This window comes from Narcine bancroftii, chromosome 1 (genome assembly GCF_036971445.1).
Source record: "Narcine bancroftii isolate sNarBan1 chromosome 1, sNarBan1.hap1, whole genome shotgun sequence".
In the NCBI taxonomy this organism is placed as follows: domain Eukaryota; kingdom Metazoa; phylum Chordata; class Chondrichthyes; order Torpediniformes; family Narcinidae; genus Narcine; species Narcine bancroftii.
The window spans coordinates 280343037-280487215 of record NC_091469.1 but is presented as its reverse complement, the minus strand read 5'-3'; the positions used below and the strand labels follow the sequence as shown (position 1 = coordinate 280487215).

Below are 144179 nucleotides of genomic sequence, written 5' to 3'. Positions count from 1 at the left end.
TTTAAATAAAAGTGTTAAAATTGTAAAAGTAAATGTTCTCTGAAGGAACACACTAACCCTTGGTGAAGATGGGAACAAACATTCAGCCAGCGGAGCGTCCCAGTTGTGCCCTGGCCACAACGGCTGTTTGAATAATGTCTCAATAAAGTGTGCTTGAATAAAATGGTGGCGCCCAGGATGAAGAGCCAGCTGATGTCACTCACCGCTGGGTGACTCTCCCAAAGTGTCTCTCTTTCCCTGACTAGTAAGAATCTTTATCTTTATTAGTATTAAGACTTTACCTGTAAACTTGGGGAAGGGGGAGGGTTAATTATAATGGCCATATAGTTAGCACAATGCTATTACAGCGCCAGCGACCAGGGTTCAAATTTAAATTTAAATTTTGTAAGTTATGACAATTACCTGATTAAAGTGAACATTACATAATTACTGATAATACTGAATTTTTTTCCAAATTTCTTTACATTTTGCAGTCTTTTTCAAACTGTATTCTTAATGCAGATGTATTAATTCAGTCAACCAGCATCTGGGATCCCTGTAGGTGCTTCATACTTGGGATTTTACTGTACCTGTCAATTTCTGTCTTCATTACCTTCAAAGACCTCACTTCTACAGCAAGTTCCACAGACACATGACCTTCTGACTAAAGAATTTTTTCTGTGTCTCTGTTTTAAATTGATGCCCTTTCTTGTTGAAGTTATGCCCTCTTGTCATAAAATCCCCTACTATGGGTAACATCCTTGCCACATCTACTCTATCCAGGCCTTTCAGCACTCAAAATGCCTCTTTGAGGTCCAACGAGTACAGCCCAAGAGCCAACAATCATTCCTCATATGCTAACCCTATCATTCTAGTAAATCTTCTCTGAGCTCTCTCCGATGCCAGCACGTCTGTTCTCAAATAAGGTGCCCAAAACTGTATGCAGTACTCCATGAGATCTCTCTAATGCTTTATAGAGTCTCACATTACATCCTTGCTCTTGTATGCTATTCCTCTAGAAATGAATGCCAACATTGCATTTGCCTTCTTCACCACCGACTCAACCAGGGAGTCAAAATTTAGGGTATCATACACAAGGACTCCCAAGTAAACACACCGAAATGCTGGAGGAACTCAGCCAGTTTTGTAGTAAACTGCAAGACCAGCCGCATTCCTCCAGCAATCACAGTGTCTGCAGCCTATTGTGTTTCACAAGGACTCCCAAGCCCCTTTGCACCTTGGAATTTTGAATTTTCTTCCCATCCATCTCTTCTACTGAAGAACATGACCGTACACTTTCCAACATTGTATTTCATCTACCACCACTTTGTCCATTCTCTTAATACCTTTCGGTATCCTTGCACCACCCACCCTGCCACCTATTTTGATATCATCTGCAAATTTAGCCATATAGCCATCTACTCCATAATCCAACTCATTTACATACAATGTTAAAAGAAGCAGCTCCAACACTGATCCCTAAGGAATATCACTGGTAATCGGTAGCCAACCGGAATAGGATCACTTTATTCCTACTCTCTGTTCCCTACCAATCAGCCAGTGATCTAGCCATGCAAACACACTTCCTGTAATTCCATGGGTTTGCATCTTGTTTAGCAGCCTTATGTGTGGCATATTTTCAAAGGCCTTTTGAAAGTCCAAATACACAACATCCACTGCATCTCCCCTGTCTATCCTACTAGTGATCTCTTCAAAAAATTGAAATAGGTTTGTCAGGCATGATTTTCCTTTAAGGAAACCATATTGACTCGGGCCTATCTTTTCACACATCTCCAAGTATTCCATAACCTCATCCTTGATTATTGACTCCAACAGCTTCCCAACCACCAATGTCAGGCTAAATAATTTCCTTTCTGCTTCCTCGCTTCTTTCTTAAACAGTGGAGTGACATTTGCGATCCTCCAGTCCATTGATTCCTGGAAAATCATTACCAATGCCTCCACAATCTCTACAGCTACCTCCTTCAGACCCTGAGGGTGCATTCCATCCAGTCTGGGAGACTTATTTACACTTTGACCATATAGCTTCCCAAGTACTTTCTCCCTCATGATCTTGACTGTACACCTGAGATGGCCATGAAAGTCCAGTATCCTATTAATGTCTTTCAAGGTGAAGACTGATCCAAAATAATTAATTCAGTTCTCTGCCATCTCCTTTGTCTCCCATGACAATTTCTCCAGCATAATTTTTTATTGGTCCTACATTTACTTTGGTCATTCTTTTACTTTTATACATTTAAAAAGCTCCTTTCAAACATCAATACAATGATTGTTGTGTGTAACTGTGGTTGTTAAGGGTGAAGGGTGAAGGGTGTAGTGGGTTGGGGGGCAGCGGAGGGAAGGGGACAGAAAAAGTTTGAACTCTACAGAGATTCTTGTATAGAATTGATAAATGTAAATTGTAATCAATATTGATATTGTCAACATTAAAATTGATAATATTGATAACCATTTAAGTTTGGAAAACCATAAATAAAATATATATTTTTAAAAGATCTCAGCATATATGCAGTTTTTAAAAAAAATTTGGGCGTATGTGTGGGTGGATATAACTCGCGTAGGTCATAAGTTGAGGACTACCTGTACCAACCGTTTCTTGCCTCAAGTGGTGGGGAATAAATATCTGTGATTCAGTGACTTGAGATATGTGCTGAAGATCACATCATTTTTACGATCATTTTCATACAATGAGGAAACAATCCCCTTAGCCCAATTTGTCCACGGTGAATATAACATCCCAACCATACTTGACCTATCTGCCTCCATATCCTTCTAAACTGGTCCTATGTATCTGCCCAAATTTTATAATAAATATTACAATAATACTTGCCTCAATCAGCTCCTCCAAGAGCCCATTCCATACCTCCACCACCTTCTGTGTAAAATAAAAAGTTACCCCTCTGGTTGCTGTTAATCCTCTCCTCCCTCACTTTAAACCTCTGTCCTCTAGTTACTGATTCCTCTACTCTGGGAAAAAGACTGTGGTCACCCAATCTAAGATTCTGCATGAGATCATCATTCATCCTCCTACACTCCAAAGAATAAAGCCCTAGTCTGATCAACCTCTCCCTATAGTTCAAGCCTCCCCCACCCCGAGTTCTGGGAACACATTTGTAAATCTTCTCTACACCCGTTCCATCTTGACAACATCTTTCCTGCAGCACAGTGACCAGAATTGACAAAATACTCCAAATCAGACCCTACCAACATCAAATACAATCAAAACATGAACTCCCAACTTCTATAGTCAATACACTGAGTGATGAAGGCCAAAGTGCCAAAACCTTTTTGATCACCTCTATCTAACTGTGCCACTATTTTCTTTTTTTTAATTAAAAAAAAAATTTTTTCACACTATGAACCAAAATACACACAGACATTTCCCTCTTGAATATACAAAGTGTCATTTTCTCCCCTTTTCCCCCTTCCCTTCCCTCTCTCCCTCCCACCCCCCTCCAAACCCATTAAACATTCAACATATACAATACAATAAACCCATTAAAAAATGTCATCACACAATGAAAATAAACAAAAAAATTGTGTCATCTACACAGGGCCAGTTCATTTTGTCTTCTAATTCTATCATTTTAGGGGGTGGAGGTCTGCAGTAGGCCCTCGATGTTGTGTTCCATGTATGGTTCCCAAATTAGTTCAAATAATGTGACATTATTTTTAAAATTATATGTTATTTTTTCCAATGGAATACATTTATTCATTTCCATGTACCAGTGCTGTACTCTCAGGCTCTGTTCTGATTTCCAAGTTGACATTATACATTTTTTTGTGACAGCTAAGGCGATCATAACAAAACTTTTTGTGCTTCATCCAGTTTAAGGCCTAATTCTTTACTTCTTATATTACTTAGAAGAAAGATCTCTGGATTTTTTGGTATTTTACTTTTTGTGATTTTACTTAATATCTGATTTAGATCTTCCCAAAATTTTTTCACTTTCTCACATGCCCAAATTACATGTATTGTTGTTCCCGTTTCCTTCTTACAGCAAAAACATCTATCTGATAATGTTGGATCCCATTTATTTAACTTTTGAGGCATAATATATAGCCTGTGTGACCAATTATATTGTATCACGCATAACCTCGTGTTTATTATATTTCTCATAGTTCCAGAGCATAACTTTTCCCATATTTCATTTTTTATCTTTATGTTTAGATCTTTTTCCCACTTTTGTTTGGGTTTATAGCTTATTTCATCATTTTCTTTCTCTTGCAGCTTTTTTTAAAAATTTTTTTTATTTTTCACACCATAAATCACATTAACCATGATACACACTTTTTCCTTTTCACACATATACAGTGCCATTTTCTCCCCCCCCCCCTCCTCCCATCCCACCCTCCCTACCTCCCCCCTCCCGTCCATTTAAGGTACAAAATCTAGGATACATTAAACCAGTCAGACAATGTTGTCATTCAATAAAAATACACCAGAAATTCCACTGAGTCCATTCTTTTCATTTCCTTTTCCTTCCGTTAACTTAGGTAGTGATTGTCCCCGGTAGGTTTTCGCTATTGTGTTTAATGTAAGGCTCCCATATTTGTTCGAATATTTCAATATTATTTCTTAAACTATATGTTATTTTTTCTAATGGAATACATTTATTAATTTCTATATACCATTGTTGTATTTTCAAATTATCTTTCAATTTCCAGGTTGACATAATACATTTTTTTGCTACGGCTAGAGCTATCTTAACAAATCTTTTTTGTGCATCCTCCAAATCAATTCCAAATTCTTTGTTTTTTATGTTACTTAGGAGGAAGATCTCTGGATTCTTTGGTATATTGTTTTCTGTTATTTTATTTAATATCTGATTTAGATCTTCCCAAAATTTTTCTACTTTCTCACATGTCCAGATTGCATGAATTGTTGTTCCCATTTATTTTTTACATCAAAAACATCTATCAGATACTGTTGGGTCCCATTTATTTAACTTTTGAGGTGTAATGTATAGCCTGTGTATCCAGTTATATTGTATCATACGTAACCTCGTATTTATTGTATTTCTCATTGTTCCAGAGCATAACTTCTCCCATGTTTCCTTTTTTATCTTTATATTTAAATCTTGTTCCCATTTTTGTTTAGTTTTACCATTTGTTTCCTCATTCTCCTTTTCTTGCAGTTTAATATACATATTTGTTATAAATCTTTTGATTATCATTGTATCTGTAATCACATATTCAAAGTTACTTCCCTCTGGCAAACTCAAACTGCTTCCTAATTTATCCTTCAAGTAGGATCTCAATTGGTAATATGCCAGCGCTGTATCTTGAGTTATATTGAATTTATCTTTCATTTGTTCAAAGGATAAGAATCTATTTCCTGAAAAACAAATTTCTATTCTTTTAATCCCTTTTTTCTCCCATTCTCTAAAGGAAAGGTTATCTATTGTAAAAGGGAGTAACTTGTTTTGCGTCAATATTAGTTTTGGTAATTGATAATTTGTTTTATTTCTTTCTACATGAATCTTCTTCCAAATATTGAGTAGATGGTGTAATACCGGAGAACTTCTATGTTGTTCCAATTTTTCATCCCATTTATATAATATGTGTTCAGGTATCTTTTCCCCTATTTTATCTAATTCTAATCTAGTCCAATCTGGCTTTTCCCTTGTTTGATAAAAATCTGATAGGTATCTTAATTGTGCGGCTCTATAATAATTTTTAAAGTTTGGCAGCTGTAAGCCTCCTTGTTTATACCATTCTGTTAATTTATCTAGTGCTATCCTTGGTTTCCCCCCTTTCCATAAAAATTTCCTTATTATTTTCTTTAACTCCTTGAAGAATTTCTCTGTCAGTTGTATTGGCAATGCCTGAAATAGGTATAATATCCTTGGAAAAATGTTCATTTTAATACAGTTTATTCTTCCTATTAGTGTTAGTGGTAAATCTTTCCAATGCTCTAAATCGTCCTGTAATTTTTTCATTAGTGGATAATAATTGAGTTTATATAGTTGGCCGAGATTTTTGTTTATTTGTACACCTAGGTATCTTATTGCTTGCATTTGCCATCTAAATGGTGATTCCTTCTTAAATTTTGAGAAATCCGCATTATTCATAGGCATTGCTTCACTTTTATTTACGTTGATCTTGTAACCCAACACTTCTCCATATTCCTTCAATTTCTTATATAATTCTTTTATTGATAGTTCTGGTTCTGTTAAGTATACTATAACATCATCCGCAAATAAACTGATTTTATATTCCTTGTCTTTTATTTTTATCCCTTTTATATTATTTTCTGTTCTTATCAATTCTGCTAGTGGTTCTATAGCTAACGCAAACAATAAAGGTGATACTGGGCATCCCTGCCGTGTTGACCTGCTTAAGTTAAATTGCTTTGATACATGTCCATTTACTGTCACTTTCGCTAATGGTCCCATATAATGCTTTAATCCAATTAATATACTTCTCCGGTAAACTGAATTTTTGCAATACTTTGAACAAATATTTCCATTCTACTCTGTCAAAGGCCTTCTCTGCGTCTAAAGCAACTGCTACTGTTGGTGCTTTATTCCCTTCTACTGCATGAATTAAGTTAATAAATTTACAAATATTGTCTGTTGTGCGTCTTTTTTTGATAAATCCAGTTTGGTCTAGATTTACTATTTTCGGTACATACTCTGCTAATCTGTTTGCTAATAGTTTAGCTATTATCTTATAATCTGTGTTAAGTAAAGATATTGGTCTATATGACGCTGGTGTGAGTGGATCTTTCCCTTGCTTTAGTATTACTGTAATTATTGCTGTTTTACATGAATCTGGTAAGCTTTGTGTTTTATCAATCTGGTTGATTACTTCCAGGAGGGGCGGAATTAATAAGTCTTTAAATGTTTTATAGAATTCTATTGGGAATCCATCCTCTCCTGGTGTCTTATTATTTGGTAATTTTTTTATTATCTCTTGTATTTCTACTATTCCAAATGGCTCTGTTAATTTATTTTGTTCCTCTATTTGTAGTTTTGGTAGTTCAATTTTAGTTAGAAATTCATCTATTTTCCCTTCTTTCCCTTCGTTTTCAGTTCGGTATAATTGTTCATAGAATTCTCTAAAGTTTTCCTTAATTTCTTTTGGATTATATGTAATTTGTTTGTCTTTTTTCCTTGATGCCAATACCATTTTCTTAGCTTGTTCTGTCTTAAGCTGCCATGCTAGGATTTTGTGCGTTTTTTCACCTAGTTCATAATATTTCTGTTTTGTCTTCATTATATTCTTCTCCACCTTATATGTTTGTAGTGTTTCATATTTTATTTTCTTATCCGCCAATTCTCTTCTTTTAGTTGTATCTTCCTTCATTGCTAATTCTTTTTCTATATTTACTATTTCCCTTTCCAACTGCTCTGTTTCCTGATTATAGTCCTTCTTCATTTTGGTTACATAACTTATTATTTGCCCTCTAATGAATGCTTTCATTGCATCCCATAGTATAAACTTATCTTTCACTGATTTCGTATTTATTTCAAAATACATTTTAATTTGTTTTTCAATAAATTCTCTAAAATCCTGCCTTTTAAGTAACATGGAGTTTAATCTCCATCTATACATTTTTGGAGGGATGTCCTCTAACTTTACTGTCAATATTAAGGGTGAATGGTCCGATAGTATTCTAGCTTTATATTCTGTTTTTCTTACTCTATCTTGCATACAAGCTGATAACAAAAATAGGTCTATTCTTGAGTATGTTTTATGTCTAGCCGAGTAATATGAATATTCCTTTTCCTTTGGGTGTTGTTTCCTCCATATATCCAAAAGTTGCATTTCTTCCATCGATTTAATTATAAATTTGGTTACTTTGTTCTTTCTGTTAATTTTTTTCCCAGTTTTGTCCATATTTGAATCCAAATTCAGGTTAAAATCCCCTCCTATTAATATGTTCCCTTGCGTATCTGCTATCTTCAAAAAGATATCTTGCATAAACTTTTGATCTTCTTCGTTAGGTAAATATACATTGAGTAGATTCCAAATCTCCGAATATATCTGACATTTTATCATTACATATCTCCCTGCTGGATCTATTATTTCCTCTTCTATTTTAAATGGCACATTTTTACTAATTAATATAGCTACTCCTCTTGCTTTTGAATTATACGATGCTGCTGTTACGTGTCCTACCCAATCTCTCTTTAATTTCTTGTGCTCCAATTCAGTTAAATGTGTTTCTTGCACAAATGCTATATCAATTTTTTTCTTTTTTCAGTAAATTTAGCAGTTTCTTCCTTTTAATTTGGTTATGTATTCCATTAATATTTAAAGTCATATAGTTCAACGTAGCCATTTTATACTTTGTTTATCTTCCCTTTCCGTTTCTCCATCATTACCTTTCCTTCTTATCCATTTCTGTTTTCTTGTTTTGAACCCTTTATAAGACAACATTCCTAAAACATCAAACATTTTCCTTATTCTCCTATTTAAAACTTCTTTAGCCCCAATCTCCCCTTCCCCTCCTGAGTTGTCCTTTATCCCTTGTCGGACAACCACATCTCCCCTCTCCATTTGGATTTGCGAATTCACTCGCAAGCGTCAGCTGATTTTGCAGTGACCGTAACTCCTCCCCACCCAGCCCCCCCCCAGAAAAGACTTCACTTTTCATATGTAACAAAGGTCACTCTTTTAATTCCCTCCTTATTCCCTCTATTCCATTTCCTTCCCTTATTAATTCTTGTCTATACTATCTATATTTTCCTCTAAATACGGATACATTCATGTATGCACATTATACATATACACACATATACCTCTTTACCCACATACATATAAATCGTGGTCATTTTTACTCTTATTACATGTCTTCATCTCTCTGTTTGTTTTGTAGTTGTTCTGCAAATTTCCTTACTTCCTCTGGATCCGAGAATAGTTTTTTTCCATAAGATCGTTTTCGATGTATTGAACTCCTTCCTCTTCTTCAGGAGTTCAAAACTTATGTGTCTTTTTAGTTCGCAGTCTTTTGTACTCTCGTTACACGTCTTCATCTCTCAGTCTATTTTGTAATTGTTCTGCAAATTTTCGTGCTTCCTCTGGATCCGAGAATAGTCTGTTTTGCTGTCCTGGAATAAATATTTTCAATACTGCTGGATGCTTTAGTATAAATTTATACCCTTTCTTCCATAAAATCGCCTTTGCTGTATTGAACTCCTTTCTCTTCTTCAGGAGTTCAAAACTTATATCTGGATAAATGAAGATTTTTTGCCCTTTGTACTCCAGTGGCTTGTTGCCCTCTTACTTTTTCCATTGTTTTCTCCAGTACCTTTTCTCTTGTAGTGTATCTTAGGAATTTTACTAAAATAGATCTTGGCTTTTGTTGTGGTTGTGGTTTAAAGGCCACTGCTCTATGTGCCCTTTCTATTTCCATTTCTTGCTGTAGTTCTGGACATCCTAGGATCCTAGGGATCCAATCTTTTATAAACTCTCTCATATTCTTGCCTTCTTCATCTTCCTTAAGGCCCACTATCTTTATGTTATTTCTTCTGTTATAATTTTCCATTATATCTATTTTCTGAGCTAACAGTTCTTGTGTCTCTTTAACTTTTTTATTAGATTCCTCTAATTTCTTTTTTAAGTCCTCTACCTTCATTTCTACTGCTGCTTCTCGTTCTTCCACCTTGTCCATTCTTTTTCCCATTTCTGATAAGGTCATATCTATTTTATTCATTTTCTCTTCTGTATTGTTTATTCTTCTTCTTAAATCATTAAATTCTTGCGCTTGCCATTCTTTAAATGACTCCATGTATTCTTTAATAAGAGAAAGTATATCCTTTGTCTTGCCTTTCCCTTCTTCTTCTATTTCACTGTACTCTTCCTCTTCCTCTTCTTCTTCCTCTGGGTTGGCCATCTGTTGTTTCTTTGTTGTCCTTTTCTTCTCTTCTTTCTTGTTTTCATTGTCTTCTATGTTCTCCTCTTGCTGCAGCTGTTCTGCAGCTGTCATTGCCGGCTGTGGAGATTGACTCCCCAGCTGGTCACCCCCCCCATCGGTGTGTTTTTTTGCATGCGCGAGGAGTCGCGCATGCGCGATTGCGCACTTTTACTCGGCTCAGCGAGCCATTTTTGTAGTCCACTTTCTACCAACCTGAGGGAGCGGGTTTCTCTCTCCACCGCGGGCCTCTTCGAACAGGTAAGGCCTTCTCCTTCTTCTTCCGTTGTCTTCTCTTCCTCTCTTCTTACCGTTGGTTTCGATTTTTCTTTTTTCGTCGCCATCTTCTTTCCACCTTTATACTCACTTTACTTTAATTTTTATTTTTGTGCCTTTGTGTTTTCCTTTGTTTTTTCCGACTTTTCTGGAGAGGGCTGGAGTTCACCGTCCGGCCACTACTCCATCACGTGACTCCTCCCCTTTCTCTTGCAGCTTGATGTACATATTTGTTATAAATTTTTAAATTATCATTGTGTCTGTAATCATATATTCAAAGTTGCTTCCTTCTGGTAATCTCAGTCTGCTTCCCAATTTGTCCTTTAAGTAGGTTTTCAGTTGGTGGTATCCAAACATTGTACCATGAGTTATATTATATTTATCCTTCATTTGTTCAAAGGATAATAATTTATTTCCTGAAAAACAATTTTCTATTCTTTTGATCCATTTTCTCTCCCATTCTCTAAAGGAAAAGTTGTGAAAGTGGTTAGTTGATTTTGCATCAATAATAATTTTGGTAGTTGGTAATTTGTTTCTTTCCTTTCTATGTGAATCTTCTTCCAAATGTTGAGTAGATGGTGCAGTACTGGTGAACTTCTATATTGCATCTGTTTTTCATCCCACCTATAAAGTATATGTTCTGGTACCTTCTCCCCTATTTTATCTAGCTCTATCTTGGTCCAATCTGGACCCTTGTTTGATAAAAATCTGATAGATATCTTAATTGTGCTGCTCTATAATAATTTTTAAAGTTTGGTAGCTGCAACCCACCTTGTTTGTACCATTCTGTTAATTTATCTAGCGCTATCCTCAGTTTCCCCCCTTTCCAGAAGAATTTCCTTATTATTCTCTTTAGTTCATTGAAGAATTTCTCTGTTAAGGGAATTGGTAACGATTGAAACAGGTATTGTATCCTTGGGAAGATATTCATTTTAATGCAATTTACCCTTCCTGTCAGTGTTAGTAGTAAATCTTTCCAATGTTCTAAGTCATCTTGTAATTTCTTCATTAATGGCTGATAATTTAATTTGTATAGATGGCCTAGATTATTATCTAGTCTAATACCTAGGTATCGGATTGCTTGTGTTTGCCATTTAAATGGTCATTCTTTTCTAAACTGTATAATCCGCATTATTCATTGGCATCGCTTCACTTTTATTTGCGTTGATCTTGTACCCCAATATTTCTCCACATTCCTTCAATTTCTTATGTAATTCTTTTATTGATAATTCTGGTTCTGTTAAGTATACTATGATGTCATCTGCGAATAAACTGATTTTATATTCCTTCTCTTTTATTTTTATCCATTTTGTTTTATTTTCTGTTCTTATCAGTTCTGCCAATGGTTCTATTGCTAAAGCGAACAGTGAGGGAGATAGTGGATAGCCCAGACTAGTTGACCTGCTTAACTTAAATTGGATCAATATATATCCATTTACTGTCACCTTTGCCATTGGTCCCTTATATAATGCTTTAAGTCAATTAATATATTTCTCTGGTAGGTTGAACCTCTGTAATACTTTGAATAAATAATTCCATTCTACCCTATCAAAGGGTTTCTCTGCATCTAAAGCAACAGCCACTGTTGGTGTCTTATTTCCTTGTACTGCATGGATTAAGTTAATGAACTTACAGACATTGTCTGTTGTTCATCTTTTCTTAATAAATCCAGTTTCATCTAGTTTTACTATTTTTGCTACACAGTCAGCCAATCTGTTTGCTAATAGTTAATCTGAGTTAAGTAGAGATATTTGTCTATACAATACTGGTGTTAGTGGATCTTTCCCCGTATTTGGTATTACTGTAATTATTGCTGTTTTACATGAATCTGGCAAGTTTTGTGTTTCTTCTATCTGGTTCATTACTTCCAGGAGAGGAGGAATTAATAAGTCTTTAAATGTTTTATAGAATTTTATTGGGAGTCCATTCTCTCCAGGCATTTTATTGTTCGGATGCTTTTTTAATATATACTGTATTTCCTCTATTTCAAATAGTTTTATCCATTTGTTTTGCTCCTCTTCTTGCAATTTTGGTAGTTCAATTTTAGCTAGAAACTCATCTATTTTTTCTTCTTTCCCTACGTTCTAAGTTCGCTATAATTGCTCGTAGAATTCCTTGAAGTTTTCATTGATCTCTGTTGGGATATATGTAATTTGTTTGTCCTTTTTCCTTGATGCCAATACCGTTGTTTTAGCTTGTTATGTTTTAAGATGCCAAGCTAGTATTTTGTGCATTTTTTCTCCTAGCTCATACTTCTGCTTTATTTTCATTATGTTCTTCTCCACCTTATACGTTTGTAGTTTTTCGTATTTTATTTTTTTGTCCGCCAATTCTCTTCTTTTTGTTGTATCTTTCCTTGTTGCTAGTTCTTTTTCTGTACTTACTATTTCCCTTTCCAATTGTTGTATTTCCCGATTGTAGTCCTTTTTCATCTTAGTTACATAACTTATTATCTGCCCTCTGATGAAGTCTTTTATTGCATCCCATAATATAAATTTGTCTTGCACTGATTCTGCATTTATTTCAAAGTACAATTTAATTTGGCGCTCAATAAATTCTCTAAATTCCTGTCTTTTAAGTAGCATGGAGTTTAATCTCCATCTTTATGTTCTTGGTGGGATGTCCTCCAGTTCTATTGTTAATAACAGGGGTGAGTGATCAGATAACAATCTAGCTTTATATTCCATTTTCCTAACTCTCCCTTGGATATGGGCTGACAACAGGAACAGGTCAATCCTTGAGTATGTTTTATGTCTACTCGAATAGGATGACTATTCCTTCTCCTTTGGGTGTTGTCTCCTCCATATATCCAAAAGTTGCATTTCCTGCATTGATTTAACCATAAATTTAGCTACTTTGTTCTTTTTGCTAGTTTTTTGTCCAGTTTTATCCATCTTTGAGTCCAAATTAAGGTTAAAGTCCCCTCCTATCAATATATTCCCCTGTGTATCTACAATCTTCAAAAATATCTTGCATAAACTTTTGATCCTCTTCATTAGGTGCATATATATTGACCAAATTCCAGAGTTCTGAATATATCTGACACTTTATCTTTACATAGCTCCCTGCTGGGTCTATTATTTCCTCCTCTATTTTGATTGGTACATTTTTATTGATTAATATAGCTACTCCTCTGGCTTTTGAATTATATGATGCTGCCTTTACGTGCCCTACCCAGTTCTCCTTAAGTTATTGTGTTCCATTTCAGTTAGATGTGTTTGCTGCATGAATGCTATATCTAATTTTTCTTTTTTCAGTAATTTTAATAGCCTCTTCCTTTTGATTTGATTATGTATTCTGTTAATATTTATAGACATATAGTTCAACATGGCCATTTCATACTTTGTTTACCTCTCATTTCTGCTTCCTCACCACCACCTTACCCCTCAGTTTTCCTTTTTTGAACTCAATGTATGACAACACTTATAAAACATAAAATACTTCAAGCACATCTAAAATTCCCTTAACCCCAAGTGTTCCCCCCCTCTCTGAGTCACCTCTTGTCCCTTGCCGGGCAACCACAACTCCCCTCTCCATTCGGACTGCGAACCCGTTTGCAAGTGTCAACTGATTTCACAGTGACTGTTATTCTCTCCCACCCAACCCACTCCAGAAAAGACTTTTATCTTCACATTAAAACAAAGCTCCCCTTCTTTTCTTCTCTTTTTCTTTTTCTTTTTAATTCTTTTACCCCCCTCTTTTTTCCCCCCTTTTCCCTTACTTCCTTTTTCTTCCCTCTTTTAGTTCTTACTTATACATTATTTTTACATCTTTATATGTAGTTTGCCATTGTTCTTCATTCTTGTTACATCTCTTCATCTCTCTTTCTGTTTTGCAGGCGTTCTGCAAATTCTCGTGCTTTCTCCGGATCCGACAACAGTCTGTTTTGCTCCCCCGGGATAACTATTTTAAGCACCGCTGGATATCTTAACATAAATTTATATCCTTTTTTCCATAGGATCAATTTTGCTGTGTTAAACTCCTTCCTCTTCTTTAGGAGCTTAATGTCTGGGTAGAAAATTTTTTTTTGACCTTTGTACTCCAGTGGTTTTTTGTCTTCTCTAATTTTATTAATTGCCTTCTCCAATATATTTTCTCTTGTCGTGTATCTCATAAATTTTACTAAAACGTATCTTGGTTTTTGTTGTGACTGTGGTTTTTTCGGGGCTAATGTTCTGTGTGCCCTTTCTATTTCCATTCCTTCCTGCATTTCTGGCATTCCCAGGACTTTTGGGATCATTTCTTTTATAAATTCTTTCATATTTGTGCCTTCTTCATCTTCCTTTAGGCCCACTATCTTTATATTGTTTCGCCTACTATAGTTTTCCATTATATCCATATTCTGAGCTAACAACTCTTGTGTTTCTTTAACTTTTTTGTCACTTTCTTCCAATTTTCTTTTTAAGTTGTTCACTTCCATTTCTACCGCCATTACACGTTCTTCCACATTTTCTAATGTTTTCCCTACATCTGTTATGACCAGCTCTATTCTACTCACTTTTTCTTCTGTACTTTTCAATTCACTAAATTCTAATATCAACCATTCTTTTAATGCTTTCATTTGTTCTTGAAATTTTTTTTATCTATGTACTGTCCATTCATTTTACCTTCTATTCCTCTGTGCAGAGCTTGGTCTTCTTCTTTTTCTGTGTCTGCTCTTGGGTTTGTGTTATCTACTTCTCTTCCTTGTATCTGTGTCTCTTCTGACTTTCTTGTTGAGCTGCTTGTCTCAGTTTGTTGGGTATTTTTTTTTTCATGGTTTCTTGGTGTTGGTCCTCTTCTTCTGGACTGGTTATCTGTTGGGCCTCCTGCTTCTGTTTTTCTTTCTCATCCCTCCCTTTCCCGTTGCTTTCTTTTTTTTCCAGCTGGGAGCCCTGCTGTCGGGCATCTCTCAGCTGTTTATGCTGTGTAATTTCACTCCATAGCTGGTCCCCCCTCCTGTCGGTGTTCTCCTTGTCCTTGTTGTCCTCGCGCATGCGCAGTTGCGTACCTCTGTTTGCTTCAGCGAGCCATTTTTGAAGTCCCGCAGTCGGTAGGTCGCGACCCTGCAGGGACTCCACTAACTTTGGGGAACAGGCCCCTCTTTCCATGGCGGGACCCTGGTTTTTTGTGCAGGTAAGGCCTTTTCCTTTCTCTTCTGGCGTCTTTCCTTCTTTTTTCCCCATTGTTTTTGTTTTTTCTTTCTTAGGTGCCATTTTCTTTCTTTTCTCCACACCTTTATCTTTTATTTGTTGTGTTCTGTGTATCTGGGGCTTTGCTTTTCCTTCACTTTTTTTCTTCTTTTTTGGAGAGGGCTGGTATTCTCCTACCGGCCACTACTCCATCATGTGACTCCTCTCTGTGCCACTATTTTCAAGGTACTATGTACCTGTACTTCTTGATCCGTCTCCTCTACAGATCCCCACTATTCAACTGTGATGGTGTCCTGGGTAAACTTGTACCTCTCACTTTGTTCGTTTCAGATTGGTCACAGTGTTTGAGCTACCGAAAGAAAATAGACACACACGGCGAGAGCACTTCAGTTTATACAAATCTTTATTAAAAATTCTAAAGCTGATATCAAACTACAATATGCAAGCCCTTCCCAATTATACTTATCAACGCCTGGACTGGTCCCAACTGCCAAAGCGAGGCAACGACCACACACTTGTAGTAGGTTGTCAGTAGCAGCTTCTCCGCCTCCCCCGACCGGGACGTAGGCTGGACTCTAGAAGTTCTTCTTCTTGCTGAGAGATGTTGCCACTTTGTGTACCATGATCTAGTTCACTGACTGAATCTCAGCATGAAGCCCATTTTTGGACTAGCAAAAGTCTCAAACTTCAGCAGCGGGACCATGGCTTATATTACCCAAAAACTGCTTACCAAAGCACCTATTCCCAGCACAAAAAGGAAGATAAGCAAGCCAGCTAGCATGCCTAGGCTTCTATCGAATAACACAACTTTCAGCTTATCACTTTGTGAGAAACAGAAGTACTTTCACAGATTTCGCTCGAGACAAAAATTATCTGTCTTTGTTCTTCAGCTAATAAATCCAAGGCTGTCGCTGTCTGTTTGGTGATAATCTCCAAAACTGCCTGGAGTCTGATTAAACCATTTAAATGCCAAACAGCTGTGGTACTCTGGAGCAGCTTGAGCCATTTACAACTGGAATCCCCCTTATAGTGAAGGCCTTTAGCCTTCTGAATGTATTCGTGACCCAAAGGATGATTTACAAAATGCCAAGTTGGGGGGGGCATTTATTGTTACCTAACCTGTGAGTAGCAGTTTGTCTGCAAGCATTAGCATATACACCCCCTTTATCCCTACTCCAGGTATAGCCCTGACTAATGTTCTGCCTATAATTTTCCCACCATCTTCTTTGTACCATACTTTTAGCACTCATCTCTTTAATATCTGTAGAGGCTGGGATGCAAACCCAAGGGCAGTTCTGTTTCCCTGGTCCATGTTGGGATCCTAAATTAAACCATACTAAATAAAGTACCCCACTATGAATACACTTTATACCTGTGCCCTGTCTGCATTCTAAAGGTAAGCTTGTCCATTTCTCAAAACCTCTGCTGCCCCTATTCCAGGAGGGCTTAATACATTGTATACAATTGGGTGGTTCCCCAACAATTGGGAACCAGCAGAAAAACAATACAGCAAATAATAAAAATAACATTACAGCACTTTTTCCTGGCGTAGCGTAACTTTCAGACCAGAAGGATGCGAGACTGCACGCCAGGTGGAGGGTATATATCATCGTCTTTAGTTCATGGATTAGCTTGTTTAATGCATTGTATGTGAGTCCACCCCTTTTCTTTTGTTCACACTGCAGTGTCTGTCCTATATCGGTCTTAGTTTATGGTCTTGCCACGCTTTTATGTATACCCAATCACCAGGTTTAACAGAATGAATAGGATAGTCCAGGGGTGGGTTTTGAGCTAATAAATCCTTCTGTCGTAAGTCATACAGAGAAGTAGAAAGTCCCTGTAAATATTTAGATATGTACTGGTCATTAGCCTCAGGGATAGGGGTATCAGTGTGGAATCCCATGTAAGGAAGACCGAACATCATTTCATATGGTGAGACAGCAAGGTCCTTACGAGGAGCTGTGCGATTCCTAATTAAATCTAAGGGTAAGCATTTAATCCAGGAGAGGCCAGTTTCCTCATGAAGTTGAGTGAGTTGATTTTTCAGGGTCTGATTCATCCATTCAACACGGCCTGAACTCTGGGGGTGCCATGGGGTATGTAACTGCCAATCTATTCCTAGGATTTTACACACACCCTGGAGTACCTGAGAGGTAAAATGTGTACCTCGATCTGAGTCAATGGTTTGAATAATGCCATAATGCGGAATAACAGACTCTAGTAATATCCGGATAACGGTGCTAGCACGATCAGTAGGGGTTGGGAAAACCTCAACCCATTGAGTAAAATGATCCACCATCACCAGGAGGTATTTATAAGCCCCTGTCTTAGGTAATTCCGTGAAGTCAATCTGTATTCGTTGAAACGGGCGTATGGCTATATCGTGACCGCCAGGCATTACCTGGCGCATGACTTTCTTATTCACTCGCTGACAGATTGGGCACCCCTGAGTACTTTGCTTGGCTATGGTGTATATTCCCGAGCAATTAAAGCATCAACAAGTGCCTGTGTTCCCCAATGTGTCTGCTGGTGGAGCTGATCAATAATCTGACGAGCCAAGGCTTTGTTCAGTACTTGGCGTCCCTCTGTCGTCCACCACAACCCATCAGCAGTTTGACGCATTCCCTGGCCTTTCATATAAACCTCCTCTTCCCGTGAAAAGATGGGAGTCTTTTGAACCTCATATGGGGTGGGGATTAACAGATGCATGTCCTTTTTCTGTGAGTGCAGCCTGTTTGGCAGCTTCATCTGCCCGTTTGTTCCCCTGTGCTTCAGGACTGTCAATAAGTTGATGGTCCCGTACATGAACTACAGCTATCTCCTCAGGTAACATAAGAGCATCTAAGGATTGAACAACTAAGTTTTCATGGATCAACTTTTGTCCTTTCCCAGTTATCATTCCCCACTCTTTCCAAATTTTTCCAAAGGTGTGCACTACACCAAAAGCATACTATGAGTCGGTATATATTGTGCCCACCTTTCCCTCTAAACCCTGGAGAGCTCTACAGAGGGCATATAATTCACAGGATTGTGCCGACCAATGACCGGGAAGACGACCGGCTTCAATCACAACTCCTTCATTCCCATCCACTACACCATACCCGCTATACCGAATGCCGTCAATGCAGCAGGAAGATCCATCAATAAACCATCTTTCACCCTCCCGTGAAGGTTCATCACTTAAATCATCTCTAATTTTTGTCTGTAAATCTATCACTTCTAAACATACATGGAGGACCATCGCCTTCCCAAGATCGTGTTATATGGCGAGCTCTCCACTGGCCACCGTGACAGAGGTGCACCAAAGAAAAGGTACAAGGACTGCCTAAAGAAATCTCTTGGTGCCTGCCACATTGACCACCGCCAGTGGGCTGATAACACCTCAAACCGTGCATCTTGGCGCCTCACAGTTTGGCGGGCAGCAACCTCCTTTGAAGAAGACCGCAGAGCCCACCTCACTGACAAAAGGCAAAGGAGGAAAAACCCAACACCCAACCCCAACCAACCAATTTTCCCCTGCAACCGCTGCAATCATGTCTGCCTGTCCCGCATCGGACTTGTCAGCCACAAACGAGCCTGCAGCTGACGTGGACTTTTTACCCCCTCCATAAATCTTCGTCCGCGAAGCCAAGCCAAAGAAGAAGAAGAAACATACATGCTCTAAATCATTGGGGACAGTATCAGAATCTGGAGAAACCAAGAAGGCGGCTGGATTCTGTTCTTTGTTTATAATCAGTGTCAAATCATCCCTATCCATGAGAATCGCTTCATACTTTAAAAATCTAGAATCAGTAAGCCACCTTCCGGCACGTTAAAATTGGGGTATTAAAAGGTGACATACAAGGTTCGAGTATACCATCTTTCACCAATTGGTCAATTACTGCCTGCAGCCCCTTTCGGCCAGCCATAGGAATTGGATACTGTTTTCGTCTAATTACTTGGTCAGGGTCTTTTAAAGTAACTTGCAGGGGAGGAACATCTAACCCTCTTCTATTGCCTCCTTTTGCCCATACTCCAGGATTTATTAGTTCCCGATCCTCCTCCGTCAGCACATAAAATTGAACCCCGATACCTGATCCCTGTGGCCTGATACCGATAGCCAATTGGTCCTGTAAATCCCATCCCAACAAGCAAACTCCAGCTTGGGGAACTAGTAAAATATCCTCTGTTATTATCTTTTCTCCCATTTGTATTCTTACATTCTTTAGTATAGGGACCGTAAAATCTCTTCCTCCCACTCCCGAAATCATCACTGTCCCTTCTGTTTTAACACCATCGGGCCGTTGTAAAATACTAGACCGGGCTGCCCCAGAATCTACTAGAAAAGTCATCTCGTCACCGTGGGGTCCTATGCTTAAATTTACCAATGGTTCTCCGTGCAGCCCCACGGTGTGTATTGACTGAGAACCGTGACCCCCCCCATTCATAATCTGCCTCCATCAATGCATAAGATCGCGTCTCCCTGGCTCGCATTGGGCATTCCCTCTTAAAGTGTCCCTCCTTTTTACAATAATAGCAAACTAATGCTCCTGTTTCCCAATTTCTTCCAGGGTCTCCACGGGGTCCCGGGAATGGTCGTCGTCCCCGGAATTCTCCTCTACCCCTGCCTCTGCTCTGGTCTCTACTTCGCCACTCCTGGTGCTCCTCCCAACGTCCAGGAGCTGGCACACAGCTCCTAACATTTCCCTGCTGTCCCTCCACAACTTCCTTGACTGCTAAGGGTTCTGCCCTTCCCTCCTGAAGGGTCTCACACTGTTCTGAATGACCCTCATAATCAAAGTCTCCTCCCTCTCGTGTCAAATGAGGCAGTAATCTTGTACTCTGTGAGCAGGTCATCATACCACCCCTACTTTCTTCTTTCTCTAACTGTGGGGGAGGAGGGGAAGGTAAAGAAGGGTAAAGCAGAGGTGAGAGGGGTGAGATAGGAGCCGGCACAGGGGGAACATAAGGTGGAGGAAGGGAATGTAACACATCCCATCCTTGTATTTCAGGGGCAGAAGGTTCCTCATCCTTCTTGTTCTTACATTCCTTTTCGCTCAAAATCATTTGATCAACCGATCCACTCAGCCAACAGGCTGCATATTCTCTGCTCTCGATATTACCTCCTTGATTTTGGTAGAGCCAGATGTTCAATGCCTGACACATCCAGTCCTCGTCGGATCCGAACTTTGGCCAATATACCGAACTCCCTTTTATCGGATTCTTAACCCATTCCTGACAGCAATACCTGACCATGGTCTGTTTATCTTTCCCACGGGTTTTCCCCGCACCCCAATCAGATAACATTAATCCTAATGGACAATGTTTAGGTATCTGATCTTCCCATCCTTCTTTAGGACTGTTTCCCTTGCTACTTACTCCTCCCATACTAGCAGGTAAATAAAATTCCTCTTACCGGGATCCAGTAGCTATTCCTAGTGTGCTTCCTTAACGTTCTCCCGTCGTTTGTTCTCAATGCCTCTTCTCGGATATCACTCGCTTCATCCACTGACCAGCCACCCGTCATCCCGGAGTCCAGCTGAATCAGCCGGGGTGCACCTACCCCCGTCGTCGGGCACTCTGTCAGTGGAGGGAGTGCGATCCCAGACGAGTCCCCATTTGTGATAAACAGAAGTACCTTCACAGATTTTGCTCGAGACAAAAATTGAGAACAAAGAACATTTATTGTACAACAGTGCAAAGTTGGGTGCTTCCTCTTGCCCTGGGAATACACACACATACTGGGGCTCACACAACTTTTATACAGTTAATTTCAGTGTAGAGGTACCCTCCCCCCCCAACATTCTTCTGCCTCCTGGATTGGTTTGGCATTTGGTAATTCTGCCTACGTGCAGTTTCTGTAAACTTGAAAGGCCATGGGGTATCCTGTCTGGGTCCCATCATGTCATTGTCCTTATTCATAAATCTGCCTTTGTCTTAATTCACACATCTCTACCCCCAGGACTTACTAATTCTATATCAGAACTTGCTAATCCTTTCTATCACTATAAGACCCTTATTCTATTATTCTTGCGTAACCCTTCCTCACACTCTTATCGGAATTCATCCCTACTCAGCACTTACTTAACTTCCTCTAGTCCAGTCCAGTATTCCTTATTTCATTCATACTAGCTTTACTTCCTATATTCTATTACCTCTCACAACTTTGAATACAATGGTTTATTCTGTGTCAGGGTTAGGTCCCTGCCTGAAAGACTGTGACCAAAACAAGCAGGGAGATTAAATGTTCTTGGTACACAGATGTTTTTTTGTCAGATAACTGCATCTCTGGGCCCCATGGTGGAATTTAGCTTATGTCTGCTGAGTCTCAAGCAGGTTACTGATTCTCAGCCTTGCAGGAGCAAAATCATGATTTAATCCTCCAATACAGATGGTCCTCTCCATGTTACACCTCCCAAAATGCAACCCCCTCACATTTCTCTGTATTAAATACAATCAACTATTCCTCTGCCCAGCCAATCAAATTTTAGCCACCATCTTCACTATCTACATTACCTGACATTTTGTTACACAGAGAGTAGTGGGGGCATGGAATATATTGCCAGGGTTGGTGGTGGAGGCTGGTAGAATGGGGTCGTTCAAAAGACTATTTGATAGGCTCATGGATGTAAGAAAAAAAACGAGGGTCATGCATGTGAGGAAGGGAAGGATTCGATTGTTGTTGAGTAGGTTTACATAGGTTGACACAACATAATGGGCGAAGGGGCTGCGATTTGCTTTAATGTTCTATGTCCTATCTCTAAACTTGCTCATCATGCCACATACATTTTAATCTAAATCATTGATATAAATGGCAAACATCAAGGGGTCCAGCATCAAACCCTTTAGTACACCACCAGTCGCAGACCTCTAGTCCAAAAATCAATCTTCCACTATCACCTTCTGCTTTCTTCCACGAAGATAATTTTCTATACATTCTGCCATCTCCTTGGGTCCCATGCCATCTAATCTTCTAGAGCAGCCTTCTATGTGGAGCCTTATCAAAAGCCTTGTTGAAATCCATATTATACAGCTCTGCCCTCATTAGGACAAATAGGACAAAGGAACAATAAACATCAGTGTAAAGAATCCCATATCTACCCCATGGATGGAAACGACAGCTGGATGCAAACACTGGTTCTTTTTGAGTCAGGTACAAATGCTGTGTACTTATTTCACAAAGTATTGGGAGATTGGTCTGCTGTGTAGGCCATGGATTGTAGCCCTCAGCAGATGTATGGCAATCCCATATATTTCTTGAAAAAAAATCTCTCTGCTTAAATCGATGAATGGGCATAGAGCTCACGGGATTAAATTGCCTATAAGGACCCAGGTCAGCAAAACCAATATCTTCAAAATGTTACAGTAATCCAAGCCAAGGATATGTCGGATAATACAACTATTTTTGTATGTGCTTCTCAATTGCTAGTCCAAAAATGGGCTTCATGCTGAGATTCAGTCAGTGAACGAGATCATGGTACACAAAGTGAGCTTGCACCACAAGGCCAATTCTACACTTCAGAGTCCAGAAAGGAAATTAACTGTTTCTTGGAAATAAATTTATTGTTTTTATTTTTAACTACTCCATTATGTAGATTTGTAGTGATATCGCACTGAGAATTAGTGGGCCACTGAACGGGGTGATCGTCCTTTCACTTACGGGCACATGCAAACCTACCAGAGGTGGGAGGAAGTCTCCTGCGTCGACTGATAATGCAAGATGTGCTCTGCACAGCTTCTGTTCAGTTCTGACACATATAAGCAAATTGGAAACTAATCCAATTACTCAAAGATACCATAGGATGGGAACATAGAACACTACAGCACAGTACAGGCCCTTCAGCCCTCGACCTTGTGCTGATCAATATATTCCATTCAAAAAAGAGTACTAAACCCTCTCTACCCTATAACCTTCTATTTTCTTTCATCCATGTGCCTGTCTAGGAGTCTCTTAAATGCCTCTAATGTTTTAGCCTCCACCACCTTCCCTGTCAGGCATTCCAGGCACCTACAATTCTCTGCATAAAAAACTTACCACTAAATTTCCCTTTCTTCACTTTGTACTCTGGTGTTTGCTATTCTTGCTCTGGGAAACAAATGCTGGCTGTCCAATCCAGGTAACATCCTGGTAAATCTCCTCTGCACCTTCTCCATAGCTTCCACATCCTTCCTATAATGAGGTGACTGGAACACCATATTCTTAAGTGTGATCCCACCAGAGATTTGTAGAGTTGCAACATGACCTTTCTACTCTTGAACTCAATCCCCCTATTAATAAAGCCCAGCATCCCATAGGCCTTCTAACTATCCTATCAAACCTGTGTGGCAACCTTGAGGATGTATGGATTTGGACCCCAAGGTCCCTCAGTTCATCCACACTCTTTAGTAACCAACCATAACCCTGTAATAAGTTTGTCCTTCCAATATGCATCACCTCACACTTATCCAGATTGAACTCCATCTGCCTAATCTGCATCCTGTTTATATCCTTTTGTAACCTTCAACAACCATCCACAACTTGTTCAACCTTCGAATCACTTACAAATGTACTGACCCATCCTTCTGCCTCTTCACCAGGTTATTTATAAAAATCACAAAGAGCAGGGATCCCAGAATAGATCCCTGTGGCACTCCACTAGTCACCGACCTCCAGGAAGAATACTTTCCTTCCACTACTATTCTCTGCTTTCTTCCTGCAAACCAATTTTTTATCCATATAGTCAAGGTTCCATGGACCTTGTCAAATGTCTTACTAAAATTCTGTAGACTACATCTATTGCCTTACCCTCATCAATTCCTTATGTTACCTTCTCAAAAAAACTCAATTAGGCTCATGAGGCACAACCTTCCCTTCACAAAGCCATGCTGACTATCCTTGAGTAGACTGTACTTCTCCAAATGCTCATAAATCCAATCCTTAAGAATCCTCTCCAATAGTTTGCAGACCACTAATGTTAATCTATAATTCCCAGGATTCTCCCTACTACCTTTTTAAACAAAGAGACTACATTTGCCATTCTCCAATCCTCCAGCATCTCCCCTGTGGCCAAAGGAGGCTCAAAGATCATAGCTACTGCCTCAGCTATCTCTTCCCTCACTTCCCACAGCAACCTGGGGTATATCACATCTGGTCCCAAGGGACTTATCAATCCTTAATGTTTTTAAGAAGATCTAACACTTCCTCTTCCTTAATTTTGTGAGAGATGGGAAAATTGATCTAAAATTATGAACATGGAAGAAACTAAAGTCCATCAGTAAATGGCTGTAACCAGTACAAACAGGATAAGCTTGGGGGGTTAGGATGCAGGAAAGCAGAGTCAGCACGATTAACATAAGAATCTTCTAGTCTTTGTGACAAGACCATAAGACTAAGATAAGGAGTGGTAAGGAACAATAGAATGTAGGAAGTTGAGGTAGTCTGGATCAGATAAGGGTCTCCTAGCCCTGGACAGAAGTACCAAGTCCTACATATCTAATTAGCTAACCATACACAGATTTATACATATGAAATTAGCCAACCCTAGATAGAATGAGTCAACTCTGCATATCAAGAGACTGTAGCCCTGAGAATCAGGAAGGTGTGAATAAGGACAATGACATGATGGGGCACCCACAGGATACCCCCTGGTCCTCCAAGTGTACTGAAACTGCACGTAGGCAGGAAGGATTACCTATGCCCAACCCATCCAGGGGGCAGAAGAATGTAAGGGGGGAGGGCACTCTGATACTGAAATTGACTGTATAAAAGTTGGGTGAGCCCCAGTGTGTGTGTGTATTCCCAGGGTAAGGGGAAGCACCCAACTTTGCATTGTTGTAGTAATAAATGTTCTTTGTTCTCAATTTTTGTCTCGAGCAATTTCTTTAAAGGTACGTTAATTTCTAACAAATGGGGGCTTGTCCGGGATCACACTCCCTCCACTGACAGAGTACCCCGACGACGAGAGTAGGTGCACCCCGGCTGATTCAGCTGGACTCACGGGCGACGGGTGGCTGGTCAGTGGAAGAAGCGAGTGATATCCGAGAAGAGGCATTGAGAACAAACGACGGAAGGAAGCGCACTAGAGCATTACTACTGGAACTCGGTAAGAGTAATTTTACTTGTTTATAAGCATGGGAATAATGGGTAGCAAGGAGGAGAGTCCTGGTTCAGGATGTGAACACCAGATAGCTACGTACAGCCCGCTTGGGTTGATGTTATCTGAGTGGGGCACAGGAAAGACCCGTGGTAAAGAAAAACTGACAATGGTCAGGTATTGTTGTATTGAATGGGTTAAATACCCGGTTAAAGGGAGCTCCGTGTACTGGCCAAAATTTGGATCCGAGGATGAATGGATGTGTCAAGCTTTGAACCTATGGCTCTATCAAAGCCAGAAAGACAATGTTGAGAGCAGGGAATATGCAGCCTGCTGGCTCAAGGGACCCATTGAACAACTGGTTTTGAATGAGAAAGAATTCAGGGATAAGAGAGAGGAGGAACCTTTTGTCCCTGAATCACAGGGTTGGGATGTGTTACATTCCCTCCCTCCACCTTATGTTCCTCCTATGCCAGCTCCTATCTTTCCTTCCCCTCCTATGACCTACCCTTCTGCACCTTCCCCACCTCCCCCACCACTAGAGAAGAGAGAAGAGAGCAGGAGTGGTATGATAACTTGCTCACAAAGCACTCGATTACCACCTCTGTTGACAGGAGAGAGAGGTAACTTTAATTCAGAACAGCGTGAGACTCTTCAGGAAGAAAGGGCAGAACCCTTTGATTCATTTCCCAGGGAGCAGGAACCCAGACCTAATAAGCCAGAAACCAATTGGATGAGACCACTGCGGGAAGTTCCCATGGGAGAGGGTCTCGGTTTCGTAAATGTGCCCCTGACCAGTACTGAAGTGCGTAACTTTAAGAAAGAACTGACCTCCCTGATAGAAGATCCCCAGGGATGTGCCGAACAGTTAGACCAATTTTTGGGACCAAATATATATACAATATGGGGGTCTCGACATAGAATCCCCAGCAGGGGAACAATTGGTACTAACAGGTTTTGTTACCAACTCAGCCCCAGACATTAGGAGAAAATTACAAAAGACAGAAAATTGGCATGAGCAGGGATTAACCCAGCTTCTACAGATCACACAAAAAGCATTTGTCCAGACATCTGAGGATAAGCAGAAAGCAAAGGCTAACATTTTGATGCAAGCAGTTAAAGTAATAGTAGATGAGTAACATGAAAAAGGCAGGGACTGTGTGCCAGCTCCTGAATGTTGGGAGAAGCGTCGGGAGTGGGAGAGTAGAGACCAGAGATAATTTCATAAATCACGACTTCCCACTTCAGTCACTGACCAATATTGATTAAAATTCATGCTAAAAATTAAATGTCATAAATGATCGTTTTTCAATACTGTAGAATTAGCGAATTTAACTACCAGTTAATTCCAATTTATGAAATAAATTGTATTCAAATGTGATTTTGCACAGGGAGTACCTGAGAATAGTGATGTTATAACATTTGCAGGGAGAAATGTTTGCGCAAATAGGGTGAGTTCTATACATCTTAACTTTAAGTGTATGTGAGATAAAGAAAGGATCTGATGTGTAAAGTGGCTGGATCAGCCAGTTGAAGGGGGAGTGTGCATGTCCCTTTAAGTGCACTGTGGCACTTGAAATTGAGGCTTCAGGCTCTTGTCTTGCAGTTAGAGGTATTTCTTCTACACATTCAGCAGTCAAGGTCCGTGAGTTTAAAGATCACCCACCTCTGAAGAATAAAGATACCTCTGGGGATTCCTATGGGGATTCCTATAAGTTTAATCATTCATTTCTCTGGTGCATTTTCCTCCGGAGTGAAATTAATGCCTCAGCACAATTTCTCTGTATTGCCGCTGTTATTTAATTCATGATAACTTTCCCCATTCATCAGGTTTATATTTAAATCCGGTAGTGCGGAAGTTACATTGTAAATAATCACGGAGGTAAACCCTGCGCGACTGTGTTAGGAATTAAAGTACCTTTAAAGAAATTGCTCGAGACAAAAATTGAGAACAAAGAACATTTATTACTACAACAATGCAAAGTTGGGTGCTTCCCCTTACCCTGGGAATACACACACATACTGGGGCTCACCCAACTTTTATACAGTCAATTTCAGTATCAGAATGCCCTCCCCCTTACATTCTTCTGCCCCCTGGATGGGTTTGGCATAGGTAATTCTTCCTGCCTACGTGCAGTTTCAGTACACTTGGAGGACCAGGGGGGGGATCCTGTCGGTGTCCCTTCATGTCATTGTCCTTATTCACACCTTCCTGATTCTCTGTGCTACAGTCTCTTAATATGCAGAGTTGACTCATTCTATCTAGGGTTGGCTAATTTCATATGTATAAATCTGTGTATGGTTAGCTAATTAGAAATGTATGACTTGGTACTTCTGTCCAGGGCTAGGAGACCCTTATCTGATCCAGACTACCTCAACTTCCTACATTCTATTGTACCTTACCATTCCTTATCTTAGTCCTATGGTCTTGTCACAAAGGATAGAAGATTCTTATGTTAATCGTGCTGACTCTGCTTTCCTGCATCCTGAGCCCCAAACTTATCCTGTTTGAACTGGTTTCAGCCATTTTACTGATGAACTTTAGTTTCTTCCATGTTCATAATTTTAGGTCAATTTTCCCATCTCTCACAATCCTCACTTTTCTTTTAGATCAGTAATACTGATCTTTCACCATGATCAGTGTTACTGATCTTTGGTTACTAGTGTCAGTGTGACTGATTCCCCCCCCCCTCTCCTCACTTTTCTTTTAGATCAGTAACACTGATCTTTCAAGTGTAAGGTGTAGTTTTACCCAGCTGGTCAATAACCGAATTGTAATGTCTGTGTAAAGTCTTTAGGTAGGGGAGCACCATGAAGGTCAGGGGAGTGAGTCCAGCTGCTTATTAGGGTTTGGAGTATCAGGCTCCAGTTCTCAGTAAAGAGTCTAGTCCATCCCATACGTTGAAATATTGAAGCAGTGTCTTTGAAGCACACGACCTTTGTAAGTGTTGTCCCGACGAAGTCTGTGAGAGGCGCTGCCTTCAGCAGCGAACAAGTAGCAGTCTCTGAGAAGCGCTGCCTTCAGCAGCGAACGAGTAGCAGTCTATGAGAAGCGCTGCCTTCAGCAGCGAACGAGTAGCAGTCTATGAGAAGCGCTGCCTTCAGCAGCGAACGAGTAGCAGTAGTCAGGCGGTTCCGTTTGATTGTGGCTAGTATCTGATGTCCCCTTCAGCCCCGAACCCTAGGGCCACCGATCTCCGAAGGCTGTTTGGAGCCTGATATTAAAGTGTCAAGCAGCTCACGTTGTTGGAAACTGGTGCTCCCTTTCATGGGGTGATGAAAAGAGACCAAGCTGGGGGGGGGATTGTTTCTTGTGATTTAACTGTGTGTTGCAGCTTGTCTGCTAACATTCATTGAACTTGTGAGTTGCAGCCTGTCTGTGTACATTAGCATATGTGTCAACTCTCTCTCTCTCTGCTACATGTACAATCCAATGTCCTTTGTGAGGATTTTGACACCCTGCACTCTACTTCGCTCCTTTCCACGTTATATAAGCACCAGATGAGCAGCAGCTCCCTGAAAACAGGTGTTCCCCTTCAGGGATGATCAGAGAGAGAGAGCCAGGTGGGGGATTATGTGTCTCGTGGTTGTGTGAAGTGTCTGTTTGTTTTGCGGTTAGCTTGTTAGTTTCCCCCTTTGTGTGAAATGTACATTGTTTGTTTTGCGGTTAGTCTGTGTACACAGGTGCCTCACTGTGTGACTGCCTATCCCCACTGTGTTTCCCTGATCCGTATTCTAAATACCTTGCCTCTATGCCCTCTCTACCCTGTAAAACAGTACAATCTGTAACCTCTGCTACCCCTTCTCCAGAAGTACTTAAAACATCGAGAGTACTCCACTAAAGCTGTTTAATTCCCCTGGTCCGTATTGGGATCCCTTATATCCCATTATGACTATACATTAAATCTATGCCCTGTCTACATTCTAAAGGAGCTGAATTGTAACCTCTGCTGCCCCTATTCCAGGGGGGCTTAAAACATTAACGAACAATATTCCAACGAAATTAGTAAACAACAATGAAGAATACATGTAAGCTCATTAAAATACAATAAGAACTTAATAAAACACAAAAAATGTAAAGCTCATTGAAAACTGCAATAAAATGCAAGAAGAACTGAATAAAACCACAATAAATGTAAAGCTCATTGAAAACTGCAATAAAATGCAAGAAGAACTGAATAAAACCACAATAAATGTAAAGCTCATTGAAAACTGCAATAAAATGCAAGAAGAACTGAATAAAACCACAATAAATGTAAAGCTCATTGAAAACAGCAATAAAATACACAAAACTGAATAAACCACGATAAATGTAAAGCTCATTGAAAACAGCAATAAAATACACAAAACTGGATAAACCACGATAAATGTAAAGCTCATTGAAAACAGCAATAAAATACACAAAACTGAATAAACCACGATAAATGTAAAGCTCATTGAAAACAGCAATAAAATACACAAAACTGAATAAACCATTAAAAAAACGAATAAAATTGTAACATTATGGCACTTTGTCATTAATTCTTTGAATGTGGGTCCAGCCTTTCTCTCTTGTTCTTACTGCGGTGTCTGTAATTAAAAGTACACAGAAGGGACCATCCCAGGCACGTTTTAGTTGATCCTCTTGCCATGCTTTTACATATAACCAATCACTAGATTTTAATAAAATGAATAACAATCTGACTTTCCTTTGTGTTAGTGTAAAAATTGTAAAATGAAACACAAACCATATTTGCATGGGTTTTGAATATGTTAGACCTTATTAAAATGCAGTTGGAGCTGCTTGTCTGTATGGGGCACAACCCTCCAATTTGTTAGAGTGAGTACATAACAGACATTGCAGCACAAGAGCCCCTGCAAGAGAACTTGAAACATATTCAACCTTTAGTTCTGCCTTAAGTAAAATGCCTTGTGCCACAGCTCACAGGAGCTGGCCTTATTTAAAACAGTCTGTAAAACAGGCACCAAAAAAAAGTTAAAAGATGTTCTTATGAGGATTGCACACACAATAATTTAAGTACAGGCTAGTTTCTATTATATTCCACTTAAAAGTTCTGCTGCATGAATCCTGGAGCTTGTGGAGTCATTATTGAATCAAGAAATATTGGTACCATGCCAATCTCATTCTAACATGCCAATTTCTCCAGTCCTTAAGTCAAGATGTACTGAATAGCATCTGGTACAAGATCTGTGAGTTCTTAATGATATTATTATTCTTATGCACCCAATTGTTCTGAACTATGCCACCAATTTAAATCATATTCCACCTATTGCAGTACTCACACAGCACCATAGACCAGTTCGCAGGTTTATTTCTCCATTAAGCTGAATCCAGTTGCGCAGGGTTTACCTCCGTGATTATTTACAATGTAACTTCCGCACTACCGGATTTAAATATAAACCTGATGAATGGGGGAAAGTTATCATGAATTAAATAACAGCGGCAATACAGAGAAATTGTGCTGAGGCATTAATTTCACTCCAGAGGAAAATGCACCAGAGAAATGAATGATTAAACTTATAGGAATCCCCAGAGGTATCTTTATTCTCCAGAGGTGGGTGATCTTTAAACTCACGGACCTTGACTGCTGAATGTGTAGAAGAAATGTATTAAATGTGTTGATAGGGCTCCATACCTCTAACTGCAAGACAAGAGCCTGAAGCCTCAATTTCAAGTGCCACAGTGCACTTAAAGGGACATGCACACTCCTGCTTCAACTGGCTGAACCAGCCACTCCACACATCAGATCCTTTCTTTATCTCACATACACTTAAAGTTAAGATGTATAGAACTCACCCTATTTGCGCAAACATTTCTCCCTGCAAATGTTATAACATCACTCAACTCTCAGGTACTCCCTGTGCAAAATCACATTTAAATACAATTTATTTCATAAATTGGAATTAACTGGTAGTTAAATTCGCTCATTCTACAGTATTGATAAACGATCCTTTATGACATTTAATTTTTAGCATGAATTTTAATCAATAATGGTCAGTGACTGAAGTGGGAAGTCGTGATTTATGAAATTATCTCTGGTCTCTACTCTCCCACTCCCCGCACCTCTCCCAACATTCAGGAGCTGGCACACAGTCCCTGCCTTTTCCATGTTACTCATCTACTATTACTTTAACTGCTTGCATCAAAATGTTAGCCTTTGCTTTCTGCTTATCCTCAGATGTCTGGACAAATGCTTTTTGTGTGATCTGTAGAAGCTGGGTTATTCCCTGCTCATGCCAATTTTCTGTCTTTTGTAATTTTCTCTTAATGTCTGGGGCTGAGTTGGTAACAAAACCTGTTAGTACCAATTGTTCCCCTGCTGGGGATTCTATGTCGAGACCCCCATATTGTATATATATTTGGTCCCAAAAATTGGTCTAACTGTTCAGCACATCCCTGGGGATCTTCTATCAGGGAGGTCAGTTCTTTCTTAAAATTACGTACTTCAGTGCTGGTCAGGGGCACATTTACGAACCCAAGACCTTCTCCTACGGGAACTTCCCACAGTGGTCTCATCCAATTGGTTTCTAGCTTATTAGGTCTGGGTTCCTGCTCCCTGGGAAATGAATCAAAGGGTTCTGCCCTTTCTTCCTGAAGAGTCTCACGCTGTTCTGAATTAAAGTTACCTCTCTCTCCTGCCAACAGAGGTGGTAATCGAGTGCTTTGTGAGCAAGTTATCATACCACTCCTGCTCTCTTCTCTCTTCTCTAGTGGTGGGGGAGGTGGGGAAGGTGCAGAAGGGTAGGTAATAGGAGGGGAAGGAAAGATAGGAGCCGGCATAGGAGGAACATAAGGTGGAGGGAGGGAATGTAACACATCCCAACCCTGTGGTTCAGGGACAAGAGGTTCCTCCTCTCTCTTATTCCTGAATTCTTTCTCATTCAAAACCAGCTGTTCAATGGATCCCTTGAGCCAGCAGGCTGCATATTCCCTGCTCTCAACATTGTCTGGCTGGTTTTGATAGAGCCATAAGTTCAAACTTCACACATCCATTCATCCTCGGATCCGAATTTTGGCCAGTACACGGAGCTCCCTTTAACCGGGTATCCCACCCATTCATTACAACAATACCTGACCGTCGTCAGTTTGTCTTTACCGCGGGTCTTTCCTGTGCCCCACTCAGATAACATCATCCCAAGCGGGCTGTACGTAGCTATCTGGTGGTCACGTCCTGTGTCAGGACTCTCATCTCTACTGCCCGCTAGTCTGTCTTTACCGCGGGTCTTTCCTGTGCCCCACTCAGATAACATCATCCCAAGCGGGCTGTACGTAGCTATCTGGTGGTCACGTCCTGTGTCAGGACTCTCATCTCTACTGCCCGCTATTCCCATACTTAGGAACAAGTAAAATACTCTTACCGAGTTCTGGCAGTACTGCTCTAGCGCGCGTCCTTCCGCCGTTTGTTCTCAATGCCTCTTCTCGGATATCACTCGCTTCTTCCACTGACCAGCCACCCGTCGCCCGTGAGTCCAGCTGAATCAGCCGGGGTGCACCTACTCTCGTCGTCGGGGTACTCTGTCAGTGGAGGGAGTGTGATCCCGGACGAGCCCCCATTTGTTAGGAATTAAAGTACCTTTAAAGAAATTGCTCGAGACAAAAATTGAGAACAAAGAACATTTATTACTACAACAATGCAAAGTTGGGTGCTTCCCCTTACCCTGGGAATACACACACATACTGGGGCTCACCCAACTTTTATACAGTCAATTTCAGTATCAGAATGCCCTCCCCCTTACATTCTTCTGCCCCCTGGATGGGTTTGGCATAGGTAATTCTTCCTGCCTACGTGCAGTTTCAGTACACTTGGAGGACCAGGGGGGGGATCCTGTCGGTGTCCCTTCATGTCATTGTCCTTATTCACACCTTCCTGATTCTCTGTGCTACAGTCTCTTAATATGCAGAGTTGACTCATTCTATCTAGGGTTGGCTAATTTCATATGTATAAATCTGTGTATGGTTAGCTAATTAGAAATGTATGACTTGGTACTTCTGTCCAGGGCTAGGAGACCCTTATCTGATCCAGACTACCTCAACTTCCTACATTCTATTGTACCTTACCATTCCTTATCTTAGTCCTATGGTCTTGTCACAAAGGATAGAAGATTCTTATGTTAATCGTGCTGACTCTGCTTTCCTGCATCCTGAGCCCCAAACTTATCCTGTTTGAACTGGTTTCAGCCATTTTACTGATGAACTTTAGTTTCTTCCATGTTCATAATTTTAGGTCAATTTTCCCATCTCTCACAACTGGATTCAGCTTAATGGAGAAATAAACCTGCGAACTGGTCTATGGTGGTGTGTGAGTACTGCAATAGGTGGAATATGATTTACATTGGTGGCATCGTTCAGAACAATTGGGCGCATAGGAATAATAGCATTAATTACTCACAGATCTTGTACCTGATACTATTCACTACGTCCCGGCTTCAGGACTGGGAAATTGGCATGGTACAGAGAAATTGGCATGGCACCAATATTTCTTGATTCACTAATGACTCCACAAGCTCCAGGATTCATGCAGCTAAACTTTAAGTGCAATATTATAGAAACTAGCCGGTACTTAAATGATTGTGTGTGCAATCAACATTGGAAAAATATGAAAGGTAATACAGGTGCTCCCCTACTTATGATTTTACGATGACACAATAGCATGACTGTCATTTACTTTCATATAATGTGTTAAAGGTCATCACAAGCATCATTGATTTTTCCAATAAACTTTGATAATTTCTCTAAGGTGAATTTTTTGTAGCCTCGTTGGTTAATCACATTTTCGGAAAGCTTACAGGGACTGTTGGGAGAGAGCAGGGTAGTGAGATCAGTATGAGGACTGATACAGTGCTGTTAATGTTAGACAAGGTACGTCTCCAATTAAGATTTTTTTTCAACTTACGCTGGGTCTGCTGGAACGCAACCCTATCGTAAATTGAGGAGCACCTGTGATGTTCTTCTATCTAAAGCCAGCTTTAGATAAACTCTTATCATTCTGACAAATCCAGGTCTAAGTCTAATTTTCCTCCAGCCTTTGAGCAAGCACTTCCACTGCTGCATCTTACTGATCACCTCCTCACCAATGAATCAGAAGACCATGGTGTATGGCACTCACTGCACAAGCAGTCTGAAAATGTGTACAAGCCTGTTCAACTTCATTTTACAAAATCAACAATCGGTTCCAGGCTCCCCAATGCTCTCTGTGGAGAGAAAATTGCCAGATTTTTACCCTTTTAATGCCCTTGGTTATGTTTGCCTCTTCTCAAAGATTACATGGCTGCACAGAGGAGCAAGGCTGAAAGTGCCTTGAAGTAATCTGTTGGCTGCACTTGTGACCTTTAGTCAGAAAATGCATGGGCTCTTGTCTCACTTTGGGTAGTGCAGCGGTTAGTTCAACTATATTACAGTGGCACTGATGAGTACATGGATGTGAGGGGGTTGGAGGGTTATGGGCAGGGAGTAGGTAGGTGGAACTAGTTGGAGTTTCATGTAAATCGGTGCGGACTAGAAGGGCCAATATGGCCTGTTTCCGTACTGTTATTGCTATATGGTTATTATATGGAATATGGTTGTGAGCTGTGGCACAAGGCATTTTACTTAAGGCAGAACTAAAGGTTGAATATGTTTCAAGTTCTCTTGCAGAGGCTCTTGTGCTACAATGTCTGTTATGTACTCTAACAAATTGGAGGGTTGTGCCCCATACAGACAAGCAGCTCCAACTGCATTTTAATAAGGTCTAACATATTCAAAACCCATGCAAATATGGTTTGTGTTTCATTTTACAATTTTTACACTAACACAAAGGAAAGTCAGATTGTTATTCATTTTATTAAAATCTAGTGATTGGTTATATGTAAAAGCATGGCAAGAGGATCAACTAAAACCTGCCTGGGATGGTCCCTTCTGTGTACTTTTAATTACAGACACCGCAGTAAGAACAAGAGAGAAAGGCTGGACCCACATTCAAAGAATTAAACCAGCTTCTGAACCACAACATCACGACACACAGATTCAACCCTCAACCTGGCGTGCAGTTCCTCATCCTTCAGACCTGAAACTTACACTGCGCCGTGACAAAGTGGCGTAATGTTACATTTATTGTTGTATTTTTTTAACTGTTTATACATTTATTGTTGTATTTTTAACTGTTTATTTTTTTAACTGTTTATTCATTTATTGGGGTATTGTTTGTTAACTGTTTATGTCACTTCATTACTCGCTATGTTTTAAGTCCTCCTGGAATAGGGGCAGCAGAGGTTACAATTGTGCTCCTTTAGAATGTAGACAGGGCATAGATTTAATGTATAGTCATAGTGGGATATGGGTTAACAAGGGATTCCAATACGGACCAGGGGAACTGAACAGCTTTAGTGGAGTACATCTAATTTGTATCTTAGCCTACACAGGTATTAAAGACAGGAGTTTTAAAGCGATAGCACAAAGGACATGGTGGGACAAAGACAGACAGAATGGTAGTCAGGATTGTACATGTCGCAGAGAGAGAGAGTTAATACATATGCTAATGTACACAGACAGGCTGCAACTCACAAGTTCAATGATTCCCATGCTAATGTTAGCAGACAAGCTGCAACACACAGTTAAATCACAAGAAACAATCCCCCCCAGCTTGGTCTCTTTTCATCACCCCGTGAAGGGGAGCACCAGTTACCAACAACGTGAGCTGCTTGACACTTTAATATCAGGCTCCAGACAGCCTTCGGAGATCGGTGGCCCTAGGGTTCGGGGCTGAAGAGGACATCAGATACTAGCCACAATTCAACGGAACCGCCTGATTACTGCTACTCGTTCGCTGCTGAAGGCAGCGTTTCTCACAGACTGCTACTCGTTCGCTGCTGAAGGCAGCGTCTCTCACAGACTTCGTCAGGACAATGCTTACAAAAGTCGGATGGTTAAAAGACACTGCTTCAATGTTTCAACGTGAATCTGCCCATGCCCTTGTTCAGACGTGGCAACTTCGGACTGATGTGGGATGGACTGGACTCTTTACTGAGAACTGGAGCCTGATACTCGCAACCCTAATAAGCAGCTGGACTCGCTACTCTGACCTTCATGGTGCTCCCCTACCTAAAGACTTTACACAGAGATTACAATTCGGTTATTGACCAGCTGGGTAAAACAACACCTTACACTTGAAAGATCAGTATTACTGATCTAAAAGAAAAGTGAGGAGGGGGGGGTGGGGGATCAGTCACACTGACACTAGTAACCAAAGATCAGTAACACTGATCATGGTGAAAGATCAGTATTACTGATCTAAAAGAAAAGTGAGGATTGTGAGAGATGGGAAAATTGATCTAAAATTATGAACATGGAAGAAACTAAAGTCCATCAGTAAATGGCTGTAACCAGTACAAACAGGATAAGCTTGGGGGGTTAGGATGCAGGAAAGCAGAGTCAGCACGATTAACATAAGAATCTTCTAGTCTTTGTGACAAGACCATAAGACTAAGATAAGGAGTGGTAAGGAACAATAGAATGTAGGAAGTTGAGGTAGTCTGGATCAGATAAGGGTCTCCTAGCCCTGGACAGAAGTACCAAGTCCTACATATCTAATTAGCTAACCATACACAGATTTATACATATGAAATTAGCCAACCCTAGATAGAATGAGTCAACTCTGCATATCAAGAGACTGTAGCCCTGAGAATCAGGAAGGTGTGAATAAGGACAATGACATGATGGGGCACACACAGGATACCCCCTGGTCCTCCAAGTGTACTGAAACTGCACGTAGGCAGGAAGGATTACCTATGCCCAACCCATCCAGGGGGCAGAAGAATGTAAGGGGGGAGGGCACTCTGATACTGAAATTGACTGTATAAAAGTTGGGTGAGCCCCAGTGTGTGTGTGTATTCCCAGGGTAAGGGGAAGCACCCAACTTTGCATTGTTGTAGTAATAAATGTTCTTTGTTCTCAATTTTTGTCTCGAGCAATTTCTTTAAAGGTACGTTAATTTCTAACAATTTCAACATTGCCCACCACACTCGCCTGTTCCATTCCAACCTCACCCTGATCAAGGTCCTTTTCTCTTGTGAATACTGAAACAAAGTATTCAGTTAGGAGCCCCCACCCCCCCACCTCCTAGCCTCCAGGTACATGTTTATCCTTTAACGGCCCCACCTTCATTCTCGTCATCCTTTGTTCTTCACATATGCATATGCCTTGGGATTCTCCTTAATCCTACATGGCCAAGGCCTTCTCAAGCCCCCTTTGAGCTCTCTTCAGTCCTTTCTTAAGCTCCTTCCTGGCTACCATATACTCCTCATGAGCCCTTCCTGTTTCCTGCTTCCTATTTCTGTAATGGAAGATTTAAACCAAGTTTTTTACTTTTGCAGCTTTTGCTTCTGCAGGGCTGAGAACCTGCTTGGTTTTTAGAATCAGCAGACATAAGCTAAATTCCACTGAGGGGCCAGAGATGCAGTTATCTGATGAAAGGACATCTGTGTACCAAGAACATTTAATCTTCCTGCTTGTTTTGGTCACAGACTGTCAGAGGCCTAGCCTTGATGCAAAATAAACCATTGTATTCAAAGTGATATTTGATAGAAGCCTAGGCATGCTAGCTTGCTCGCTTATCTTTCTTACTATGGGGACCTGGGGAGATCTCATTTGGAGTAACTGTGTGCAGTTTTGGCCCCTTCTCTTAGAAAAGGGATGTAGGAGAGAGTCCAGAGAAGATTTACCAGGATGATTCCTGGAATGCAAGGTCTTCATCGGAGTGTAGAAGAATGAGAGAGGATGTCATCGAAACATTTTAAAAACTGCAAGGATTGGACAGAACCTTTGTGGGTGAATGCAGGACCAGAGGATGCAGGATGAGGAGAAATTTCTTCAGCTAGAGTATTGTGGATTTGCGGCTGTGGAGGTCAGGTCATGGGGGGATCAAGGGGAAAAGGCCCTTGAGGTGAGAACAGTTCAGCTTGGGTGGATTTGCGGAGCAGATTCGATGGGCCAAATGGCCTACTTCTGTTCCTTTATCTTGTGATCTTTACTGTGCTGGGAATAGGTGCTTGGGTAAGCAGTTTTTGGATAATATAAGCCATGGTCCCGCTGCTGAAGTTTGAGACTCTCTGAGAGGTGGTAACATCTCTCACCTAGAAGAAGAACTTTTACAGTTCAGCTAACGTCCTGGTCAAGGGAGGTGGAGAAGCTGCTACCGGCGCCCCGACAACCTACTACAAGTGTGCAGTCATTGCCTCGCTTCGGCAGTTGGGACCAGTACAGGCATTGATAAGTATATTTGGGAAGGGCTAGCATATTGTAGTTTGAAATCAGCTTTTGAATTTGTAATAAACATTTGTATAAACTGAACTGCTCTCGGTGTGTGTGTCTATTTTCTTTCGGTAGCTCAAACACTGTGACCAATCTAAAATGAACAAAATGAGAGGTACAAGTTTACCCGGGATAATATCTAATATATGCTTCCTTCTTCTTCTTGACGAGCTGCCTCACCTGTTTCGTCAGCCTTTTCCTACCATCTTATCCTTGTCCTATCCTGAACTCAGCACAAGTGGTCCCTAAACTTCCCCCACATTACTTCTGTGCTTTCTCCCTTGAACAGTTTCCAATTTACTCTTGCTAGTTCCTGTCTCATCCCGTCATAATTATCCCTCCCCCAATTAAGCACTTTCCCATGTTTTTTTTTTGTTTTTATCCTTTTCCATAGCTATGCTAAATCTCAGGGAGTTGCGGCCACTCTCACCAAAATGCTCCCCCACTGAGAGGTCTGCCACCTGACCAAGTTCATTACCCGGAATTAGATCCAGTATGGCCTCTTCTTTTGTCGGCTGGCCACATACTATGTCAGGAATCCTTCTTGGACACACTTGACAAATTCAGCCCCATCTATCCCTTTTGGAGTAAGGAAGTGCCAGTCAATATTAGGTAAGTTGAAATAACCCATAACTATAACCCTGTATTTCCTGCACCACTCCAAAACTGGCCTGCTTATCTGCTCCTCGGTGTCCTGGGAGCTATTTGGAGGGGTGGGGGAGGGGGGGTGGAAACATGAGATAACATACTCCCTACCACATACTTCCTATCACAAGGCTATCACAGTCTGCATTGCCAAACTGCTCCAGCACTACCTATTAATTCACAGATGACACTATCATCACGTGCAGATCTCTAACAAAGAAGTGGAAGTATAGAAGGGAGAGAGGGAGACTAGTGGCTAGGGACCAGGACAACAACCCCTCCCTCAATGTTAGCAAGACGAAAGAGCTGGCTTTAGACATCTAGAAGAGGGGCAGAGTGCATTCCTCAGTCCACATCAATGGTGATGAATTGGAAATAGTAAACATCTTCAGTGACCTGACCTGGTCCATCCACGTTGCAATAATCGCCAAGTAAGTGGCAGTGGTACTTCAGAAGCCTTTGACAACTACAGGTGTACCACTGAAAGCTCTCTGGTGTAAATATCAGTTATAAATGTCAATTTGCAGCTATGCTGATGAAGAATGTGTTTTACTACTTCTGATTTCTGTGACATTCTCATTTTACTTGGAATTTAAATCCTGGTACTCAATCTTCATTTGAATGCACTTCTTTAAAAAAACATCTCGCAAATTGGGATCATTTCAAGAAGGTTCACTGGATTGTTATAGATACTGATTTTCTGAGTGCAGATAACTGACACTGCAGCTTTTGAAATATGAGTTTAATGGATTTGGACCAGTGTGGGGTTTATTTAACAGTGGGAACCTGTTATTCATGCTACCTGTGCTTTGAAAAAAAAATTGATCAGCAGATGGAGCCATCTGCCTGTATAAGTGCTGGAGAAACTCAGTAGGTCATACAGCATCCAGAGAAAGCAAAAGGCAGTCAACATTTTAGGCCTGGGCCCTTTTTCAGGAACCCTGAACACCTAAAGAGTTGTCTGAAACATTCACTTCTTGCATGACCTGCTGAGTTTCTCCACCACTTCTGTGCACTGCACTCAATCTCAGCATTTTCGGACTCCCTGTTTATCTCCACCGGAGCCATCAGCCTGATAGGATCATTCTCAGCTTGTCAATAATATTTTTAGCAGCGTTTGGGTGAGTCCCATACTATGGACAACTGTGGAAAATTTTAGCAAACTTATTAATGCTTTGTATTTTTGCAAAGGGGTTATTTTTGTAACTACCATAATTCAACTCAAAATATTTTTAAAAAAATCCCTGGATTACTAAGGTCTGTGGAATCAGCAGCTTCCAGAATTACAAACGCAAGTAATAAAACAACAAGGATATAGCAGCAGGAGGAGGCCACAGTTCGTAAAATCTGCCCACCATTCAAAGGATCATGGCCTCAACTCCTTGTTGACTGTTTTCTAAATGGGGAGTGGATTCAGAAATTGGAGGTCCAAAAGGTCTTGGGAGCTCTAGTGCAGGATTCTCCAAAGGTGAACTTTAAGGTTGGGTCAGATGCAATATTGGCATTCATTTCAAGAGAACGTTGCTGTCTTTACAGCAAATAGTCAGAAGGATCGGGATAAGAATAGAAGATGGTAGAGATACTCTACTAGTCTCGTTGAAGGGGCCCAACCTGAAACGTTCCCTCTCCCATTTCCTTCCAATAACCTGCTAAGTTCCTCCAGCAACTTGCCTTTTTTGTTGCAGACTCCAGTATCTGTATTTTCTTGTGTCTCTAGACCCCAAACCTTGCTAATGATCAGTACAGCCATGAAAGGCAAGGGTAGTCAAGGTAGGAGGGGAGCAAAGTGAAGTCCGCAAATGTAGACGTGGCTCAAATATAATACATTAAGTCACATATCGAGCCAGATTCATAAAGGCCCTTTGGCTCAACTCATACCCAATTCACTTTCCAGACTAGTCCCATTTGCCTACATTTAGCCCAGATCCTTCTAAGCCTCTCCTATCTTTGTATCTGTCCACATGTTCTATGGAATTATCTTTTGTCCTCTATGCTATATTTCCCGCTCTAAACAGCTCATTCATTATTATATTTGAGAGTTCAAGAGGCCATAATTCTTTCCGGAAAGATTTAGCAGTGCAGGACATAAAGGGAGACTAGAGAAGGATTTGAAAATGAAGGTGAGAATTAGACTCTGCAAGGAAGCTTCTCTTTTGTGACCACAGTATATTTATTTGTTTTTCCAAATTAGTTGATGAAAAACAGGAAGAACAATTTGAAAAGCATTTTTTCCAATTCTAGCTAATATTGTCTTATTAGCAAAATTAGTAGAAATAGGCAAAGCATTTTTTCAAACATGAAGGGATAGTGTTGCAGGTTATATTAGTATGGTTATGGATAAATATGTCTTTAAAAGAGATAGGTTGTGGGGGTTTAGTGTAGGTTGTATTTCACAAAGAGAGTAACACAAAAGACATCTCATTTACAATGCAAGAGCTTTGCTGAAGCTAGATGTTGAGGCTCCAAGTGATTTTGCAAAGACAATGGAACTGCTTTGGAAAGAACTTCAAAAGGAGGTGCAACTGGAACAGTCCGGGCTCAAATACTGATAAGATCTTTCATAAGAAGTCATATGGTTTTTTACAAGCAGATGATTTATCTTTTGGGAGAGAGAGAGAGAAGTCAGTTCTACAGTAGCAGTTGAAGCTGCAAAGTGGCAAGCTGGCAGGTGTGTTGAAAACCCCATTTTAAAAACAGGTTGTGAGTTCTGAGTTCAGCCTGTTCAGCCTCTTTACAAGAGGAAATGGCTGGCTAGAGTGTTTTTCCTGAAATAAGGGAAACAAGAGGAACTCTGGTGACCTGGAAGAAGAGGTTATCATTTGGAAAACCCATGATGAGGCAAGTTTCTTCGGCAAGACACTGAAATTACTGGAGGAAATCAGTTTGTGTGTGTCCAATGAGCAACAACTTTCTTTCTGAAACCATCAAGAAACTTCCTGAGCGGTAACCATTTAACTTTAAGCACCACAGCCTGGTGAAGATTCATAAATGTTAAATTCTGTGCACAGTATGGGAATTGCCTGATATAGGTGAACTTGGAAGAGTGAAAAGTGAATGACTGGACAGTGAAAAAGAGAACTTTCCTGAACATATGCACATTATATACACGTGTGCTTAGAATTAGAAGGGGGTTAAGTTAGGTAATTAATAGTAAATAAGTTTAAGATTGATCCTGTTATTATGTTTAAAGCAACTTTTGTTTAAGTCACCATTGTCTTGGTGAATTTCTATTGCTGTTGGGTTTTGGAGTCCTCTGGGCTCGTAACAATAGTTTTTGCTTTTAACTGCAAGTTTCAAACAAATCATTAATTTACTTTGCCCACTTCCCACTGCCCCATTTATTTCCTTTTATAATTTGAACACAGTACTGCACATGAGTTGTCAATCCAGATTCAAGATCAGATCTATCAAGTGTTATTTGAACCTTCTGATTCATAAGGTAGAATGTTATCATGAAGCCACAGCGGCCTTCTTATAATGAACAATCGTTTCAGTAATAAGTTCTGAATCTATTTATAATTAATAATAAGGCTAGGGATTCACTAATTCCTAAGATCTGTTGATAACAAGCCCTACCCTAAGCGCATTCTGATCATCCCAGATGGACATAAAATAATTTACTGACCTGGTGTGGCAAGACAGAAACCCTAGTATACAATGCAGTAAAAATAGAATCTCCTTTATTAAAGAGCCTGATTCTCTAACACTTTTTGAGTCACACATACTTGTGACATCTTTACTTCTCACTTCATACATGAAAATAGCTTATTGAGATTATTCAAATTATTGCAGCATAAATTGGCCAAGATTCAAGTTCTTCCAGCAAATGTATTCATCTGAATGCAAATTTGTCCAGCTGACTGACTGATATGCAAAGTTGTTAATTAGAATTCAGCTTTATTAATTATAATTTAAACCTATGTAAATTTATTAGCAAACTGGGGAGGAAAACAAATACATCAAAATGGTTTTAGTTTGTATGCCTTTTACTTGCTCTCAGTACATGTTAATAAATAATTTGGTGCAAAAATGCACACATCTCATTCACCAGAAAGAAATGTGATTGGCCAGGCCAAGGGTCCAACATTGGAGAACATATGAGGTCAGGAAAAGTTTTGTCTTTCTATTAAAGCTGATAGGTGCCCTTGCTACTGTGTGCATGTCTTGGGACATATCCTCCAGCAAGAGGGGAGGATGGGGAAATTGACAAATGCTCATTGAGAAGCATCCTTTGATTGTAATAGCCTTTGTTATATAATCAGGATAATGTAACCTATTTTGTAACCGCGTAGTAACTGTAGTGCACCACTGTGGGGCATATGTATATGTGAGTGAGTGAACAGTTTCCTGAGATGGTGGAAGGCATCAGTAAGTAAAGTCTCTTTTGTTATTTGAATCTTGCATCCCTAACTGTCTTCTATAGTACTGCTGGCAAACTGGCAGCGTATAGGGTTGGTCTCTATGAATTCTGTCAAAAATTTAGCATACCTCCATGGCTATGTTCTTTGCAACTTTCTTCTCTATAATTGAGAGCAATCACTTGAAGAGAAATGTTTAATCTATTTTCAAAATAGTCCAGCTGCAAAACACCATGAAAATTTTCGCCATTTTACCAATAGAAGAAACTGTTCCACTGACAATGCTATAGCCTTGTCCCTTTACTCTGTCCTCACCAACCTAGAGAATGATGCTTCATATGCTAGGCCAGTGTTCATCGACTTCAGCTCAACGTTTAATATAATTATTCCCTAAGGCTGGTGGAGAAGCTGTATTCACTGGAATTCAGCCCCTCTCTCTGTAACTAGATTCTGGACATTTTCATGGAAAGATCACAGTCTGTCTGGATCAGTAGCAGAACATCAAGCACTGTCTTGGTGAGTACTGGTGCACCTCAGGGCTGTGTGCTCAGCCCACTCCTGTTCTCGCTACTGACCTCGATTGCAATGCCAGATCCCGCTCCAACAGTGTCATCAAATTTGCTGATGACAGAAAAATAGTTGGCATCATGAGCCACAATGATGAGTTGCACTACAGAGTAGAGATAGAAAATCTCTTGATAAGGTGCAAGAGTAACAACCTGAGTCTTAACCAAGACAAAATGAAGGATATGATCGTGGAGTTCAGAAGGATCAGGAATAACCACCCTCCACTACACATCAATAACTCTGTAGTGGAGAGCACCAGGTTCCTTGGAGTTCACTGAACCAGTGACCTATAGTGGACGGACAACATCTCCTCACTTGTCAGGAAGGTGCAACATTGACTGCACCTCCAGAGAAGAATGAAGCGGTCAAAGCTACCAGCCACCATTATGTCAATCTCCTGAAGGAGCTCTATCGAGAGTGTGCTAGCCGGCTGCATCACAGTGTGGCACAGTTGCTGCAGAGAAATAGATCAGAGGTCAATCCACAGGACTACAAGAGTGGCAGAGAAGATCACGGAAGTCTCCCTTCCCCGACCCACCCATTGACATGATCTACCAGGATCGTTGTCTTCAGAGTGTGCGTAAAATCGTTAAGAACCCCTACCATCCTTCACACAGCACCTTTCAACTGCTCTTATCAGGAAAGGATAGTGGAGTGTCAGAGCCAGCACCACCAGGCTGAGGAACAACTTCTTCCCACGGGCAGTGAGAATGCTGAACGACCACAGGAACCATCAGAGACTCTTATGTTTCTGAAACAATATTTATTTATTTGATTGTATATATGAATACTTGTCCTGCATATGTCTGGTTGTGTGTCTGCGAGTTTTGCACCGAGGACGGGAGAACACTGTTTCATTAGGTTCCACCTGTGTAATACGATGATAATAAACTTGACTTGAAAAGGTAAAAGTGAGTTTCAAAAGTGTGTGGATTCATGAAATGTCTAGCAAGAATTTCCAAATCACTGTATTTAATTGAGTAACAAAGTAAACACTGATAGTTTAATTCCCATTACCACTGAGGAATCAATCAGTACAATATTGATTAATTAAAGTTATACAATTAGGGGTATTGGAAATAAAATGTCAGTGTGAGTGGAGAGTAATGAAAGTGGCAAAACAAAGGTGCAAAGTTCTGGCGAATGTTCTCTGCAGAACCCAGAATGGCAATGGCAGAATGGAGGAAGGTATACATATGGAAATTATAGATATATGTACTGTGGTTACAATGCGCCATATTAATGATCACAGACTAGAACTAGAAAAAACAGAATAGCTTAAGAAGTAGAGGGCAGCAAATGATTAAAGCAGAAAGTGATAAGCTGAACAATGAGTTAGTTCTGTAACATATCACAAATAGTGACCATAATACATGTTTTTTATATTGTTAGAAAAGGAGTATCCACAAACCAAAACCTTAATTCCAAGAGTTGAAAGGGTGAGAAATAAAATGATGGCAATAAACTGGGATTCTGTGTGACGAGAGCAGAAATTGGGAGAAAATCTCAGCAGATCAACAGTATCTGTGGATGCTGGATAAATGTACACAAGAACAGGGAGAATTATTCAGGCTAAGGTTGAGTATAAGACCATGAGATATCAGCACACAAATGGGCCATTCGGCCCATCGAGCCCACTCTGCCACTCCATTCATGAGCTAATCCATTCTCCCACTCAGCCCCACTCCCCTAGCTTCTCCCTGTAAACTTTAATACCTAACTATCAGATAGCTATCAATTTCTGCCTCATCTACACCCAATGACCTGGGCTTCACAGCTGTTCATGGTAGCAAATTCCAGAGGTGCTTCTCTCTCTGGCTAAAGAAATTCCTCTGTATCTCTGTTTTAAATGGACACCCTGTTGTTCTCAACTCACTTCAGATTTCAGTTTTACATGGGAAACAACTTTATCACATCTACTCTGTCAAAGCCTTTCAACATTCAAAATACTTCTATGAGGTCCCCCCTCATTTTTCTGATTTCCAAGGGTTACAGTCCGAAAGCTGTCAAGTGTTCCTTATATGTGAATCCCTTCATTCCAGGAATGATTCTTGTAATTCTTCGTTGAATCCTCTCCAATGCCAGCACATCCTTTCAAAATTGTACTCCAAATCACCATAACCCTTCCAAATGGTTTGGCAGTTCAGCAACAATGACTGACAAACAAAAGAAAAAAAAATTAGAGACACAAGAGAATGCAGATGCTAAGAAAATGTATCAAGGTAAAAGGGCACCATTCCAAGGCAAAACAGAATTCCATGTAGACTGTGAGCAATTTGGACATGAAAAAGTCAGTAAAGAAATGAATCAAAATGAGAACAGAGAAGGAGAACGCTAAAGGGGAAAGATGGGCCAAATAAAGACAGAAGCTGGTGATATAGTAATGTGAGATAAGACAATGTCAGTCCAGTTAAATTAGTGGGCATGCATGGTCATGGTGGAGGATGAGAAACAAGAACAAGAATGCAAGGGAACGAAAATAAATGAAGAGGAGAAAGCAGTTGGTTTCAAAACAACAAAAATGATCATGGAGGAATTAAAGAAAGTCAAGATCTCAACAATTGATCATTTTCACCAAGTTAGTAAAATACACTGGTTGGGAAAATTCATATGTATAATTCTAAAATTCCAAAGCTCTCTTTAAATAGACTTATAAAGGCCCAGAAATTCATATGCTCATGCTAGGAGAGGTGAAACAGTGGGACGCTTTCTCTTGTTCTGTTTTTAAAAGTTGCCAAAGAATGACTATTTTCAATCACAACCTTTGTTGCCAGACCACTTTTTTTGGTCAAATGCTTCATTTGGAAAGTAGCATACCCTACAAAACCATCCAATGGAATTTCAAGTAGTTGTGATTTTTTTGTGGTACCGTTGACATTTATATGACAACAAATAATTAGCAAATCATAAAACGGCAAAGAACTTGGGCTCCTGCCTGCATGCTCGTACCTTGATGAAGGGCTCAAGCCTGAAACGTTGTTATGATGCTACATAAAGCACATTGTTTGACCTGCTGAGTTTCTCCAGCATGGTGTTTTATTGTTATAATACTTTTTTGCTTTATTCTTTCCTCACTTCCAATCTATTGTTTGACCGTGCCATACTGATATTGTTGAAGAATGGAACTTCCTATTTTACAGCAAATAAAATGTATTTAATCAACAAACATAAGATATTTAAACTGCATGACAGCATCAGTCAGGAGTGAATATTTGCATAAAGATCGGGGGGGGGGGGGGTGATCAGAACTGTTGTATTTTTCAGCAAGTGATAGGTAATTATATACTGAAGTGTGAGGTCAGTTCCAGTCATTTAGCATCAAAGCAGCATCTTAATGATGTTAAATGCAGAAAGTTCTCAGCTATCTTAATTCTGCCTGGGGCTATTTATGCCAACACCTTGCAGGCCCAACTTGCTGGCTAAACCAGACATCAATAATATTCTCACAAAGGATCATAAAAACATCATTTATTCCAGGGAGAGATAGTAATGTGCGATGGTGCCACACCTTCTGATTCCAGATGGAACATTGCTTATGGAGTTGTAAAACGGAAGAGCATGTTGGGGAGATGCAGCTTGCACAGCCTAGGATTTTGTTTCCTTGAGTTCAGATGGTGAGTGTGAAGCCATTAGAGGGCATTTAAAATGATGATGAGGTTTAGAAATCTAGATAAAGAGAAGGCGGTGTGCTCTAGTGGTGGAGTCCAGAACAAGAAAAAAAAAGCAGAATCAATATTACAGGTAGGTTTGTCAGAAAATAATTCAGGTGTTTGGCCTCAAATCAGCAACAATTCAAAAGGGTTAAATTTTAAATCTAAATTTTCTTAATGACTATTAACAATATAATTTCCTTACACAATTAACTATATAAGTAACTCTAACAAATATCATCTTCATAATGTAACGCCACTTAGGCACAGGTGTTGAAAAAGTTGCCTGGTGGAAAGCAGAATTGAGCAATAAATACACACTTCAGCCCAAGAATGAAAGGGGTTTTAGACTGCAGCCTTTTTTGTGGTGTACATGGGGTCCACATCAAAGGAAGATAGCGTTCCATGGAGAAATTCAGATTAGCTTGCAATTTCATAGATGATGTTAAGACTATTTATTGATCTCCACCGGTAAGAATTTTGATCCACTTGCTCTTTCCAGCACCTCTGAGGAACAGATGTTTTTCTTCCGGTATTTCAAAACCTTGGGGACTCAGTGCATGTTTATTTGTGGTTGATATTTTGTTTTTTTTTGGAAGACTAACATGAATGATAATCTCACCTTCCAAAACTGATGAGCTCATTGTCTACAAAATATGATACAGGATGAAATTTAAACATAAATATGTAAGACAAAATGCTCTTGCTAGTCTCCCCTTTGACATCTGCCTTGGCTGATCTTCGTGTCATCTTTTCTCCTGTCCTGAGGGCAGCATCATGAGCTCTGAGAAGTGCCTGGACCTCTGCCTCCAAACATGGTTTTTTTGTTAGCCCTGATTATGAAACATTTGATCTCGGTGACATCGTCAATGCACTTTCTGACGTAACCAGTCACTGAGCTTGTGTACTTCTCGATGTTCATGTGACTCCCCCCCTCCCTGAATCAGCTCTAGTCCATGGTCTCAATGCAGTCTTGTAGCACTGCTGTGGACCCCCCCAAACTCCCTGCAAACTGGCTTCATTCGTTTTGCCAGAAGTCTGTGTGCTGGGGTTAGCAGGACTGATATATGATCCAAGTATTCAAAGTGGGGGCAAGGCGCAGCCTTGTACGCACTGGGGACGTTGGTGTACACCTGATCCAGAATGTTCTCTGCTCTGGTGGCAGAGTTGACATGCTGTTGAAACCATGTTAAAATTGCTTTCAGGTTGATGTGGTTGAAGTTGGTACCATTAAGGTGAGATGTCTGGGCTTCACTGATGAAACTGTAAAGCTCCTACATTTCCTCATCCTCATTAGCCAAAGGCGGAACATGTACTGCAGTAATCAGTGAGGCCGTGAATTCCCTGGGTAGGTAGAAGGGTTTGCATTTCACCATCAAGTATTCTATCTCTGCTGAACAGAAGGTCTTTACATCAGAGCCAATGGTGCACCAGTTTTCATTGATGTAAATATACAGTCCCCCTCCTCGAGTCTTTCCGGAAGCTGCAACACTTCTGTCTGCCCTGAAGAGAAATAAGGCTGTCTCGCTGGATTGCTGAATCTGGAATGGAGACCAGGAGCAACATTTGTGTCATAACCAGAACTCAGCAGCCTTGCAGTTCTCTCTGGTTCAGATGCAGTCTCAGGTTATCCATTTTCTTCTCTAGCGATCTTACATTTGTCAACCTCCAATGCCAGCTCGCTTTCCCTGCTTCTACATTCTCCAACACTGCTTTCAATGGCCTTCCTCATGCCTCCAGGGATTCGCACCGTAGCTTACTGCAGACCGGCTTTCTTGCTTCAGCAAGTTAAAAACCACTCAGTATCTTATCAGTCCGATCCTCTAGCTTAAAATTCCATGTTGTGTTTCTAATTTCCTTGAGTGTTTGATGATGTAGGGTCAGGAATTTTAACCTTTGAACAGTCGAAGTGGCTGTTGCAACCCCGTGCACTGCCATTTTAAAAAAATCCCCTGCTTTAGTTCCCCCAATATTCTACCACATTCCCACATACTGGAGGCAATGTACAGTGGCCAATTGACCACACGTCCTGGGTAAAAATCCAAGTGCCTGCAGGAAACTCATGCAGTCACAGGGAGAATGTGCTAATCCCATGCGAACAAGACTTTAGGTCAGGATTGAACCCAGGTCTCTGGTGCCGCAAGGCAGCAGTTCTATAAGCTGCGCCACTGTGCAGCTTCCAAATGATCCAAATGGTACGCTTCAATTTTCCCAGTGTGTTGACATTCATAGATTTTGTATGCTCATACTGTAAAGAGAGAGAGAGGAACTGGTGAAATGTATATAAAAGAACTTTCCCGACCAGAGTGTTTTCAGCTCATCAGAAAAGAAGAAATGTCATTTCTGTGACTAAAGAAGGGCAAGGGAGCATATTTCAGGGGGAGTAGATATGGACAATAGTGATCTTAATATTATCAGGTTATTTATGGAAAACAACAATCAAATGTCAAATAAATACTTAACTGGGGTGAACTAACTTCAATGAGTTGTAAAAGATTGTGACCCAGCTGGATTGGAATAAAAAAAAATCAATGAATCCTTGAGAGGTAAAGGAAGGACGTCCAAAGCTAAATAAAGATATAAAGGTTGAAAGAGATTTATGAAATTGTCATGTTTATATTACAGAAGCACATTTAATATATGAAATATGGAAGAGATATTAAAAAAACAAATGAGGTGCAAAAAACACATGAGATGAGTTATTCTGATAAAATGGACCACAATCTGTAAAGGTTAAAGTATGCGTGAAGCTAAGTGGGGGCAGCAGAAGGTTGTGCAGTTTACTTCACCAGAGACAAGGTTATTCAACTAGTGCAGAAAAGGACAAGTAAGTGGCAATAAATGAAAGGGAAGAATACGAGCTCTTTACACCACATTGTTTGGATGAATAAATCTTAGGTTGCTGAAAGCAACAAGGGTAGAAATTCGACAGGTTCTAAATGTCTTTAGATGTGATCAGAAGATTACATCTTTGTTTAAAGGGAGAGGAACAAACCCAGGCATCAACAGTGCCAAACTACACACAGGGAAAATTAATGTGCATTTGAAAAAGTGTGGGTTAATAAAAGAAAGTGTCAATTTGTTTAAAGCAAGTCATGATCATCTAATATACTTGAGTTCTTTGATGAAGTACCATAGTAGATTGATGACTGTGGGGCAGTGGATATATGGATTTAAAAAGGTATTTGAAGTACGACACAATAGATAATCACAAATGTCTGGGAGCTGATCAAGGTATTAAGGCTGTTTAAAAAGGATAAATGGGATTTTTTGCTTTATTAATGGAAAGCAGTTACACCATGCCTTTGTAGAAAATTATTCAGCCTTCAGTAGGAATTGTGTTCGATTCTGAGTGACCTGCAGAAAATATCTTTGTTATCAAGAAGAAGGAATTTACTAGAATGATTTTCAAGTGAAGGAAATCATTCCATGGAGAGACTGGAGGAGTTGTTATTCTCCCTGAAGTGGGGATTTACTGGAAATGGTGAAAGTCAGGAACGATTTGAATGTAGTAAGTCAGGGGGATGTTTCTGCCAGCAGGAAGGTGAGCAACTCGATTGACTAAAATTGGCAAAAGAACCACTGGCAATACAAGGAAACTTATTTCTGAATTGATTAATTGGAAGCAAATATAATATTAAAAAAAAGCAAAATGAACACTTGAAAGAATTTTTGAAGAACTAAGGGTAAAGAGAAGTATGTCTAATTGAATTGTTCTATCAGGAAATGGCGAAAGTGAAATGGGCAGTACCATCTCCATAATTCTAAGTCAGAAGTGCAATTTATTCCCCGCCAGTTAGGAAGAGGAGCAGGATAGGACAGGAGGAAAGAACGAAAGGGAATTTCTGTAATGGGGCAGAAACCAGGAGAGCTTAAAAGAACAAGGACAAGACACAAAGTATGGTTGGTATTAGGCATTATAATAAATGAAATTTAGTTTTTTTTAAATTTAGACCTATAGCACAGTAACAGGCCCTTCTGGCCCTCGAGCACTTGCTGCCCAAATACCCCAAAGAACCTACAATCCCCATGCAATTGAAGGATGGGAGAAAATGGAGTGCCCAGAGGAAACCCACACAGACAAGGGGAGAATGTACAAACTCGTTACAGACAATGCCAGATTTGAACCCAGTTTGCTGGCACTGTAATAGAATTGTGCTAAATAATAGAAGGTTCCAGAAAATTTGTAATGAGCAATAATATAATTGCCATCAACCAAAATGAGGACAATGGAAATAACCTTTTGAATTTTGTTTTGAAAAGTTTTGAAGTAACTGAACTCTTCCCAAGTCTAGGAGGGTGCAAAATGTCTGATCAATAGATGGAAGTGCTATTTCTTGATCTTCCCTAAGCTTCAATAAAGCAAATACAGTGAACAGAGAGAGAGAGAGAGTTGGGCAGACAATAGGCTCTTTTAGGTGGCTACAATACCTCGATGTAAAGCCGTGTATTCTACCCCTATGTGGCTGTCAAGAGGCCACCTGAAAGAGCAGGAGGTGCCTCCAAGGCACACTTTCTAACTTTCTTCTGAGAGGGATAATCGCTGGAGCACTGAAGTCCCCCTAGGTACCTGAATGCAGCCGCTTGAAAGAGGTTGCTAAGGAGTGGGTTGATGACAACCAGCTGACGATCCAACTCCCCGTGCCTGACAGCCCCCCTCCCTGCTGCTTGACAGCTCCCTTCCCTGCTGCCCTGCCCCCCGGTGCAGAACGTCAGGGCAGGGGCAGCTGGCATGGGACTAAGGGGGAAGAGCAGCCGGTGTGGGACTACGGGGCAGGGGCTGCTGGGGTGGACGTCAGGGTTGGGGTGGCAGGTGCGGGACTTCAGGGCAGGGGCTGCCAGTGTGGGAAATCATGGCTCGGGCAGCAGGCACGAGACTTTGGGGCAGGGGCTGCTAGCGTGGGACTATGGGGTGGGGGTTTCCAGTGCGGAAAATCAGGGTTTAGGCAGCAGGCGTGAGACGTCAGGGCTGGGGAAACAGGTGCGGGACTTCAGGACAGGAGCTGCTGGCGTGGGTCGTCAGGGCAGGGGTGGCAGGCGCGGGACGTCAGGGCAGGTCACCCCTGCCCCGAAGTCCCGCGCCGGCAGCCCCTGCCCCATAGTCCTGCGCTGGTCGCCCCTACCCCTACCCCAACATCCTGAAGGATCCGAGGCACCTCTCCTGCAGCTGTCCCTTTCAGGCGGACAGCACAGCGCTTTCAGGGCAGCCACCTGAACGACCATTCCACAGGTCTGCATCCGCTTCTGCAGGCGCATTCTTGGCGGAGATTGCACCTGAAAGCGGCTAATGAGAACAATAGGGAAGGTAAACCTGGAATCTGAATGGAAATGTACACTAAAGGGATCATCTATTTGGCATTTGTGGAGAAGGCTATATCACGAACAATGAATACAGTATCCTAAATTGAAAGAAATACAACAGGATTTGATCCAATATGATCCAATATTTTCTAATATTAATTTTAATATAGACTAGTGCCTTAATCTTCATATCATGCATACTGGTTCTAAAGTGAACAAATTTCCAAAATTAAATAGCCTCTTTAACTATATCAATTTCTGTCCTTTGAGAAAGAGATTCTAAAAATTAAAAGTTATGTCAGGCCATTTGGGAAGGAGAATAAAGCAAGGACAGTTCACAAGAACACGCAGGACTGGTGGCCTGGTACTCTTCTATGGATTTGGGAAACAAAGAAGGGAGTAACAAAAGGGGTTGGCAGATGAAACAGACTGAAGCAGAGAAGCTCACACAAAGTGCTATCCATCAAACTATACCTGCGGACAGATTTGGTATCTTTCACATGTCTGAGCCACAATACCTCAGGAGCATCACATTAAATGGAAATAACTGCAACTTTCTTCAGTTAGATATCTTGCCTGTTAACCTGTGACCAGGTATTCCCAGTGACATGATGCTTGGCACAATTCTCATCCAATGCATCTCAAGCAACTTTGCCCCGTTGTCGATCGAGATACCTGAAACAGCTGCACAAAAAGGTAACTTACTGATGGATTGTTTGCCAAGGCCGGCAATTGTTTAAACTTTGCCTGAAATGATTTAGTCAGTAAGAGCAGGCACCAGCTATGAAGATCTGTGTGCATTTCCATGGGTGTAATGGGTCATTAAGAGCAATCTCATAGCAATTCAGACTCCTCTAGAATACACACAAGAACTCATCAACCTCAAGAGCTTCCACCATCAATATTTACTAGGTGCATTTCCACAAAAGGCATAGATCAGGGGTGTCAAACTCAAATTCACGGAGGGCCAAAATTAAAAACTTGGACTAAGTCGAGGGCCGAACTAAATATTTATTGAAAATTTTCAACAACATCTGCATGTTTTCTCTTCTTTCAACTTATGTAATGTTAAACTTCAGGATATAACTTTAGGAGTATAATGTTACAGGTCAGGAGTAGGTAGCTCAAGTTCACCCTTTGCTTGACCTGAGGGAAACATATTTGGTCCCTGTGGAGATGTAGTCAGCATTCACAGGCTGTGTCCATTTTGGCCTGCATCAGGACTCAGCATTTCCTGCTCACTCCTCAGGCTCTAGGCCTCTATTCACCCTCGACCCACCATCCCTCTACCTGACAAGTCCTTTATCCAACCTCAAACATGCCATGAAAGACCCCAACAATGAAGACGCTGTTTACATCCGGTACCGCACGGATGGCAGTCTCTTCAATCTGAGGCGCCTGCAAGCTCACACCAAGACACAAGAGAAACTTGTCCGTTAACTACTCTTTGCAGACGATGCCGCTTTAGTTGCCCATTCAGAGCCAGCTCTTCAGCGCTTGACGTCCTGCTTTGCGGAAACTGCCAAAATGTTTGGCCTGGAAGTCAGCCTGAAGAAAACTGAGGTCCTCCATCAGCCAGCTCCCCACCATGACTACCAGCCCCCCCACATCTCCATCGGGCACACAAAACTCAAAACGGTCAACCAGTTTACCTATCTCGGCTGCACCATTTCATCAGATGCAAGGATCGACAATGAGATAGACAACAGACTCGCCAAGGCAAATAGCGCCTTTGGAAGACTACACAAAAGAGTCTGGAAAAACAACCAACTGAAAAACCTCACAAAGATAAGCGTATACAGAGCCGTTGTCATACCCACACTCCTGTTCGGCTCCGAATCATGGGTCCTCTACCGGCACCACCTACGGCTCCTAGAACGCTTCCACCAGCGTTGTCTCCGCTCCATCCTCAACATCCATTGGAGCGCTTACACCCCTAACGTCGAAGTACTCGAGATGGCAGAGGTCGACAGCATCGAGTCCACGCTGCTGAAGATCCAGCTGCGCTGGATGGGTCACGTCTCCAGAATGGAGGACCATCGCCTTCCCAAGATCGTGTTATATGGCGAGCTCTCCACTGGCCACCGTGACAGAGGTGCACCAAAGAAAAGGTACAAGGACTGCCTAAAGAAATCTCTTGGTGCCTGCCACATTGACCACCGCCAGTGGGCTGATAACGCCTCAAACCGTGCATCTTGGCGCCTCACAGTTTGGCGGGCAGCAACCTCCTTTGAAGAAGACCGCAGAGCCCACCTCACTGACAAAAGGCAAAGGAGGAAAAACCCAACACCCAACCCCAACCAACCAATTTTCCCCTGCAACCGCTGCAATCGTGTCTGCCTGTCCCGCATCGGACTTGTCAGCCACAAACGAGCCTGCAGCTGACGTGGACTTTTTACCCCCTCCATAAATCTTCGTCCGCGAAGCCAAGCCAAAGATAAGACTCACCCCTCACTCCACTTTCTCTGCCTCTACCCACCCCATCCTATACACGCCCCTCTACTGCCTCTACCCTCAACCTGTTCCTCCCTCTATCCATCTCTCACCCTCTAATCACCCCTCCCATAATCGCCTTGCCCCTCCCCTTTTACCTCTTTCCTATCCACCCCTTCTTCTGCTCATCCCTCCCTCTAACTGCCCCTCGCACCACCATAACTTCCCCTGCCCATTACTCCTCACCTACACCCTCTGCCCACCCCTGCTTACCCACCCACTCAGGCCCAGTGTGCTGCCGATCAGCCTTTGCGGACAGCCACCATCTCTTTCTTCACGTGCAGGGCCGAACCAGCTGTCCCTGGGGTCCGCGCGGGTGCAAGCGCTGAAGGCCGTGGCGACTGGGAGAAGTGCGCTCGCGCTGTGGAAGGGCCGTCCGGTGCCAGTCGCGTGGGGCTTGCGCTGCCCGGGGGCCATGCGCAGCCTGCCATGCTCGTCACGCCGACAGGAAATCACAGGTGCTCGCCCATCCGCCGCACCGCTCGACAGGTGGGAGAAGTGACTGGTTGTGCGGGGAGCCTTCCAACTGGCTTGCCAGCTGATGATATCGTCAGACTTCTCGTGTTACAATTTCTCGTGTTACAATGGGGAAGGATGTGCAATGAAGGGGGAGGATGGTGGGGGTGACATTACAAAAAAACAGCATCGGCTCTCGCTGCAGGGCGGGCCACCTCTAATACATTTTTGAAATGATCTTGCGGGCCAAATATAATTATATCGTGGGCCAAATTTGGCCCGCGGGCCAGAGTTTGAAATGTGTGGCATAGATAGATGTCTGAAATTCCCAGGCATGTGGCCTGATGCTTTGGTCCTGGGACATTTTCTGTGCGATATTTGCCCTGTGGTAAATCCATGATTCCCTATCAAAATGTCAAAATATCTTTTGATTTGGAAGATGATTTATTGCAAGCTCCCCTGACACTTCAGACATCACAACTCTGCCCATCTTAACAATGTTACCACCTCAACAGTGGGCTTGCTTTCACAGAAGTGAAGGAGGCCGATGGGTAACTGTTAGAAGTATATAAAATTATTAGAAGATTATAGAGTAGATAGTCAGATTCCTTCTTCCATGGTGAAGATAAAAATAAGAGGGCATAGGTTAAAGGTGAGAGGTGTGATAGTACAGATCTTTCACCAATGTATATAGTGTATATAATTACAGTATCTAGACTGTGCTTACAGTGATTGGCTGAGAGCTTAGCCACGCCTCCATGCCCACTGTCTGGGCCTTAAAGGGTTGTGTCCCTAGCCAGGTCGGATCATTCCGGACTGGTCGGCCACCTGTGAAGAGCTCCTGTCTTTTGCTAATAAAAGCCTTGGTTTGGATCAACAAGTCTTTGATTCTTTCGACGAGCTCTACAAGAGGTAAGAATTTTAAAGGGGATCTGAGGGAGGGGTAGGTTTCTTTTTTTTACACAGAGTGGCTAATATCTGTAACATTGCTGGTGTTGGTGGTGGAGTGAGATTTAATCATTACATTTAAGAGGCATTTAGACAGGCAATTGAATAGACCAAGCATTGAAGGATGCCAAGCTAAAATGGAAAATGGCATTAGATGGGCAAAAACATGTTTCAGCTATTCAACCACTCTATGTAAAAAAAAAGTTTCCCTTCAGATGTGCTTAAAAATTCCTTTCTACATTCACATCCAAGTGCTCATTGTATACCAAAAGCAACAATGGACCCAGCACTGAACCCTGCAGTGCAGGGTTCTAATCAGATTCTTTCTTTTTAAAATATTTTGTTGAGTTTAACATAACAATCCATATACAAGATATTATTAAAGCAAGAAAAAATAATAACATAAACATAACAAAATTAAAGTAAATGCACAACATGACAAATTTTAAATTCCATCCCTTGTTATTAAATGATTGTCTATTAAAGTGATTATACATAATATATCAGTTGAATTCTATAATAACAAATCGCATTATACCTTAATAAAATCTTAAAAAAAGGGATATTATCCAGGATAATCATAATTAAACCCCATAAATCTATTTATCTATAAGAAATAAAACTCTCAAACTAATACTAATCTAACCCCTCCCCTCTAATCAATCTTACAAGAAAAATACAAAGATGGATGAAGTCGTGACCTCCAGAAGACAGACCCATACCACCTAAAACTGCCAATTACGATAGTATTCTATAAATGGCCTCCTACATTTTCAAACGGAATCTTTTTTATCTTTAATATTATACCTAATTTTCTCTAAGCTTAAATATAACATTACATCCTGTAGCCACTGTGCATGAGTTGGTGAGAATTCATCTTCCCATTTCATTAAAACTGCTCCTCTGGCTATCAACGTGCTAAAAGCTAAAACTTCCTCTTGGGATGCCATATAAGTAAAGCCCATCTTCAGAAAACTATTAGGAATAGGGGAATGTCACTTCCAAACTTTCAATTTTACTACTGGCCGATCAATACACACAGTTTAATTTTATTATTAAAATTTGATAAATTGGCAAGTCACCCTTCTTGGGCAGAAATGGAACTGAACTTTTCTAAGAAATCATCTATATTGGCAATTTTAGGTTCTAGTTTACCCTATTCATTTTCTAAATTGACACCTATTCCGATAATGAGAATAAGATTGAGAATATGGGGTCAATTGTGGATAGTTTTTGGTTGTAATAATTTTTATCTGGCTAGTTCTCTTATAGAAAAACATTCATTCCCACCTTCAGTATTAATTGAAGACTAAGGAATGGTACAGATTTGGTATTAAAAATTTTAAATATTTATTTATTTGGAATAGATTTTTTGATCTACAATTTGTTTACAGTGGACTGATATCATGTATTTATAGTGATTTATTGGATTTAAGATTAGCCCTAATGGCTCAGATTAAAAATGATTGGGAACATGATTTTAATAGAACTTTTAAGATGAAGATTGGTATTCCACTCTTAGTTTGACCAATGAATCTTCATTTTGTGCAGGACACTGTTTATTACAATTCAAGGTGATACACAGAACATGTCTAAACATAAATTATTCCATTTCTATATGGATGTTGATCCATTTCGTGAAAAGTGTAAAATATTTGAAGCCTCACTGATTCATATGTTTTGGGAGTCTCTTAAATTAGGAAGATATTGGCAGAAAATGTTAGGGCCAGGTCGATTATTCATTGGAAATAGGCTTAATGGAGAGTTTGAGATGATGTGATAAAGAGGCAGCAATGTTTAGGGTTGGGGAGAAGATCAAGAGATGAGAATAAAGCAGTGGGTTTTTGAGCTGGAAGGGCTTACAGAGGAAAATGAAAAAAAACTGATGACAGTTTTAAAACGAAGCCATTGTTTAACCAGGAATGTAGAAAGATCAGCAAACACAGGGCTGACGAGTGAATAGAATAAGTGTAGGTTAGGAGATTAGCAGCAGAATTGTACTTTCACTCAAATACACAGTTGGCCAGGAATCGATTGGAAGAGACAAATCTAGAAGTAACAAAGAAATTAATAAGCATTTCTTCAGTGATAATCTTGGGTCCAAGAAGGTTTTAGTGGTATTAAGGGAGTTGAATCTGGCTGATTTGTGAATAAGTTGTTTGTGACACAAGCAGGATTGATTTCAACAATCCAGCCAAGATCAATAGCAAGATGGTCCAGTATCAGGACAATTGCTATTGTGGAGATGTTTGGGGAGTGGAGATTCTAACATGCACCAAAGACAATGTGTTGGAATTTGCTGTCAACATTGGTAGTCTGCGCTGGAAGTGCCACTAGGCCTAGGGTTCTTCCACAGCTCTGTATGAACTGAACTTGCTAGCTGCTCTTCATCTTGACTGCACCAATATTGGGGTGGAGTGTGAGCTTCCATTGATGAAAACTACTCACTGGACCTTGGCTAAGATTTGAAAGTATCTCTATTTAGATGTTTTAATAGAACCTAAATACATTTGCCATGAAAAATTAAGTAACTTATGTTTTTACAATACCTTACTTAAGTATAAGACTGAAGTTTGTTTTGCAGTCAATAAAGTACTTATGAAATATACCCATGAGGGTATAAAAACTGACCCCAACTGACCTCACAGAAGACTCATGTAAAACCATCTATTGCTTCTTCATCTGCTATTCATATGCACAAATGTTATTATGTACCCCTAGGATATCACAATATGTTAGATATATTGCTCTTGAAAGCCAAGATGCCCAAATCCCTCATGATAAAAGATTTACAAAGCTGCCTACTGTTTTGGACACACATCTTCTTGGATTTCTGCTTCTTGTTCTATTTGTTTGCAGGAAGTTGTATATAAATGGTGCCCACAAATGCCATTACAAAGTTGTTCATTGAAGATGCCATACAGTGGTGTCACTAGCATTGGTGTCACCCAGTGTGGTAACTCATGGTGTCAACCCCCTGTAATGGAGGATTTAGACCATGCTTTTACTTATACAAGTTTAAGTATCAGTAACCTACTTGGAGAATAATGTATGAAGCCGACATAATCTAAATTCCACGATAGGGCCCAGAGATGCAGAATCAGCAGACATAATCTAATTTACACCATGAGGCCCAGAGATGCAGTTGTCTTTTGTTGGTCATTAGACAATCTAATTTACACCATGAGGCCCAGAGATGCAGTTGTCTTTTGTTGGTGGCAGATTGTCAGGAGACCTTGAAGATAAGTAAATTCAGGGTGATGGGCTATGAGTAAACAATTTTTGGGTAATATAAGACATGGTCCCCTGCTGAAGTTTCAGACTCTCCGAGGGGTGGAAACGTCTCTCAGCAAGAAGAAGAACTTCTAGAGTCCAACCAACGTCCCGGTCGGGGGAGGTGGAGAAGCTGCTACTGGCTACTACAAGTGTGCGGTCATTGCCTCGCTTCAGCAGTTGGGACCAGTCCAGGCGTTTATAAGTATAATTGGCAAGGGCTTGCATATTGTAGTTTGAAATCAGCTTTAGATTTAGTAATAAAGATTTGTATAAACTGAAGTGCTCTCGGCGTGTGTCTCTGTTTTCTTTCGGTAGCTCAAACACTGTGACCAATCTAAAACGAACAAAGTGAGAGGTACAAATTTATATATAGTTGTAAAAATATAGAATAAGATGTGATAAATATAGTTGTAAATTGCTTAAATGTAATATTTCTAAGAACAAAATTGTTTTGTAAAATCTTTCTACATTGAATTACAACATTATTAGTTACTGAGTGAAAGCCTTTTTTTTCCCTTTTCATTTAATTACTACTTAATTCTCAAAAAAGTTATTGCTATAGGTTAACAAACACTAATTACCACAATATTGTCGCTAAAACACCTGATAATTTGACAGAAGCAGCTATAAAAACACCAGCAGCAATGAAAACAACAGCACATGCTTGTAACACTTCAGACAAAACCACGTGATTTGAAATGTCACTGTAATTGGGTAATAATGATAGCTCTGACTGGAGCACATTAGAAGGTTCAAAAAGTAAATTAGCATAGAGTTTTAGCCTTGTAGGTAAGCTGGGCTTATGAAAAATGTATTTGTGGTTATATCTAACTACAGGGATATTTTATAAAAAATAATAAATTTCTGCTAAAACACTGTACAAAAATTATATAGACAGTAATTTTGGCGTCACCGCTTCTGATGGTGTCACCCAGTATGATTTGCACCCCCCCCGCACCCCCCTAGTGATGCCAGTGTGGCCATATAAGCCCAGCTTACCTACAAGGCTAAAACTCTATGCTAATTTTCGTTTTGAACCTTCTAATGCGCTCCAGTCAGAGCTGTCATTATTATCCAATTACAGTGACATTTCAAATCACGTGGTTTTGTCTGAAGGGCTACAAGCATGTGCTGTTGTTTTCATTGCTGCTGGTGTTTTTATAGCTGCTTCTGTCAAATGATCTGGTGTTTTAGCTACAATATTGTCCTTACAACCACACTATGGATGTGGAAGAAATGGAAATGTTGTGGAAGGAGCTGTCAGATGCCTCACCAGGATCACACAAGTTATTTCTCATTTTCCTTATTCATTCTCTCTCTTCTCACCCTATCTCCCTGACACACATTTGGGCAATTTAGTAAACGCCTCTTCAACTTGATTGTGTAAATATTCAAGATGCCACTGATAGGTTGTGTCTGGAAATAGCTATCCCTGTTGTAGTTTGAAAGTCTGGATTGAAAACTCTTTAATCAGTGAATGTTCCTTTCAGAAAATACAGTCTTTGTATGTTCAAGAATAAATATCTTGGAATCTCCTGAGGTATAAATGTATACTTCCTGTGATCTTTCTTCCTACTCCAGAACCTGCCCACAGGGCTATCCATGATTTCTCTCAAACAAAAAAATATTTTTTGCCTAGGAAAAGAAGAATGCAGAGTCAGGGAGAGGTGTAGGTTTGTGTAGATTTATGAAGCTTTCAGCTCTTATTATGTTTGGGTACTGAGCATTGGGACCACTCTTCCAGGCTTTCACATGCTTTTTGGATTTATGCATGTATCCCACACCCACCCCAGCACTTGCCACAATTTGCATAGAAAACACTAGTTTGACAAATTCAAAATCTAGCAACATAAATAATTATAAGCCAAATTATGACATGTAATGCATCTCATTGACTTGAGGGACATTAGTGCCTCATTCCAGGGGGACATTTACTGCAACTGATGGTTAGGTGAACAATAGTTTCCTGACTGATGTGTCATTGGCTATGAAATCACCAAAGATCATAGGGTAGAAGAAGGGCCATGAAATGCACAAGAAATGATGAGTGGTCACCTCAAGAGAAATCTGCATGGTGACGATCAGTTTGCTTTGCGATAGGAATAAATGTAACAATACTAATGCAATGCCATGGAAGAACGCTTCAGAAAACAGGTAATGGGAAATAATAATGTGGTCAATAATGCGGCAGACCACAGGGTAATCAAAGTGGAATATTGCACTAATCACACAGAATGTTATTGATGACTTTGGTCAAAATAATTTGTGGGCAGGATGGGAATCTGAATCTTCCTTCACAACCAAGTCCAGAAATTCCTCCCATTTATTTTACTACCTGAATCAGTATTCTCACTGAGCATGACTTGACCACCAAAGGCCCTTAATATCCCACTCAGTCTAGATTTTGTCAATTTCACTCGAAGTCCCGACAATCAGAAATTTCTCATTAACTGTATCCTTAATGTAAATGCACCTTTCATCCACAAAGCTCTTGATATCAGAGCAGAAGTTGTGATTTTAATCCTTAAAATAACCAGTGTCAATAATATTTCCTACTTATACTGTAGCAGCCAGTGCACGGAGATGTGGACCAGCCCACAAAATGGCCGACGAACGTGGTGACCACGCGGCCCTGGGGGTGACACCAGTTATCATCCCAGGTGACTTCCCACACGACGGGAAGATGGGGAACTGTGGCGGGAATGCTGGGCCAATCCCAGGCCGGCACTCTAATAACCCAGGGCCCTGACGTCACCACCTGGAGCCCATATAAGTGCGACAACCAGTTCAATAAACCAGTCTTGACTTCAAGCCTTTGGCATGTGTATTGTTCTTCTCCACACTTGCAAAGCGCGAATACTACAATACCATTACCACCCCAAAAGTCCTTAGCAATCCCAGTACTGTCATCATTAATAATTCTCCTCAATGTTAAAAGAACTTGAATAGTCTTACATCTCAGGAAGAAGAGTTATTGTCAGCAATCCTCTTCGGCCTCATGTTCCTTCCTATTTTCACTGAGATCTGCAAAGATTCTTTTAACCCCAAAAACTGCTGTCATTATTAATTCCATCATCAACTTTATGAATAGTCATGAAACTCCTCACACCCTTCAAGAACCAGCAACATCCTCTCCACTCTGCTATCAGAAGGAATGATCCAGCATCAATCTTATTAGAACCTGAATGTAGTCATTACACAATCATTAAATCTCACCATTCTTGGACATCCTTTCCACTTCACATCATTTGCCACATCAATGATCTGTCCCAGGCTAATTGAATCACTGGTTAATTTTTAATTTAATTTAGACATACAGCATGGTTAACAGGCCATTTCAGCCCATGGTCTATGTCTCTCAATTTACACCCTATTATCCCCGGTACGTTTTGTATGGTGGGAGCCCCTGGGGAAAACCCACGCAGACACAGGGAGAATATACCAACTCCTTCCAGACAGCGCGGGATTCAAACACTGGTCCCGATTGCTGGCACTGTAAAGGGGTTGTGCTACTCGCTTCGCCAACTGTGCCACCCCACCAATTAATCAGAAAGATTACCAGCTGCCTCTGAGCTCTGATGCAGTCCTAATAACTCTCAACCTTCTTTCATCGCCAACTTTTGTAATTATTCCTATCCTGTTATTTCGTGCTGTAATTAACTGTTTAAGCACAATGGTCTCTTCCTTGCCTCCTTGATCCTAATATTTGATCACTATTCTTGTTTAGTGGCAGTCAGCTTTAATGTATCTCCCGCATCAACTGTAAGAGCATTGGCTGACCTCCCATCCCATTATCACTAATATTAGCAATCTCTCATAACCTCATCACTTTCAGTGCAAGATCTCATTACCATACTCATGTGATTCTTCCCCATTGCACGTCACTGTCGGTGTTCCTTCAAAGCCCTGCTATAAATATCAGTGTTGTTTTCCAACCACACCATGACACCTGCAATGACATCCTGCATTTATTTAGCACCTGTAGCATAATGTAAAATTGTAAATATTTGACACTAATACTGAAACAAAAGCAGGGACCAAATTTCAAAAGCTCGGTCATAGATAGGTTTAACAGCCCTTTTAAAAAGTGGAGGATGGTGGTAGGGAAAGGGAGAGTGGGGGATGGTGGGTGGGAGGGAGAGAGAGTGTGTATGTGAGAGATAGAGAGAGACATTTAGAGACAGAGGCACAGAGAGAGACAAATAGGAGAGGGGAGAGAAAGGGGGAGAGAGGGAACAGGAGTGAGAGCCAGGAGGTGAGGGAGGGAGAGAAGGAGAGGAAGGAAGAGGAGAGTGAGGGGGAGATGGGGAGAGAGTGGGGGAGAGTGGAGGAGAGATGGAGAATAGTAGGGGGGGAGGAGAGAATGGGAGAGATGGGGAGAGATAGGTGTATGGAAGAAAAAGGAAGGATAGAGAAAGAGGTAGAGAGAAGGTATAGAGAATGAGGAAGGGGAAAGAGGGAGAGGGGAGAGTGAGTGGTGAGAGGGAGAGGGGGTGAAAGGGAGAGAGGAGAGAGAGGGAAAGGAGGAGAGAGTGGTTGAGGGAGAGAGGAACAGAGAGAGAAAAGAGAGGGAGTGGGAGATGGAGGGAGAAAGGTGGAGAGAGGGGTGGTTGAGAGAGGTGTAAGAGAGTGAGAGAGGGAGGGGATGAGAGAGAGGGTAGATATTGGGCAATGGAGGAACAGAGGGATACTAGTAGAAAGGAAGAGAGTAAGAAAAATGGAGAAAGGGGAGTGGGAGAAATTGAGGGATTGAGAAAGGGAGAGAAGGAGAGAGGAAGAGTGCAAGCGAGGGAGAGTGGAAGATCAGGAGGGATGGAGACTGGGTGGGAGGAAGAGAGGGGATGAGAAAGAGAGGAGGTGAGAGAGAGGGTGTGAGAGAGAGGGGAAAGGGAGAGAGAAAGGTGTGAGAGAGGAGAGAAAGAAGGTTGACAGAAGGAGTGAGAGAATGGGGGGTTGAGAGGGCAAGGGTTGAGAGGGAGAGGAGTTGAAAAGGAGAGGGAGGGAGAGACGGAGAGTGGGAAAGTGGGGAGAACATAAACCAGGAGAGGAAACCATGATCAGGGGGCTAGGAAAGCATCTAGAGTGGTTAACAGTTTGGCTGAAAACGTATCAAGTGGACTGGGAGTGATGGACAACATGAAAAATTGTACAGGCCAAAGCTAGAAATGGAACAGAATCAAGGCAAGCACCGAATTTCAGGAAGAGGAGTGTGATCCAGTGGAAAGGAGGTAGAGGGGAAAACAGGTAGCTGAGGCTTGGTCTTGATGAGAAATTGTACAGGACAAAGCAAAAGAAACTATTGTAAGTGACAATGTAGCTTAAATAGAAGCAAATAATGTTAATACAGCCAAATCTGGCAACTTTTGGTTTAAAGCAGTTTATCATATGACAGAACAGTGGCTTGGCTACCAGCTGCTGCCTCACAACACCAAGGTTAATGGTTGACTCCTGACCACCAGTGCTGACGATGTGGAGATTACATGTTCTCCCCGTGAGTGCATGGTTCCTTCACCCTCGAACCTGTGCTCCAGTTTCCGCCCTCATCTCAAAGGTACAGAGGCTGCGTATGTGAATTTTCCCCAGTGTATTGGTGAGCGGTAGAATTTGGGGGTGGGAACAACAGAAGGGAATGTGGGAAGAATAGATTAAAGAAAAAATACTGGGAGAATGGGATTGGTTTGTGAGCTAGCATGGGCTCTTTGTTTGTCATATAGAAGAATTTGATAATGGGCATCAAGGAGTCAGAACAAATTCACGAGGGCATTACCTGGATTAGAGAGTTTGAATTTTAAGGAGAGATTGGATTGGTTAGGTCTGTTTTCCCTGAAGTGAAGGAGACAGAGAGGTGACATGATAGAGGTATAGAAAATAATGAGAGGTATATATAGAGTCAATAGTCAATATCTGTTTCCCATGGTGGATGGTGCTAAAACAAGAAGACAGGTTTAAGGTGAAAGAAAGAAGGTTTAATGGATATTTGAGGTATAATTGTTTTCACACAGAGTTGTTGGTGTCTGGAATAAGTTGCCAGAGATGTTGGCAGAAGATAGAACAGTAGAACATTCAAGAGGTATCTTGAGAAATAGTTGAATAGGATTATATAGATGGGTATTTTGTTCATGAATTTCCAAACTCGTACCGAAACAGTTATCAAAATTATCAGTGTCAACGTCAACGTAATCAGGATTGACAACAATTTACAATTATCCATGTTATACAAAAATATAGTAGGATTTGTGAGCATTTTGTTCAAGGAGCAGAAAAGAAAAGAAGCATGGTCGGAAGAGAAAAGAGAAAATCGATGAAGATTGCAATAAGAAATCATGAAAGATTGCCTTTATCAGCGATGGTTACAACAGGAGCTGAAAGATTTAATGACAAGCCAATACTGGGGATAAGACTATGATGAGGGGTGGATGAGTTTGTACAGTGAGTGTGAAGGGACTTCAGGAGAAAGAATGGCAATGAACTCAGAGGTGTGAGATTAAGATGAAGGTTGAGCTGTTTGGTGTAAGAGATAAGGAAGTAAAGCAGAAAGAAATCTCGTTCAGAAACCTGCTGTAATATATTTGAAGCAGTGATTAACAACACAAGGTGTAAAATTCTCTTGCATAGTACCTGTTTTCTAGGTGTTATTTTGACTCACCATGTGTTGATCTCACCTCTAAAGTGATTTGGACAGCATGTTGCCCAGAAGTGTCAGATTCAGTGTCAGTTTTTCCCTCATCTTCACTTGCTTGTTGTTGACCTACTGACTGGCCTGTCTTCTTAGATTTCTAAAAGGAAAGTAAACAGGAAATGGCAGACACGTTAAATCAATGTTTAGGTTAGTGTTTACTGCATATATTTTCAAGATAACAGATGGGGTGATTTCAAATAACATGGAGGACCTTGCAAAAATCTCAATCACAAGGAATAAAGTATTAAAGAAACTCGTGGGACTAAATGTGGACTAATCTCCAGAACCCGGTCTTGCACATAGTTTTGAAGGAAGTGACTACAAGATAGTGGATTCACTGATTGAAATAATACCAGGTAAATTCTAGAAGGGCGCAATAGATTAGAAAACAGACAATGTGACTTTCTTGTTCAAAGAGGAAGGAACACAAAAGGCAGGGAAATCTGGATCAGTTAGTTAAAACATCTTAAGTTAGCAAGACGCTCAAGACAATGATCAAAGAGGAAATAACTAATCATTTAGGAAAGCTGAACATAATCATACTGAGTCAACATGGTTTCATGAAAGTAAATCTTGTTGAATAAATTTGTTCAAATTCTTTGAGGATGCAATAGTAGAGTTGGTAAATAGCAATCTGTAGATGTGACGTATCTAGATTTCCGAAAGATATTTGACAAAGTGCTACTTAAGAGGCTAATGAACAAACTGAGAGTCCTGGGTATTGAAGGAATTGTGTTAGCACGGATTGAAAACTGGTGTAATATAGAAGTCAGGAAGGCTAGAATAAATGGTTCTTTTTCAGGCCATAGGGATGTAACTGGCAAAGTACCCCAGGGATTGTTTTTTCGTTCTCAGTCGTTTAGTTTGCATTAGTGAAAATAAATGTGTTTTCTCTCTTTCCCAGTTCTGACAGAGAATTTGGACCTGAAATATTATCTCTGAGTCAACCTGAAATGAGACCAAGATCTGAGACCCCAATGATTTCAATGGAGGTTCTAATTCTGCTGATTGAGGGACAAAGTGGAAAAATTCTTAATTATTTTATATGTTAATGTTTTAAATTATTTTTAAGTGCTTTATATGCTTCAATTTTTATTTTTAAAATTGTTTATTTCAATCTTATTTTGTTCTGTTTCTGAATGTCAGAGACATTTAAAGTATTTGTTAAAAGTTCCTGGCAGTTTTGAGAGAAGATAAAGCTTTGACCATCATTTTAACTTATGACCCAACACCCATTAGCCATCTGGATCTTGTTATCCTCAATTCAGGTAGTGAACTCCAGATGCTGATTAGATATCAGGTCATGGACTGCAAAATTTATGTATACGCCGGTGCATAGGGTTCCAGGTGGGTGGCCTAATCCACCAAGATCTGGCCTATTGTCCAAATGTGCAATTTAGAAGTAAGATATAGAGGACAAGTATACAATGAACACATACTGAACAAAGCCTATAACTGGCAATACATAATGAACAAAACTCAATAACAAAATTGAACATCTGTGTCAATATGGAATACATACACAGACCACAAAATATGTAACTAAAATGCACCATTCAGAATTTTTAATATAATCACACTTTTACCAACATAAGAACAAATTTATTGACTGAAAGGTGCTCCTGAATGCCCCGAAGGCTCAAAACATAATAGTTATGATTTCATTTTTCAATATATGATACAGCCGAGAGGAGTGGGCTGCTGTCAACAGAACTATGATGAACCTTTTAAGTTGTGCAACACCACACATGGATAAACAATGGAAGACGATAGGAAATCCATGCAAATCAGTTGATCTGTTCTGGATGGCATTGTATTCTGTGAATGCTGGTAGATCTATGCTTAATATACAAAAGTGCTGGAGAAACTCAGCAAGTCCCTCAGCATCCATAGAAGGCAAAGATATAGAATCAACGTTTCAGGCCTGAGTGAACATTTGTCAAGATAGCATCTGCAGACTTTCTTGTATATTTTTACTTCCTATTTCCTTTGGAAATCTGTTATGTTTCTCCAGCACTTTTGTGCATTCACTACAATCATAGTGCTTGCAGTTTTTTTTTGTTTTACCTATATCTTTGCTTCATTGGACAATGATAATATTCCGCCATATTCCTGAATTAAGTCTTGTAGATACTGGGTTGCAGTCAAGGGTCAGAATGCAAGTTATTCAGAAACAGTAACTTTGCTATCATGGCCAAATCATGAAAACATGAACAAATAGACCCTCGGCTGCCCTTAGGAGTGAGAAAAGATAATTGATTAAACAGTTTGGGGAAGCTGAAATGGGCAACTTCCCTGTGCTGTACAATGCAATGAACATAACAAGTGGTACAATTTCCAACATATTCAGTGTTCATATATTAAAAAAAAGACAAATCTACTCCTTTCGCTAATTTAAAATGATTCTACAACATTATTTTAATATTCTAGATAAATACAAAAGGAACAGTCTCACATCACAAAACAGGTACAAAACAAAATGTTCCTTGAATCCTTTTACAAGAATGTTGTCCGGATTTCAGGAACTGAGTTTCAGGGAAAAGTTCAACAGGTTAGGACTTTATTCCCTGGAGAGTAGAAGAATGAGGGAGATTTGATAGAGGTATTTAAAATTACAAGGGGATACACAGACATAAATAGATAGGCTTTTTTTTCACTGAGGGTAGGTGAGATACAAACCGGAGGATATGGGTTAAGGGTGAAAGGGGAAATGTTTAAGGGGAACTTCCTCACATACTGGGAATGTGGCATGAGCTGTCATCTGAAGTGGTGAATGTGGGCTCAATTTTAACATTTAAGAAAAATTTGGACAAGTACATGGATGGGAGGGGTATGGAGGGCTGTGGATGGTGCAGGTTGGTGGAACTAGGCAGAATAATAGTTTGGGACAGACAGACTTTTCTGTGCTGAAATGTTCTCTTGTTCTAAAATCCAATTCAGTGCACAAGGTACAAAACATGCAGGGAGCAACAGCTCTTCAAAGAGAAAGCTACTTGTGATTCAAACTAACATGTCCTTGCCAAGTGTTAGACATGGCAAAAAAAAAACATCTTGTATTTCTGATGACATTCAGAAAATGAATGACTTTTCTTTTGCAGGATAACATATCATCGAAGTCTCTTGATATATCCAGTAATCCATTCCTGGGCAGTTATTAATAACTGTGCCCTACTGAAACTCTGAAATATGGGGTCTGTATGATTGACACTGTGGTCCGTACAGAAGAAATTATTGTTGATACACTCAGCAGCCCCTTGAGAAACTGGCCCTCAGCTCCATTCAGCAGCAAATTTTAATAATCTGTCCAAAAAAAAACCCATGAAGATCGTGCTTGTGTTTTGTGCAATCCTGTATACGAACATGCAAGTATATGCCCACACTGCGTGTGTGTGTGTGTGTGTGTGTGTGTGTCTACATTTTGTGTATGTCTTCGTATCTGCATGAGGCATCCACAGGAATCAAACCGTGTAGACGTTTGCTCTTGTGCTTTGTGTTTATCGCTGGGTTGCCAACCCGTCATTCTTTCCTTCCGCCGAAATCCACTGCCTTTTCATAATCTCAGTCTCAGAAATGCCATGGATTGGTACAGACTCTTGCGAATTGTGTCTATTTATGGGCTGGGTTGTGGCTTTCGGGTTGGAAGTGCACCCTCCTGTTGATGTGGCTCAAGAAACAACCTTCTGACAGCTGTCACGGTTTCTTAGACCGTGCGCGGTGCCCGGCGATGGTTGGCGTGGAGGGAGTGGGGGTGGGGGAGGTGGTGGCGAGAACCTGAATTCGCGGCTGCGCAGCGTGGCTGAGAGCGGAGTGGTCTGGGCTCCTCCTTCCAATGCGCCGTCTTTTCTTTCTCTCGCTTGCACCAAGCCGAACAATGTAAATGCAACACCTGATCAATCAATATCGAAGCTGTCTGATCAGTCGCGCTGGAGAGGTGGTGGTTAAAACCTGAGCCTGGAGAGACGAAGGAAGGTCGGCGTCGGAGGGAGGAAAGAGGCGGGGAGAAGGCGGAGGTGCGGCGGACAGATGCCTGGCCGCTGTCCGCGGTGCTGAATGATCAGCTCAGTGCAGGTCTCCACCTCCCGCGGCAGCACACCAGGAAAGCGACCCCCCTCCGCGACATGTCTGATCGAGGAGATGGGCAAAGGCGACGACAACGATCGCATCGTGATAAACGTGGGAGGGACTAGGCACGAAACGTACCGGAGCACCCTGAAGACCCTACCTGGCACTCGGTTGGCATGGCTTACCGAGCCCGGCGCCTTCGCCAATTTCGACTACGACCCCAAGGCGGGCGAGTTCTTCTTCGACCGCCACCCTGGGGTGTTTGCTCACATCCTCAACTACTACCGCACGGGCAAACTCCACTGTCCAGCCGATGTGTGCGGACCCCTGTACGAGGAGGAGATTGCCTTCTGGGGAATCGATGAGACCGACGTAGAACCTTGCTGCTGGATGACTTATCGGCAGCATCGCGACGCCGAGGAGGCTCTCGACAGCTTCGAGTCTCCGGATCTCAACAGTGCGGATGGCGACGGCGGCGGCGGAGGAGGAGACGGGGTCGGGGACTCGGAAGATGAGTTGGACACCAAACGTCTCGCCCTCGGGGACTGTTCCCCTGAAGCCGGGGCAAAACCCGGCTGGTGGAGGAAATGGCAACGCCGCATCTGGGCTCTCTTTGAAGACCCCTATTCCTCTAAATATGCACGGGTAAGAGCAAAAAAAAACATTGGTCTGCAGCATTTAAATTTGAACTCTATCTCAAGAACCTGTTGGTCAAACGAGCGGAGCGTGTGCAATTTCTAGAAATACCTTACATTAACGAATGTAAGCGACGTTTCCAGTGGATTCATATAGACAGCACTAGGAAATCACAGTGATTGAGGGAGACGTGGGTGGCGGGGGTAGGGAGGGAGATCTGTGTGGAAGGGGAACTTCATTGTGCGAATTAGACAGAGAGCCTGGGAATCCGTTGTTTGAGATTCTTGGGGAACCAGAACAAGATCAGGTGCTCCCACTTTGTAACAAGGAAATAAGAATATTACAGGGTGATGAAGCAGGTTGAGTTGTAGCAAAACTGCGCGGATAGGAAATTCAGATGAGCGCAAAGGACTAATTTTGCAGCAACATCTATCTTTTACCGAAGGCTGTCGTCTTGCGAGCATCCTCTCAAAATACAAATTCGGGTAATTGATTAAAGTGATATATTTATTGGACGAGTTTCAAGCATCTGGGTACAATGGAAGCGGGCATCTTCTTGTTTCGGAGAACCAGTTCTTATGATTGAAGTCACAGAGATTACGCACAGCAGGAGTGAGTTTCAAATTTGGGCTCATTGGTATTCCATCGGCGCACACTCTGGGTGCAGACTGCAGCGGAATCCGAGAGCCAATTTAACCTCATATCCTGGTTTTAAATATGTGCAAAATAAACTATGGATCATTTTACTGAAGGGAATAATGGTAATATACTTCTATTTGTTTTTCTTTAAAAGAAACCCAGGCTACAAATAGCAGGAATAACAAAGGTTACAGCAAAGATTCAAGAGCATTTACAGTAAAAACATATACAAGAGCCATTATATATTTCAGCAATTCTACAGTTTGTGAGCTTTAAATGTAAAATTGTTGGTGTTTAATTTTACATCCCTGAGTCTCCTGAGAACGACTGTGATGCGCTTTCAGGTTTAAACCTTTTTTGTTGCTAGTCCTGGAGATGTTGTGATACATTATTATCGCTGACCTCAGAAAATGAAGGCTATCGATCTGCAGGTTATTTAGAGACCAATGCCAGTCTGTATGTTCCGGAGAAGCACCGAAACCACTCAACACCTTAGCGCCTAAAAAAGAAATTTCCGATTTGCAAAGAATCAAATTTCTGGTAGGAAGACACACATGATACAAAATTGGTAACATTATCAACTAACAAAGAGACTGATATTAAAAGTGCCGCATTGAATTCATGTTTATCGTGCTCATTTCCGAACGAATTTAGAAAGAGCGGGAGGGAGAAGTCAGAAATATATATATAGTGAAACAGGCAGCATGTAAACAAACATGTCAGGCATCTCCAGTTATTCGCTACTTATTAGATTGCGCACAGTCTAGAGCCATTCCCGCCTCCTGTGCATTCAGGTTCGTTTCGAACAAAATTCGTCAATCTTTGTGTGTATTTGAAAGTTAACCAGAGACACTGGAATGTCTTTCCAAGATGTCTATAGTAATATGATTCCTTCCGTTGTTATTTTAAGGAACAGTTCCTCTTCTGCATCTCCCTCTGACCGCAGCAGAAACAAGTTTCTGCGCGCTATTTTACAATACTTTCTCACAGAAATCCAAAATAAGAGACACCAAAAGGGACAAGGTCGAGGCTTTCAGGAGGGAGTATTTCCTCAGTGCTCCAGCAGGTGGTACCTAGCACTACGTCCGATTTTCCTGAAATCTCCGCAGTGGGAAAGGAATAACTGTTTAAATCAGCCGCAAAACACGGATAACGTCGTTGCCGCGCATCGATTCTTTGGCTTGGAAATTAACCCTTTGGTCGATGGATTGCAGACAAGATGTCAGCATTTGACCTTGAATCTGAAATGATGCGCTTTCTGAACACTGCATAACTAGGGTCAAGACATAGGTTGTCCATAAAATGTGTCTGGTACTGGTATGAATTCATTATTCCAGGAAAATGGAGACAAGACCTTCATGGATAGAATCCCTCAACTAATATCAACCAGGGGTTTATTTGAACTTGCAATATAATAAAGCTACTTGGGTTCAGTTAACGAAATGTTGTGGATATTCATGTTAAAACTGGAATTATATTTCAAGAGGAAACGTCCATTCAGTCCAAACCAAAAAATAAGGGAAGAGTTTGATACTGAAGACATAAATGATAATATAGTTTGGACCGACCTTTCCGGAATCAATGCTTATAATTAATTCCACATATAGTGAGCGTTCAAGAGAATTTTAATCGAAGTGCTTTGGTGTCTATCGTGTCTTCATGGTGCTCTTATTCTTGAATGCATTCAGAATGCATCAGGGACCAATTCAGCAAATTAACAAACTGCATATTAATAACGGGGCCAGACGAACTGGATCTCAAGGACAGGGTTAAAGGGACGTGTGGAGAAGGTGAAGGTGAATGCACAGGTTTCTTGAAAAGGAGAATAAAGCGATTGGAAAGAGCTTCCAAACGGGTTAGATAGTTTTCCAGTCGACCTTCCTCAATGTCGCTAAATCATTAATCTGACAACACCAGCCTGCCAATTTTTACACCATTCAAGAGAAACAACATCTTAAGGAAATATCAATGTTTGACCAAAACTTTGTTCTAGTCGGTGGTGTGTTGAGGACAAGAGGGGGCTTGTTTGGAGAGAAGGACCAGAGGACCAGGTTAGTTCTAACGTGGTGCACGTGACTAGCCTTCTAGGTACTCACGGCACTCAACAGAATAATGTTTTACCACGGGTGCCTCTTAAAGGAGTACTCATGTTGACTCTGGGTCACGTAATCGATCACCTGGTACTCTTTGGATCAAAACCAAGCAGACTCTGAAATAAACGCTAACTCTCTCAGCTTTGACCTTTCTGACACTCCAAAAGATGATGAGGTAGTTGCCCGAAGCACATGACTGATAGTAATTTGGCCCTAAAACATCAAATTACAGAACATTACAAGTCAGAAACAAACTCTTCATATTGGCATCATCAGCAAAGCCAACATTTCTCATTCCTTCTGAACTAGATGTTAGTGATGAATCATCTCTTGAACCATTTCAATAGATACCTGAAGGTGCTCACACAATGTTGGTGGCTGGAGAGTTGCTTTTCTCTTCTCCATGCCAAACGTGCATAGCAGAATAATTACATTCCTCCTATATGTTCATATTTTTGTTCTTTTTGTTGCATTTGAAGGCACATTTTTAAAGTAATAGTTTCTGTTAATTTCTCATGGATTTATCACCTTGCAGTGACATTGAATCAGTGAGGAAAGAGGCCATCAGCTCTTTGAATCATACGAACCATCAAGCATTAAATTATACCAAACCAGCACCAATCACATTTTATTCTCCTCACAATCCCATCAACAACTCTCAGATTCTACCTCTCATCTGCACACATCTGGTAATTTAAAATGGCCAATTAACCCACCAAAATGCCAACTTTGGGATGTGGGAGGAAACTGGTGCAGCCAGATGAAACCTATGCAGTTACAGGATCCAACCGAGGTCAAGACTGAACTCAGTACTGAACACGTGAGACTGCAGCTCTAACAGTTCTATCTGTGCCACTGTGTTATTCTTTATGAATAATGCAGAGTAACTATTGCTCGTTTTCCTGCCCTGTTGTATTTTAAATTATTTATATCATCTCTATTTTATTTCCATATAAACAACTTCACATTTTTTATATTAAGCTGTATTTGATTCCCAGTTGTCATTCTTCATGAATGTAATCCTTATTGCAGCCTTGAATTCCATCAATTTTTGTTATTTTCCCCTCAAGTTAAAGCACTTTTTTGTCCCCAGGCAGTCAAGGCCAACTGTAGCCTTGAGGGAAAATGAGATTAAAGGGGTGAAAAATTCTGACCAAGGTATGCAGTTGTAACTCAGTTGACATTTTAAGAAGACATAATATTTTATTATTTTCTTACTTAAATTTCAATTCAATTTTTACATTAATGTACTGTAAAAACTTTTTCAACAAGCTCAGCTGAAATCACTGCATGTAATTATAGGGTACACAATTTTTACAGGCAGGTTCCATTATAAATAGGTGTTAACAAGGGGCCAATTAATAGAATAAATAATAATGATGCTTAAAACACAATAACAACAGATGCAGACAATCCCAGCATAACCTATTGTAAGGGAATTCTCTGAGTGATGTCACACCAACAAAGTGCACTCAATGTTAGCAAAACCAAGTAGATGATAGTGGACTTCAGGAGGAAGTCAGGAGAATATGAACCAGTCCTCATCGAGGGGTCAGCAGTTGAAAGGGTCAAAAACTTCAAATTGCTGGGTGTCAACATCTCTGAGGATCTGTCCTGGAGCCTCCATGTTGATGCAATCATGAAAAAGGTTCGCCAGTGGCTATACTTTGTGAAGAGTTTGAGGAGATTCATATGTCACTGAAGACTCTCAAAAACTTCTAAAGGTGTACCGTGGTGAGTATTCTGGCTGGTTACATCACTGTCTTATACAAAGGAGCCAACACTCAGGACAAGAAAAAAACTCCAGAGGGTTGTTAACTCGGTACCATCACAGGCACCAGTCTTCATTCCATTAGGGACATCTACAAGAGGTGGTGCCTTAAGAAAGCAGCCTCTATCCTCTAGGACCCCTACCACCCAGGCCATGCCCTGTTCATTCTGCTACAATGAGGGAAAAGGTACAGGAGCCTGAAGACAAGCATTCAATGACATATGGACAGTTCTTTCCTGCTGCCATCAGATTCTCGAATGAACAATGAACCAGAGACACTGCCTTACTTTGACTTTTTAAATTTATTTTGTACGGTGGTTGATATAAATGTTTGCACTTTGGTGCTGCCACAAAACAATGAATTTCATGACAAGTTCTTGACAATAAATTCTGATTCTGAGACGTTTCCAGTCTTAAAAGCAACCTTTCTCCTTTACCCGGTGCCATCTCCTCTGTCTATTTCACAATATTCCTCTTAATTCTGCAATGATCTTTGCCAAGAATCTCCCATGGGATTCCTTGCTAATGCTTTTGGAACATTCATACAAAATCACATCCACTAAATGTATTTATTCTCACTTTTATTTCAAATATATTGGTCAAGAATGGACTTTCTTTTAGAAAACTGCAGTGATTGATCTTGATTAGTTTATTTTACTATGTCGTGGAGTGAAGTCTAAAGTACCCGTAATTCTCTTCTCCATTTTTTGAAGGAAGTTGGAATGTTTGTTGTCCGCCAATCTCCAACCAAAATTACTCTTCAAAAATTTTGATTGCAGATTTAACCAGCTTACTCTTATAGTTTGTCAGCCTGAATAATTTCTTCATGATAATCTTTTTAACTATAATGAAGTGACTGAACATCTTCCTTGATTTTAGAATCTTGAAACCAAGGTAAAGTGTTCCCTGAACACAAGAACATAAGATAATAGGAGTAGGCCACCAAGCCCCTCAAACCTGCCCTACCAGCCAATATGATAATGGCTGATCTACGCGGGCCTCAACTCTCCTCTTCTGAGCCAGATCTCCGTAATCGTTTATTCCCTGGTCTTTCATAAAATTATCTTCCTCCAACTTTAAACTAAATTAAATTTTATTAAACTTATTTACAACATGGTAGAATCCGATTCCGGCCATTGAAATCTGTACCGCCCAATTAGCCAATTAATGACTGAGCTTCCACAACCCTCTGGGGTAGACAATTCCAATATTCACCACCATTTGTGAAAGGATTTTTTAAAAATGACCAGCCCCTTTTTCACTCACTTTCCATTTTCCTTATCATTCTCATTATTATATTTAATATTCTATTACTACTATTGTAAGTTTAAATAGCATAGTTCTTGACTCAAAGGTCAAGGCTCTCCTCAAGGGTCCATTGATAGGTTTCCTGTATTCTTTATAATTGTTCTTTTAAACAACATCTTTCCCTTCTATGAACATTAAAAAATATAGAAATGGGGTAAAGTGACTTGACCATTCATGCCTGCTCCATTATTCAGTAAGATTGTGGCTCATCTTTTTACCTTAGTGCCTCCTTCTTACACCAATCCAATATCTCTTGATTCCTTCAATATCTGCAAATAAAATGTGTCCTTTCTTCCACTTAACAAACCCTGCAACTGTGCCTCCATTGCATTCTTGGTGGATGATTCCAAAGATACATGACTATTTTGGTGAAGAAATCTCTTTTTACCGCAATCCTACATGGCCAATTTCTTATTTTGAGTCTTGTTAGGTCTGCTTTGTTCATGAATGAGTGAGTCAGACACCAGACTGAGTCGAAATCAAGGTTCTTTGTTCTTTATTACCGGATTGTAACACTTGCAACTAACAGTGTTAGTTGGAGAAGGCGCATTCTGCCGTTATCAGCAAGTGGTGTTTTTTTTATACCTCAGGATACGTACTTAGTAAATTATCATACCATTACATTGTCCAATGAATAAACTGTTGCTATCCTTCTCTGTTAGTCTGCTGCACATCATTCTTGTTAGTGCAAAGCTTATCTTGAGTGTACAAGATCACATCTGCATTCTGTTACTCCTTAGTACTGGGTGACTCCTTCTCCGGTCCCATCTCATGATGTTTTTACCTTACAGTCTGTAACCCTTTGGTTCTTCTAGACATCAACTCAGGGGAAACATCATTCTGACTATGTCAAGCCCCATAAAAACTTTGCACATTTCAATGCTTTCACCTCTCATTCTTTGAAATTCCAGGGTATATCGGCTTAGTCTGAATAATCTCTCCTTATTGAATGAACCTACCATCCAATGAAACAACCTACTAAACTGCCGTTGCATTCCCTTTTGCAAGTGTATGCTTGGCTAGCTAGGGAGATCAAACATGTACGAAGTATTCCATACATTATCTCAGAGTCCAATAGCAGGATGTCTTCACTATTTTACTCCTATCCTCCTGCAATATAAGCCAACATTTTGGTTAACTTCCTCTCTCTGTGCCAAGTTTGCACATTAGTTTTCAGTACCCTGCATACAGGTCGAGAATATCCTTCTGAACACTAATTTTTCAATCATATTTAAAGACATTTTTGTTTCTATGAAGTCAATAATTTTAGATTTTTGCACATTATATCTCCCCGAAGTCTTTTTGCATCATCCTCAATTCTGCCACCCAGCTTTATATCATCAGGAAACTGGATATTATTCTGATCCAAATCATTAATATAAACTGAGAACACCAGTCCTTGAGGCATTCCATTGATCACAGTCACCCAATCCAAAAATGACCCATTTATTCCTGTTGTCAGTTTTCTGCCCACTTGCCAAAATTTAGTCCACACCAATATATTACGAGAGTCTCATGTGATCCAAGTTGGTTTAGAAACATCTTTCATGGCATCATATAGAAAGTCTTCTAAAATTCTATTGGTTTTCTTCATCAATTCTGTTAGCTTAACAAATTTGTCAAACGTTATTTTCCCTTTAAAAACTCATCTTGATTGCCTAATCCTATTTTTAGTCTTTCAGTGTCTGTTATCATTATCATTAACACCACAACTGGTGTCAGTAGATCAGAATTTTTGTCTTCCCCCTTTTCCTTACAAGTGAGTTACAGCTTCTCATCCACTCTGGACCTGCTTTCTACATAATCTCCAAGAGGCTCCGAGAACTTTGTTGTGAAAATAGGAATAAAATATCTGTCGGCTTGTACTGTGCTGTATTGTTCTTTGTTTTACATTGGACCTTTTTTCCATTTCCTCATTTTCCAGCCCAACTTCTCCTGTCTCAGAACCCTCACTAACTTACTCCCCCCACCATCACCACCACCACCCCTCCCTTTTACATGTTAACAGACTTTTCTACAGTCTGTTTTATTGTGTTATTATCTTACCTTTCTTGAAAAAAATCTTGGTCTTGCTTTGTTGAATTCTGAACATTTCCTCATCCTCAGGCTATTACACTTTTTGACAACATTGTATGTCTTGGTCTAACACTATCTCACCTTTTACAGCTGGACCATTTTCCCATCCCTAATGCACTCCATACATTTGTTTTCTGTGTTATTACTGAAACCTTTCCCTCCTAATTTTAAATACGAGATAATTTCACTTTCCACCTGCAAAAGCCTGATCTTTGAGTCATCTTAGCATCATTGAGATATACTTAATTTGTATCCTTTACATACCCTATTTAAATATTTACAATTGTTACATTTTCATTTGATAAATAGCATAAAGTCTCTTATCTCTTGAAATAATTCATTCTTTTTGACAATACTGTAATTCATAATTTGACTTTCCTTTTACCATTGCTAATTTTCGTATAGGGATTAATTATACATTGGCTAATGCTTTTTAAATATTCTCCAGTCCCCTAGAACAACCATCCTCAATATTTTTTGACTACAGCCCCCTTAATGCTATGCTCAAAGTTTATGGGCTCCCTTCCCTGTGAAACAGTCAAATTTAGTTGGTTACTTCTATATTTCCCTTCGACGGACCACACTGTACATAACAAACAAAAAATATTTTATTATTTCAATCCGTGGCCTCCTTTGAGAACGGCTGCTTGAGAACACCACTATTCGTGACTTCACAACAATTTAGGCAAACCATAAGGAAGTGAAAATGTCACATTTAAACAAGCAAAGCGCTGGTGATTGCAGAAATGCCCAGGTAGTTACATAGAATCATAGAAAGCCAGAATGTTTTACGGCGAGGGGATTATTCGGCCCATCAGATATGCTGCTGCTCTTTGTTAACTGTAATCAATAGCGTTTACCTAATCTTTTTTAATGCCGTTACCTATTTATTTTCATTTTGAAAACACTAACTGATTGTTCCCACCCTCTTGCCAGCCATGAGTTCCAGATCGTAGCCCTCTCTGTGTAAGAAGTTTTCTTCACCAACCTCACCCACCCCTCAAGTATCTTTTGCCCATTATTTAAAGCTTATATATTTACTCCATGAGTATATTTTAATTCATTGTCTTCCCCAACAAAATCAAAGAGGTCAAGAAATCACATTGTTGCCATTTTTAACCAGATGCTGAAGCTCTCTTGCTTATAGGACCTTGTCATCTTTGTTCGAATTTAATGAAGAGATTGAAAGTAGACAATTGTCTTTCAGATTGGGACAGATGTCAAAATTTAAGTTAAAAGAATGGTATTTTTAATTGTGCATGGTCTGGAAGAATCCTACATGGAGGAACCTCAGTTATTTTAACTGAACAATAATTAGCTGCCTTATTTAGCACCAACAGACAATGTCAGATGTGGCAAAGATATTCAGAAAATAGGACACAGAAATGTAAACAAAAGGGGGTGTTGTAAAGGTTTAGAAAGATGAACAATCAGAGCTATGCAAGTCTATCCAAAGTAACATTCACAAAACAATTCATTCAAAATAGAAGAGTTTTTCCTTTGTGCAAGGCTTTGCAAGATTCACAGTCAAATGGGTCAAATGAAAGCCACATCCAGTCAGGCAGCTGATTAAAATGACATATTTCTAAGACCAACCCCTTCCTCAAATGAGAGAGAGCTGTATGTTCTGAAGTAATTGCAACCTCCTTGAGCCAGACCTGGCAAGATGAGAGTCCTTAACAGCAGGTCAAAGGTTCAACACTGTGTGCCTAACTTCAGACTTTCCAATGCCTACCAAACAACAGCAGAGGTGTGATGGAATAATCCTGCCTGTATCTATCCTATCATGGTTCCCTTGCATGCTATTTTTTGTCTAATTTTGTAGATTTTTAGGGAGATCAAAATTGTTATTAGCACCATCTGCAATATATTTGCTTAAGAAAATGGAGATCTCGACATTGGAGACATGCTTTTGGATGGGTTTAAATAACTGCGAAAAACAGAATAAAACCTAATTTGATCACTGTCTACTAAATTATGTGGGCACTAGAGTTAGTTTATGTGGATTAAGTAGTCAATTAAAACCAGAAAAGCCAAACCAGGACTATGTCAGAGAAACTATTGAGACAGGCTGATAGTTTGGTTAGTGACATCTGATTCCATGTACTCTATTGGATGTAAACTGGATCTGCTTCTCCTCAGGGAACCAAGAACTCAAGAGTTATTGTAGTTTTCAGGATTAGCTTTGATTGTTGGCAGGATTGTTATCTCATTTCCCTTCTGAATTGTCTTACTTTTTTCTACTACAGAAGACTGCATGATTTCAGCTGAGAAAGCTTTGTGTATTCTCTGAGAAAGCTAAAAGTGCACGACTCCCATCCCCACCAATCACATCTCTTCCCCACCCCCCAACAGGGCACCTTCCTCTGTGGCCACAGGAAGTGCCACATTTATGTCCACACCTCCTTCCTCACCACAGTCTGGGGCCCCAAAGTGAAGCAACACTTCAGTTGTGTATCTGCAGGATTGAATTACTGGATCCAGTGCTCCCTTTGTGGCCTTCTCTACATCGGAGAGAGAGGGCGTAGACTAGGAGATAACTTCGCTGAGCACTTTTGCTCTGCCCACACCAGTGACACAGCCTTCCAGTGGCCAACCATTTCAGTTCTGCGTTCTACTCCCATACTCACATGTCTGTCCATGGCCCAAAATGTTGGTTATGTATTTTTACCTTTGGTGCATAAAGGACACTGTTTGACCAGCTGAGTTTCTCCAGCTTTGTGTTTTTACTTCAACCACAGTGTCTGCAGACTTTCATGTTTTACTTCTGTTTTTACAAGCTAAAATGTCTCGTTGGCCTTTTCCTGTCCCACCTGATCATCCACATTAATGAAGGAGTGAAATAATGATTATTTGGCAATACAATGAAAGATTCCTTTGTATCTAAGTATTCTTTTCCTTTCCAGAAATAATTACTATATACTGGACATTTAAATAGACATTCAAATTTAAAATTACATTCTTGAATAGTGACAAACATCTGATCTGATCGCTAAATCCACAAAATCACTGGTAAATAACAAAACTCTAGAATTGGCTGTTTAAAAGAAGCACAAAATTGAAGAAACAAACATTCATATGTTAGTTCCCACCTTGAGAATTGATACGTTATGTACCTTTGATCCAACTATCTTAGCAGCTTCTAGGATGACAATACCCCTTAATGTGGTAAACCTTTTTGAAGAATACTGGGATTTAAAGCAAACACCAACACTTTTCACTTTTCTTTCTTTAGTATGAAATCATACAATTTCTGCCACCCATTTTTACTATACATTTTCATCATCCTTTTAATGCTGTTGTACTTCTTTGTGATAGAGGTGTCAAAGCACATCATCCAAACTAATCTGTATTTAGTGCACTCAGTGTGGTCTCTTCTACGTCGGGGAGACCATAAACAGATTAGGTGATTGCTTTGCTAAACAACTTGCTTAATCTGTGAGTCTAGGCTTGAATTCCCAGTAGCTAACCATTTGAATTCCCTTCACCATTCCCACTCATCTATCATCAGGGAAGGGTCAATGTAAGATTGAGGAACAATACATCATATTTCTCCCGGTCAGCCTTAAAACCAGTGGCAAGAACAGTGAGTTTTTCTAATTTTAAGTAACGCTACCTCTATCTGCTTCCACTGTTTATATCTCTTCTTACTTCTCTAATTCCCAACTCTCCTTTTCCAGCGGTCCATCTCTTCCAACTTCTGTCCAATAACCTATCACCTTATAACCACTCCACAGCTTCTTTCCTCTTGATATCACCTTTTCCTTTAGTCTCGATCTAGGGACCCAAGCTGAGACGTTGACTAGCCATTCCATTTGTATCTGTGTTTGCTGCATGACCTGCTGAGTTGCTCCAGCATCTCATTGTTTGACCTAGGTCCTGTTGTAAGTTTAGATAGCTTTCATAATTGTTCACTACATCACAAATTTTGGAATCATCTATAAATGTACTAACCATATTGTCACTAAATCATTAATATAGATACAAACAACAGTGGACTGAATGCTGACTTCATGAACCTTTGACTTCTTCCACCAAGCCTAACATTCTGCTTGATGCCTCTCACTAATACCCAGCAAATATAAATTGACTCCATGCATTGACATTAACTTAGTTCCTTGCGCAAAGACCAGCACTTTAAACTGACAGTATTATAGCTACACCTTATGCAATAATAATTCATGCAGATTTAATATAATGACTAATACATCAATGACACTAATAGTAAAAATCTCATTCACCAATCGTAATACTCAGGCATTGTATAGACGTAATAATAGATCAGCACTTTGTATCCTTAATAAGGGACAGATAATTACGAGAGATGTTTCAAGCAGCTGAACATGACTTAAATAATTAAATACATTGAAAGAGTAAAGTATAATATAGTTATTTTAAAATGCACCTAACTGATAAATCAATTTACATGATTAATGGTAATTAAAATCTTTTCTGTTCAGATCACTGATTCCATTCAAACAAATAGGATCAAGTTTCACCAGCATTGGGCTGAAGTATATTTAAGGGGTCAGATATGAAGTGCATCTGACTTCTCAACTCAGCATTACCAATTTGTGCTCCTGGACTCTGTCCTGAATCCAGTGGCAGAGGGTCAGAATTACTGTCCCTTGATAGTCAATGTACTGGTAATAGCTTGATGCAAAATGCAGATGCTTCTAGCTGCTTCTCTTAAATCTTTGGCTAAAGAGGACCTTGATCTGGGCCATTATATCCGTACTTACCCATTGACAATAGTACAATAATATAATAACACCTCTTATACTGCTATAATATGTTGACACTCCACAGCTGATAATGTTATTAATATCTCTCAAATTGCTAGAAATAAAATAACCAATCAGATAATGAGATGTCAAATGGATACAGGGGTATTTTGATATTAAATGTTTTCACAGAAATCCTAATAAAGCTCATTTGCTGGCAGTAATAAATCAGCATTAATGCTAATATATTTGACCTAGTGAATCTATGATCATGGCATTGCTGCCAGAGCTGCTGTAATGGCAGGACTGTTGCTAGTGGGGACCCAGGGAGATTAGGGACCGGAGACATAGTGCTTCTCCTGAAGAGTCCTACTGCCCAGTCTTACTGCCAACAGCTCCGTACTGGCTTTAAATGGCCTGTTAAAGGAGCCGATGGTATTTCAAAATTCTGCGACTGCAGGGTCTGGGTCCAAGATAGCCTGTGTTAGGCAGTGGCCAGGGGGGTTTGTAGACTCCAGGTGAACAGCAGACTGGCGCAGGGCACCAGTAACGGGGAGAACACCCCTGTTGAGAAGAAGAAGCAGAGGAGATGACCCTAAGGATGCTGGCCACAGTGGCGGACCAGCAAGGGGCTCTGCAGCTGAAGGACACACAGAGGCAGCGAGCTGTTGTCAACTTGCGGGCGAGCACAGGCCACGTGCTGCTGGTAACGAGGTTAAAGGACTCACACCAGGCAGCGGGCTGCTGGGGAATGGCTCATGAGAACTAGGATTCGAGAGGGTGGTGAGGGCAAGAATGGCTCCTGAAGGGTCTTGGCCACTGAAGCCTTCCCCACCATGAGCTCGGTGTCTTGTGCAGCTGTGGAGATTGAGGAAGTGCTGGAGGCGAATCCACAGACACTCAGTGACTCTGAGAGGACTCTCTTCTGCTTTTCTTTCTCAGACTGTAAGGGATGCCAGGCAATGCTAATGGTGAATCTTTGATTCCCTTTTGTATAACATTGCATTTCTGTTTTATTACACGACAATAAGTAGTATTTGATCTGATTTATCAATGTATTTAGTAAGAGTGAAATCTCCCACTAATGGACTATATTAATACTAGGCTCTTACACATTGACATAGCATACATTTAAAGCAAGAACAATATATTGATTTTTCCGAGACTGACAGTAAATCTATTGACAACTCGTGTACTGACGCAATTTTAATAATAAATTGATATCTCAAAAACTGTCAATAATTTTTGACAGAGGATCAGACAAGAAAATATTGATGCCCACAGAATGCAAGTAACATGTTGACACCTTGCAAACTCACTGCAAGACACCAGAAATGCCAACAGTAATATGTTGATTCATTGCACACGATCATCATATTATTGCAATAATACAATGCCATTTTAGATGAGAGCCGCATGCCAATACCTCACGTGCTGACAGTGATTTATTAGTACAGCTTGCATATGAACAGTATGAATTCTGATACACATAATACATTGATACCTCAACACTGACAGAAATACATCAGGATGAGAGAGATACACTAACATCTAATACACTTTATATTATACTAACAATATCATAATTACATGGTAAGATACTTAAAACCCACACAATGATGGTAACATATAGAGAGCTCACACACTGACAATATACTGCTATTGAATAGATGGCATCAATGTAATGACACCCTAAATACAGGAATAAATGGAAACCTCACACAATAGAAAATAATAAACTTGGACTAATGTGTTCACTTCACATACACTGAGAGTAACATGCCGATATGTTTTGTATGATTACAGTAAACTAACACATCATACAACTGCAACGATAGGAGAGTTAGACATGCCCGTGATATATTTACATAACTTACAAGCCTACCGCTCACAGTGATTTTAGACAATTTATATTGAAGGCTTGTCTACTGACCATAGCAATTTCAGATGTCCAATTTTGACAGTCACAAACACTGAGAGTACTAAACCAACAAGTAATTTACTGATGATAAACCATTGACAACTCACACATGACGAAAGCCTGATCCATAAAAATATATATTAAGTAGCTGGTGCCTTGAACTCTGGCTGCAATATATTTGCACCTCATCCACATTGACAACCTAGCACACCACAATGGCAGTAAGCCATTGTGGACATCAAGCACAAAGACCTCACACACAGAATTAATAATATTGGCATTCTAAAGATAGTAATATAGCGGAATACTAGACATGCGACACCAGATATGCTTTGCACAGAAATACATATACTGACATAGTATAGTGACAGTAAACTACTAACAAATATTATGTCTATATTCTTTACATATTAAATAAAACCCCTGGTATCCAGCACCCATAGGGATTGATAGATGATGGATAAGTGTAAGTTCAGGTTGCTTGAGACGTGCTCTTACAATGCCTAAAATAAACTGTTAAAACACAAAAATACTGTACTGTACTTATACTGAATAAACTTCACTTGCATAAACCTTAAAGCATTTTACTTTATTTTCAGTCACATTCTTTGAAAACATTTAACCTGCGCTGCATCTGCAAGTTCATCCCCCTCCACAGAGCCGCTTGAAAGGCGAAAAATAACATTATAGATTATTAACCCCCCTCCCCTCCCCCAAGTTTACAGATAAAGCCTCTGACCAGGCTGACTCTTACTAAACAGGGATAAGGAGACACCCCAATGGCGAGTGGCTGCAACCAGCTCTTCATTCTGGGCGACGCCATTGCTGTTTCCCACAACTTTATTCAAACAGCTGCAAACCATGGCCGAGGCACTCTGCTGGCTGAATATTTGCTCCCATCTTCAGCAAAGGTTTATGTGTTACTTCAGAAAACATTTACTTTTACAATTTTAAACTTACCTATTATTTTATTCTTATTTTCTCCCATTGATGTTACTCAACCTCCTGAGTTCCTCCACTAGATTTTTAGTTGCTTCACATTCCAGCATCTTCAGTCTCTCACGAGCTCCCTAATCTTCATAGCTGTTGATGAGGCTTTTGGCAAGGTCTGATTGCACAGATGGGTCTGTCACAGTAAAGGGCAATAGATGCAAGTTGGACCCAAGACTCAGTACCAGGAAAAAAAGTAATGGTTGACAGGTGTATTAATGGCTGAATGGTGGATGTGCTTAAAAGGAGAGGGCATGATTAAAAATTTAATGGATCTGTTACTGAGGAACAAGACTGCAGACTGTGGAAGAAATCAATGGACAATCCAGTTGGGTAGAAAAGCTACAAATAGAAGTCACTGCAAAGAAATGTAATTGGAAAGGACCAGCAAAACAAATCTCTGAGATCCTGACATTTCAGCTGGTGAACATGCCCATAACTAGGCAATTTGTGAGTGGATGTTGCTCAGTAGAACGTCTATTTTGGAACTTCTGCGTTATATTTTTGAACTCCTGCGTTATATTTTTGAACTCCTCACAAAATCTAACAGGGTAGATGTGTAATTCCAGAAATTGCCACCTCACGGAACCCTTTCTATGTATAGTAGGAATATTGATAGCAATGAAAAGAATTGACTGCTGGGAGAAAGGTAAATAGAGATTTTCAATTCATTTCATTAACTTAGCTTGAAAATTTAAATTGTTTTCAAGTACGTGTGTGTTTGTTCTCTTTGCGCATACATTTTTACAATAATTTGAAATTTTGTGAACATGATTTAAAAAATGTTGACAGTACTTTGAATGTTTTGTGAACAACAAATGCAATCACAAAGCATTCAATGTAAACTGAAGCTTTGACAACAGTTGAGTCAGGACCTCTGTTATTATCACCATTTTCAACCCAAGAAAGCAGAGGCCTCTGAAGATTAGGATGATGGATGAATTGGATTGAGAGGCCCATTCTGAAATACCCCCCAGAAGCACACCAGAAGTAATAGCAAGGATCATTCCATGGCTCAGTCTAAACTAGCATGCACCTTTGTGTTAGAAGGTGCAGCATAGAGTTATAGTGCCAGAGGTATTATCTATTATATCAGATGGTGAACTCATGCCCTCTCAGATCCCACAGCAATATCAAAGTTGAGAGCCGGGAAGTTATCGCTAATATCTCTAATATCTTAATAAATAATAATCAATATCATGAAATTAGATTAGCTCATTGTTATTTCCTTGCTATATGCTGCTGCTCTTTCTATATTCAACAGTTAGTACTTTACTGGCTATCTTCTTATATAAATCTGAGTGATGGTAGATGAAATGTATTTTATAGCTGAGGTATAGAGCACAATATGAGGGATGTTATGCTAGAATTGTGCAGTGGTTGTCAACCTTTTTCTTTCCACTCACATACCACCTTAAGTAATTCCTATGCCTTCAGTGCTCTGTGATTAGTGAGGGATTACCTAAGGTGGTATGAGTGGGGTAAAAAAAAGGTTGAGAACTACTGCTCTCAACCCAATTGTTACTTAAATATTTTGCTTAAGAAACATTACCATTGGCCCATTTCCTTTGGAGTTATGAAACTGTGCGAATAATGAGTCAATTCGGTACCACATACCACCTTAAGCAATTCCTTACTAATTACTGAGTACCAATGGCATAGGAAATACCTAAAGTGGTATGTGAGTGGAAAGAAAAAGTTTGAAAACCACTGATTTAGACCAACCAAAGTATTGCATGCAGTCTGATGTTATAGAAATATTGGATGGCACAGAGAAGGTGAATATAGATTTCATGGAGATGCATTTTATTACATGACAATAAAAGAATCTTGAAACTTGAATAAAATGATTTGGAGTGAATTGAGAGGTTCCATGATTGGGAAAACAAAAACTGGTGGCAGAAGTGTTAAGGTAATTGGTGTTATGAGGATTAGTGAAGTGCTGAGGAGAATCTTTTCCATCCAGAAGATAGCAGAGGTCTGAAAATCATCATAAGATGTTAATTAAGGGAGAAACACTTCAGATTCAGAAAGTATGCGATGTGCTAAAATTTGCAAGGCTACAGATCAAGAGGTAGATGTGCGGTTAAGATGACGAGCTACCCTTTAGGCAGTAGAGATAAGATGGACCAAACAATGTCCCACCAGTAGATTTATAGTGTTCTGATATACTGGAGTCCCTAATGGTCATAATGCATTGACAATAATATTTTGGGATTTCAAATACTACATTAGCATCTCAGATATTGGTAGTACAGTAAAGATACTTCACACCAAGTTAATATCTGTCTGATACCTGATAATAAATATGTGAACATTGAAGGAGCTTACGGGTTTTTCTTAAAACTGATAACCACAATCATAATTACAAGCACCAATTTTTTTGAACACATTTTCAATGCTGAACACATGCATTGAGATTGCATTTAATGAAACTGAACATGAAGATTGGTGTGTAAGTGACAGCTCTGGTGATGAATCTCATTCTAATTGTCCACTATCCAATAGCAACCTTTAATAGAGCAGTGTTTCCAAGACACTTCACAAATGCTTACTGAACAAATTTTGACACTGATCCACATTAGGATACAGGGGTAAATTTTTGTAAAAATGGTTAGTTATAAATTGTAAGGAAAGCAAACATATTTGTTAATACATCCGTGGCAGGGAATTTGCTGAATGATTATTCAGAAGAGACTGAGCGAGTCCAACATATGTATGTGTTCAAGGAACACAGAGATAAGCAAAAAATGATCTGAAATTTTTAACATATTATTAGATAAAGATAACATAAAATAATACGGTATGAGGCCTTTGGCCAATAATGTTATGCCAACCTGTAAAAAAAAATTCTACAATTAACCTAATCCTTTCCTCTCCCACAGCCCATAGTCTTCTATTTTTCTTACATTCATGTGCTTAGCAAAGAGTCTTTTAAATGTCTGTGACATACCAACCTTCACCACTACCCCTAGCAGTGTACTGCAAGCATCCACTACTATGTGTGTAAAAATAATCTCTCTGACATCTCCCCTAAACTTTCCTCCACTCACCTTAAACAGATGTCTTCTGGTTTTGGCCATTGCCATCCTGGGAAAATGGTGCAGATTGCCAGTCTAACCATGTCTCTCATAATTGTGTACACCTCCATTTTGTCATCTCTCATATTCCATCGTTCTAAAGAGAAAAGTCCCAGCTCGCTCAACCTTTCTTCAAATTACATATTCTGCAATCCAGGCAGCATTTTGGTAAATATCTTCTGTACTCCCTCCACATCCTTCCTCTAAAGAGGCAACTAGACTAACGCACTACTTCTAGCCAGAATTTCATCGAGCGGCGACATGACATTGTGACTCTTGAACTCAAGCTCCCAACTAATGAAGACAGCACACCATTTTCCTTCTTAACTCCCTCATAACCTTGTGCGGTAAATGAGGGACCCAAGATCCATCTGTTCCTCTGCACTGCTATGAATCTTACCATTAACCATGTACTCCACCTTCAAGTTTGATCTTCCAAAATGTATCACTTCACACTTTTCCAGATTGAACTCCATCTGCCACTTCTCCACCCAACCTTGCAACCTGTCTATATCCCATTGTAACCTATGATAATGTTAAACACTATCATTTTATCTGGAAACTTACTGACCCATCCCTCCACTTTCTCATACAAGTCATTTCTAAAAATCACAAAGAGGAGCCCCAGAACAGATCTGTGGGAACACCACTCTGCATTTCAACCTTCAAAACGAGAGTTTAAAATGTTCTGTTGTTCACTTGAAAGCTTTTGGGGAAAACAATGATGAAATGATCTGTGTAAGGAGCAGCTGATGAATGTGAATCAGTAAGAAGAAAGCAACAGGAATAACTTTATTGAAAAGGTGTGACCCAGGGCCTACCTTCATAACCAATTCCAGACCTCTTTTTCGCATTTATGAATTTTCTCACAATGAATAATGTTTTGTGACAGGGAAAATCCATAAGGTCCAATTATATGTTTTTTTAAGATCAAGACTACATGTCTATTTTTTTGTTATTATCTTTAATCCTTTCTTTATGCAGGAATGGAATAAATTATCTCAAGTCCACAGATTAGATCCACGTGACAATCATTTGGTCCACAAATTCACCACATTACACAGTGTACATTATTGCACAAATATTTTGTTGGCCAAAATGCTTTATAAATGTCCCTCCTTCATTAGCGTTTGGTGGCAAGGAATAATTAAAGGATAAAAGGGCTTTCTTTGTTTTAAAAAATGTGGGCACCTACAGTGATATTAAATTATGTGGAAATTATTAATAGATTTTAACATTTTTTATTGTTCAATTTGCTGGTTTATTAAAAAAGGAGACATTAGAATTCAAACTTAAACTGTTACATTTTTAAAAATGTAAATAGAACAGGAACTTGTGAAAAACAAAAGCACTTTTAAATGTTCTAATATAAATATTATTGGAATATTGGGAACCATTAAATTCCCAAGAGAAAGTTATAAAATTCTAAGTTGGGCACTAATGAAATTATTGATGAGGCTTAGTTCTTGAGTGTTTCTGTATGAGACAGTGCAACAACGACATGCAAGAGACATCATGAGTTATCAGAGCAGAAGTGATCACAACTTTCACTGATATTTTATATGCCTACTGTGTAATGGCAAAGGTAATCTTGTTCTACATAACTTTCACAGTACAGTTGAATAAGAGAATAGGAACTGATTTTGACTTGATTTGTATTGAATTGTCTGTATTTTCCAAGATTCTGTTGTATTTGTTGATGTTGCTCTAAATTGGTAGAATTTAATCAAATATAGAGTGTGTGATGACACTTTCAATCTTGATAAGCAGTATTGCTGTTTATTATTCACTTCTGGGAGATAGGTACCACTGATATGACATGGTACGGTCATTCTTATTTGGCTAAGATGAACAAGGTTTGATTTGAAACAATTAGACCATAAGACCATAAGATAGAGGAGCATCGAATCTGCCCCGCCATTGAATCATGACCTTATCCATTTTCCCACTCATTCCCACTGCCTGAACTTCTCCCCATAATCTTTGATACACTGGCTAATCAAGAACCTATCAATCTCTGCCTTAAATAACACCCAATGACCTGGTCTCCACAACTGCCTTTGGCAACAAATTCCACAGATTTACCACCCTTGGTTAAAGGCATTAATTGTGAGGCATTAGATGGCTGTTATGCATTGGAGTGAAATGGTGTCAGCTTTATTGCACAATTAATAGGGAATTATTTTTCTGACATTATTAAGTTGTGGTCACTGGAATAAAAAAAAGAAATAATTAAGCATTATGGGAACAAATAAGGTGAGTAACGCCCCAAAAGTTAAATAAATGGGATCCAATATTATCAGATAGATGTTTTTGCTGTAAGAAGGAAATGGGAACAACAGTACATGCAATTTGGGCATGTGAGAAAGTGGAAAGGTTTTGGGAAGATCTAAACCAGGTATTAAATAAAATCACAAAAAGCAACATACCAAAAAATCCAGAGATCTTTCTTCTAAGTAATATAAGGAGTAAAGAATTAGGCCTCAAACTGGATGAAGCGCAAAAAAGATTTATTATGATAGCCTTAGCTGCAGCAAAAAAATGTATAATGTCAACTTGGAAATCAGAAGAGAGCCTGAGAGTACAGCAATGGTACATAGAAATGAATAAATGTATTCCATTGGAAAAAAATAACATATAATTTAAAAAATAAAGTCACATTATTTGAACAAATTTGGGAACCGTACATGGAACATAACAGAGAGGACTTACCGTGGACCTCCACCCCCTAAAATGATAAAATGAGAAGAAGACAAAATGACCTGATCCAGTGTATAAAAGTAGATGACACAATTTTTTTGTTTATTTTCATTGTGTGATGACATTATTTAATGGTTTTATTGTATTGTATATGTTAAACGTTTGATGGGTTTGGAGGGGGATGGGAAGGAAGGAGGGAAGCTAGGGGGGAAAAAGGGGAGGAAATGCCACTGTGTATATTTAAGAGGGAAATGTTTGTATGTATTTTCATTGATATGGTTCATAGTGTGAAAAATAAAAATTAAAAAAAAAATAAGGTGAGCAACGAGGCTGGATTGTACCAATCTGAGGTACAAGAAAGAAAAATGAGAAACTTTTAGTTTCAGTTTGGAAACAATTTCTGAGAGGTGATCTAACCTGTAGGACATACAGAATGTTAAAATTGAGGGAATATAGGTTAAAATTAATAGTTTAAATTTAATTCACTAAGAACTTACAAAATGTTAACTCATGTAATAAACCCGCAGATAAAATAGTGGATGTCAACTCCTAGTATTATGCCAGAATCAAGTGAATCTTATAATGGGTGGACATTTGATTTGTCCCAAAGGAAAACTAAATTGAGCTGAATAACTCTCTTCATTCATAATTGGGTTTTCTCTGGGGTCTCTGGTTTCCTCCCACCCTTGAAAACATAATGGGGGCTGTAGGTGTTTTGGGTGTGATTGGGCGGCATGGGCTCATGGGCCTGTTACTGTGCAGTATGTCTAAAATAATGTTCCTGTGATCATAGGTCAATAGAATGCAAACACCTTTGGTCATCCTTCAGGCAGAAGGTGAATTGTGTCCACTCTACATTTGTGGGTTCTGAGGAGGTCAATGTGTGTATGCATGTTTCACCACTGATGGGTCAAGAAATACCTGATGGGGCAAGTGGTTACGTAGTTTCTAAGGTGACATGATTATTCTGCCACTTACACAGAATTTTCTATGCATGGATTAAGTTCTAAATACTACCCAATGCTTTGAGTAAATATGAATCAGAGATTCATCAGAAATAGTAGGGTGTTACATCTCTTCAAAGGGGCCATAAATGGCTGTGATGCTTCATTACCCGATGAGCTGAACATCTTCTATGCCTGCTTTGAGAAGGAAAATTCAACTGTGCCTATGAGAATCCCTGTAAAGGCTAAAGACCTTGTGATATCTGTCTCGGAGGCCAACGTCAAAACATCATTCAGGAGGTTGCAAGGCATGGGGCCCTAATGGAGTACTTGGCAAGGTACTGAAAATCTGTGCCAGCCAGCTTGCCAGAGCATTTCATAGACATTTTCAATCTCTCACTGCTATAGTCGGAGGTTCCCACCTACTTCAAAAGAGTATCCTGGTGTCCAAGAATAGCAGAGTGAGAAGCCCAGTAGCACACACATCTCCTGTGATGAAATGATTTGAGAGGATGATCATGGCCAGAATTAACATGTACTTACGTAAATGTCTAGATCCACTGCAATTCATTATTTCACTCTTCACTCCATCAAGGACATCTATAAGAGGCGGTATCTTAAGAAAGCAGCCTCTATTCCTCAAGGATCCCCACCCGATGTCATGCCCTCTTCACTCTGCTACCATCAGGAAAAAGGTTCAGGACCCTCAACAGGAGCACTCAGTGGCACGACGACAGCTTCTACCCCTCTGCCATCAGGTTTTTGAATGGACAATGAACCATGTACATGACCTTACTTTGTCTTATTCTTTCTCTTGCACTATTTTTATTTATTTTTTGTAATTTTTTTTGTTAATGTTGCCCTGTTATGCTGCCACAATATAACGTATTTCATGATACGTTCATGACAATAAAATGCAGATTCTGGCTTTGAACACAGACTTTTTTCTGCCTGTCTGGTAATTCCTTCCCAATGGAACAGGGTCTGTTTCAAGAGTCAGATGTGTTAAAGGATATCACCTGATTAACACAGCTGACTGAGTGTAACCAGGACCTTCAAGCTCCAGATGTTGTCTTAGGGTAGGACACTAATGTGGAATTGGTTATTCTTCCAATAATTTTGGAAGATTTTATGGTGGAAGTGTACACAAGTGTTCGAGGATGGCTGCTGGAGGTAATCCAAGTCTCAGAAGCATGTGGGAGGGCAGGGATCACTGCTGCTTCATGGTAGACAATGAATTTCATACAAAACCTGAGGTCTTGAACTTCAAATGCCCTTTCCATTGAAAGATCAATGATAGTGTTGGTGCTCTAAATGCACTGGTGAATTTCATATTGTTGTCTGCTTTACCAAGGGGTGGCTCCCAAGTTTTTGGATGTGGGCCATACTTTCCAGGGTCTTGCTGTGAAATTTTATTGTCAGAGAGAAGTGTTATTCGGGGGGCAGATTGGTAGAGGAACTGTCTTGGAACTGTTGAATGCTGGAACAATTCCTTTGTCTGCTTCAGTGAACTCGTCGTCAATGGCTCTGTGCTTGGTCTCTGAGCATGCATTAATGAAAGTGTTATTTACATTCTTTAGTTTGACTAGAAGGGTAGGTGATCTTGGATTTGGAAAACAGACACTGGAGATTGAACAAATTACCATTAGTTCTACAGATCAATTACACGATGGGAAGTTTGTTAAATTTAAAATTTAAAAGGGTATCACTTCATTTTTTGATCTATTTGAAGACGGCTGTTTTATGACCTTTGAGCATTTGTCACATAAATTTAATCTCCCTAATTTCCACTTGTTTTTGATATTTACAGATTAGAGATTTTCTGAGAAACCAAGTTACTATTTTTCAATTCTTCCATGATAGTAATTGTATTGACTTATTTTTACAGTGAAATCCTTGTCAAAAGGATTTAATAGGATTCATTTATGGATTAATTTCTAAAATACATTGCATTTGTATGAATAAAATTAAGAGTGCTTGGGAAAATGACTTACCAACTATTCTTTCTAAGGATATATGGACCAAGTGTTTAAAATTGGTTCATTCCTCTTCCATTTGTGCACGTCATTCACTTATTCAATTCAAGGGAGTTAATTTAGCTAAGATTTTTCCTACTATCAACTCTGTATGTGACAGATGTTGTAATGGGGTTGCTTCCTTATTTCATATGTTTTGGTCCTGTTTAGTCTTAGGTCACTGTTGGAAGGAAATTTTAATGCATTTTCCAGTATTTTCTCGGTTACTATTCAATCTCATCCCATTACAGCTTTGTTTGGTGAGGTGATAGAGAACAGTTGATTATCAGTGTCAGATTGCCATGTGATAGGTTTTGCCACTTTAATGCCTAGAAGATGTATTTTGCTAAGATGGAAGGCCTCTAATCCTCCAAGTTATGCACAATGGATGACCTCAATAAGATTAGATGTCATATTTTGAAAATTGAAGTTAAGTTTAATAAAGTGTGGCACACTTTTATGGAACATTTTAATGCTTAATGAATAATACAGTGGTTTACTATTTTGTATGTAACATACGAAGCATTTGTAGTCTGTTCCTGAACTTACTTATTTATATACAAGACCATTCACCAATGTACTATTTCCGTTACTCTTTTGGTGCTTTAAGGTGTTCCAGCGGATTTTTCTCTTTTTTTAGTTTAGGGGATATAGATTTAGGATTAGTTAATTAAAGTTTATTTTCTTTTGTTTTTTTTCCTGCAGGAACAAGAAATATAGTATTGAATTCTGTCTGTTTGTTTATTATTAGTTGCGATGTTCATTTTTATTCTAGGGTACATTGTAATTACCTGTACTGCATATTTTCTTGTTCTTACACTTTTTGTTATGTGTGTATTTATATATATCTATATCTATATAGATATATAGATTATATATGTGTATATATATCTATATATCTATATATATAGATATATATAGATATATATATGTAAAATTAAATTTAGAAATTCAGGATGGTAATAGGCCATTTCAGCCCAAATGCCTGAGCCACCTAATTACACCCGATTGGCCTGCACCCCCAGTACATTTTGAACAGTGGGAGGAAACCAGAACTCCTGGGGAAAACCCATGCAGATATGTGGAAAATGTACAAACTCTTTACAGGCAGTGAGGGATTCAAACCCCGGTCCCAATCACTGGCGCTGTAAAGGTGTTGCGCTAACTGCTATGACAACCATGCCCCATACATATATATATTTTTTTAAAGTATATAGATTTTAACACAGTAAAGACACACACACACGACAACAGGTGAGACACAAGTCTCTCCCAGGTGTATGCCATAAATAGACCCCACCCTTCACCGGCATACACCTTAAAATTAGTCCTCCAGTGTTGCCTGTGGTCCACAACTTGGAGTGGAACTTGGGGATGGTTCCAAAGGGAAAAGAGTGAGCTTGCTCATGTGCCAGATTTTATCCTGCAGCCAAAGAGTGTGATGGCCCAGATAAGATCATGTAACATTTGAAAAGGGGGAACATCAATTGGAAGGTATCTTTGCCTATGAGTGGGTCTGACATTGAATGACAAAGGGTGGTCTCTTTTGACCTGCTTTCTACTGGGTAGTAAAGTAATTTTCCAGATTGCAAACACATGGAAACTGACCTCAGTCTGACCACCTTCCTATCTCACCTGTTGTATTTATCCTCCATGTTACATTTTGAAAAGGTGGGGTGAATTGAGGAGAGGCAGAAGGGGCAGGGGGATGAGTACAGGCTACCAGTTAAGAGGTCAGAGGTCATAAGTGGGTATGGGTAGAAGGATAAATGCTGAGAAGGTGGCAATAACTCCCTGAATGAAGAGGAAAAGGAAGGAGATGGGGTGCTGAAAGAAAGGAGAAGGAGGGATTAGGGAAAGAGAGAGACTCAGGGAGGGGTTTAATGGAAACTGGAAAAGTTGACGTTAATACCATCTGGTTGGAGGGTGTTCAGAACTCTAAAGCACAAACAGAAAATTCAGAAGGCAGATTGCAAAATGGAAAGAGAAACAGTGCTTACATTTTGGGTCAAAACCCTTTTGTTGGAATGTTTTAGGTATTCTCTTTTCCATGCATTTTATTCCAAATTAGTTTTGTTTTCAAGATGACCAGAATATATGAAAAGGACTTTGGAGATGCAAGATGTTTTCTTCCTTTTACAAATCTGCATCCCTGCATTGGGGCCCACATATTACTTTAACAGAATTTAGCAGTGTAAAACGGAGCTCTTGATTATTCCAACAGATTTCACTGTTGATATGCTGCTTTGAATAATCAATAATCACTGTAACAGTTAATCAAACTCGGCCTCAAGTCCTCCTCAAAACTAAATGGAACATAGAACATTACTGAGTACAGGCCCTTCAGCCCACAATGTTCTGCTGACCTATATTTACCTATTAAAAAAAACTAAACAGTGTACCTCATAACCCTCTATTTTTCTTTCATCCATGTGCCTGTCTATGAGGCTCTTAAATTCACTTATTGTTCTAGCCTCCACCACCATCCCTGGCAATGCATCCCAGGCACCCACTACACTTTGTGTAAAAAAGCGTACCCCGATGTCTCCCCTAAACTTCCCTCCCTTTGCTTTGTACAGGTAAATATCAATAGTGAATTGCTAAAGAGCCAAAACTTAATTGAAATAGCTACATAAATGCTGTGGTAATAAGAATAGGTTAGAAGCTTATTATTTGTGGTGTCATTCACCAGAGGAGATCTTTCAATACACCGTTCGCGACTGATGGAAAATTCTCCATTCGAATGAGTGCAGAAGTAATAACGCTCAAGAAATAAACATAGATCTGCTGCTCACAACAAAGCTGCTCTCTTAATGGGCACCCAACAATGACTTTAACATTTACTCTTTCTACTGCAGTCAGGTTATTGCTTCAGCGACCACTAACTACAAAATCTACTGCAACCAAATTTTCAGAAACATTTTTGAGGAGATGGGAATGATATGAGAGAGAAAGAGAGAGAGAGAGAGAGAGAGAGAGAGAGAGAGAGAGAGAGAGAGAGAGAGAGAGAGAGAGAGGGAGAGAGAGAGAGAGAGAGAGAGAGAGAGAGAGGGAGAGAGAGAGAGAGAGAGAGAGAGAGAGAGGAGTTGGCTAATGTAGATTGGGAAGAAAGGCTAAATGGTGAGACAGTTGAACAGTGCAAGACTTTCAAAGAGAACTTTCACAGTCCACAAAAGTATATTATAGATGTCGACAGTAGGGTAGGGATAATCAGTCATGGATAACTAAAGAAATAAAGGAATTAAACTAACCCTATCCTAACCCCAAAGCGTGGCTAAGAATAGTGGGAACTTCAAGAATGGGAAATATTAAAAAGCAACTAAAACAACACTACTAAAGAAATCAAGAAAGGAAAGGTAGATTATGAAGGGAAACTAGCACAGAATATGAAAACAGATGGTAATTTTTTTTATAAATACATTATATCAAGTGTTAAAGAATGTATAAAGTAAACTTTTTAGATAATGAGAAAGGGAAATTAATAACACCGGACAATGATTTTGTTTCCTGGACACTTTTGGGTGTATTTTAAGGATTTTGGCTGCTTATCATGAAAATCACCTTAAAATTTCCTACCATATTAATATTATTAAGGTGAGTATCATGCCTAAATTTTTGTATGTTTTTCAGTCTGTCCCAGAATTTGCTCCTAAATTTTTTTTGATTCATTAAACTCACTTATTATCTCTTTTTTATGGAAAAATAAGAGTCCGTTTGAAAAAAAATTCCTTCAAAATACCAAGAGAAATAGGGGTTTGAAATGACCTAATTTGAAACTTTATTACTGGGCAGTGAATATTAGATACATCATTATTTGGATACATCATAATGAATTTTCAGGTGCCTCAAGATGGATTGACTTAGAGATGAAATCCATTAAAAGACATTCTCTTATCTCAATACTTGGAGACCTTTTGCTCTATCGCTCTCCAAATGAAGTGATAATCTGGTAGTTAGACATACTTTGCATATTTGGTTCCAATTGAGAACACCTTGTTATCATAGATTTTTATTAATTCTTTTTTTTAAACCTTTGGTTCAAGACACTGGATATACTCAATGGTCCAGGTTGGGTATTCAATTTTTCTTGGACTTGTATTATAGACCAAAACTTTGGTTCCTTTGAGCAATTATCTGCCAAATTTAAATTACCTAATAAACATTTTATTTGATACTTACAGAATAAGAGTTTCTTCAACTCCTTTACGTTGAGGCCTCCCCAAGATTTAGATTTTAATCTTATCTGGGAAGAATATAATTTTAGACCTAATCAGAAAGGACTCTTATGAACTACTTTTTAAGATCTATTGATAGTTCTTTATCTAACATCCAGAAAGTTTGGGAACATGACTTTCAACAGCTGTTTACTGAAGATACATGGGAGTAATTTTTTTTAAATGTGCATTCGTCTTCTCTCTGTGCGAGAAATTACAATTTAATGAGTCCATAGGGCCCACTATTCCAAAGTTCAATTAGTTAAATTTTACCCCAATATATCCTCTAAATGTGATAAGTGTACAAATCAGGAATGTACTTTATATCATGTGCTTTGGCTCTGTTCTTCCCTTTATAGTTACTGGAAAGAGGTATTTACTACATTATCTTTAATTCTTGATATAAATCTCTCTCCAAGCCCTTTTATTGCTATTTTTGGAATGAGTGGACCAAAGGACTTAACTTTGACTTCACCTCAACTCTATGTAGTTGCTTTTGCTTCCCTGATTGCTAGACGGCTCATTTTGCTGCAGTGGGAAGTTGTTATCCCTCCCACACATACATAATGGTTATCGGATTTGATGGCATTCCTTTCTCTACAGAAAATTAGGAATTCAACTACTGAAACAAGTATTAATTTTTTTCTCTTTGGGGTTCTTTTTAAAATTATTTTCAAAATATATAGATCAATTATTTTTGGTCTTTATTAATTTTTTTTTCCTTTTATTTTCTGAACTATTAGGATTGAAATTAGTAGCTGATGCCTGACTTAATTGCTCATATACTAGGTGGAGGTTAGAAATTAGATTAGTTATATATATTTTTTTCTTTTCCTTTTTTTAATCAATAAAATATGTACCTTGTTTACTGCCTGCTAACTATCCATAATTTTAATTTACCTGATCATTATATCATATGTGTCTATGTTTCTGATATTTTTTCAAAAGCCAATAAAAAGATTGAAGACGAAAGAAATTTTCCTATCATGTACTGATTTTTATATATAACTTATTTTTGTTATTTCCTGTCATATTTTAAGTCTTTTAGTTATTGCCCACAAAGCAAGCTGTTTTGGTTAGTCCAAACATGCATTTATTGTCTTCAGGAATATTCAATACAGGAGGAGTCATGTGATGGAGTAGTGGCCGGTAGGAGAATACCAGCCCTCTCCAGAAAAGAAGAAATAAAGTGGAAAAAACGCAAAGCTCAAGAAACACAAAACACAACAAATAAGACCAAATAAAAGATAAAGGTGTGGAGAAAAGAAAGAAAATGACACCTAAGAAGGAAAAACCAAAAACAACGGGGAAAAAAGAAGGAAAGACGCTGGAAGAGAAAGGAGAAGGCCTTACCTGCATGAAGAGGCAGGGACCCGCCATGGACAGAGGAGCCCAGTCCCCGAGGTTAGTGGAGACCCCACAGGGTCGTGACCTCCTGACCATGGGACTGCAAAAATGGCTCTCTGAGCCAAACAGAAGTGCGCAATGTGCACACCAAGGAAAAGGAAAACACCGACAGGAAGGGGGCCCAGCTGTGGAGTGAACCTACACAACGCGACCAGCTGAGAGATGCCCGACAGCAGGGCTCTCAGCTGGAAGAGGAAAGCAATGGGAAAGGGAGTGATAAGATAGAAAAACAGCAACAGGAGGCCCAACAGATAACCAGTCCAGAAGAAGAGGACCAACATCAAGAAACCATGAAAAAAAAACCCAACAAACTGAGACAAGCAGCTCAACAAGAAAGTCAGAAGAGACACAGATACCAGGAAGAGAAGTAGAAGACACAAACCCAAGAGCAGTCACAGAAGAAGAAGAAGAAGAAGACCAAGCTCTGCACAGAGGAATAGAAGGTAAAATAAATGGACAGTATATAGATTTTTAAAATTTTCAAGAACAAATGAAAGCATTAAAAGGAATATTCAATACAGTAGAATATCTTGTCAATGTTGCAGCAACTACGATACATTGTTACATTTGTGGTTAGTATACGCTTAAAATTCAAAGATGTAGCATGATTTCACTTATTAAGAAAGCCTATGAGCTCTATTTGGTGACCAAGACAAACATTGGGTTCCTCACATTTGTTATGCAATACATTCAGTCAACCTGAGAGCTTGGTTGAGAGGTTCTCAGAAGTTAGTGCAATTTGCAGTCACAATGATATGTTGAGACCAGAAGGATCACATGATGGACTGTTACTTCTGTCTGGCCGATGTATCTAGCTTCTTGGCTAAAAATAAGAAATCTATTGAATACCCCAATCTGCCTTCATCATGAGAACAGTGCCACATGACAAAAGTTTGCTGGTTCCAAAGCCACCAGAGACACGGAGCCTAGATGATGCAGATGAAGATGCTACAATGCATGTACCAGATGTGAAAAATTACACAGATCCAGATGTTGCACCATTTATTCCTAGTTATCCTCACTTGATAACACAGCCAGAATTAAGTGACCTGGTCAGGGACATGGGTTAGTCTGTAGGTACAGTAAGTGCTGAACATGGTGAAAAGTTTCACCAGGATTTTGTGACCATTGAAAAACGGTATCAGGCCAATTGGAATCCATCCATGCCAGCTGACTATTGTTGACACTGACACGAGAGGCATCAGATGCTGAGTACAAACGAAAATCTATCTTAGCTCAGTTGAACTAATGCAATGTGTCAGCATCATTATACGATTAAACATGCTAAATACAATAAAAGTTAATTTAATGTTTTTCCGTCCTTATGTGAATCAGCAAGTTGTCTATCATAATCCTCAATTTTTTTCAGGAAACAAACTTTTTGAAAAAAATTGTTGTCCAGTGTAATCGGGAATGTAAAAATGTTGTGGCTCTGAACAACTATTTTGTGTCAGTCTTCGTAGTGGAAGGCATAGGTAACATGCCAAAGATTAATATTAAAGAGAGAATGGAAGGTGAGGTGTAGTGATGGGAAAACTAGTGGGTCTTAAGTTAGATCAGACCCTGTGCTAATGGGATGCTTCTCTGGAGTATGAAAAAAGAATGGCAGCAGCTATAGCAGTAAAAACCCATAAATGCTGGAGAAACTCAGCAGGTCTCACAGCATCCATAGGAAGTAAAGATATATAACCAATGTTTTGGGGTTGACCCCTTCAACAAAGGATTACCATCAACAAAGGATGGTAATTGGACATGGATAGGAGGACAGGAGAGGAAAGGTGAGAATTGATCAGGGGAGGAAGTGGATCTGTGTTTGCAGATCTAGAGGAAAGGAGACAAAGGGAAAGAGAGAGAGAACAAGAGAAAAGGAGAAATAGGGATAGAAGGTGGTGGGGGCTAACCAAAACTGGAGGTCGATATTAGTGCCACCGACCTCCAAGATCATTGGGGGCTCTCTTCCTACCATGAAGGACATCTACAGCACTCGATGCAGGAAAAAGGCAATAAATATTGTGAAGGACTCCACACACCCCCTCATGTAAACTGATCTCCCTCTGCCATCTGGTAGGAGGTACCATATCACTTGGGCCTTTCCATCCAGATTGGGCCCAAGCCATCAGGCTCCTGAATTCCAGAACATATATGGATAGTGTACCATAGTCCTTTACTGTATACATCTTAATATTTTAATGTGTTTAATTCTAGTCTAACTTATATTTATGTCCTGGAGAAATGCTATCTCATCTTTACTGTGCGAGCATGATATGAATGATAGATAAAGGTGACTTGACTTGAGGATGGAGAGTGCCCAGACAGAATCTGAGGTGTTGTTCCTCCAATTTGCAGGTGGACTCGGTCTGGCAGAGCATGAGACTATGCACAGACATGCTGCCATGCGAATGGGATGGGGACTTGAAATGGGTTGTCACTGGGAGATCCCTGCTATTGCAGTGGACTGAACCAGCCCAGCATTTTTGTGCTTTTTATTCCAATCACAGCATTGGCAGACTTTTGTGTTTCACTCTCAGTGGTTATAGCAGATTCATTTGTGGCAATTTGTCGAAGTTTTCTGAATGGGTCCTGGTGAATTGGAAGATGTAACAGTATTTTCTCAAAAAGATGGACAAAATTCAGGTAACCATAGACAAATTAGCTTAATGTCTTTACTTGAGAAAATGCTTAAAACTATAGCCATCATTAAAAAAAGAAATAGCAAGAGATCTATATGGAAATAGTTCCAGCAGACAGACACAGCATGGACAGGTTATGATTGATCATTCTTAGAACAAGTGCGGTGAATAGAGGGAAGTAGGTAAATGTAGCCTACTTAGATTTCCAGAAGGTGTTCAAAAAGATGCTGCACAAAATACTTCAGCATAAGACAAGGATGTGTGGAATTGGGTTAATGTATTGGCATGGTTAGAGGATATAATTAACCAATAGAAGGGAGAGAGTTGGAATAGATGGGTGTTCCAACTAGTTGGTGATCAGAGGTTATTGGAGTGCTGCAGGGATTGATGTTAGGCCCACAAAGAGGAGTAAGTGTAGCATATCTAAATTTGCTGGACACTGTGTGGAAAAGCAAATAGTATAGAGGACACAGAGTCTGTAGAGAGAAAATTGACAGGTAAAGTGAGTGTGCATGACAGGTAAAGTGAGTGAGCATCTACTTTGGAAAGAAAAATAGATCAAACTACTATATAATTTTAAATTTAGAGATGCAGCCTTCCTGCTAACGAGCCTTTCCCCCCCAAATATACCTACGTGAACAACTTCATGACTGACCCTGAACATCTTTTGAACATGGGAAGAAATCAAAGCACCTGGAAAATATCCACACAGGTTTGGGGAGAACGTACAAACTCCTTACAGACAACTGCAGATTCGAATCTGGGTGGCCACCCTAAATAGTGAAAGGTTGCACCATGCTGAGGGATCTGGGAATACTTGTGGTTGAATTGCAAAATGTTAGTTTGGAGGTGCAACAGGTAATCAAGATGGAAAATGGAACATTCTCCTTTGTTGCTGGAGGGACTGAATTAATGAACAGGGAGATTATGCTGCAACTGGCCAGGGTACTGATGAGGCTGCACCTGGAATGCTGTGTGCAGGTTCCAGTCAACTTGCTTGAGAGAGGATATATTGGATTTGGAGGTGATGCAAAGGGGGTTCACCAGATTGATACTGGAAATTAAGGGGTTATTTGATGATGAGAGATTGAGTAGCCTGGGACTATACTCATTGTTATATTAGGAGGATGATGAGGGGTTATCTCATGAAAACATACGAGGAGACTAGGGAAGATTGCTTCCACTGGCAGGTGAGAATAGAACTCAGGGACATAATCCCAAGAATCAAGTATATTTAAGATTGAGATAAAGAGGAACAGATTTGCCCAGAGGTGGTGAATCTGTGAAATTGTCTGCCCAGAGAAACAGTAAAGGCTGCCTTACTGAATAGATTTAAGATAGGTGGATTTTTTAAAAATAGGGAAATTTAGGGTTATGGGGAAAAGATGAGTAAGTGCAGCTGAGGCCACAGACAGATCAGCCATGATCTTATTGAATGGCAGAGTAAGTTTGATGAGCCAGTGCACCTCCTAATCCCATAGCCTGTATTTCAATGGCAAGGGCCATTCGTACATTAGAACACCACCACCTGAATGTTCTTGCAAGTCACCACAACATGGAAATAGATCACAATCCTTCTTTGTCACAGGTCAAATCCATAAAAGCACATTGGGAATACCTTCACTGCACAAAGAGCAGCTGTTCATGAACATGAACATGACTCACTGTCAGCTTCCCCTCTGTCCTGAAAGCAAATAAAATAAATCTCCATTACTAGCAATGAATCATTACGTCACCATTTCCTGTTCAAGATAGTAATTTACAATTTGGCAACCTAGAGGAAAGGAGAAAACTCTTGAATTTTAGTGGACTTTTGTGTGCAGCTGAAAAAGAATGCTTAGTATTTTTTTTTTGTGAATCTGCTATTTGGATTAAGATGGTTGCAGACATTATAGTTCCAGGATAATTTTTCTGCTCTTATATTCTAGATCTTCATCATTAAAATAAACATAAACATGATTTCTTAACCATCTGCCCTGCCTCCTGCATGGTCAGATGATTCATGATTCCTCTCTTCATCTCCATTGTCAATAGCTTCCATTAAATGTATTTTCCCTTCCTTTGTTTGCCCTTCCCGAACATAGCACCTCACATTTTTCCACATTGAATTCTATTTGCTGCATTTTTGTTTAATCCAAGAAACAAGTCTAAATACTCATGCATTTAGAGGGTAAGCAAATTTAGGTTCTTAGGAGTCACTATCTTGGAGGAACTTTCCTTGACCCAACACACCAATGGCATCATGAAGAAAGTGCGTCATTACCTCTACTTCCTCAGGTGTTTGCAGAGGTTTGGTATGACATCAGAAACCCTGACAAATTTCTACAGAGGTGTGATGGAAAGTGTGCTGACTAGCTGCATCACGGTCTGGTATGGGAATGCCAATACCCTTGAATGAAAAACCATCCAAAAGGTAGTGGACACAGCCCTGGACATCACAGGCAAAGCCCTCCCCACTATTGACTGCATCTGCAGGGAGCACTGCTGTAGGAGGGCAGCAGCAATCATCAAAGACCCACACCACCCAGCACACACTCTGTTCCCGCTCCTGCCATCAGGAAAGGGGGTATAGGTGCCACAAGACTCGCACAACCAGGTTCAGGGACAGTTGCTACCTCTCCACCTCAGACTTCTCAACAACCAACTAAATTAGAGACTCATTTAAGGACTCTTACTTGTGCACTTTATTGATTTTCTTTGTTCTCTTTGTATTGCAGTATCAGTTTGTTTACATTCATTATCTGCTTCCAGTTCTTTTATTTGTTTACATGTTTACACCGTGTACAGTTTATGCCTGCAGGAAAAAGGAATCTCTGGGTTGTATGTGATGTCATGAATGTACTCGGACAATAAATCTGAAATTTGAACTTGATTTCACTGTTTTTTTCTGCACTATCAATCACTCCCAATTTTAGTCCTTCTGTATTGTGCTGCTAAAGGCCAATATGGCCTGTTTCCGCTCCGTAAATGGTTATGGTTATATGGTTATATGGTTACCCTATTTGCTGCATTTTTGTTTAATCCAAGAAACAAGTCTAAATACTCCTGCATTTAGAGGGTAAGCAAATTTAGGTTCTTAGGAGTCACTATCTTGGACATGCAGAGACATGAAAACCAAGAAATGCCATTGTCTATACTCTTCGAATCATTAAAATTCCTGGCAAGAATTTATGTTCTTAGCCACTAAGTCAGTTTTGAATCCAACTTACCACTTCCCTCAGGTTGCATTGACTTTTACTAAAAAAGATTGCTATGCGAATTTTGTGAAATCCATTCAACTCCAGTGAATGACCTCCTCTCATTGACCCTTTGTATTACCTTCACAAGAATTCAATTGTTAGTCAGATGCAAAAGGCTAGAAATTGGCCTGGGCTGCCTTTCCAGCATTAAAATACACTGAAACCTCATTAGAATGCGATTCGTTAATCTGTGGAATCGCTTATGGCGCGGGTGTCTGAGGACCCCAAACTTTGCAAATGTTCATTAAAATTCAGAATACCAATATTAAAAGAATGCGCTTGCTTTCTTTCATTGAAATTGTTAGTTATAGATAGCGGATCCTTCGAAAACTGGTAATATTTGTGTTTGATTATCCGTGGGCATCCGTATATGCATCTGTTCCGCACCTCGGTTGTAACGTGGTATGAAATCTTGGATCCCAACTACTGCGGTTTTACTGTAGTATTAGCAATGTCTCTAATACTGATATAAAATGTATTTAAAAAACTGAATTTTTAAAGCCCTATTATCTCCATTTGAGGATAAGGTGAATGGGGAGAGTTGGAAGGAATGGGTACATACCACAGAAAGGGGAAGGGAATGCAGAGGAACCTCTGCATCCTTCTGAGGAAGAGCTGTTGTGGTAGTGTATTCACAACAAGATGGTTACTGTCAAGACAGGATTGTCCTTGATACATGCTTGTGCTTTTGGGAGCCATGCATAGCAGCTGAGTGTCATTACCAGGTGTGGTGGAATGCAAAAGTTGTATTCATCTAAATGTTCTCTCCTTGACCTGCATGGGTTTTCTGCGGGTGCTTCAGTTTCTTCCCACCTTCCAAAACATATGGGGTTGGTAGGTTAATTGAGTGTAATTGGACAGCATGGGTTTCAAGGGCCAAAAAGACCTTCTACCATGTTGTATCATTAAAAAATGATGGAAGATCCCTCCCCCCCCCCTCTACTGTTAGTCCTCGTCTTGACTTCTTCAATGGAAATATGAGCAGTATATCAACAGAGACAACCTGAAAGACTCAGAAGTAAGATATCTCAGAGTGAAAATGACCTTGACTTTCAGGTCAGCGTGGACAAATGTGTTTGTTAAATCTCAAGCATCTAACATTGGGACTGTGTGCAAACCATACAAACAGTGGACTAATTGGTTGGGGAGCAGAAAATAGCAAATGGGATTCAATTAACTTATTTTCTTTAGAACATCAGCACTTGAGAAAAAAACAATTGAGGGATTTAAAATCCTGACAGGTTGATGGAATAGAATTTAAATGACCACTCTGATGGAAATGGGCATAACAGAATAGCACAGAATGCTCAGCAAACTTTATCGTTGCACTTTGTTACATGTGACAAAAAACTTGAACTTGAACAAAGTAGGGAAATGAGGGGTTGGTCCTGTGTGTTAAAAACACCAAAAAATGAGAGGAGCATTCAATCTGTAGAAGAAGAAAATATGCAATTAAATGAGCTGGCATGAAATTTACAGCAGACAGTGTCAAGACAACACTCCTCTTTTCCAGGGATTGCAAATTACTTCAAGAAGAGAAATGTGTATATCTTGAATAATGTGATATATAGTGTGAAAAATAAAAAAAAATTTTAAAAAAAGAAGAAATATGTAAGACCAGGAAGAATGCATTCAAACAGGTTGTGAGTTAGAATTCCCAAGTGACACACTCAAACATTGGTAAAGACTCCGCGTTTGAAGGAAATCACAAGCATCAGTTTTTAAACTTTATCCTATTAGCCAACTAACAGGAAATTGAAAAAGAAGTTGTGTGACCCATGGCTGATGATGGCAAGATGTGATTTTCCATGGGAGTCGAGATTCAACACTGGTCAGGTATATAAATTTTAATAGAAAATTATTGAGGCACACATGAAGACTTCGAAAATTATTCTTACTAGAATTTAGATAGTAATTAAAAAACAATACAATTCATTATCAGCAAACCAAAGATTCTCCTACAGTGACCAGCCCAAGGAGCACCTTTCCTGACTCACTGGCTCTGCCGTCACATTAGCCAAGTGGCCACACCCTTGCCAACAACCTAAATGCTTATGCTTTGTAGCTGATTTGTTAAAGGATTGGGCTGCAAGTGGCAACCAAATCTTTTTAAAAATCCATCCGAGCCCTGTCTCATCCGTGCCCCAACCCATTCCACATCTGCCACTGTACCCCACCCCTGCCCTTGCCTTTCCCACCCAAATTGTGTTTGCCCAAATTGTTTTCATCGTTTCAGACTCTGATAAGAGACACTTAAGTATTGTTGAATTATGTAGTGACAAAAAATAGTTAACAAAACATGTTCTTGAGCATAAAGAGTTATGGGACATTCTGCAATTCTGTTATGTCCAAATATAAATGCAATTTTCCTACTTTAAAATTGTCTTTTCCTGCATTCACTGCCATACTTGCTTGAGTAGTTCAAGAACTTCCTTCTGCTATTTCATGGGTAATACTGAGACAACCGACTCGTGAATTCTTCAGTGAACTCTCTGCATCCAAACCTACTTTTGCATTTCTTAATCAACTCCTTCCAAATCTTCTCTTGTACATTCTCCATTACTTCTTCTGTATAGCCTGCAGTATTGCACTTTTCTAAGCTGTATTTTCATGCTCAATATTCCACTTGCCAGGCTTATCTTAGGCTGACACTTTCCATCAATATTTCTGTCTCCCATTTCCTCTTGCTTATAACAATCAGTTGATGACATCTGCTACACAGCTAATTTTTACTGCCTGCCTTTATGAAAAGACATTGCTACCTCTGAGCATGGTGTGCTGTGCATTGTTTCCCTTCCATAAATGCTCATATCTAAAGGCTCGGACCCACTGTTGTGTTGGGATACTGATAAAATGGAGACTGCTGTTGGGCAACTGAGCCCAGACCTACAGTATTATTGGAAAAGTGTAGACAGATCTTTACTTGGCAACTGGTCTTTACTTCCTAACATCTCCCTAAAGATGTTTGATTGTGCACTGAACGTTTGAACTTCTGCAACATTAACATCATCCATAATTTTGGAGCTACCTTACAAAAAATAAAATAGAAACTATCATCTTTGGATTGAAAATAAAAATAGAAAAACAGCATTGGACTAAGGTTCAAATTTGATTTTATGTTGTAATAAATGTTAATAATAGGTGTACAAAACTTTGGTTACGGCATGTTTCCATGTTGTGTACAGATCTGGTTGCCATATTCGTGGAAGAATGTGGAGGCTTTGGATAGTGTACAAAAGATGTTTACCAGGATGTTGCCTGGATTAAAGAGAATTAGCTGGAAGGAGAGGATGGATAAAGTTGGCTTGTTTTCTCTGAAGCGTCAGGAACTGATGGTTTCATGAAAAAAGTTTATACAAATTTGAAAGGCATAGATAAGGTTGATAGCCATAGATTCAAGATGAACAATGGAGCTCCAATTTGTACCTGCCCTTGTCAACTTTGGTCTGAGTGCTCAAGGATATATGGTGGATTTATGTTTATAAAGCTATCAATGCCCTTGAACACGTTTTCAGAATGCAGTTCATTATCATTGCGACTCTCTCATCCACGTCTTATAAAAATGCAAAACAGTAGAAGCTTCATGAAAAAAACCTGACACCAGGGTTGTATTTCAGTCTTGGTCAGCTGTTTTACCACATAGGATCCGCTTGTCTCACACACATGCCATATTACATCACGAGAAGGAGCTTCAATTCTGCCACCCCTGCTTTATTCCACAGGAGTCCTTTTGACCGTGTATTTAACTGAAACTTAACACCATCATATACCCTTGAACACTCAGACCAAAGTTGATAAAGACATGTACAAATTAGAGTTCTATTTTAATGTACCTGTAATCATGTCAAATCTTGATCAGTAGCTCTATGGGACCAATACAACAGTTTTTTTTTTATAGAATATATAGACAAATTAAATTGATGTAATTTAGCTTCTACATTGAGATATCCATTGACATTGCAAACGTCTCTCAGGAATAATACAGAACAGTAAAAGAACCTTCGGCCCACCATGTCTGTGCTGACCTCAATGCCAATCTAACTAATCCCATCTGCTTGCATGTGGTCCACATTTCCCTACCTATTCAATTGTCTGTCTCGATGCCTCTGAAACATTGTAATCATACCTGCTTCTACAACCTGCCACACACCTACCACTCTTTGCATATAAAGATTTGTTTTGCACCATCTTCTTTTTTCCTTCTCATCTTAAACGCATGTTTAAAGAAGTGTTCTGACACAAACATGACTCTCTTTCTTTCACTTTACCCCACACATATTTTACATGAAACACACAAAATGCTGGAGGAACTCAGTCAATGCTTTAGGCAGAAACCAAAGCATACTTTGGGCAGAAACTCTTCATCAGGAATGATGGAGGGTTCCAGCCCAAAATGTTAACCGTTGCTTTTCACGGATGCTGCCTGACCTGCTGAGTTCCTCCAGCATTTTGTGTATTGCTCCAGTTTGCCAGCATCTGCAGTCTCTCTTGCTTACATACGTTACACTTCACCTGAAGCTATTTAGTCAATTGTGCACCTTAAAAGTTATCCAATTAGTCCAATCACCTTAGTTTTTCTCCACCTCCTGAAAATGTTCTTTTTCAAGCATATATCTGAAAGTTGCAAATAAATCTTCTTCCTTTTCAGACTGTACATTGCAGATTTTTAAAAACTTGCTACGGAGAAAAATATTTTCATCTCATTAAGTAACTCATGATGTTATTTTGCCAACTTTTAAAAAATATTTGGCCACAGACATTCTTCCAAGATTATATCATTTTTTTCCACCTTCTCAATCAAATAATTTCATAATTTTGAAAATTTCCGTTAAATCGCCTTTGACTGCTAAGGTGAAGCATCTCATATTTTCTAGTCCCTTTGCATAACTGCTGGACTTCATCCCAAGTCCTCTTCCATGATATCTCAAGTGCATCTTCTTAAGTTCACTTCCTCAAGAATGGTGTTAAGAATTGGATGGAAGATTCTAGGCTAGCCTCATCAATTATTGGCTGAGCAAACTGAGCATATCCCAGCAAGGTGGAGTCCTTCTCAGGTAGAGAGATTTCTGAAAAGGAATTCTCAACTCCAAAGTTGATATAGAATATATTCAATATCCAAAGAGGTTATGAGAGAGTAGATTCAATTGGATAATTCCCTGACAAGGCCATTTGGCAAAGTCATCTCAGTATCAGAACTTTCTAACAAGCACCAGGATGTAGCTTGGGTGATCATAATAAGAACCTCTCTATTCAATTCAATAACTCATTTCAGATATTTTTCTAAAAATGGTGGCAACTGTGCAAGATATTTAAGGTGTTGCTTTGGGGTTACTTCGAACATGCTCAGAACCTCAAAGCTACTGTAAGGTGGTCCTCAAGGCTGTGTGATTGTGATGGAAAATATGGTGAGAGGGATGCAGTGGTACTACTTCTGGTTCATTCCCAATGGCTTGAATATATAGACCTCTATGATCTCAAAGATGTTCTCAACGAGAGACATCCATTCTGCCTTCCCACTAAAGGAATGATCTTGGATTGACTGCACCTAAGTATCATATTTCAGAATTCAGTAGTATGGGCTACAAGACATATTTAAACCAATATGTAACCAATACAAAGGGCCATCTTTTGGCGGAGGTGGGGGGGGGGGCGGTTGCGGGGAGTAGGAAATTCTAGAAGGGCACACCCTCCCAATATCTCTTGCATACAATGTGTAAGACAATCTGTGAGTGGGTTCTTTAAAAATGTATGTGAAATGGAATAATTGATTTAAAGATCTAATATGTTACTTTTTTTTACATGGAGAACTTTTTCTGCAGAATTTTGTACAAAGCAAATAAATAATTTTCATGAAAATCTATGATTGTTAAGCTTGTGGGTGAAAAGATGGTGAAGGAGATTTGAGGGCAATTAGTAAAGAACAGGCCTATTTGCCCAAATACTTAATTTCTCATTCTTTAGAAACTGCTCTGTTTGATCTGGTCTTAGTTTACAATTATTACCATTAATATGTTTTTCTTTTCTATTTTTCTTCACAGTACTGTGCTTTTGCTTCACTTTTCTTCATCTTGGTCTCAATCAGCACTTTCTGCCTCGAGACCCATGAGGCATTTAATCCAATTGTTAACAGAACGGAGATTATAAGGAATGGAAATGAAACGCGGTTGGAAACTATTCAGGAAACAGAAACAGAAGCCTTCTTAATGTACATCGAAGGAGTCTGTGTGGTATGGTTTACCTTTGAATTTCTCATGAGGATCACTTTCTGTCCTAACAAAGTGGAGTTTATCAAGAATACTCTCAATATCATTGACTTTGTGGCCATTCTGCCCTTCTATCTGGAGGTAGGACTCAGTGCTTTGTCTTCCAAAGCTGCTAAGGATGTACTGGGCTTCCTGAGAGTGGTTCGCTTTGTCCGAATCCTGCGAATCTTCAAGCTGACCCGTCATTTTGTAGGACTGAGAGTTTTAGGACATACTTTGCGTGCAAGCACCAATGAATTTCTGCTGCTCATCATCTTCTTGGCACTTGGCGTCCTGATATTTGCCACCATGATCTACTATGCTGAGAGGATAGGTGCTAACCCCCATGATCTGAGAGCCGATAAACACACACAGTTCAAAAATATTCCGATTGGATTTTGGTGGGCCGTAGTAACCATGACTACACTTGGCTATGGAGACATGTATCCTAAGACATGGTCGGGCATGTTGGTAGGAGCCCTCTGTGCTCTTTCGGGCGTGCTGACCATTGCTATGCCAGTCCCTGTTATTGTCAATAATTTTGGAATGTATTACTCCTTAGCAATGGCCAAACAAAAATTACCAAAGAAGAAAAAGAAGCATATACCGAGACCGCCCCAGCTGGGATCCCCCAATTATTGTAAATCTGGTGTAAACTCTCCACATCACAGTACACAGAGTGACACATGCCCACTCGCTCAGGAAGAGATTTTAGAAATAAACAGAGCAGGTAGGAAACCTCTTAGAGGAATGTCCATCTGACCCTTGAATGCCTCCTTTGCATCTACCCCTGGTAGTCATTTTATATCTCAACTAGCTTTGGATTTCTGGAAAGGCAGCACATTTAAGCCATGCTAGTGTTTTGTATCAAACATTATTTTAGTAAGCACATTACCAAATAGGGTGCAGCCAATGTGGCAAGTTACTACGTTGGAATGCATCCATGCATTGTTGAGGTAACTTAATAACACCAGCTACTTATGGAATCTTAGTACAATTTGTGAATTAAGGCTTATGACAGTTTTGTTTGTAGAAAAGGTAAAGCAAAAATTTCGATGATTTGATTCTCCAAATGACTACCAAACTTACTATATTTCCCTAAAGCATTTAGAATTATTCATAGTTAATTGGTAATAACCTCTAGAGTGAAATATTACCATCCATTCGCTGGATTTAGGATAGAGCTTGGTCTTAAGTTGATCAACAGTGGGGATCAAGAATGGGGTAAAACTGTAGTTAATGTATATAAGAAAATATATGATTAATTAAAAACTATATCCCAGGCTAAACTGAGGACTTTGGATTCCAAATAAGGTCTAAAGCCTAATTACTAGCTCTCCTATAGGAATTTTGGTGCATGAAAATATATACAGAATGGCTTCAAACTCCTCTAAAATAGCACCCCATTTTACTTACAGAAAAGTAAAATATATTTCGTCTGTAAATATATTTCATGTTGCTCTTAGAAATCTGCCATGCATTATTATTACAAAATAGCTCAGAATAATAGTTACGACTAATGCTATATCTTTGTAAGCAAATCTGAGAAGCCATTTTCCCTGCTGTTTCTGAGTGAATTAGCATCAAATAATTGTGCATTTTAGTACAATGTTTAACTCTTTCAATGAGAGAAATATACTCACATAATCACATCAGATTAAGATGTTTCTAATACCTATTTTAGTATTCAAGAGTTTTAGTCTAAAATTGCTATTTGTATACTAATGGACGCATTTAAAATAAACAGGTTAACACCAGCATTAAACGAGTGCCAATCAAATGCTTTAAATGTGCGTCTGCTAATATCACAAACAGTAATGTCCTACTTTGCTTTTTCACGTGGTCTCACGAAGAAACGAAAATATAAATATAGGTCAATTACAGTATAGTTAGCAATGAAAAATATTTTAAAACATAAAAGTTAAAATTACAGTTAGTAAAGTTAATCCAACCCCAACAGATTTCTCTCTCTGTTCTTTCTTCAGGAAGCTAACTCATTTAAAACACTTACAATCAACAAAACAGAAAAGAGAAAATGAATGCAGGGAAAAGTCAGAGAAACGATGTGAACAGTAATTTTTACTGATTAAGATTCACTGTCTTTTGATAATGCATCTTTAATGTGTTCAATAGTTCTGTTTTGGTAAAATAATATTTTCAAGGCCATCAGCATGCAGACTCCTAGCCTGCCAAGGTCATTTGGCAACATGATTTACAGGGGATTTTCTGCAAGCATTGGCCAACTCGACTTCCAGTCCCAGACTCAGCAACATGTCTCTTTAATCCAGCCCTCTTACATACCTCAAAATTTTAGAACATAACAAAATCAAATGAGGCAGGAATATGTCCAATAGCTCTTCAAGCCTTCTGCACGACACTATCTCATCATGATTAATCCTGAGCCTCAAATTCACTTAGCTGCCTGTTCTGTGTTCCCCACTTTAATGTGAAAAACAACTATTATTCATCTTTCGATAAAATCTATTGAGATAGAGATTTCCAGTCGCTGACATGAAGAATTTTCTCTTCTTCACAGTCACAAATGCTCAACCTACATCCTAACAATTGGCACCAGGTGTGGTTCTCAACCTTTTTCTTTCCTCTCACACATTACTTTAAGTATTCGCTATGCCATCGGTGCCTATGCCAAGGGATTGCTTAAAGTGGTATGAGAGTGGAAAGAAAAAGTTTGAAAACCAGTGTTTTAATCGTACCTAATTGACTTGTTATGTGCATGGTTTCATAACTCCAAAGGAAATGGTTCAATGATAATTTTTCTCAAGCAAATTATTTCAGTAACAATTGGGTCTACAGCAGTGGCTCTCTACCTTCCCTTCCCACTCACATACCACCTTACCAATCTCAGAGCACTGATGGCATTGGGATTACTTAAAGTGGTATGTGATTGGAAAGAAAAAGGTCGACAATCATTCTTCTAGACTCTCTAACATGTCACAACCCCTCTCAGAATCATGTACATCTCCATGAGATTACTCCCATTCTTCTAAACTCAAAATAACTTATTCAGTGCTGCTTCATTTATAATCTTCTCATCCCCAGGATAAGTCTGGTGAATTTATGTTGCACTCTCTCTAATACAGTCCATCTCCAATCCTATTCAAGCTCCAATTCTCACACCATAGCCAATTTCACAGCTGCCTGGTTCAACCCCAGGAACTTTTATCAGAACCGTTACAACGTGGCAGGAGACCATTCATCCCAATTCTACAGATAAATATTCCGATGCCCCACTCTCTGTGCCCTCTCCATAGCCATGCACATTTCCTGCCTTCAGATATTGATCCAGTTCTTTTTGAAGGCTACATTTGAACCCATGATCATTTGTGGCAGTCAATGCCACACCTTAATCATTTGCTACAGAATAAAATAAAATTTCTTGTCACTTTACAATCATCTTCAAATTATCTCCACTTCCTGATAACATCTTTGCCAATGGAGACATTGAGCAAGATTCTCTCCATTTCCTGTCTCTAGTCTTTTCTATTTTTCACATCTTTCAGATCAGCACACAACTTAAATAGAAATCATTCACAGATAAGAAAGTAAAAGCATTTGTGAAGGCAAACTGTAAATTTGCCTTTATTCCAAAAGGATTTGTCGATGAGTAAAAGATTTTACTATAATAATATAGGACCTTGGTAAGACTACCTGGAATATTGCATGCAAAACTCTCTCTCTCTACCCAAGAAACGATATACTTGCATTAAAGGTTCACCTGAATTTTTACTGAAATTGGAAGTTTGTCTCATGAGGAAAGATTAAGAAGATTGGGCCAATACCTCTTTGAGTTTAGAAAAAAATGAGTTACAATCTCACTGAAAAAAATTCTTACTAAGCTTAACAGGGTGGATGCAGAGTAGTTATTTCACAGAAGTGTACACAGATTCAAAATAAGAAGAAATTCCTTCACTGAGGGTAGATTCACTACCCTCTGTACAAAAAGGGATGTGTAGACTTGGTTCCAAAAAAATGTTTAGAGGAATTGATAAATATATGGATGTTAAGAGAATCAAGAGAGCACGAGTAAAGCTAAGCTGGGATAATAGATCAGCCAGAATCTTACTGAATGATGAAGCAGGCAAGAGAAGCAATGGCTGACTCAATTCTCTACCTCTTATGTTTATCTTTATGATATTTCTAAAAGAAATGAGCAATATAGTTGATGTTGCATTTAATTGAAGAAAGCCAGATTATAATGGAAAAACACATTTGGCTAATAAACTGAAATTTAATAAAGGCCAAATGAGGGCAAGAGAAAGGGTGAGAAGCAGTACATTCTTGACATCTTGATCTACAGCAGGAAGGCTAGTTGTTTTCTGAATTTTATAAAAGGGAATTAAACCTACAATACTTAATAAATGAGCTGTTACTTAAACTATCCAATTATGATGTAACAAAAATCATTTAAGTTACTGACTGAAAACAATGGTATTTTAATCTCCAATTCTGTGGTCAAAGCATTCTGCAATTTTCCTTTTATACTTGCATACCTTTTACTTTCTGCATTCCAGATTATATCTTGCTCATCAAAAAACAGCATTTCTTTCTACATTCATAGTAATTTTTGACTTTTGTATATATTCACACAATTTCATGCACCGTGTTTGGCAGGTGTGGGAAGGAAGAAAGATCCTTTCTTTTCATTGTAACAAAATGATAACATGAGGAACTCAATATTGTGTCCCATACCATAGATTTATGTGCACTGTACCATTTCATCAGAAAATCCTCTGCAAAGGACATTCCAGGACTTACTGATCACTCTGCCAAGTTTGTGAATTTTCTCTGCGTGCTCTGTGCATCTAATGCACTAAGGCACAGACTATTCCATGAGGTTCATGTGCACTTACATGGCCTGCAATGTTAGCAGATTTGTGGCCTGTTTCTTTTGTAGCTGAAAGTGAAAGAGACAGTGCTACACTATGGAGTCTGTTATTGGGATCTTGCTTCTGGACATCCACTAAATTTAAAAAGCTTTCCCTTCACAGTGGCTCTCTTTTGCATCCCCAATTTCCTAAACTGATTGTCAGACCAACCCTCTCAACTTAATTTCTTTCCTCGAACCTCTATAGTCACTGATTATTCCTCCTCCACCACTCTCATTGAACAGCCCAATCATGGAGATCCAATCCTCTATATTAAACCCCTGTTCTGTATAGATCCTACAGGAATGGACTTTGAGTATGTAGAAAATGGGAGAAGGAGAAGGCCATTCAACCCTTTGTGTCTGTTCCACCATTCATAGCTGATGATACATCTTCCATATCCTGTTCCTGGTTTCTCTCCGTACTCTTTGATCCCTTTAGCCAATAGGGGCATATCCAACTCCCTTATCAATATATCTAACACATCAACCTCCAGAGTTTGTTGAATATATTCAACAAATGCACAATTCTGAATGAAAAAAAAGTTTCTCCTCATTCCCATCTTAAATTTCTTACCCCTTATCCCTAGACTGTTACCCATATTTCTGGACTTCCGTAACATTAGCATCTCATCTTCCTGATCCTGACATTTTATGTCTCAATGAGATCACCTCTTATTCTTCTAAATTCCAATGAGTATAATCTCAGCCTGTCAGGTCTTTCTTCATACATCAGTATTTCACCCCAGGAATCAGTCTGGTGAACCTTCTCTGCACCCCCTCAATAGCAGGAATGTATTTCCTCAGATTAGGAACCCAAAACTGTGCACAATACCCAAGGTATGGTCTCACCATGGCCCTATTTAATTGCAGTAAAACCTCCCTGCTTCTATATTCAAAACCTCTTATAATAAAGGCTAACGTGCCATTTTCTCTTTTTATTGGGATGCAGATACAGCAGGCAGTGGCAGAGATAGGGAAGGGGGGGGGGGGGGCTGCAGGGAGAGCAAAAGCTTCCCCCCAAACACAAAATTCATAAGAGGTGCCTTCTACCCCCCCCCCCCCCAAACCTGGTCTGACACCACTGCCACCACCCTCCTACCCAGTCCGATGCTGCCGAAAAATCAGTGCGGCCTGCCACTCAACCACTGACTCACCATCTGGTATGTGTCATGGGACCTTTTTTTTAATGTGCTCACTCCCCCTAACTTTAGAACCTGGCTACACCCTGACAGCAAGCAATCTTCAATAAATGAGGCACCATCCAAATCTCATTGTACTTCCTCTTTTCCTAATTTCTCATCATTCAGATAATAATCTGCCTTCCTATTGTTGCCACCAAAGTGGATAGTCTCATATTTGTCTGCATTATACTGCATCTGACAAATATTTTCCCACTCTCCTAATCTATCCAAGTCACCCTGAAGCCTCTTGAAATCTTTATCACAGCCTGCATCGCCATGCAGCTTAGCATCATTTGTAAATTTAGCATATTTATAACGCAAGGCTCTTTGCTCAATGCCTGATGTCTTGGGTATTGGAAAGTTTGAAGCAATGGTTTCTTAACTGAAATTTATGTTGGCTTGCTGTTGACGACTTGTTTCACTTACCTTTCCAAGCGTAATGTTTTCTAGGCTGATGCACTTCGATGCATTTTGATGCATCGAGTTAAAAGATACAGTAGTTGCAAATGAGAATTTTTAAAAAAGGGATAACAGGGTGTAGTTCTTTGGGAGGAAAATTAATAGGGAACAGTGTTGCTGTTAGAATTATATTTTTCATTTTTCATAAAGAGATTTTTGCTACTTCTTTGTTTTATTTGGCAATAGTATAAACATTCAAAATCTGAAATCAGTATTATGGGATTAGGGACTAATTGGACATTTTGATCGACAATCTGGCAAAAAAACATTGGGCCAAATGCCCTTCTTTTGTGCTGTAATATTCTGTAACTTTAACACTTTTCTATGAAGGCAATGACTCTGGATTCAGTTGGCAATAAACTATGTTAAAGGATGTCTGTGGCAAACAGATCGGACTATTGCTTCCCAATATCACATGGTAATAAGCTGCACATGATTAAAAAATTGTCTGCAAAACATATTGAACAGGACTATTTACGATTTCAACATTTGACAAATCGAATGGTTAGGTTAACTTGATTTTCTACCCCTCTGACCCCCCCCCCCCTCCTCCTCCTCCATCAAGCCTAGTGGCCACAGAGAAGTCTTTATTTAAACCTCTTGGTGGCTGTCTCATTTGTCAGAGACTGCATCAAAGCATCCCCTTAAGAACTTATGAATCACAGAAGCATCTCTAGATCTTCATCCATCAGCCTATTACAGAATTTTTTTTCACAAAATCGTGCTCATTCTGTTCCATGCAGACTGAGACCAGTTACTTTTGCTTAGAATTGTTGATATTTATCACAAATTTTGGTGCCGTTGCTTACTATATTTATGTGATATTATTTGCCAATGCAAAATATTTTATTGGCTGAATGTGCTGCCTCTGGAGTAACTTTAGTTAATTGCATAGAGCGTTACAAACCATAGATTCTGCTAACCTTTAGTAAGAAACACAAACATAGTACTTAGCATTTCATTCAGCTTTTGCTTGTATATTTGAAGATTTTAAACAGAACGGTGATGCAGCAAATGCAGCATTGGCAAACGAAGATTGTCCTCATATTGACCAGGCACTGACGCCTGAAGATCACCTCCCCTTCACTCGTTCTAACACCAGGGAGAGGAATGCCAGAGACGGGCCCTGCTTCCTCTTATCAACCGGGGAATTTGCATGTCCACCCGATGGAGGAATAAGAAAGGGTACGTAACACACAGGCAAGATATGTAACCTTATAGGTATATATATCAATCTGTTAATCTAGTATTGCTAGGATATACAGCTACATTGGGAAGGTTTATCATGGAATAATAAGCAATGCTTAGCTGTGTAGAGTAATTGTCTATGAAATTCCATAGAAATTTTAGAAAGACGCTAAGCGCCATGAATTAAAGTGTAGAATTTCATTCAAGTCCTCTCACTGGTGTATTGTATATATATATATGTATATATATAGATCTATACATAGAGAGACATTATAATCCAGGCCATACCATTGGTGTGGTATATAGGAGCTTCATGTGCCATTTCTGATGGACAGTCTTCTATAGAGAACACTTAATATGTAAATATAATTTATAATGTAAATTAAAAGCCAGACTAAAAAAAATTGATCACAACACTTTCATAAGAAAGTAGCTTGAAAATCTCAGCTAAATTTATCTTTGTAGCAAAGTGTTGAATTTGATTCCGTATTGGACAGATTGGCTAAAGAGTAATTCACTAGTGTGTTTCAATGTCAGCATATTGTTGGCCCGTGGAAATGTGTTTCTACCAGCATGAACGATGGAAACTTTTCAGCTTAAATCCATCCTGTTTGTGTTCTTGTAGACCTGTTCAATGTTAAGTTCTTGTGCATGTTTGAAATGGAATTGGTTGCATGTATAGTTCTTAAATGCTTCAATGGACTTCAGAATAGTATCAAATTGGCATCAAAATGAGACCAATTCCTACTGAGATGAAAGACCAAAGAGTTCCCAGGTGTACGTTCAATTCATATATTATGAAATAGCAGATCAAACACACATCCATCTAGTTTCCACCTTGGAGGTGACATCAATATCCTCCAAAAAGAATTTTCATGAAGTTAAATTTGGTGAAGTCAACTTGTTAACCACATATTAATAATTCACTCACATTAAAAGAAATAGATAAATGGAAAACTATTGTCATGGCTTACCTAATTAGGACCAGCTGAACATTGGATTTTCTGTTCCATTTGTTTAAGTTGACAACTTTTCAGGGTTAGTTACCATTTTTTTTTATTGTTTGGGTCTCAGAGAGCTAATTAACTAGATGGAATGCACTATTCAATGTCATGCTGATTGGTTTAGTATATGAATGAAAGACTAACCTAATGGCCTGATATTTCAAAAGGTATTCATTATCTAGCTTGATTTCTTCCTCAGTGTGAACAAGTGTGAAGCTCTGGCACTTCCTAAATTAAATGCAGAGAATTGTCACGTGGTGGGAGGAGTTGCCAGAGGGGATAGGGGTAAGAAGGGGACATTTACTAGGGGGAGTATGTTTTGGTGAATTACATGCTGGCTTTTCAGCTCTACCCCTGGATTCAAATCAAAATTCTGTCAATGAAATTAAAGTCTTCTTTTTCAGTTGGCTGATACACTGACTGGCCTGAATAGAAATGGGCATTCTGCTCCAAAACCCATCTCTGATTTGGCAGTTCTGGAGTGCTTGTGAAGTGAAAAGATGAGTGCTCTGTAGACGTTTTAAAAAAAATTTTGTTTATAAATTTAAAACCCACTAAAATTCAGATACATAACATTACTATAAATCAACTTCTAATAATACTTATGGGGTGTGTGTGTGTGTGTGTGTGTGTGTGTGTAAAATATAAAAAGCAGAAAAAGATAGAGAATTAAGAACCCCCCCCCCCGCCCACTAATATCCCTCCCTTTCTCCCCATTAACTCCCTACTAAAAAGAAAGAAAGTATAGGACAAAAGATTTACAACAGGAGTTCTCCATATTATAAAATGTCTTTTAATATAAAGAGACCTTTAGGAGAAAGGAATGCCTGAGTTTCATTTAAATATTCGTACTGGCCCTTTGTAAATATGGGCACCATATTTTCCAAAATATATAGTATTTATCTCTTATAAGTAATTTTTCAAGCAATATACAACTCTGCCATCTTTGCCTTCCCAAATCTGTATCTCATTTCCAAGTTATAGCAATACATTTTCTAGTTAGTGCTAAAACAATTTGTACAAATTTCACTTGATACATTTTCAATTTAAATTTAGATTTAACTCCTTTACTATCCATCTGTAAGCATTATGAGATAGATCTACTCATTTTATTATACTATATGAATAGGTGATGTTGAATGCAAATTGTTCCCTCTTCAGTACTGCCCTCCCTCTGCGCAACTGTTCAAAATTCACACAACACATTTGATTTCAAAGCAATGCACCAATATTTCTACTGAGCCAGTGCAATCATAATTGTTTGGATTAATTCCAATTTCCCCTGTCTCCTAACAAATAAATTTCTTAAACACTGTCTGCCATTTTGTACAATGAAGCTCCAATCTTGTAAAATTCTCATGATGCAGGTCCAACAAGCTCTTGTACTGAACAACTCCATGATTCTGCACACCACAGCACTACATAATTGTTTTCTGTATTCTTGTTTTCTAATTAAAACCAAGTCTTAAAACAATATTCCCTTATGTGGTTTCCCTCAGAGTATTTGCATATAACTATTTAAATCCCAAATATTCATGATTTTCATCTTGTCCTGAGACGCAGCTTTTAGATTCAGGATTGTAACAGCATCACATAGTTTTCATATGAGCAAATATTCCCTCACTTAGTGTGATTAAAGGCAAACTGCTTCACACAATATGGTAAATGGAGGGCATGGTTAACGTTCCAGTTAGTGCAATGATATTACAGCACCAGTGACCTAGGTTCAAATCCAGCACTGTCTGTAAGGAATTTGATAAACCCCGTATCTGCATGGGTTTCTTCCGGATACTCCAGTTTCCTTCCACCCTTCAAAAATGTACAGGGATTGTAGGTTAATTGATGTATTTGTGGGGCAAGGGCTCATGGTCCGGAAGGACATGTTACCGTGCTGTATGTCTAAAAATGTTATATTTAATAAGAAAAGTAATGCAGATGAACGAGACACTGATGCCTGCCATTAGACTGAAGAAAATGAGTGGGATTAGAGCTAGTCACTGACGGCAGAGTGGTTGGATTTTGGTTTGGAGTATTTGACTGAAATATTTCCACCTCATGGTTGACATGGTACCTTCTTCAAGTTCCAACCTTTTTGGTGTTCTCCAAAACTGGTAGTGCCAAATTCCAGAAATGGTATATTGAAGCACAAAAGGACTAAGGAAAAATTAATATCTCAGTGTAACAACACTACAGAGTGAATACTAATGTGACATCATATTGCAAGAGAACACTCACATCCAACACAGCCTATTACAACACCCAAGTTCCCAAGTTAGAAATCAATGCCTGGTGAAATAAGGGTTGTTGACTTAGGGATATAGAGTCAATCCCTGGTAACTACTTCTCTTTGTCTTTCATTATCAGTGATACTACTCTGAGCATGCAAGTGCATGGAGATGCTTTATCAGACTGGCAATGATGTAGACTCATCATTATCCATTCTATTGTTGATCCAATGCTGTACTTTGCATTTTTCCTACATAAAGGTTTTGAAAACTCAAGAAGCCTAAGCAACAGAGCTGGCATGAGCAGAAATATACTAAAATTGCCTTCAGTGTCTTCTTCGCTCTACAGCTCTCCTTGTCCATTGAGGCTTTCTCCGTCTCCCATACCATCCATTTTATAGCATGGATTAGTAGCTGAGAATGGTCCAAAGCTTTAGTCCTGCAACCTATACTGTCTTGCATAAAACCAGGTAATAAGTCTGAAGATTGCATGTTTCTAGGTAGCACTTTGTTGCTGGTGATCCCACTGTTGACATTAGTGGGACAATCCTCATTGATTTCTAGATGGGATCACTCAGGCACATGATGATGGTCGATATGTTACATGTGTTTGGTGCATAAATGGAAATAATGCATCTACATGCAGTTCCCCATAATTGATTAACCAGTCGATTGCTTCGGGTGTACAGGCATCCAGCCGTGAAAAGAATGGCTCTTTGGAAATAGGTCACATTTATGTTTATAAACTGGGCACCTGGTCAATGTTTGAAGATTTCTTTCTTGGGACCTTTTGAGCCACATTACCCTGAAGGAGTTCAAACATGTAGTTGAAGTGCCAATGCATGGAAGCCAAACTGGTTATGAGTAATACTCTGTAGAAGTCCCAATGAATCTGGATGCATGTGAAGGTCTTTAGAAGAAGGACACTGCCCCTCTGCATGCAGCTATATATATTTTTTGAAAGCAGAAACAAAATGCCACATTTGTATTGAAGGGCAGGAGAAAGAAGGTCAAGTATTCACTGTATTCTTTGCATGCAGATTTCTGCAAAGGCAGCCCTGTCATTGCTAAATATATGCAAGCAGGGGCAGTCAGAGTAACTTAATGAGCTGGGACAGAATTGGACACTCTGTGGGCAATTATCTGTCCACTAGGAACATTTCAAGAGAAGAAGACCCACCTCTGTAGGACAAGCAAAGCTACTTCAAGCCAAACAGGCTTCTAAGGACCATTGTGTGCAACAGATTTGACTCAGAATTGTCAGCTTTCCAAAGCCCAATGTTTCCACAAAAGGTAGATGATTTGTATTTGTTTGCTAGCATGAACTGCATGTTATAGAAACTGTAATTCTATGAGTAACCTTTAAATCAGATGTTCTATTTCCTTCCAAAATACTTTACTTTTACAAAACTTTGATGTGATCATAATGTAAGAATTAACTATATTTATTTGCAAAGAATAGCTTTTTTTGTATTATTCATGAAACAGTGCAAAATTAGATTAAACTATGTAGATGGCGATTGGTCATATTGACCACTCATCCATGCTTCAGATCTCCATTTGAAACAAGTCGTTAAATCCATGTATTCAGAAAGCACATTGCCCCTGTATCTGATTAGGTTGGCATGCTAGTAAGCTTATATTTTCTGGATATGTGTATCTATAAATATTAACTCTTCATCCAGAAGGTCTTGGCCTCTTTGCATTTGCAAGTGTATATTTCAGACTTGCAGACTAAATTAGGAAGCGTGCATTCCATTGAACAAATTTATTCGCGCTGATTTCCATGGCAGGACTACTGGTCCAAGTCCAAAAATGACTTCACTCCAATTTTCTCTACTAAAGTTGGAATCAATACTTCAGCACTGTATGCAATTTAGTTCTGAATACGTGCATGCACAATATAATATGCAAAAAAAGATTCAAGCATGAAATAAATTTTGTATTAAATCAGTTTTTATTTGCACGGTTTGACTTATTTTTGTTTTTAACCATGTACATCCTACATTGATTAATTTCCCAGGGTCTCCAAGAATAAATCAAGGGGGTCAGATTGCAATCAACACGTGGTCGGCTCATTTTCAAACAATCAATGAGCAAATATGCAGAAATAATGATCTATAACAGGCTGGGAAAGCTGTTACTTATCACTAGAGATTCATATGCAGTCTTAAAATGTATCTATAATTTAACAATGTGTTTAATTATTAATGTTATTATTTAAAAGGTAATGTAGCTGTCACAAAGTCCAGAATCCTTCTTGGAAGAATGATTGCTGCCACATATTTTCTACTAATGATGGGACCAGAAGTGTATTTTACATCTTGATAAAATTGCTGGATTAATATCCATCTTTATAAAAGGTGTTTAATGGGAAACTGGGTGAAGCCTGAGAGACACATCAAACATGAATGCACCCAGTGTGGAAAAGATAGGTTGAGGCTAAGATTTTTGGTTCATCCCCATTGAAAACTCATCTGTCATCAGGAATACCAGAGAAGACCAATTTTTAAAAAATCAAATGCCAACGGTAAGACTAACACTCAGCTCCTTCTTGGGCAGCACAGCTAGCATAATGGTAGGCATGGCACTATTACAGCGCTAGCATGCTGGATTTGAATCTAGCGCTATCTGTAAGGAGTTGTGTGTTCTTCCCATGTCTACGTGGGTTTTCCCCTGGTGCTTTGGTTCCCTCCAACCACCAAAATGTATGGAGTTCTCTTGTAGGTTAATTTGGGTGTAATTGGGTGGCATGGGTTTAAATGGCCGGAATCGACTTCTAGAGTGTTGTAACTAAATAAAATAAAATAAAATAAAATAAAATAGAAGTATCAGCAGCATCTCAGCAAAGCCAACTTGTCTCAAATAGGCAAATGCTTATTTCCACTAAGTGGTATTGAGAGGAACCTTCTTCTTGTAGCTGAACATGTTGGAGCCCATTCTTCCTATTCAGGCATTCCAGAAACAACAGTTAGATGTAAGTTGGGTAGTGCAGGCATTTGATATGTGAAGATATACTGTATGCCATGGGATAAGTCTATCCCTCAGGAGTGTCAAGATGGCACAAGTAACTCAAATAAGTCTGGTGGCGGGAAGGGGAACAGTAATTATCAATATATTACTCAACCATTCTATTGCAAAATTATTAAGAGATAGTACAATTAGGAGATTTATATGTATGGTTTCCCTACTGGAGCCTTTCCACATTTAAAGAAGAGGCAGAGAATAAGGAACTTCCTTTCTCCGATGAATTAGCTTTCATGCTTACTACTTTTGGACGTTGTGATCAATAGAGGAGATGACAGACTATATTTCTGATTGGCCAGCTGCCTACTGAAACAAGAGTCTGGAGGGAATCTATTTGGGCTAAAAGATCACACAGCCTGGAGAGCTCAGCAATCAGGTAAGACACAGGATCAAATATTTGGATTCTGCGGGAAGAAAAAGTTGAAGTCATTTCCTGCCTCTCACATGTGGGGCATAGTCTCAAATGTATACTCAAGTTATTCGAGAAACGGCCAGTAAAAATATTCTGGTTCCGTAAAATGTATTTTGTTTCAGATCTCTTTGTGGACTTGCATATTCATCATTTTGCAAACTTCCACAATGCCAGATTTCCTATACTACGTAGAATGTCAGGCACCAGCTGTTTACTTACCAGAGGATAAACTTTGACAGCTCACCCAGGGACGCATTCTTCCTGTCCTTTTCTGAAGGTGCGTCCCTTGTTGGGGATCGGATCTGTAGATACAAAGAACAATTTGGAATATCAAGAATCCAGCCCTTCATCACATCCAAGCTCACTCTTATAAAGGCTGTGGATATTTATTATTCATTCTCAGCCAATGCCACCCATATTTTCCACGAGAGGTCACTCAATCCCAGTTGAGTTTTTTTCTTTCTTTGATGCAAGGAATTAAAGTAAACTTGACTTTGTTAATGCAGCTGGTGAAATTAACTAAATGAACATGAAACAGGAATAGAATCGGAAGCAAACTCTGTTGCAGTAAAGAGTAGCAGAGTCTATGATTCAGATCAGAGACCTTTCAGCAGAACTTTGTTTCATAGATGCTGCCTGACCAATTGGGTATTTCTATCATTTTCCATTTTTATTTCAAATTTCCAGAGCTACATTTTTTTTCCTTTCCCATGAATTCTAGGACAGATATTGTTATTGATTTTGGAATAACAAAACTCTGGGTTTCCTCAAATAGGCACGTTACAGCAGTAACATGTATCATTTTTCTGTTCATTTTGTTAATGCCAAATTATGCAAGAGATCCTCCAAATTTAATGAGAATGAGCATAATCTTAAAGGCGCCCAAATCATAATAATGTTCATCCCCATCACCCCCCCCCAAAATGTTATGCCACTAAAGAGTGATTTTTCCATGAATAAGCAATGATAGGTCTATTTCTGGGTCACTACTCAGAAATTTCATTAGGCACATTCTGTGGTGAATCACCTTTGCAATCCAAATGTGATTTCTATTTCAGGATCACTTGAGAATTTCCTTATGGCCTTCAAACGACAAGAGAACCTGGACCACAGTGTTCTCAGAATACCTGACTTTGGGCATTTCAGTTGCTGGCCCATTTGACTGGGAAGTTACAAGGGATGTAAACAGATAGCAATCCAGTTATCCTCTATCCCCTCATTTATAGCCACTCTATCCTACGATCATTCACGATTCATGATTCCTCCCATCAGCCTCAACCCATTTGTTTTCTCACTTCTCTACCTCACAGTAAGTTTGGCATGACCTGATCTCTCTCCAACCCCCAAATAATATTGCTGTTGTAATCCTTTCACCCTACCCTATCCAATATAATGTTGTTATGTTCTGATTTCTCTCCCTTTACAAAAGTGCTGGTGAGTCTCAGTCCTTTTCCTACTCTGCTCTCCTCACACTTCAAAAAGTACCAGAGTCCATTGTATGACAGCTCCACACCAATCCACCCCAACCATATTCTCACAATTCCTCCCCCATCCCCACACCCCCATGCATTCCAGTTGCAGGCATACTGAGCAGGAGGGAGGGATTTGCAGAACATTTTTAAAAGCAAAACTAAGCAGCTTTGAACTGAATTCTGATGCAACTGAAACAGAGCTTGTCTCACCACATCTCCATCTTTATGGCACACTTTTAGAGTATTTATTCTTTAAATATGAACATTTAACCTGGAATTATTTAAATCATATTCATCTACATTTCAAAAATATGTGAGAAGGGAATGATTCTGCTTATATTGAGATACCCATGTTTCAGTGAGAATGAATTAAAGCAAATTAAAATTGTCCTAAAACATCAGGAAAATAATTTTCATTACTGCTTCCCATGAGCATCTAATCTTTAAGTGAAGAGTTCTTTGAACAAGTACAACTAGAAATGCTCATATTTGAGAATTGCAGGATGACTGGAGATTCATCAGGCAGAGGTTGCAAAGTTACTGAAACCCAGTTTCAGGTAGTTAGTTTGGAGCTCACTGTAGATCAGCTAATAGATCTGTGCATGCACAGTTCCAGCATCCAAGATTCAATTGTAACTTGTGTGCTGTCTGTCTGGAGTTTGTACATTTCTCCTGTAACTATGTGGGTTCCCTCTGGGTCTCTGGTTACTTCCTGCACACCAATGATGTACAGAGAGGTAGGATAATTGTCCTTGTGAGGGTCAATGGCAGAATCTAGGAAAAATATGTTGTAGGGAAAAACAGCAAAGTGCTCTGAGCTGTCATAAACTCAGTGGCTGAAAATGTCTCCTTCTGTGTCTATGGAATCCTGGACTATGGAGCTGCAGGACCTCATTGGAACCATGGACTGGAAGTGGTTAAGGGAGGTGGCCACCTACAATGACCACACCAGCATCAATGAGTATGCAAGTACAGTGACCAGCTACATAGCCAAGTGTCTAGAGGATATCATGATGACCAATTACTACAAAGTCAGGGTGAACCGGGAACCATGGTTAGATGAGAGTGTCCGTGAACTATTCAGAGCTCGGGATTTTGCTTTCAGGTCAGACAATAAAATGACACCAAGAACAGCAAGGCCCAAATGCTCGTGGCCAATCAGGAAGGCAAAGCACAGAAGATCCACAGTGCGACACTGGTGACATGAGGTACATATGCCAATGTATTAAAATCATAATGGATTACAAGTCAACCTTGCAGGTCAGTGATAATGTTGCCTTCCTTCCTGAACACCCTCTACATGATTCGATGAGGGAAACAACGCAACACCAAAGCAAGTCCTGTTTTTCCCACCCCCCTCCCCCCGCCCCCCAAGGAACAAGCATCCTGCAGAGCCACAGCTGAGGTGAGGAGGATCCTATCCAGGGTGAACCTACACAAAGCTGCACGCTCAGATAACCTAACTGGTTGGGTACTGAGAGACTGTGTGGACCAGCTGACTGAGGTCCTAACGGACATCTTCAATATCTCACCCCAGCATTGTTCCCATAGGTTTCATCATCATCCCAGTGCTCAAGAAAATGGGACTCAGTGCCCCTCTCTATAACTGGATCCTGGACTGGATTGAAAGACCACAGGGTGTCTGGGTTGGCAGAAAAACCTCAAACTCCATCACACTAAGCACTGGAGAACCTCAGGGCTGTTCGCTAAATCCACTACTGTTTACACTACCAACTCAGAACTGTTCTGCCAGGTTCAGCTCTAACAGAATCATCAACTTAGTAGATGATGCAATAGTAGTTGACCTCATTAGCAACAATGAGTTGGCTTACAGAGAGGAGGTTGAAAGGCTTGTACAGTGGTGCAAGAGCAACCACATGAGTCTCAACGTGGACAAGACAAATAAGATGATTGTGGATTTCACAAGGATAAAGGACCCCCTCCCCACAACATATCAATGACTCCATCAGAGAGAGAGCGGGGAGAACAAAGTTTCTGATGTTCATTTAAAGGACAACCTATTCTGGACCCACAGCATCTCATTAGTCGGGAAGGCGCAGCAGTACCTATACTTCCTAAGGAGGTTTTTGAGGGCAAGGCTATTGACCACTATTCTAACAACATTCTATGGGAGCACTATAGAGTGTCCTAGCTGGCTGCATCATAGTAAGTTATGCTAGCTGCAAAACATCAGATCAGAGGTCAGTACAGAGAGTGATTTAAACTCTGTGAAGATCACTGAGGTTTCCCTTCTCTCTATTGACGATATCAACATGGAAGGGTGCTTAAAGAGGGCACAGAGAATCATTAAGAACACTTACCATCCAGCCCATAATATCTTTGAGACAATTTCTTCAAGGGAGAGGTACAGGATCATAAAAACTAGGACTGTCAGGCTGGGAGACCGCTTCTTCCCACAAGAGGTGAGTCTGTTGAACAACCCTAGAAACCTGTAAGTTATTTATGTGCATATTTATTTGGGATTGAAACATGAAAGTCTGCAGATGCTGTGATAGTAGTAAAAACACAGAAATGCTGGAGAAACTCAGCCAGTCTCGCAGCGTCCATGGGAGGTAAAGATATATTACTGACATTTCAGGCCTGAGCCACTTCTCGAGGAATGTGAAGAAACACAACATCTGAATTAAAGGCTGGGGAAAGAAAGGGGGAAGAATGAGAGGGGGAGGAGTACAGACTAACAGACAAAAGGTGTTAATTGCATATGATCAGAGGAAAGGTAAGAATTGATTTTGGCTCTGTGAAAGGAGACAATGGGAAAGGGGAAGAGAGAGAGAGAGAGAGACAGACAGACAGACAGACAGATAGACAGAGTCAGAGAGACAGAGCTAGAGGAAAGGAGATAGCAGTAGATGGGAAGAGGGGAGAGTTTCAACAAAAACCAGAGAAGTCAATATTAATGCCATCTGGTTGGAGGTGCTGTTCCTTCAATTTGTGAGTGGTCTCAGTCTGGTAGACATATCAGCAAGGGAATACAGCGAGGAATTGAAATGGGTGGCCACTGGGAAATTCACACTATTGCGGTGGACAGAGGAGAGGTGCTCAATGAAGCGATCTCCCAGTCTGTGTCCAGTCTCTCTGATGTAGACAGGACCACAATGAGAGCACACAATGCAGTAGATGATGCTTGCAGATTCACAATTGTTGCTTCACTTAGAAGGACTATTTGGGGCCCTGAATGGTGGTGATGGAGGAAGAGTGGGCCCAAGTGGAGCATCTCCTGCAGTCACAGAGGTAGGTTCAAAGGAGGCGAATGGTTGCTATGTATATACAGTAGAAGTCCAAAAAGCCAGACTGCTTGGCAATCAGTCCAGTTTCTCAGGCAGTACAGCCATGCATCAACTTGCATCAAGGTTATGTTCTGAAAGTGGGGATGCAAATCAATTTGGGCATAACTTGAACATTTATAGATGAAATATACTGTACAACATAAGATACCATGTCACACTTACATATTTACCTAAACTTCTATATTGTACATACACATGTCTAAATATCATAGTTAATAAAATGTAAATACTGTACAGAAGCTCTAAAAATATACATACACAGGTAATAATAGTAATAAGACTGTATGTGTACTTCACTTACCATGACTGAAGTGTTGTACATGTTGAATGTATGATGCATGACTTAACATCCACTAACGCTTGCCAATGTCAGTCCCAGCGTAAATTATAAAATTTCTCTTAAACCCTTATTGTGACCTCGGACGTATCTGCGATCAGACGTTACTTGATCGGGTGCAAGTTGAGGTATGGCTGTACTCTTAAAATTCAAATATAAGGAGAAATAAAGAAGAGATGAACAGGTAAATTTTGATAGTTTATTCATTAGCAAGTACAGCATGTTTCATTCATCAAAACAAGTAGTTTTAAAGAAAAATTAACTCAACACTTGATAAAAATATAAAAATACATTTTTTCAGTACAAAAAAAGCATATAATGGTTGAAATTATATTTAAAAATTAACATTGTAAAAGAAAACTACAGTATACAAATTAATTTATTTGTGATAAAATTACTTGTATATGTGTGGTCGCTTGTTGCCACTGTGCATCTGTGGCATTTACGCATCCATCCACACACGCCCACAAAAGCCAACTAAATTCAAAAAGTCCAAATTCTCAGAAGGTTCAGATTTATAACATCCAAATTTTTGGACTTCTACTGTATGTCATTTGTGTGTAGAATGTACTGTATGTATGCACTATCGACTGGAGATATGCTGTTTTGTTGGGTTTAATATGTGTATGTATAATCAAATAACAATAAAAATTAACTTGAAAACTGTTGTTTGGTTTTGCCCAGATTATGTGAATCCTCATGCAGATGAATCCTCAGTCCCATGTCTTTTTTGCATTATTATTTTACTCGTCTAAACTTTTGAGTAAAAAACACAAGTTTATCTGTTATGCCACAATAAAGATGAAATATTGGTATAAAATTGGTGCTTTTGCAGACAAGTGAATTGATCTCACTTTTAACATTGGACTATATCTGGGTGATACGTGCTGGAAAATCAATCTATTGAAAACATAGTAATGTCAATGACAAATATGAAGCTCCATGTGGATGATCTTATCCTTGAAACCAATGAAAAAAAAATTAGAAAAGAGAACGACATCTAGAAGTGGAATGAGTCAAAAAGGAGAAATGGAATGAAATGGAGCACTTCCAATGAGACAATGTTAATGGAAAGCAAAAGCATTCCTCCCCCCCAAAAAAAAACATGCTGAAATATGGAATCAAAATAGAAAATGATAAGTGGGGAATGCAGAATCTGACCACCATAAAGTATGAAAGTCTGCAGATACCTTGATTGAAGTAAAAGAGCAATGTGGGAGAAAAGGCAGAATCTGATCAGTTTGGTTTTCCTTTGGTTTTTAATAGAGATTGGGTTTTTTTTCAGATCTCTGTAAAGGCACTGAAGTTAGGATTTTTGATTGCTTCTGACACTACACATGTAAATAAGTATCAATGGAAAGTTGGATAGTGGTAACAATTTCAATTCAATGTAGTGTTAACTGCACATTTACTAAATAGCTTCCTTAGAGTGAAAGTGTTATGTGAAGAAATTGATGATTTTGTGTACTTTTTTCATGTTCTCCGTCTCAGGCTAATGCTACTGATGCTGGATCCAAACCCAAGCCAAAAATAACAGTTCATACCAAGGAGGCAACACTTCTCTTTCATTTCCTCTCAGATCTGAAAGACCTGGAGAACAATTTATATATGCTCTCTACCTACTGCCTGTACGACTTACATTTGGCTTGTCATTTTTTTTACATCCTTAAAAATCATTAAACGAGAAAGCAGACTGTGATCACTTTGCCTGTGCAACCTTTTTAATGTACAAAAATAAACAATTTCATAAAAATATGGAATTTTTAAATATACAGTCTTTGCCACAGCGAGTACTGTTTTATATATTTTGCAATCAGTATGTTCCAGACAAATAAGGTACAATGTCAGACTTTTAAAATAACATTATGGTGATTCCTGTTTTGTTTAAAAGGTTAGGCAGGGATGGTATTACACAGAAGACTTTGCACCATGATTCCCATCTCTTGGACCTTGGCATATGCTTATGAGCAATGTTCAGTCATGAGTATTAAAAAGAACAGCAATTGCTGCAAATCTGAAATTCTGAAAAAAAATCCCTTTGTCATAACTGGGAAAGGGTAAAAAGTTTTTTTTAAATTATTATGGAGAAGGTAGGATAATGGTGGATAAAACAAAATGAATATTTCAGTTAGAATGGGATCAACTGGGTCAACAAAGCAATTATGATTATGTCTCTTTGGCTACGTTCTGTGCTGCAAATAGCAGATCTGTGGGGCCTGCCCAGAAGTCCAGAATAGACTCAAGGAGAGAGAAAACTGAGATGAGTAGAGATGGCCAGTTGTGTTATAGACTGAAAAAAAAAGAGTGAGTTACTATAAGTTGGGGAATTTAAGTCCAGATGGGAACAAAGATAGAAACAAAGGAACAACTCCTCAGATGGAGTTGGACTTTGTTACACCCGTGAAGCAGGCCGCAGATAGAGAATTTGGAGTGGGAAGGAGAACTAAGGTGACAGGCAGCAGAAAATGGTGACTTTTGCAGACTGAACACAAATGCTCTGCAAAGCAATCACACAATTGGTGTTTTATTTCTTTAAAGTAGAGGCGAGTCGACCATGTTATGTACAGGTATGCAGTTCAATAGATTTGAAGAAGTGCAAAGGAACCACTGACTTGCCCGTGAAGACACTATGGGTCTCAGTTCATGGGAAGAAGTGAAAGGGTAGGTTTTAGATCTCGTGCAATTGCATGAGAAAGTGGCCTAAGATGGGGAGTGGCTGGTTGTGATAGAGGAAAAGATTATTAAGTCACTAAGGGATTTAAAATGTCAAAGGGGGAAGGGAATATGTATCAAATGGTGGAATCTAACTGGAGTTGCTGAAATTGCAAAGGATAATCTGTTGAATTCAGAGGCATGTAGGGTGCAAGAGAGGACAAAACAAAGCCAAAATACACTCAGATGATTGTGACAGCTCTTGATGGAGAACAGGACAGATTTGGGTCACCTGTGTATCTTACAGCTCTGCCTAATTCCTGCCAGTTGTAGAGATGGGATATCTCATCCACCTGATCAGCAACTCCCCCTAGTTTTTAAACTACAGGCTTGAGACTCCCTTAACCTGATATGCACCCTCAGGCATTTGATGTTGGTAAAAGGTGCAAAGGATCAAACCATTCACCTGTCACAGAGCATGATGGCCTTGCTCTTGCTACAGCTGTATGAGCTCTTTGAAAAAGATGTTTAGAAAGTTGCTGAGAGGTAATCTGATTGAAGTTTATAAAATTAAGAAGGGGATAGGATAGATATTTTTCACCCAGGCCAAGGGAGTCTGGAATTAGAAGGCACTGACTTAAGGTGAGGGAAGAAATTTAAAGGAGATTAGAGGAGCATGTTTTTCCCAAGCAGAGTGTGGTGATTTTCTGGAACACAGATACAATTACAACACTTGAATGGACATTTGGACAGGTACTTGGATAGGAAAGGCATAAAGGAAAACAGGCCTAACGCAGGCAAATGGGGATTTGAATAGATGGACACCATAATTGGTATTGATGAGGTAGGCTGAAACAGCCTGGTTCTGCTCTGTATGATTCTACAATACCAGCTGACCATTTAGACTTTGACTTCAGCCAGAGACTTGCATGTAAGCCAAGAGCATTCCTAGACTGATAACCATGCTGCCACCCACAGATTGGTTGAGTAGGCCACAGATACCCTGAAGCAATAATACTAATGTCTGCACTATTCTGGAGTAGTCAACATATTCCTCAAGATAATAATAATGTGGGCTCAACATTTATTAGTAACTGTGGAGAAGGAGAGTGGGGAGGGGGGGGGGGGGGAGAAAAAGTGGCAAGGTCCATGCTGGCTGAGCAGTTGGAGAACAACTTGTCAGACTGCAATTTCAGTAAAGAGCTCAATTCTCCATTCCACTCAAATCTCTGCTGATTACCTTCCCATCTACCTGACTGATGACAGAATAAAACAACACTCCAAAATGCTGGTCCAAACTACAAATCCACAAGCAGCACGTCAAAAACTATTCAACGTGTGAATAACATTTGCTCTCTCCCTCACTACCTGCCTTCCTCATGGTTTTGCCCTGCATGAAACTGCTCCTTCAATGTCTTTCAACTAGCCAGTCCCATTAAGATTGTCTGGTTTATAAGTGTATTGGCCAAGTGGCAAGGTGGGACTACAAATGCTGTCATTATTACAGACTCCACAGCCTCACTGATGCTCTTCAGGAATACTTTGCATCTGCTGGAGGAGATATGACTGGACTGTTGCAGAAATACTACCCGGAAATGTTTTGACAGAGTTTTAAGTTTCTTCTGCTGTGGCTTTCCTCAGCTACCTCCTGCATCTCTTTACAACTAAAAAGATGCAAAACTAATTTTTTTTCTTTATATTAAATTTTCCAAGGAATACATCTTTTACTTTTATCTTGTAAGCTATAGTAATGACTCAATAAAAACCATGACTTATTTAAAAACTCACCAGACATTAGTATTGAACTCTTATTTTCATATTATGCATAGTGCCATTCTAAGCCTCTGTCCTTAGAGACCCCCACCACCCAGCCACCATTCACTCTGCTACCATTGGGAACAGAAGCCTAAAGACGAGCACTCAGCGGCACAAGGACAGCTTCTTTCCCGCTGCCATCAGGACCCTGAATGATCAATGAACCAAAGACACATCCTGACTTTTCGTGCATTATTATTTTTTATATATAGTAAAGTTGTAAGATGGTTATAATCTAAATGTTTGCTCTATGATGCTGCCACAAAACACCAAGTTTCATGATAATAAATCCTGATTCTGATTTTAATGGAAATGCTGTATTTCCATGCAATTAGAGGATGACTCCCATCGGTAAATAATGGTGACAAAGTATCTCCTACTGCGCCATGAAATTGCTCTTTTAACACATAAAGCGTTAAAGTCACCGAAGAACATGTGTGAATCTGTGGGGGTTTGGTGGTAATAACTGGGGAAATTGACATTGCATCAGGAAGAAATGACAACCCACCAGTTTTTGTGCTTTATTGCAAAGTATTGGGCTGGGTGCGAGAGAGAGCCAAATTCACCAACAAACATTATAAACAAAATTGGACGAATCTTTAATCATATTGCAATTTCACTTGAGCTCACAGTTTCTCAGGTTTCTTGAAATTCACTTCCACAAGCAATCAGTAAATATATTTAAGATAAGATTGGACAGATGTTTACATAGTAGGGGAATCAAGTGATATGGAGAAAAGGCAGGTAGGTGGAGATGAGCCTATCAGAGCAACCAAACCAATCTTACTGAAAAGTAGCATTAAGTTACTGGAATTTAAAGGTCTTTCTTTTTCAATCGTTTTTATTGGTTTTTATAATAAATACAGTACAATGAAGAAATTAGAACAAAACTGAAATTACAATATTACATATGTATATATACATCTATATATCTATATATAGATATATATATAGATAGATATATATATATCTATATATCTATAGATATATATATAGATAGATATATATATATATACATATATATATTTATATAGCAAGATAAAACTTCAAACAGTATAAACGGTCCCCCCTCCACTGTACTGAGTAAGGTCAGAAAGGACATTAAAAATATTTTATAGATATTTAAACATTTGACCTATTTTATTAAATAAAAAGAAAGCTAGTCATAAAAAAATCATCTGAGCATTTTACCCTGAGGGTTACATGTCTTTTGTAGCTTTTGATTCATACCATGAATCAAAAAACAAAGTTAAGACTAAATCTCATCTGTGATATTTTAATATCACATTAAAAACATTTCCATCAATTGAAAATAAGACATAAAAGGTCACCAGGTATCTTTAAATTTCACTGATTAATCTATCTATTTTTTTTCTGAACTTAAACAGGACATAATATGAAAAAAAAACCATTGAAACATTGTGTGAGGTCTAGAGTCTTTCCATTTGAATAGGATAGCTCGTCTAGCCAACAACGTAGAGAACCCATTACTCAGGTACAGAAAGTCTCCCTATGTCTGGTTCGATAACCCCAAAAAGAGCAGTTATTGGATTGGGTCATGGCTCCACCTGAAATATAGTTGAAAAGATATTAAAATTTTCTTTCCAGTAGATTTCTAAGGATGGACAAGACCAAAACTTATGTGTCAATGTAGCAATATCAGATGTGCATCTGTCACAATTAGGTTTAATATTAGAAAAGATACAAGCCAGTTTATCTTTGGCCATGTGAACAAAATACACCACTTTGAATTAGATGAATGAATGTCAGTACATATTGAAGATGTATTCACCAGATTAAGGATCTTGTCCCTCTAAGTTCCCAAGCTTTTTCAATCTTATCGTACTGGACATAATTTCAATAATATATCATAGATACTTCCAATTAATCCTTTCTGAGAAGGATTCAGTGAAAAATATTATCAACTGGATCTGGTGGCTATACAAATAGGAAATCCAGTAATATGGTATATAAGAAATTTCTAATCTGTGAATATCCAAAACACTGAATATTTGGTAAGTCATATTTATTTGCCAGCTGTTGAAAATAAATTACACAACCTTCCTTAAATAAATTTGCAATTTCCAGGTACATTTGGTACAATATGGTACATAGAAATAAATAAATGTATTCCATTAGAAAAAATAACATATAATTTAAGAAATAACATCACAATATTCGAACAAATATGGGAACCGTACATGAAACACAATAGAGAAATCCTGCCAGGAACCTCCACCACCTAAATTGACAGAAGGAGAAGACAACGAAATGAACTGACTCAGTATGTAAAAGTAAAAGACAAAAATTTCTTGTTTAGATTTATTAAGTGACAATATTGTTTAACGGGTTTAATGTATCTTATAGATTGAACTTTGAATAAATGGGGAGGGGGGTGAGGGATGGAGGGAAGGGAGGGGGAAAAGGGGAGAAAATGACACTGTATATATTCAAGAGAAAAATGTCTGTTTTTTGGTCAGTATGGTTTATAGTGTGAAACGTAAAAATTTTTTAAAATAAATTTGCAAAAAGAACCTTGATTTTCCATATAGAGAAGGGTTGATCAATTATTGATGGTCGAAAAAAATAATGATGAGAGACAGCATTAGATAAAGTTTTTATACATTTTTTAAAAATCCTAATATGTATTGGATTAGATATATACTGGAATTTAAAGGCCTCATCTACATTTTGAAGGTTTGTTCTTAAGGAACCACAGGCTGCCTTAAACTGAGGCTTGGCTGAAGGATAAGTGTTCAGCATCATTCACTCTCAAAATTGAAGTGGAAGCAAATCTGTGTGGCTCCTGAAGCCCTCCCTCAGCAGCAGTCCAGATTCATCGAGGTTTCATTACAAAGATCCTACTTGCACTTTTGCTGACATTATTTAATTCAGCACAGTAGGAACCTGAGACCCTTGTGATCATAGCTCATTATCACACCATGCAGTTTTTTAATCTCTGAGATATTAGAATGGTGATTAAAAAGTTCTTTTGCTCTTGATTTCTCTTTTTTAAAAAAAACCCCAGCATGTTCTCAGAGCAAGTGAAGGCTGATTTAATAAAACAAATTCAAAATATGTTTTTCCTTTATTCATTGTACATCAGTAACTTTTACTGAACAAAAACAATTATTTGGACAGTATCAATCTATGCAACCAACAATAAAACTACCATTTAAAACCTGATCAAAAATATGCTAAGGAGATTTTTCAATTTGGGATATTTTTTACAGAAATCATGACGTTCTAGTTCTTGCCAGTCATAACCAGCACCATCTACAACATCTCGATCTACAACTAAAACTACAGATTAAAACCTCACTAACAGATGGTGAAGCCCTCCAGCTGGGTCCCCTTCTGCAGAATATTCATAACCAGGGCATTTGCTCGTGGGAAGTCTCAGCATCAACAAATGTGCTTTGTGGCCACACAAGCTCCAGGGAAAGCAATGGGTGAGCATTATCAAATGGCAGATCCCATTCCTGCTGCGAATGAATCAGAGGAAGTCTCAGGAGAACACCACAGGACATGGCACCCGCGGCAGGGTATACAAGTACAAAGTACAAAGCAAATCCGGGTAGCGGCCATGCATTTTCACAACACCCCACCCCCCTCCCCTCCCCTCCAATAAGCTTAATACATTCTATGCTTGCCTTGAACAAGGAGCCATGAGGAGCCATCCGCATCAACTACAATAATAAATTCTGAAGCCCTGGTGGGCATTCAGGCAGGCAAACCCACTGATAGCGACAGACCCAGAAGGAGTTCTGGATGTGTCTGGAAATCCTGCTCAGCTCAACTGGTGAACATATTCACAGATACTTTAATTTCTCACCGCAACCAGCCATAGTTTCCATTGTTCAAGAAGGCCACCGTCATACCATTCCTGAAAAAAATAATAACAGGCCTAAATGACTACTGACTAATGGCTCCACCATCTGCCATCATGAAGTGCTTTAGAAGAATGGCCATGACTCACATAAATTCTAGCCTCGACCCACTTTAATATGCCTACCAGTCAAACAGATCTACAGCAGTCCCCATCTATCTGATCCTTTACTTGGGCTTGGAATACCTGAATATCAAGGGCAGCTATGTCAGACAAGAGTTCATTGACCACAGCTCCTTTTTCATTCCATAGTCCAAGTAAATTCATGGCCAAACATCAGGATCTAAGCCTCAGTGCCCCCTCTACTACAGGACCCTTGTCTTCCCATCTAATGGACTGCAGTGAGGGAAGATGGGTAACAACATCTCCTCCATGATCATACCCAATGCTCCTCAATGATGTGTACTCAGTCCCCTATTATACTCCCTTACACCCACAATGGGACAGCCAAATACCATTCCAACTCTATCTTCAAATTCACTGTTAATGGCACATCCTAGGCCAGGCATCAAATAATGATGAGGCAGAATACAGGAATAAAAAAAAGTATAGTGGCATTATGCCAGGTTAAGAACCTCTCTCTCAACATTAATCAGACAAAGGAGATGATCAATGACTTCAGGAGAAGGGACAAAGGCCACACCCCTATCCACATCAGTGGTAGAGAAGTGGAAAATGCAGATAGCTTCAAGTCCTTGGGGATAAACATCTCCAATGACTTGAATGGGCCAATCATATTGACACGATAGTCAAGAAAGCACACCAACATCTCTTGTGTTTTTATGACACAAAGGAAGTTTTGCATGCCCCCTTGTCCCTCAACAACATCTACAGGTTCACCTTTGAAAGCAGATTTGCTTGATGTGTCATAGCGTGGAACGGGAGCTAATTCTGCCCAAGATCGGAAGAAGCAGAGAAAGGTAGTGAATGCAACTCAGAACAGGATGTAATCTTCCCTCTCTCCGTGGACTCTAAATCTCCCATTACTCAAGAAAGGCAGCCAACATATTGAAAGGATTCACCGCACCCTAAACCTACTCTCTTCTCCCATTCAAAGAGGCTCAGGCACATAAAATTGCACACCAATAGGCTGAAAGACAATTTCCTTCCCACATTCATCGGGCTCCAGAACCAACCCGAAAACAATACTATTACGCTGCCCTTGTTTGGTACTAATTGATTTTTCTCATTGTAACCATATACTCTGTAATTGTACTCTTGTCCTTCTTCTTTATACTGCTATATGAATGTAGAATATCTAAACCAGAAGTAGTTAGCTAGTAAGGGATTACTTAAGATGGTATTTGAGTGGAAAAGGTTGACAACCACTGGTTTAACCAATTAAGATGCTTGCAGAAGAACCCTTCCCACTGTATGAGTTATAATTTGACAAATAAACTGAACACAAACTTATCCTCTTCTCAATGGTGACTTCAGAGCCTTTTGCACCATTTTCCCATTCAACCACCTTGCAACAATTTCAAGAAATGAAAAAGCATCCTTTACAATCTAAATTGTGCCCTTTACTTTTCTGTGCCTGAAGAGTTCGGAGTGATGAACAGCTATTCCAGCACTGCAGTGTACTAATTAGATAAAGCTCTGTCTTTACACTACCTTTGAGCAGATGAGAAAAATCATAATCATGGATTCAAGAATAAATCACATTTATTTACCAAACCAAGAAGCTAGAAAAACCAACAGTGAATGTATAAACCAACTGGAATAGAAGACCTATAACACATAAATTCTTCAAAAATCCATAATGATTTTAATTGTAAAAAATCCATCTAAATATTTTAGTTCTATGAAAGTAGGACAACCAAAAACAAGCAGTGTCTGTCTCAGCATCAGTGTCCAAATCTTGAATGATTAAGGAACATTTTATTTGCTTTTATTCCATATGTGGCTCCCTGGTGTGACAGGTGTAAGAGCGGAGAAACATCATTAATTCTAGGACTTGTCCTAGCCTAGAAAAATACTGGTTATAGGTTTTCCATACATTATCAAAAATTTTCAATATAGATTTAACACTGAATCCTTTAGTGACCTTCTTCGGTACAACAGGAGGGAAAGATTTTTCTTTATCTTTGGTTCAGAGTCGAGCCATTTCTCTTGCCTCTCTTTTGGCGAGGCATGTGATTTTACTTAAATGGAAGGATGCTGCCCCGCCTGCTCATGATCAGTGGTTGCGTGATATCACATCCTGTTTGAACGTGGAAAAGATTTGTTATTCAATGAATAATTCAGATACAAGTTTCCAGAAGTTATGGGGTCATTTAAGACTTTATAATTTTACTCCAATTTAATTAAATTGTTTGACTTGTATCTTTTCCATGTTCCTTATATTAATTTTTTTTACCTTTATTTTTCTTTTAATACTATTCATATATAGAATCTGGCAACGTGGTTAGGTAAAGGGTTTGAGTTTTTCTCCTCCACTATTTTCATCTTTCCTCTCTTTTTAAATGTTATTTTTTTTCAAAAAATGTGAGTTATGGATATGATTTTCAATTTATGTACATTAGTGATATACAGAGCATTTTCTTTATTTTATGTAACTGTCCGTACTATCTTATTGAATTGTACCCTTTTTGTTTGTATAAGTTCTTTATTAAGATCACTAAACAAGTCATGTGATGGAGCTAATGACAC

The 144179-nt window shown here is 39.5% G+C and overlaps 1 protein-coding gene across 8 annotated transcripts; it reads left to right on the top strand.

Moving 5' to 3' along the window:
• The first annotated feature begins 71029 nt into the window (after window positions 1-71029).
• On the top strand, window positions 71030-125720 carry LOC138751587 (voltage-gated potassium channel KCNC1-like). 8 transcript variants are annotated; one of them, XM_069914070.1, is made up of 5 exons: window positions 71030-71686; window positions 113467-114400; window positions 121186-121387; window positions 122674-122675; window positions 124877-125016. In XM_069914070.1, exons 1-5 carry the CDS (start codon window positions 71030-71032, stop codon window positions 125014-125016), a joined length of 1935 nt encoding a protein of 644 aa, XP_069770171.1. The 8 variants fall into 8 exon arrangements, with proteins under 8 accessions (XP_069770171.1, XP_069770160.1, XP_069770209.1 ...); XM_069914059.1 differs by lacking the exon at window positions 122674-122675 and adding an exon at window positions 122655-122656; XM_069914108.1 differs by lacking the exons at window positions 122674-122675; window positions 124877-125016 and adding an exon at window positions 125656-125720 and having other exon boundaries at window positions 121186-121383.
• Window positions 125721-144179: the final 18459 nt, after the last annotated feature.

Coding starts and splice junctions, on each gene's coding strand:
- LOC138751587 (XM_069914070.1), top strand. CDS start 71,030: ATGATCAGCTCAGTGCAGGTCTCCACCTCCCGCGGCAGCACACCAGGA. Junction 71,687..113,466: donor ATTCCTCTAAATATGCACGG/GTAAGAGCAAAA, acceptor TTTTCTTCACAG/TACTGTGCTTTTGCTTCACT. Junction 114,401..121,185: donor TTTAGAAATAAACAGAGCAG/GTAGGAAACCTC, acceptor GTATATTTGAAG/ATTTTAAACAGAACGGTGAT.